Below are 132646 nucleotides of genomic sequence, written 5' to 3' on the forward strand. Positions count from 1 at the left end.
TTTTGAAACACAAACATCTCATGGTCTGGGCTATAGCGTATGAGCTGCCATGTTCCCAGTAAGCCATGACCTTTGCCTCTCACTTTGTGTGTTGCTTGTGTTGCTTCCCAGGTTTACATGGAATGCCTCTGCCTCCACCCTTTCTTCATCTAGGATGGGGTGCTGTGCAAAGTTTTGGTTGCCTCAGGCCACACTAGGGATGAAGACTCCTCTCTGGGTTGAGGTAGAATCTCAAGATTGCTCCAAACAGAATTCAGGGTAGGGATGCTGTCAGGTTTTCTAACTGGACTATTTCTTTCTAAGCTCTTATGAAACTCGAAACTGTACATGGAAAAGATGAAGAGTCTCACTAGCAGAGTGTACTACCTGATGTCCAGTGTCAACTGTAAACTGAGATTCACTTTATCTGTCTGTCTGTCTATCATCTATCTATCTATCTATCTATCTATCTATCTATCTATCTATCTATCTATCTCTATCTGTCTGTCTGTCTGTCTATCTACCTATTATCTATCTCTATCTATCTATCTATCTATCTATCTATCTATCTATCTATCTATCTATCTATCTATCACCTATCTCTATCTATGAATTATCTATCATGTACCTATCATCTATCTATGTATCAATCACCTATTATCTATCTATGTATCAATTATCATCTATCTATCTATCTATCTATCTATCTATCTATCTATCTATCTATTTATCTATCTATCATCTATCTATTTTCACGTTTCTCCGTTACCTTCTCTAACTCTAAATGTCTTTATAATCATCTCTGCCTTCATGGACCACAGGGCCTCTATAACCTCAAGGCCACATGTGAAACCTGAAAGCATGACAGTGCACAAGATGTCTCTGATCAGGAAGAAGGACTTTGGGAAACTACCCCCTTAGATAAACTCACTAAGGTGAAGATTAACTTAGGTCTTAGCATGAACTAGAAGAGAAAGCTTGATGGAGAGAATCCCTTTGAATGTTTCTACCTGCTTGCCTAGCCCGTGAACTTTATGGCTAGTTATACACCAAGAGTCTTTGTTCTTCTAAACCTTGCCTCTACACTGCATATGGCCATCTGGGCCAGCCGTCTGGGATGAGACTATGGCTTTGAGAATAATGTTAAAGTTTCCAGCACTCGCTGTCATTGTGGGAAACAGACTGTTGTCGGAGTGTTATTATTAATGAGAATTACTTCTGGACAGCTTGAACTGGAGGATAATTTATTCCCTGCGAACTTCTAATTGCGGCAAAGTGGTTCATTCACCGCCACTGTACTTGTTCCTGCCTCTCAAGGCAGTGAAGTCAGGCGGAGCCCGGGCTGCGGGGGGAACAAAAGTCTGGTTTTTGGAGACAGAGTGAATTGGGTCAAGAAGGTTTAATTAATGTAAGAAACGCCTGAGAAACAGAGAAAAGCCATCTGGTGTGTGCAGGAGACTACCGTAAATTCATAACAATCAAAGGTACCTACTATGTGTAGGGCATACTGCGGCAGCTGAAATGCCTGCTTCTGAATGATTGCTACCTGCTCTCAAGTTTGAAGCCTGTCTTCTCTGGCATTTCTGGTAGAGATTTGGCTTTCCTTATGCTAAATTTTGTGTGTCTTCCTATTCTTTTCTCCATTTTACTATGATGGGTTCTGCTAGAGAAACACAAATTGCCATGATGACATGTGTGATCTTTTGTAATATCTTGGATGGCAAGACATGCCCCTTGCTTTAGCCAAATCCCTACCTCCCATGGACTCCATTTTTTCCCCCAGCCTTTATCTGTGGCAGAATTATAGGATGGTTGCCTTGCTTTTCACTTAAGTGCCAGTAAATGTGTTCCTGACTTGCTGTTACCATGGTAATAGACACTTGTGACAGGCTGTGGACTCACTGCTGTGTTTATACAAGTTTGGCCATTTGGGGTTTCATAAGCCTGAGAACATCCTGACTTCCATCCAAGAGATGGGATCAGAGCCAAGAGGTGGATTCCAACACGGCTGTGATGGATGAGGGTTTGGGGGGCTGGAGGTTCAGCAACTAAGTGCATACTTACCGCTCACGTAGGGGACTGGAGTTTGGATCCTCGCACCCATGTGAGACAGCGCACAACCACTTGTTAGCTCTCCCAGACTATCTAAAAGCCCATGGTCATGCTAACTGCTGAGGGAAGCCTCACACCAAGGAGCAAGACGGTGTTCTACACTGAGCAAGTAGCACTGGAATCGTTAGTTATCGATCAGAGGTTGAGACATTCATTTATTGCATTTGTTCTTTCTTTTTTCTAAGGCGGTTTAGAACATGCTGTAGGACGAACATCCAGCTAGTTATGATGACAGACAAAAGGAAGCTTTTGAGTAGGAGATCCCTGCTCCTGCTAGAGTCAGAAGGATCTTTCCGTGGGGTGCACGTGAGGGCAGTGTAAGGTCCCATAAGGAATTCTGAAGAAGACGTTAGCTATTTTGAAATGATTATTCTCTCCTTCTTGTTCCCTTTTGATGATGGGGAGTACTTCATCCTCGTGGGTTGCTGCCGTGTTGGTGACATCCACAGTGTTGCTTGTGAAAGCAGCTGCTGCTCTGGAGAGAGCAACAGCGCAACTTTCAAGTCTTGTCTGTGAAAACTACTATTTCCGTAACTCTGCTCAAAGGTTGTTTTTATTTATTCATTTCTATGTATGAATGCGTGGGTGGTATTTGTATGTGTGTGTGTTTGTGTGTGTGGTGTGCTTTGCCCACAGAAGTATGTACAGGTCATGCGTATGGATGGCAGAAGTTGATGTCAGGTGACTTGCTTGATTGCTCTCCACCTGAAACTTTGGAGACAGTGTCATTCCCTAAGCCTGGGAGCTCAATGATTCAGCAAGGCAGGATGGCCAGTGGTCTCCGGGAGTCTACGTGTCTCTGCCCTCTGCACTGAGTTTATATATGTGCTGCAGTGCTTGGCTTTTACCCCAGTGTTGGGGATCTGAACTCAGGTCCTCTCGCTTAGGTGACAGGCACTTCACTAAGTAAACTGTCTCCCAAGCCCTGTAACTCCTGGTAAATCACTCACTGCCTTGATGCTGCAGTTTCTCATTGACAAAATGGGCTCACAAAAATGTTCCTCCCCTGCAGAGTGCTGGTCTTAGTCAAGCGTGTAGCAGAGACTTGTCACTGGCAAAGGGTAGTGTGGATATGGGTTGTTATTTATGACTGACTCCTTTATTTCCCTTGCTCTCTTCCAGACCGATACTGGGGGGAGCGCCTGTATTTTGTCATCACTTTGCTGTTGGTTTTATTGGAGGGCTTTACTCACACAAAAGCCGAGACTGGGAACCGTATTCTGGCTTTCTTTGTGGTGGAGATGGTGTATGTCGGTTGCTGATGGTTTCCTCAGGCCCACGGATTGTAGCCGTTCTCAGCAGGGGTTTAATTTCTTAATCACAATATTAACAGGAAACGCTTGGAAGCAAGAGCTGTTGTTTGGTGATCCTGTTACCCCGTTAGATGATAAAAATACTTTAAAAAAATTAATGTGTGTGGTGTACGCTTGTGCTTGTTTCTTCTCATGCCCATGTGCACAGAGGCTTGAGGGGGATGTTGGATATCCTGCCCTGTCACTCTCTCCTGTATTTATTCCCTTGAGGAAGGGTCTCTCACCGAATCTGGAGCTCACCCTGTCAGCTCTGCTGGTTGGATGTGCGTGGAACAGCCAGAATCTGCTTGTGCCTGTCCATCAATGCTGGGCATGTGTGGTCAGGCCAACTTTTTCTCATGTGGGCTCTGGGGTCAAACTCAGGTCCCCCTCCATACACAGCGAGTGTTCTTACCTACTGGTGAATCTCTGCACCTCTATAAAGTGCTTTTATAAAGCAAGAGAATTCCAAGTTGACAACAATGGCTGGATTAGAATCCAAGATTATCGGAAAGGCTACCACAGACAAGGGAGCAAGCTAAGTAGAAACACAGTAAGGGGAAATGGCCAAAGCGCTTGGGAGAAAATCCACCTCTTCCAGATCTCAGAGTTGTTTTCACCCCAGACATCAGGGTTGCTGTTCTTTTTGTTTCCTGATAAGAAGCAAGGCACTACGATGGAAAGAATTTTTACTGGTAAATTCATGTAGTAAAAACACACTTAAAAACTTTGTGTACAGGCACAATGCCTGACTTTTGGCTACACCAAATTATTCTAAGAGGAAAAGAAGGTGGAAAGAGATGTCCGTGTCACTGTGGACAGAATCAGTTGGGGTCAGACCTGTGTGTTCTGTGGGTCACAGGAAACATCTTTCAATGCCTTGCTTTCAAGTTTCGATCTTGAACAGGGATCCAGTACACAGGGTCTTTCTTAGGGAAGACTGAGTTCCTTCAGCCTTTCAGCGGCTTTGTGAGCTGGAGTGAGGAAGCGGCTGGGAGAGACCGTTGGCAGAAGTGGCTGGAGCCCACAGAGTGCTGCAGGGACACAGGACTTAGCTGCCATTGAGCACATTCTGGGAGAAATACAGCGCAGAACACAGCAGGTTTCTGCAAACAAGGCATCCCTTTAAGTTAATTGGAGTTATATAGAAGCTGAAACGCTCCGCTTATTTACAAAGCTCCAGATTTATGTAAAGCAAAACCAATTACACTTAATGCTTAAACTATTCCAGGTGCTCAGCGATAATGTCGCCAGGCACCGGAGAGGAAACTACCGTGTGAATGCACCCTGTTCCGAATGGAAGCATGTGTAGTTGCTGCAATTTAGCTAATCACAAGCGTCAACGCCAGCGTGCAGGTTCTCAGCTCTTCTGCTGCTTGCTTTGGGTCAATTTTACAATTTTTGCAGATCTTTCATCGCAAAGGAAAGAGTGAAAGCATAATGAACACTGCTTTTTTTTTCTTTTCTTTTTTTTTCTGTTACAGTGTAGGAATTAAGGAGATGAAGGGAAAGTTGGGGAAGGGCCAAAATCACACCAGTCCTTTTCTAAGGGCAAGCGTGTGCTATGGCTTTTCATTTACACCAAGATGAGGCGTTTGGAGCTTTCTTAATCTTCGGGGTGTTCATTATGAGACCAATGCACTAGATACTGTGCTAACGAGGCTCCTTTGGGGTGTTCATTAAGCCCAAAATTGCAAGCTTGGCATTTAACCTTTCACAGCAAGGAAAGTTGTAAGAGCCGCAGGCTCTGCCCCACTGTTTTGCCAGGGACTTAGGCAAAACAAAGGACTGGAAAAAGTTGTGGAGGAGAATTTCTGCCTGGAAGAGCTTGTCTTTTTAAGTTGTCCTCCAAACAAACAAGAAAATAACAAATAGCTGGAATAAGACAAATACTCTATGTTTTACAGCTCTAAGAGCATCTAAAAATACATGCTGTAACCTAATCAGGTTTTCTCCATCTTTTGTTTCACAGCTCTAAACATTGGATGCATCTGCAAGAGAGGTGCTTAATCACAGTTTCTTGCAATGAATGGGTAAATGCTCTTACCCAATCCAGCATTGTCCTGGAGGGGAAGCCAGTGAAGGGTGTTGGTGATAACCTTCAATATCTTGGTGTTGGTATGGAGGAACTCAGGTTAGACTCATGAAGACAGGCAGTGTGAGGGAAAGAAAGAGTCACCTGGCACAGGAGGCTCAACGCCAAACTCTGTCAGCTGCCGAAACAAACTGTGACAAAAGGACAGATCATTAATTTTATTCAGCAATGTCGATGACGATGATGATGATAACAGAAGGCTGGCACAGAGGCATCAGCCTGTAATTCCAGTTCTTTGGTCATCCTCAGCTACACAGGTCAGTTTGAGGGCAGCCTGGGCTGCATGACACCTTGTCCCAAACCTAGCAAGACCAAATAAAACCAAGCCAAACTACCTACTTTAGTAACATTGAGTTTAAAATCAGAAAACATTTTCTGAATCAAGATATATTTTAGTTGAATACCAAGGTCAAATATAGCAGAAGCATATATGCATTTATTACCTACCTAGACTTGATTATTTATGGTTAGAGAAGGCAATAAAGACTTAGTGAATGTACAGAAAGAAAAAAAAATAGGAACATAGTGTTATCTTCTAATGACACTAAACCTATAAATAAATGTTGCATGTCACTTTCAATTGCTGAACCATTGGAAAGGTTATACAATATGATTGACAAACTGACATAGAAAATGATTGTTTTCTGGCCATACAGTAATCACCAAGACTTTGAATCACTTTATTAGTTCAAGAGCAAAATATATCATTAAAAATCATAACAGTTTATTACAAGTTTATTAATAGTTTATTACAACAATCATAATTATTCTTGGTAAATAAAGTGCATAGAAAACATTCATAATCACTTTTCTTTATGTTGTCTTTTCTAGTAAAATGTACAGAGTACTCAACTGAAGAAGAAAATAATGAATAGTGGCGCTTGCATGAGAGTCAAATCCAGTTTCATAGGGCTGTCTCCCAAAGATCAATATTTGAAGATGTTTCCTCTGTACTGCCATAAAACGTCAGAGACTTTTCATAGAGGAGAAGAGTTTCTTCACAATTACTTCCACTGATGTGCAGGGCATTAAAATGATTTAGATTACAATATCTAAAAAAGAAAGAAAGAAAGCTTTCCTTAGTAGCAGATGCAGATGACTGGATAAATCATCCGCTTTCTTTCCGTGCTTGCCTACCTTTTATGATGGGCTCGAAGATGCTGCCACTGCAGTGGTCATTATTTAGGAGGCTCACCAGGGCAGTAGTTGTACAAGGACAGGACAGTTCTAATTAGGGCATAAGGATCTTTTGATGGCGCTCTCTTATTATTGAGGCAAGGTCTTGCCATGTGGTCCAAGCTCTTTGCTGGACTCGCTATGTAGTCTTGACTTGTTTGAAATGGGACAATTCTCATGCTTCAGCCTTTTAAATGCTGGGACCACAGCGTATGCACACACCATCGCAGCCAGCAGGATGGTGCTTTTTTACAGTTACCTGCAAGTCTTGTCTGTACTGTCAGGAAGAGAGACCTTGAAATTATGTTGGCAGTGGCTTCCATGACTGCTTGGACACTAAAGGCTCATCAGATGTGTACTGTTCTTTTCAGATGTACCATGAATTTGATGCTGAGACCACTGTCAAAGAGGGAGTCCTTGGCCACATTTTAAAAAATGTCAACTCTTTATCCCTAACATTCTTTCATACCCAAACATACCTTTCCCAAGGCTTACCTTTCCTCAGTCCATACTACTTTAGGAAGGAGGGACTGTTCCCATTTTACAAACTAGAAAACTAATTAATATTGAAGTGTAAACCAATGTCCTAATGGCTTACACAAGACTTGGACAGAATTAGGCTTATTTCTGAACCAAACCAGCCTTAGTGATTTGCCCCTTATCATTGCTTGTTCTAATCTCTGGTGTAGACACTTACAGTCTTACCTCTTCCTTTCACCCACCTCAGCCTCTCACTCAATAACTGCAGATATTCAAATATTTTAGAATGGATGCTGCTCTAAGCCCGATTGGAACTAATGATATTCCTTGGTTCAGGTTGTCTTTTTAGTGCCTGGAATGGTGCTTAACAGGTTGGCTAAATGTGTGCATGCATGCATGATGAGCTGATAAATTTGAATTCCCAAGCAAGACTTACTTGCACCTCAACCATACTCATGGTCAACTAGACCATATCTCAGCATTAAGTATAAAAGAAGCAGAAGAACAGTGGTATATAACGTCAAATTGGTAGGCACTTTCCAAATTTGCTAATATTTTTGAGCATTTATTCAATCTCAAGCAACCTTGTGACCCAATAAGAGGTGAAGAGACCAGAGCCTAGCTAGGTTAAGGAGTATGTTGGTGTTTATGTGGCTCATACATATTGGAAGAGAACTCAACAGCTTGGACGCTGGAGATACTCTCTGTGAAAGACAGAGGCAAATTCTTACAGAAAGGTCATGAAATTAAAAAAATGGAGAGGCAGTACAGGACTGTACAAATTGGCAGATGGACTCAGCTTCCAGGATTGGGAACAGTGGCTGGAGGGAAAGAGCACATGTCTTCAACTTCTGTTTTCACGACAGACTTTGTTTTGCTACAAAGCTGAGGAAATCCCTATTGGACTTTCCTCTAAGACTATCTGACTTTCTAGTTTTATTTGCAGTCTAAGAGCCTGGCATTTAGAAAAATTACATATTGGGGGAGAGAGGCAGATCTTGAGTGCCTTGGAGGGTAAGAAATACTCATATTAAAGGGGCTATTCAAGTTTTAAGTCTGATGCTCATCCATCCCACCTTGGGAGGTTATAGCATCTTCCATAATGGACCATCAGCTCAGCGAGGTCAGGGTTATAGATGACACTCAGCATCTTTTGGTTTCTGACTCTGCAAACTTCTGGTTTGCCACACCTATCTGTCACCTGGATACCGATCCAAAATATATTTGGTAGAAGAATAAAAGACTGATTTGGGCAAGGGAGAGGTGACAATGGGTGAGGTTATTTGTGGGTAAATGCATTGGGTAAATGGAGGCAGGGGAGGACAATGACACTTTAGTCCCTGTGGTGTAGCATGGATGGAGATTTGCTCTTTACAGAGTTCTCTCCCTGAAAACCAGCTGTTGGTACACTGTCATAATTTACATGTGTAAAGAAGCCAACAGGTTAGACAGTTCATTCTCTGTATGTAGCTAGAATATGTCAGAAAGAGAGAACAAGAGAGAGCCAGAGCAGTCATGGATAGATAGATAACACATAGTACAGAGGTGCCTGACTCACAAAGTGTCTTTGGCAAATAGGCATTGCATGTATGAAAAATGTTTTCATGATTTGATAGTTTTTGCATATACTAATTGTAAGAAAAATAAAATTATGTACAAGAAAAATGATATTACATTATTTTGACAACTTAGGTGAGTCTTTAGGGGATTGCCATCTATTGATCTTGAAATGGCTGCTGCTGATTTGAAGGCCTGAATGAAACCCAAAATCTCTAGGGTCATTGAATTCTTAGCTGTTTGTTTGATGACATTTGTTTGCAATGGTAACGACTTATCCATTTGGCTACCTATATATACTACTCTAAAGTAGTGCTATAGTGGACAAAGAAAACCATGTTGGCATCATAGCATGGCTTAGAATGGAATAAAACACGTATTTATTGTAAGAACTGGTGGAAAAGAGATGTGGGAAGCAAAATTTTTGCCCATTACATTTCTGCAGGATGCTAATTTGTCTCGTCATGGCGTGTGGGATCCTGTTGGCTCACTCATGAGTCTCAGGCCAATATTTCACGGTGTCGGAAATTGTTCCTCTTCCCACACACTTACCTCTCTGAAGCCCTCCAGAATCCCAGGGCATTCAGCAGCGTCAAGGATGCCAGCACGAAGAAGAAGCTTTCTAAATTGCCTTTGTTTAATGTGTTTGGAAACCAATTGCCTGTTTTGAACAAACGTGTAATTGTTACTCAGCTGCAGAGTTGCAAGTTTCTGTGAATATTTTATCATCCCACAAGTCATAGAGCATTATCTGCCTCAGTAATATGCGCAGTGTAAGAAAGCTCATCTGAAACTTCATTGCCAAAATTCATTTAATTCTGGAATTAATAAAAAAAAAACTGATAAGCAATGCACCCCAGATGTCAGGCTTAAAAAGTAGCAAAGCCTTTCCCTGGGTTGCAGGGGTAATCTTGATCATGATGGTAATTAGCCTCATCTGTGCTTGTCTCCTTTATTCTCGTATCTCTGTGCTTAGTTCTGTGCCTAACATATGGAGTCAATACATATTGAATGACTGAAAACTATTTCCAATGATCATATTGTCTTCTGCATATTCTAACTGCAAGAGCTGTCAGATGGCACACGTGGAGGAAGGATATCACCCATTTTAACCAATGCAGGACACCCAGGGTTCCCTTATGATCATGTCACTGCACCTACTGGATACATAACGCTAATCTTTGATGGATGCAGAGTTTTCATTGGATCTGATGAATAATTATTCTGGTAAGAAAACTCAACAAAGGATCTTCCCTTCCTTATAGTGTCAATTTATGAGTATTTATGACAGTGAATATTTGTGATATTTCTCAGGATTCGAGGTAATTAATTTACTACTAAGTTTTGACTTTTGTTTTTGCTCTTTGCTGTAACTGTTTTCCTCTTTGTACATGCAAATAAATCTTTATTCACTGTGTGTTTGTTGCATGTGTGTACATGTATACATGGTCCTATGTGTTGCATGCAGGGTGTGTGTAATAGGGGTCATGGGATAGCAGTGACTGTCAGTATTTCTGCCTCTTCCCGCTGTTTGGAACAGGGTCTCATTGGCCTAAAACTCGGCCATGTGGGCTTGGTTAGTCCAAGAGTTTCTAGGAGTCTCCCTGCTTCTGCCTGTCATCTTACGATTTCTGGGGTTGTAGGTGTGCACCACGACCACAACTGCCTTTTTGTGTGGGCCCTAGAGCTCTGGACTCAGGTCCTCACAGTTGTGGGGTAAATTCTTCACCAGCTGAGCCATCTCTCAGCCCTCCTCAATGGATTTGGATATATCGCCAATACTCTAAAACCAGAAATATTGTCTAGCATTGTGAAATGTTGAAAAGGGAAATCTATCTTTACACGAAAGGTCTGACTGCAGTTCTGAGTGGTCTGAAAACCTGATACTGTTTGGTCTTAGAGAAGAGTAACCCATCCTCTGAAGGTTTGAATGCCATTGTCTGGCCATTTACCTGCCCTCTTGGAGACACAGATTCTAAGGTGTTAGTGAAGAGGGTCTGGGGTTACAGCAGTCTGTGTCTGTGCTGAAAGCCTTGACCTTCAGTGGCATGCTTGCACATACTATAGGATGCTTCTAGAACTAGAACGTATCTCTTGGCCTCTTCCTGAAAAACACATACTCTCGAGTCAGATGTGAACTCAAATTTAGATTGCTATCCTAAGTAAGACAGCTGTGGTGAATTGTGCCTTTTCCTGTTTAACCTCCTCTCCTCCTCTCTCTTCCTCTCTGCCCATCTCTCTTCCTCTCCATTTCCTAGAAGAGATTGTTTTACAAAACATATCCTGGTTTTTTCATTTCTTACAATCCTTTCTGCCCTGTCTTTCACAGTGCTTCATGAGCCTTTGGCATAGAAGTTATACTGTAAATGTATTAATTGGGACTGGGCTCTCCATAGTCAGTTGGATATCTGCTTTTTGACCAGCTGTGGCTTTCTGTAATAATCTCAGTTTGTTGAAAAACAAACAGACCAAAAAAAAAAAAAAAAAAAAAGACATAGAGTTGAGGGCTGGGGAGGAGGGGATGGACCTGGGAAAAGTTGAGGGATAGTAGGGAGTAGTGTTACGATGAAAATGTGTTGTATGGAATTCTCAAAGAATTAACAAAAACAAATTAAAAAATAACCGTAACTAAGGGGTTTGATGACTGATACAACTGTTAGAAAAAAATAAAGCTGCCCTTCTCTCAACATTTAACTTCCCAGTGAGACACTCTCGTGTCCCAATCATGAAATCAGCTTGTGTCCTCCTTGAACCCCATGAATAAACGTTGATGCTGACCTGGCACACACCTGAAGTCCCAGTGCTTCTGAGGCTGATACAGCAGGCTCACCAGGAGTCTGAGGCAAGTTGTTTTATAGGTTTTACGTCCCCATTTAATTAATTTATCATCATCATTGTCCTCCTTTTCCTTCTCATTATTTAGATTGTGTGTGTATGGGTGTTTTGTGCACTGTGTATGTGTGCCATGTGCATCCAGTACTGTAGAGTGCCAGAAGAGGGCATTGGATGCCCTGGGACTAGAGTCACAGGTGGATGATCTGCTGTGTGGGTTCTGGGAATTAAACACGGGTCCTCTGGAAGAGCAAACAGTGCTCTTAACCACTGAACTCTCTCTCTAGACTTTCTTCATCTTAAAGGTTTGTGGACCATCATAAAGGAAAGGCCTGGCTCCGCCGCTATGTTGACATAATGACGCCTTCATCTGGTGTTCAAATGAACGGTCGCACTGAGTGCTTCTCTGTGTACCTGTGAATGAAAACTGTAGCCCCATTTCTCGCTTCTTTTTCTGCATGTCTGTGTCTGTCCGATTGTCTGTCTGTCTCTCCTCTCTCTGCTCATGTGTAACAGCTGTGCTTGAATGGGGGAGTTCACAGTGGAGGTCATGAAAAGGTGACCTAACATCCCGCTTGCTTTCAGAAAGAAACTAAGCTACCCCACTAAGCCATCCAAAGAGTGCTATTTTCTTTTCCTCTTGAATTAACATCCCAATCATATTTCTGTCCTTTCCATTTCACTCCAACACTTTGCATTTTGTGCGATTATATCATTTCATCACCGTGTTACTCTAGCTGGAGTAAGAGGTTTACATGAGGCATGTGAAGCCTGAGAATTAACATGACATTAATTCTTCTTGGAGCATGAATTTTGGTCCATAATAAGTAATTGAAAAGACTGTCTTCATAGTATAACAAAGTCAAATGAGGGAGAAGAATATAAATTTTGAAATATCTTTAGAGGTAAAACATATTTCTAAGAGATTTTGCAATTACAGCAAATACCAGCCTTTCGGGAGACAGTACCAAGTCCCCTGGGCATGGCAGCACTCTTCTATCTGTCACTGGGGACACAGCGGGCATGGATAAAAATCACTGTGATTTGGTAGATGGGAATGTGGGGGAGCCGGATGGGAAGATACAACACCAAGAGACTAAGTGAAATGTTAAACTAAATGGGGTTACTTAAAAAATAAAATACCAGACTGTCACATTACCTATTATAATTCCCAATTCTCTATCTATCTATCTATCTATCTATCTATCTATCTATCTATCTATCTATCTATCTATCTGTTTTTGTCTGGTTCTGGGGATTCAATTTAGGACTTTTCACATGCTAAGCAGGTTCCATAGCATGAACCTATGTCCTTAGGCTGTTTTTAATGTTGTTTTTTTTTTTAATTTTTGAGGTTCTCACAAAGGTTCTGGGCTAGCCTTGAGCTCACTGTGTGGTCCACACAGTCCTTGATTGTGTAATCCTTCTGCTTTGTCCTCTGTGGGTAGCTGGCAGTAGAAACTTAGTTTTCTTATGTATTTTTACTTAACATTCTGAATAAAGCTGGCTCTCATGGTGACAACCACCGTAAACAGAACTCTTGCTTGATTTGGAAGCTTGGGACAAAAATCAAGCCTCAGGTTGGACAGAGTCCTCCTAAAAGCTAAAGGTTGCTTTATGTAAACACTGGTCTTTCAATAGTGGGAGGCACATTGAGTGTAGGAAGGAGTACAAAGTGCCTGGGCTTGAGGCAGACTTTCAAAGGCAAATCTCATCTTTATTATTGAATACCTTTTGTTATTGAACAAATAAATGAAAGGTTTAAGCCTCAGTTTCTCCACTTGAGAGTGACAGCAGCAATACTTTTCTTACTGCGCTGCTCTTACAAGAATAAAAGAGATAACAGCTGGAAAGGGCTGAGGTACAAAAGGGCCTACAGAACATCAGGCCATTGCCCCTCCTGCCCCTTGAGAGCTAGCTCACACAGACATCAAGAACCCTGCACTTAATTTTTGGAGCTTGTTTCCTGTCAGTTATTTCTTTGTGTTCTGTGTGCCTTTTTCCCCCTTTCTTTTTTTTTTATCATTATCTCAGGACTGGCTGTAAAATGTTCCATTTAACATCGTCAGTTGACTCAGCTCTTAGTGCTATAACTTTATTTTAGTAGCTTATAAACTTTTATTGTCGTAATTCACATTTGGGCCATTTTTCATCTGACATTTCTAGGAGCTGATTGAAGTCAGGAGCATCCTTGCAAAAGGAGACAAAGTGAACACTTTAGGTCGAGAAGGAGGCTAAGGAAACATCTCTAGGATGCAGCTTGGGAGAGCAGGAAGTGGCCAGGAGAAAGACTGCCAGACTCTTGTCACACGGGACTCGTCAGTGCTCACAGAGAACCCTGGGTACCTGGTTTAGTAATATATCAAGCTGGTTAATAGGGTTCTTCGCAATGTAAGAAAACATTGAAAACATTTGGCTTTGTTCAGCACCTCTCTCAATAGCATTTGCTAATCTCAGTTTATTTGCTCATTGAAACCACTTTTAAAGAAAATTTTGGGTACCCAAAACTGGTCACTACAAGTTGCTTACAAGAAGTTGCTAAATTAGCAAGAAAAATGGTGGCTATTCTGCAGTATTGGACTTCATACACACTCATTACAATGTTGCTTTTATCTAAAGTTATCGTGGTTATTTCAGAGACAACAGGACCACAGATTCCTGCAGACAGTTCCTGTGTTTATCCTGCAGCTTTCATGTGGAGGCCCTGGGCGGGAAGGTGACAGTGGACAGTTGCTGCTCTGTCCTTACAGGAGATGCTGATTGTCCTTGTTGATGCCAGATACAACTAACATCCTTGTCACTCACCTGCTGACGTGGAAAGCTTCTGGGTGGCTGTATTTGAAATAGCTTGCCTCAGATTCTTCCCCAAACACCTCATTCACACAAGGCCCTTACCCAAAATCGGAGACTCATTTTAAGGCAACATGAGGTTCTTGGAATAATTTTCAGCAAATACATAGCTTTGAAACCTTGAATGAGAAACTTATAGCTTGACATACTTATACCCCAAACAGCAAGACTCCTAGTAAGGCAGAAAAAATACACTATTCTTCTCCAGTCAAGTCATAGGTTCTGTATCATATGAACCAATTTCTTTCTTTCTTTCTTTCTTTCTTTCTTTCTTTCTTTCTTTCTTTCCCTTCCTTCTTTCCTTCCTTCCTTCCTTCCTTCCTTCCTTCCTTCCTTCCTTCCTTCCTTCTTTCTTCTCCATTTATTTATTTATTTATTTATTTATTTATTTATTTATTTATTTATTTTACATCCCAATTGCAGCCCCCTCCTCTCCTCTCAGCCCTCCCCCACAAATACCCCTCCCCCCATTCTACCTTCTTCTTCTCCTCAGAGAAGGAGGAAGTCCCCCATGGGTACCAACACACTCTGGTACATTAAGTTACTGCAGGAATAGATGCATCCTCTCCCACTGAGGCCAGAAAAGACATCCCAGTAGGGGAATGTGATCTAAAGGCAGGCAACAGAGTCAAAGAGGGGTCCCATTGCAGTCGTTGGGGGAATCCACACATCTACATATGTGTAGGGGCCTATGGCCAGTCCATGCATGCTCTTTGATTGATGGTTCACTCTCTATGAGCCCCATGGGGCCAGGTTGGTTGACTTTGTAGGTCTTCCTGTGGAGATCTTGACCCTCCAGATCCCTCAGTTGTCCCCCAACTATTTCATAGGACTCTCTGAGCTCTGTCCAATGTTTGGCTGTGGGTCTCTACATCTGCTTTCATCAGCTTCTGGGTAGAACCTCACAGAGGAATTATGCTAAGCTCCTGTCGACAAGCCCAGGAGTGGTATAGCTGGGTCTTGAGGTAGAATTATTTCCAAAATTCCGAGAAACCAGTAAATTGATTTCCGAAGTGGTTATACAAGTTTGCACTCCCACCAGCAATGGAGGAATGTTCCCCTTGCCACACATTCTTGCAAGTATATGCTATCACTTGAGATTTTTATCTTAACCATTCTGACAGGTGTAAGATAGTATCTCATAGTTGTTTTGATTTGATTTCTCTGGTGACTAAGGATGCTGAACATTTCTCTAAGGGTTTCTCTGCCATTGAGATTCCTCTGTTGAGAATTCTCTGTTTATATGTACTCCAGTTTTAAATCGGGTTATTTGGTTTGTTGGTGTTTAATTTCTTGAATTCTTTATATATTTTAAATATTAGCCCTCGGGCAGATGTAGGGTTGGTGAAGCTCTTTTTCCAAACTGTAGACTGCCGTTTGTTCTATTGACAGTGTCCTTTGCTTTATAGAAGTGTTTCAGTTTCATGAGGTCTCATTTTTTAATTGTTGACCTTAGTGGCTGAGCTGTTAGTATTCTGTGCAGGAAGATGTTTCATAATCCAATGAGTTCAAGGCTATTTCCCACTTTTTTTTCTATTAGATTTAGTGTATCTGATTTTATGTTGAGGGTTTGATCCACTTGGATTTGAGTTTTATATAGGGTGATAAATATAAATCTATTTGCATTCTTCTACATGCAGACATCCAGTTAGACCAGCACCATTTGTTAAAGATACTGTCTTTTTTTCTATGCTATGGTTTTGGCTCCTTTGTCAAATAGGGATGTGTCCTTCCTCCCATTCTTTTTGAGTCTAAACAGATCTCTGATCCTTCTGGGGTGGGGGGTGATGCTGTGATCCCCTTTTATTAGCAGCTGGTTCATTTGGAAGACAAAAGAATGGAAAACTCTTGATATACACCTTTCAGAATGTCTTCGAAAAGCAGTTGGATGACAAGCAACTTTTTCTATTAGACTTCATTATTATTTTTAAAATATTATTTGGTAGGACTGGAGACCTGGCAAGTGTCATTGACTGTTGAGATAAATGAGTTGTACACCAAGCTGTATTTTAGTTACATTGCTCTCTCTTCCTCGCCCTCTCCTCCCTCTTTCCTTTCCTCTCTCTCTCTCTCTCTCTGTCTGTTTTTTAAGAAATGCTCAATTAAAGAGATGTACTAGCCATTCTCCAAGGTGGACCATCTTCTCTACCCTGGGAAATAAACCCAGGCTAGCAAGGAGAGCTTTGGAGCTGGAATTCCCCCGTGGGTATATGATCTTGGTAAGTCATATGTTTTCTGAGCTCATTTTCTTCTTATGTATGTTGGGGCTACAGATTTTTGCTCCCAAAGGTTTGTGGAGATTTAGTGAAATAATATCTTTGTGGAATGCATACAGCAAGGCCTGCATATAACTGATACTTAATAAATGTTAATTTCTTTCCTTTCTCCTTTCAGTAACCTGATTTAAATGCTTCATTTGAGATTCACAGCTCGCCTACCTGAGTTAATTTTTAAAACACATTAATTTTCATGATACCTGAAGGAAATAATACTTAACAACTGTATTCTAACTTTGACTTTTTTCTATCATTTTTTTCGTAGTTATCTAATAGAAACTCAAATTGTTATTGCCTTTAATTTACCGACAAGGAAACAAAGGCACAGGAGGGCTGAGTTGTTTGCCTAAAGTCAAATAAAGGAGATAGAATAAATATTTGTGGAGCGAACAGATGAACTGAAATTGGCCTTAGATCCACGCACGGCTCAACCCACTACCTACACCTCCCACTTCAATTTGCATTTCTAGTTCTTGGGAATTGTGGATAAAAATGAAGTCGAGTTGCTGTTTCCAGGAAGGGACAGCACGTTTTTCAGAACTGTTAGTGAAATCATGAGGCATTGTTCACCTGAACAGGCCAGGAGAAGTGTCTGGATGGTTTTTGACATAGCAGGCTCTCTTGTAAGGGTGAGTTCATTCTTTTTGAAGAGCATTGGGAGGGAAAACCCATCAAGATAGTGTGTTCTCTTGATGATTTCAATGAATTATCATGGAAATGAGTTTCAGAAGAGAGGTAATGCTTTGTGATAATAGCCCGATAATGCCATTAGCTATGAACTGTAATTGTAATAGCATTAGTCAAATGAATATATCTGATATTAATTTGAGTGTCAAATATTTCTGTAAGGTTCTTCTTGTTAATTAAACACCAGCCTGGGCATTATTAATTCACCATCTATCCAGTTCTTGCACACAGTAGGCATCCAATATGTATTTGTAGACTGAATTAATAAATCAGTCTTTTAGAGGAGTTACTAAAAATAATAAAGCACCAAATTTAAGTACTTTCATGGGTAGAGTAAGAATTAATTTTTAAAGATTTATTTATATTATTTTTAGTTACGTGTGTATATGTGAGTGTGAGTGCAGAGCTGTCAGATACCCGAAAGCTGGAGTTGTGGTCAGTTGTGGGCACCTGATCTCACGGTTGGGACTGAACCTTGGTCCCCTGAAAGAGCAGTGCATGCTCTTAACCACTGGGGTCCCCACCTCCTCCCAGTTCCAGCTGCTGAGTTTGTTTTGTCCAATAGCTGCTTGTTTGTGATGCCTTTTCTCCATTTGCAACTCAAGCCAACTGAGAGTATAGTTTACAAATTGTTAAGATTTGAAAAAAAAAAAAAGGTCTTTCTCTTCTTCCAGCTATTTAGAAGAAAAAAAAAATTTCCTCCACATTAATTGGAGTGTGGCATTTCTGTCTATTCAACCCATTCTGCTGTTAGCAGCTTGTTGCATGCTTAAAAAAGAAAAAAATGGGGCGGTGCTCAAAGGGCCACTGCACGCCTGCTTGCATTCATGCCTGTCTTCTCCACTCTCCCCAGAACCTTCTGTCTGGGAAGAAGCCCAGCTCTCCGAGTTGGTCCCTCATAGAGTCTCTGCTCCCTCTTCATCAGAGCTTCAGCTCTACCAAATCCCTCCTTCCTCCTGTGACATTTTCCTTCTCTGTCTCTACTGAGGGGGCTCGTCGGTCACTCAAGCACAGAATAAAAGTCGCTCGAGTCTGTACCTGAGATTCCCCGACAAACAAAGACCTCTCAGTTGAGTTTGGGGATGACGAGTCTTCTACTTTAGGGTAAGTATGTTTTCACCATTGCACAGGTCACTCTTTGCTTACATATGACCCCAGTTGTGTATGGAGGATATACACTAAACAATTTATTCACTTTGAATAAATTAAATTTATTCACTTTGAATAAATTAAATTTATTAAAATTTAACTGAACTTAACTGAACTGAAATTAAAATTTAACTGAACACACAACATTTTGATTCGCTAAATCTGACGACTTCACCCACATCCCCTTCCAGCTGTCACCCTTCCCTAAAAACTTCTCAGTCCTCAATTCTTCAAAAGAGTGCCTTTATCTTCTTGCTTCCCCAGATATTCTAGTTCTCACTCCTGTCTCGCCACAGAGATGGCACCCATGGATGGTATGAGAGGCCCCAGTAGCACCTAAGAGTGAAGAGTTCCTTTTTCATCTTCTCTGCCTTCACAGTGCCATTTGACTTCATGATATAACCTCTTATGTTTAGTGAAAAAATACACACATATATACACATGTACAGATCTGATACTTACCTATCTATATAATTCATACATGTACATACACATACCTAGGTGGACATGCATACCTATATATAAACCACATATAATATATATTATACACACACACACATATATATATATATACATACATATATGTATATATACACACACACATACACACACACACACGTGATCTCCCAACACACTGACACACTGGAGAAGGCTGTCTCTCCTCAGCTTTCTTCAGCACACTTTCCTATCTCATCCTCTTCTCAAATACTTCAGATCTGAACTCTAAGCTTTGGAAATTTTCCCCTCATTTTTTAATGTTCACACTTGGTAATTTCATTCAGTCTTATGGCTTCAAATGTTATTTTTGTGTCACATATTTTGTATTCCTATACCTAGTCAAGTCTTTCTTTTCTTAAGTGTTGGGTGTTTCTATCTCGATGGCACCCCAGTATGCCAAACTTAATGTGTTAAGTGTTACAGCGTATTTTTCTTCCAAGTCTTTTCCATTTAGTAAACAGACTCTTTCCCTATCCAGTGAGCTCTTAGGCAGCTGGTGTTTCTGTAACTCCACCTCCTCCCTCCTGTACCTACTGATTTTCAAAACTGTCCCAAAGCAGTGTTGGCTCTTCCCTGAAGCAGAGCTGTGTTCCTGCCTGTTTCTCTGCTTCACTAATACCTTCATTTGTGTCCTCCTACTTCTTAATGTGTCTTCTGTTTTTCCTCTTCCAAATCATACTACATCCACAGAAACCTTTAAGTACATGTACAAGGTGTCATTCACGCAGCGCCTTATGATTTACTACATAATAAGCTTAATCCCACCAGTCAGAGGTCCCATGTGATTTGACCTCTGTATTCTTCTAAAACATCATGCCAGTCTCTCTGTTGCTGCACAGGTTCAGCTTGCTAAAATCCTTTTATGCAGGTATCCTTTCGTTGGGCTCAAATGCAAGCAACAATCTCTACTTGCAGGCCCTGTCACAGGAACACTTTGCCAGGAATAACCACCATTCAGAAAACCACACACCCGTCTAGTCTTGGCTCCATTCCATTTCCAGGCACGCATCATGTGAAGATGCCTGCTCTACCTTGCTCTGCGTGGTTGCCAGGCAGGAGAGCTGTCAATTATGATAGGAGCCCACGAAACCGAGAAGACTCCCGGGCACTGTTTCATGTGACCTTACACAGAGCCTTAGGTCGAGTGTGAGAACTGAGCTTTTGCATCATGGATGCTTTCTATCCTAAAGAATTATTGGAAAACCACAGAAAACCACACCTAACATACACCTCACTCACGTGCAAGACACTGAAACCTCATTCAGATTACACCAACCTTAAGGACTGAAGTCCTTACCTTTGTTTATATACATTGTGTATTTATTATCTTGAGGCATGTTTGTTTTTTTTTTTCTCTATAGTTCTCATATTAAGTCTTGGAAGGAAACTCATAAATCTATTTTAGAGGAATGGCTCAATCTCAGAAAAAATAAAAAATAAAAAAACAAAAGTTAAGGCAATGGAGGTGGCTCAGTGGGGAAGAACTTGTGCGAGTGTGAGGACCTGAGGTGGAACCCCAAGATCACACTTAAAATTTAGGCACAGCAGTGCTTGCCAGTGCGCCTATGGGGTGATGGGATGTGGGGGCAGAACTGCAGCAAACTAGCAAGGCAAACACAGCAGGGGACAACAAAGAGGCCCTGCCCCAAATGGGGTCGAAGGCAAGGACTGACACCTGAGGTTCTCCTTGGACTTCTACACACACACACACACACACACACACACACACACACACACAACCATGCATCCAGTCATGCACTGGCCGAGCCACAACCTTTTTAGATTAGGATATTGTACACCCTTTCCAACATTCTGCGAGCCAATAACGGTGCTTAGTGACAACCGCCTACAGCCTAATGGACAACCTGGGCACTTCCTTGGTAATGTTATGAACTTAAATATTCCTGTGTAGCATGATGATTTGGGGGGTGTGTTGGGGAGAACAAAGGGAAGGACGTAGAACTAACTGTGGGTGGGATTCATAATATTGTCAAGTCAGGAGGATCCTATGCCTAATTGTGCGTGGGGTGTATGAGCAGATTTTCCCTCCAGAGCCGCACAGGGCTTGTCCACTCAGACAAGGTCCTGACTACAGGTGGCTTCAGGGGGAGCAGGCTACTGCTTTCCCACATACGTCATAAAAAGTCCAGTTCTAGACCCAGACTGGAATAAACACATTTCTGAGGAAAAAAAAAAAAAGCACGAAACAAAAACACAGACCTACAAAATCCAGTTGAGTACTTCTCCACAGAGAAAAAGTATTTTCTCCTTTCAAGTTCCCTGTAACTGCAAATTCCTGTTTCAAGAGCGACTGGGTGATTCATGCTGACATGGCTGTCAGTGCCCTCAATTCCTGTAGATATTTAAATGAGAATTTAAAAAGATCTCATTTTTAATTTAAACTGGTCTTGATTTGAATTAAACAGCTAAATTCTTTGTACTTTTCCTTGAAACTGGAGGAGGTGAGACCAAGGGGACAGAGGGACACAAGCTTGACCTCTTCATTCCTCCCAATTTCCCCTTTCCTTTCAGGCGTTCCCCGTCACCTGGAACTCTATAACTGAGATGTCAGTTCTTCCTGAATTTCTATTTTGTTATTTTTGTCAAGAGGTGAGCTTGGAGTCAGGAGTCTGAGGAAACTGATCTTGCTCCTAATGGGATAGAGTTGACACAGGCGGTTTGACTGACTTTCCACTGCCTTACATTAGCATGGCTGCTTTTAGAGAGCCCATTCCTGAAGTGATTAGTGTGGGAGGAACGATTTAGTCTCATGTCTTCTCCTTTAAAATGCTCTGAGCGAGCGATCCCAGAAGGATCAGATTTCTCACTTGTTCTGAAAATGTCACTCTAACAGTTATCTCGCTGCACAGTTGAGTTTTGAGAAATCCTTTGAATTTCCCGCATTCACACCATTTCTCCATCACGGTGCTAAAAATGACTAATGTAGCTTGGAGCCCACGAGACTGTGATAGCTGATCTACAACCCCCATACACACACACACACACACACACACACACACACACACACACACAACTGACACGGGGGGGCAGCTATCTCACACCCATCACCGGGTTGGTTTTATTCTGGTCAATGCTGCCCCACAGAGTCATCTGAGCACTTGACTGACTTGGTGTACCTAGTTCTCAGGAGAGCACACTGCTATAATGTGTGACAGTTTTATGTCTAACTAAACCCTGGCATTGGAATTTTGAAATGCTTCATTTAACTTTATCCTCTAATCATCTCCGAGGAAAACGAAAAGCCTTGCCCCATTTTTAATTAAGAGAAAACAGTCTTAGAGGGATAATGACTTACCCAAGTGATGTTTGTGGTCAAAGGCCCCGTTCTCTTTGGGGGACACTAATTAGTCCTGTAAGTCCACACAGGATCACAAGAACAGATCATTTCAATGAAACTCGTTTCCTTCCCTGAGTTGTAGTCTGACGGGTAAGGCGATTGTCACAAACAGAAAGAACCCACTCCCAGGAGAGCATGACAAAACCACCTGTGATGTCATTTAGGGAGGGAGGAGGAAGTGGGTGGAATGAGAGTAATTAGGTGAACTGGGAACCGATCAGGCCCACAAGGGGAGGACTGAATTGGTTGTCACTGACTTTCCATGAGGTCTACGAGAATTATCCATGAGGATCTATTTTCAGGTCTGTCCAATTCAACAACTGGAGCAATTACCGGGGAGAAGTCGAGGGGCCTGCTTACTAAACCTGCAGACAACACAAGAAAGCTCAGCAATTCACCGGGTGACAGCATCCACTTCCAAAAATGTCTATCTTTTAGCATGATGGGTTGACACGTATTAAGAAGAAGGATAACGTCCTATTTTAATTAGGGGGAAAAAAAAAAACACCTCCATGTGTGGAGCTTAATGGAGAGCAACTGCCAAAACAAGGAAAAGGATTTTAGGTTTTAATTGACCACAAGCACCATGTAACTACTGAACAATTCAATGCAATCTCTCTGTGTGGTAGTGGACAGAGACAGACAGACAGACAGAGAAGACATCCTATAGGAGCTTATTTTGAGTACTGAGCTTGCATTTGGAGACCGCGTTTTGAAGATATTGATAAATGGTTGTTTAATAGATGCAGAATGACAGGGAAGGAGCAGGAAGTGTGTAAAGGAACAGAAAGAGATTGCTTTTCTGTAACTTAGAAGGGGCCTGCACCTGCAGTTCTTTCTGAGCAACAGCAGTGGGTATTAATTACTAACTCTCAGACAAGAGGATGGATTATTTGTTATGATGATGATGGACACAGAGCATGAAGGGAGACTCTCTCAATTCAGACTGAGGTGGTTTGACCTTGCAGCTTATAACACATTGTTTCTATGACTATTTATCAACATACATGGGAAGAAGGCAGGTTGATTCTGTGACATGTACTTATCAATGGGAGGCAACCAGAGTCCCATTTACAAGCACAGATGTTTTGTGTGTATGAGGGGGACTCAGCTTCTGGTTTTGGTACAAGGTTAGACTCCTAACACTGATGTAATACGAGGCATCATCCAATTGAAGGGTTTTAATTTCCCACGATATGATTGGATGCTACACAATTTTACTATGCACAGAAAGCAAGAGCCTTGAAAAGAAGAAAGTAAGTTAGTTAATTGCCAGTTTAAATGGTGGTAACATCAGTACATGTGTGTGACCTCAGAGCCCAATTTGGTAATTGTCTTTGGTGACCTGTCTTTTAAGGTCATCAAAATTTTGACCATTATATAAACTGTGTTTCTCCATCTTCTGCTCTATCTTGAATAGGACCAACATTATCTCATGTGCACACTGGCAGAAAGAGGTTACGCAGTAGGAATTATAGATGTCATTATAAAGTCCTTATGCTTGGGGACTTACTTCTACATTGCTTAGTATGTTAAATGATTTGGACATGCTGAGAGGATCAGATCTCTTTCAGCTACAAGCTGAGTGCCTGGAGCTCTTTTTTAAAAATTTTAATTATAACATGTAAAAAAATAAAATATCGGGGCACACCCAGCGGCCCTGAACTGCCTGATGTTCCGTGAGCTCCATTGTCTGGCCACCACTCTGCCAGCCATTACCAAGCTTCCTGCACGAGGCACATCCTGTTTAGATAGCCCACTCCAAACCCTACTCCTCATGTTCTCTGGACATTCCCAGTTGCCCCGAGCTGCCTGCTACTCCCAGAGCTCCTTTGTTAGACCACCATTCCACTGGCCCTCAGGAGGCCTGTTGCTCCAGGAGCATCCACAACTGCTGTGCTGGGAACATTCAGGTTAGTCCTGAATCCCTGATACCTGCTACACCAGGAACATCCAGGGCAACGAGATGGCTAAAGCCCAGTGTAAGAACACACCCAACAAGAGCTAGATCAGTATGGCACCTTCAGCGGACAGCTATCCTACTACAGCCAGCCCTGGATATCCTAACACAACCAAAGCACAAGAAAAATGACCTTAAATCCAATCTCATAAAGATGATAGAGGCATTTAAAGAGGAAATGGATAAATGCTTTAAAGAAATACAAGAAAATACAATCAAACAGGTAGAGTTCTTTAAAGGGGAAATGAATAAATCCCTTAAAAAAAAACAGAAAAAGATAATTAAACAGGTGAAAGAAATGAATAAAACTGTCTAAGACCTGAAAATGGAAGTAGAAGCAATAAAGAAAACACAAGCTTAGGAAATCCTGGAAATGGAAAACCTAGGGAAGAAAATAGGAAAAACAAATGCAAGTATCACCAACAGGATACAAGAGATGGAAGAGAGAACGTCAGGTGTAGAAGGTATGATAGAAGAAACTGATCCATTAGTCACAAAGCATCACCAACAGAACACAGGAGATGGATGAGAGAATCTTAGGTTCAGAAAGTATGATAAAAGAAATTGATTCATCAATCAAAGAATATGTTAAATCTAAAAATTTCCTGACACAAAATAGCCAAGAAATCTGGGATACTATGAAAAGGCCTAAACTAAGAATAATAAGAATAGAAGATGGCAAAGAGTACCAGCCAAGGACCAGAAAATATTTTTAACAAAATCAGAAAAAATTTCTTCAACTTAAAGAAAGAGATGCCTATAAACGTACAAGAAGCATACAGAATACCAATTAGATTGGTACAGAAAAGGAAATCCTCCTGCCACATAATAATCAAAACACTAAATCTACAGAAAAAAAGAATATTAAAAGTTGCAAGGGGAAAAGTCCAAGTAACTTACAAAGACAGACCTATCAGAATCATACCCAACTTCTCAACAGAGACTCTGAAGTCTAGAAGGGCCTGGACTGAAGTCTCTCAGCCTCTAAGAGACTGCAGATGCCAACCTGAAAAGACTATACCCAGCAAATCTCTTAATTACCATAGATGGAGAAAACAAGATATTCCAAGACAAACCAAATTTAAACAGTAACTGTCCGTGAATCTAGCCCTATAGAAAATACTAGAAGAAAAACTCCAACCCAAGGAGGTTAACTACATCCAAGAAAACACAGGAAATAAATAATCCCCCACCAGCAAAAACAAAAGAAGGGAGGCACACAAACATACATTCTCCTACAACCAACAAAATAACAGGAATTAATAGTCATTGGTAATATCTCTCAACATCAATGGACTCAATTTTCCAATAAAATGACAAAGGCTAACAAAATGGATGTAAAAAGAGAATCTATCATTCTGCTGCAAAAAAAAAAAAAAAAAAAAAGACAAACCTCCAGCCACAAAAATAGACATTACCTCAAGTAAAGGGCAGGAAAAAGTTTTCCAAACAAATTGACCCAAGAAGCAAGCTGAAATAGCCATTCTAATATCTAATAAAACATACTTTCAACCAAAATTAATAAAAAGCTAGGGAAGAACATTTCATACTCATTAAAGGGAAAATCCACCAAGATGAAGTTGCAGTTCTGAACATATATGCTCCACATGTAAGGGCACCCACAGTTCTAAAAGAAACATTACTAAAGCTTAAATTGCACATTGAACTCCACATATTAATTGTGGGAAATCTCAACACCTCACTCTTCCAATGGACAGATTATTAAGACAGAAACTAAACAGAGAAATAATGAAACTAACTGATGTCATGAACCAAATGGTCCTAACAGACATCTACAAAATACTTCACCCAAACACAAAAGAATCTATCTTCTATTCAGCATTTCATGAAACCATCTCCAAAATTGAGCGTATAGTTGGTCACAAAGCAAACCTCAACTGATATAAGAAAATTGAAGTAATTTCTTGTATTTTATCAGACCACCATGGATTAAAGCTGGTTTTCAACAACAGAAACAACAGAAAGCCTACAAACTCATGGAAAATGAACAACTTTCTACTCACTGATCACTGGTCAGGGAAGAAATAAAGAAATAAGTACTTTCTGGAATTCAATGAAAAGGAAGACACAACATACCTAAATTTATGGGATATGATGAAAGTAGTGCTAAGAGGATAGTTCAAAGCACTAAATGCCTTCATAAAGAAATTGGAGAGGTTTCATACTAGCAATTTAAAAGCACACCTGAAAGCTCTAGGAAAAAAAAAGAAGTAAACACACCAAAGAGGAGTAGATGGCAGGAAATAATAAAGCTCAGGATTGAAATTAATAAATTTGAAACAGAACAACACAAAGAATCAACAAAACCAGGAGTTGGTTCTTTGCAAAAATCTACAAGAAAGTAACATTCTTAATCAAACTAACCAAAAAGCAAAGGGAGACTATACAGATTGACAGAACCAGAAATGTAAAGGGGGACATAACAGCAATGAGGAAATTGAAAAAATTATTAGGTATTATTTGAAAACCCTGTACTGCACAAAATTAGAAAATCTAAATGAAATGGATGATTTTCTAGATAGGTAGCAATTACCAAAGTTAAATAAAGGTCAGGTAAACTATTTAAATAGTCTTATAACCCTCAAGGAAATAGAAACAGTCCTTTAAAAAAGGCCAGGGCCAGATTGTAGAATTCCACCAGACTTTCAAAGAAGAGCTAATACCAATGCTCCTCAAATTATTCCTAAACTAGATGTAACAGTGCCAAACTCATTCTATGAGGCCACAATCACCCTGATACTTAAATCACACAAAGACTCAACAAAGAAAGAGAATTTCAGACCAATTTCTCTTATGAATATTGATGCAAAAATACTCTCAAACAGAATCTAAGAACACATCAAAGGTATCATCTACCACGATCAAGTAGATTTCATCCCAGGGATACAGAGTGGTTCAACATATGAAAAACCAATCAGTAAAATCCACTGTATAAACAAACTGAAAGAAAAAAATCCCATGATCATGTCATTAGATGTTGAAAAAGCCTTTGACATAATTGACCACCCCTTCATGTTAAAAGTACTGAAGAGATCAGGGGTACAAGTCACATATCTAAACACAATGAAGGTAATATACAGCAAGCCCATAGGCAACATCAAAATAAATGGAGAAAAACTTGAAGAAATTACACTAAAATTATGAACAAGATAAGGCTACCTACTTTCTCCATATCCATTCAATACAGTTCTATCTAAAGTCCTAGCAAGAATAATAAGACAACTAAAGTAGATCAAGGGGATACAAATTAGAAAGGAAGAGGTCAAAGTATCACTATTCACAGATTATATGCTAGTATACACAAGTGGCCTCCAGAATTCTACCAGGGAACTCCTACAGCTAATAAACACCTTCAGCAAAATGGCTTGATAAAAAATTAACTGAAACAAAACAAAACAAAACAAAACAAAACAAAACAAAAACAGCAGCCCTCCTTTATATAAATGACAGTCTGAGAAAGAATTTAGGGAAACTACACAATAGCTACAAATAATATAAAATACCTTGATGTAACCGTAAGTGAAAGACTTGTATGACAAGAACTTCAAGTTTTTGAAGATTATATCAGAAGATGGAAAAATCTCCCATGCTCATGGATCAGCATGATTAACATAGTAAAAATGGCCATCCTACCAAAAGCAATCTAGAGATTCAATGCAATTCCCATCAAAATGGCAACACAATTCTTCACAGACCTTGACAAAACAATTCTCAAGTTAATATGGAAAAAAAAAAAAACTCAGGACAGCTAAAACAATACTGTACATTGAAAGAGCTTCTGGGGGTATCACCATCCCTGATTTCAATCTGTTCTACAGAGCAGTGGTAACTGCATGGTATTGGTATAGAAACAGACTGGTTGATCAATGGAATCAAATTGAAAACCCAGAAATAACCCCACACACTTATGGAAGCTTGATTTTTGAAAAAGAAGCCAAACCATACAATAGAGAAAAGAACGCTTCTTCAATAAACAGTGCTGGTCTAACTGGGTGTCTGCATATAGAAAAATGTAAATAGATCCATGTCTATCACCCTGCACAAAACTTAAGTCCAAGTGGATCAAAGACCTCAACATAAAACCAGACACACTAAATATGATAGAAGTGAAAATGGGGACTAGCCTTAAACACATTGGTACAGGAGAGAACTTTCTGAACAAAACACCAACAGCTCAGGCACTAAGCTCAATAATTAATAAACGGGACTTTCTGTAACTGAAAAGCTTCTGGAAGGCAAAAGAACACTGTCAATAGGACAAAATGGCAGCTTACAGAATAGGAAAAGATCTTCACCAACACTACATATGGATATTAACCCTAGTGTATAAAGAATCCAAGTAATCCACTCATAAAACTAAATAATTGAATTAAAAAGTGGAGTACAGAGCAAACGGAATTCTCAATAGAGGAACATCAAATGGCAGAGAAACACTTAAAGAAATGCTCAACGTCCTTAGTCATCAGGGGGATGCAAGTCAAAACGACCCTGAGATTTTTACCTTACACCCATCAGAATGGCCAAGATCAAAAACTCAAGTGACAACACATGCTGGAGAAGTTGTGGAGAAATGGAAACCTGCCTCCAATGCTGGTGGGAATGTAAACTTGTACAACCACTTTGGAAATCAATCTGGTGTTTTCTCAGAAAACTGGGAATGGTGCTAGCTCAAGATCCAGCCATACCACTCCTACACATATATCCAAAACATACTCAACTATTCAACAAGGACATTTGTTCAACCACATTTGTATCAGCTCTATTTATAATAGCTAGAAGCTGGACACAACCTAGATGTCTCTCAGTGGAGGAATAGATATAGTAATTGTGGTACATTTACACAATGGAATACTACTCAGCTATTAAAAACAAGGAAATCATGAAATTTGCAGGCAAATGGTAGGAACTAGAAAAGATCATCTTGAGTGAGGTAACCCAGAAGCAGAAAGACACACATGGTATATATTCACTCATAAGTGGATATTAGCCATATAATATAGGATAAACATACTAAAATCTATACTCCTAAAGAACCTAAACAAGAAGGAAGACCCTAGAGAAGACGCTTAAACCTCATTCAGAAGGACAAATTCTATAGACATTGGAAGCAGGAGAAGACAGAGAACAGGGCAGGAGCCTACCACCCTACCACAGACAGCCTCTGAAAGACTCTACTGATTGAGATATCAAAGCCTCTAAGTTTCTTAAGAGAGTGGAGAACCTATGTTCTTCATGGTGGATAACTCATACCTTATATATTAATTTATGCTAATAATGACTCCTGGCAAGGGACGTTGTCAGAGTTTGGATGAAATGACTCAGAGTGAAACTGACTAACTGAAAACATAAATCTCAGGCTCTGAGTCAAGTTATGGACACCCACCTTTGGGGAAGGGGAAGGAGGAGGGAAACTGTCTAACAGTGTCGACGATTAGGCTAACCTTGCCTGCCTAACACGGCCCCAGTAAAAATGCTGAACACTTGACTCAGTGAGTGTGGGAGTTGGAGAGTTCTCCATTTTGTGATACACTGATGAGCTGGGTGGGCACCAAATTCTTGAAAATGAGACGGCCTTAGTTGTGAGGCCCTCTCAGGCTTGTAGTTTGTGCTTCTCCTTATGCTTCATTTGAGTTTGTATTCTTTTGTAATAAAGTAGTAATCAAAGAGGCTGGGGGTCGGGGCCTGTGAGAGGGCTTAGTGGATAAAGACACTTGCCTCTGAGCCTGAGACCCAATTTGATTCTCGGAATTCAAGTGGTAGAGAGATAGCAGACTGACTCCTGTAGATGTGTGCACAGCAGGGCACATGACCCACCACCCCATACATAAATGCATACGTTCACATGCCAAATAAATCAATGCAGAAGGGGGCCGAGGGAGTGCTTGTTGGCAGGGTGTTTGCCTGGTGGACAAGAAGCCCTGGGTTCGATTTCTAGCACTGCCCAAATTGGGTGTGGTGGTGCACACCCGTAATCCCAGCACACAGGAGGCTGAGGTAGGCTTTTCCTGGCAAAAGACAATAGTGTGGCTGTAACTGAGCTGTCACCAGCTCCGGTGGAGTTTGCTGCTCCCCTATGGCAGTCATTAGCAATGCTGTTCCGTGAGGCTCAGAGTTGCTGGCTTGCGGAGACAGTTTTTCCCATTGCCCTTCTACAGCCCTGCCTCTGTTCACAGAGCCCCTCAGAGTAGTAGTGATTAGGTAGACTTGGATTTGGTGATAGCTAGAATCTCCAAAGTTGTGGCTAGTGGATAAAGTGCAGGGATTTGGAGGAGAATGTAGGAAGTTTGATCTAACTCTGGCTAAGATGCTTAAGATAGTAGAGACAGTTTCCATTTATATAAGACACAAGCTGGTAATAACATTTGACTTTTGCAGTTCTTGTAGCATATATCAGATGATATTTGATTATAGAAGCTCTCTTTGTAGGTTTGTCTATATATTTTCCTATCCTGTGTGTCTGTCCTAATGCTCCCTTTGAGTCTTCTAGCCTCACCTTCCACTGTGTGTGACACAGGATGGACTCTAGGGATGGCAACAAGCCCTTTCACCGGCTGGGCCGTCTTACCAGCCTGAAGAAATCTTTTAACTAACTTTCAGAATTATTTTCCTTAAGGAACATAAAATAGGAAAACAGGTTTAGAACCTTAAGTATTTTAGGTGCAGGTTTGGGTGAGACTTCTTAAGGTCCTTTACAGAATCTTTACGGGACGTACTTTACCGCAGGGAAACTGACTGTCAGAGGTCACATACTGTAAGTTCTGGAGTCAACGCTGCCAGTTTGGATTTGAGTTCTCCAAGAATCACAACAATATTGTACACCATTCTGTGTGACATGGGTCTGGAGACACAGTAAGTGCCCCGTATGTTTTTGCTCAACTTTCTCAGATACTTAAAGGATGTCTTTGCCACCCAATCAATTAAAATTGGTAGATTTTCACCAAATCTAGTCTATTGTTCTTGATGTTAGTTCTTCTCTGAATTACTAGGAATTTTCTAGGAGTGGGGGGTTGGCTATTTTGTTGGTTCTGTTATCCCGATATCCCATACAGCAACTTGAAAACATTGGGTTCTTGATAAATATTTTTTGAATGGAGATTTTGTGTTGAATTTGTCATTGAGGGGTTATTTTCTGTATAGTCTGACAGTAGGTAAATTGAATCTGTTTGTTTAAGAGAGCACAAACCATCCTTCTCTTTACATTATTTTAAGTGTATAACAAAAAACAATTTTGAAAGTAGAGAAGGATAAGTTAACAAGCCAATTAAGATAAAATTTAAATATGACATTTTAAATGACATTTAAAAATAGTATTTTAAGATTGGTGGACTTAAAAATAGTCAAAGGCATTTCCCTGTGACCATTCATCATGACTTCCACGTTGTCTGCCCTTTCCACTCACAGGCCAACTTAAGACTAGAGTATTTTAACATTTGTATCTGAATTTTTCATGTTTCTTATTTCTCTGTCCAACATTTCTGCTGGGAAAAATCTCTGGATCATTTGTTAGCTTCCTCATGATTTCTCCTCGATTGCATTGGCAACATTTGGGGCCAATCAAGAGCAAAGTAGGCAATGGGGTCTCCTACAATCCTACATGTATGTAGGTGCTAACTCATTACCACATTGTCTTTGATCGCTACCACTCATTAACGAATATAGCCTTATCATGAGACCTAATGTGAATATGATGACCAGTTAGCTTTAATATGCTTTCAAAAGACAGTTGGCACCATCTCATGGGAAGCGACATTCTGTAATTACCTCCTCCTATCAAAAGAAAAACAATACCCAGAAATTAATGAATATAGCAAGAGTCTACTTCCTATCTTAATTTTATCTTAATTGCAAAAGTGGATCAATTAAAAATAAAAAGACTATGCTTGCAAAGGGCCTCTCTTATGGTTTTGTCACCCAGCTCCCTAGTCACCAATTCAATGTATATAAACATGCGATGCATGAATTCTTACCTTCTGAGACGAGATAAACCAACTCTACCAGCAGAGCCCCTGCGAAACAGGCAGATCCATGGAACAGCGTCAAAAAAGTCATGGAAGTTCCTCTGAAGGTTCTTGGAATGACTCCCTGTGTTACCATGGAGACTAGGAGAGCAAGAAGAGGCCAGAATTTAGGACTTTGCCTAAATCACTTTCACAGACCATATCCTGTCAACTGTTGATCATGCAGCAAATTTACCAAAGAACAAATTTTATGGATTGTGCTTTGTTCAAGCTGGCGCAGAGGTAGCTTATGATGCATTCACAGATAACTTCAAGGAACAAAATATGACAACATGCAGCCTCATAAAGTTTCCGGGAGGAACTGACGGCTTGGCAGCTGAGTGCTGTAATGGACTCACCAAAGTTCAGCCATATTTGAATATTTCTGATGCATTTGTGTCAAGGTGCCAGCTGTTCTGAATAACACCTCTGTCATGGGGTCTCTGCCTGTGATTCCATAGCCTATGGAAAACTTGAATTTATCGTAGAAGATTTGCACAAGGCTTCTGGAGTTGTACATGAATGCTTTAAACTCTTAAATTATTGGCACTGTGATCATATGTGAGTTGATTAACTGACACCTTTTGAAATGGGGATTTTATCATTACTCATGTACAGAAAGGTGTAGTGATACCTGGTGTTCTACCTACAAAGGGATTAGTTTAATCCTTATTTGTATGCATTAAATCTAGCTACTTTTATTTGGCTTTTTGCTATTTTTATTAATTCTATGAGGATTTCATATAATGTATTTTGATCATAAACACCCTCCACTTCTCTCCATGACTTCTTCCAGATACACCCTGCTTACCCTCCCAGTCCTACAACTGGCTTTTTGCATCTTAGTAGCCTATGGACTCCAGTTTGTGCAGTCCACACACTCCTGCACATGGTTCCATGTTTTGGAGCATGGCTGACCCACCAAGAACCTTTACAGAAGACCGAGTCTCCACTCCCCAAGCCTCTGTTGGGGGGGGGGGGTTCTTAGACACATCAAATCCTTCCGAGTCTGTGCTAGAATGTTGACCTTGACCCTGTCATGTCTCTGTAGGCACCCACAGCTGCTTTGAGTTTCTGAGTGAAGCAATTTTGTCATGTCCAGAAGTCACTTCCCCTCTGGTCTTCTCCAACTTCTGGCTCCTTCCCTCCACCTCCTCTTCAGCAGGGGCAGAGCACACCACTGATTGCTGTTTTTCTCTGCACTTTGGCCAGCTGTGAGTTTTTGTGTTAAGTTTAACCGTCTTAAACAATGTTTATCCTACAGTGACCTCTATAAATCCTTTATATACATTGCCCATCTCCTAGTTAGCCTAAATTGTCAACTTACCACAGGCTAAAGTCGTCTTAGAGAAGGAGACTCAACTGCAGATTTACCTAACCCGTTTGGCCAGTGGGCGCCACTTGATCATTACTTGATAGAGGAGGGCTCCAGTGTGGGTGGGACCAACCCTACACAGGTCTTTGTGAGGTGCATAAGAAAGATGACAAGCATTGCCTTTTTTAGGTTCTTGCCTTGAGGTACTGCTCTGATTTCCATCATGAACTGTGAGCCAAAAAAAATCTTTTCATCCCATAAGTTGGTTCTGGTCCCAGTACATTACCACAGCAACAGAACACCTCATTTAAAGGGAGATAATTCAGAAAGAGGGTTTGACTATCTGGAACAGGTATCCCTTCCCTCCCCCACCCCCCAGTCATGATGGTGGCAATAGTCTGAGGAAGAGCCATGAGGAAATTTATGAAAAATTAGCTAGAAGTAACCTTTTCTGAAATTAAAATGGGTTAAGATAAGTATATAGGCTTATGTTTATGTAACACTAGCATAGCTGAATTAAAATTGTCCTGTTAAAACATTTGATATTTACTATATAGCAGTATCGGAGAATTGCTTCAAAATGACATAACAGGGTGGAGGAAGTCATGGAAGCTAGAGTAGATAGGAAACATTTCCCCCTGAGTCACATTTGTCAGGGCTGGAAGATGGATGCACGGAGTCCATCTTACCAATGTCTATTGTTTTTATTCAGCCAATAAAGAAACACATAGAGTGACATGAATCATCTTGAGTCTGAGTGGTTGAATTATTTGATTTCTAATTTTCTTGTTTTTCTTTTGTGCTTTGAGAACTTTTCTACAGTGAGATCATAAATAACTATTAAAACTCATTTTAAAAAGAAAGGATAATAGACAGCTGATGAATTTCAAACACTAAACATTTCCTTGTCTTAGCTATGAGAAAGGCATGTTTTTATTGCCTCTTTTTTTTTTTTTTTCCTCTTGGGAATTGTTCACCCCTGGCTTACTTTTACTTCCCTAGAAAAACTCTGTACCTCTCCAGCACAGACACCCCTTCCCCCAACTATATTACCACAATTAATGTGTATGTGTGGGCCCAGGGACCACAACATTTGTGTCGAGGTTAGAGGACAACGTTCTGGGGTCAGTTCTTTCCTGCTACCCTGTAACGAACTCCCAGAGACTGAAAAGCCCATCAGGCGTGACAAGTATGTTCACCTGTGGAACCATCATGCCCACTCTTGTCCAGCAGTTCAGTGAACTTACTGAGACACAAAACAAACACATGCTAATGCTCTCTCCTGTACTTGCACAATGTGTCTGGTTTATTTTCTATGTGCATTCATTCAGTGAACATTTAGGAGTGTCCCTGTCTATGCTCCAGGAAAGCTGCTGAGAGATGGGCAGGAGATGGAAGAGGCAGCCCTTTCTTCTCTGATTTTAAGCTCCAGAAGGGCTGACAGAGGGGCACATGGTGCTATGCAGGCCCTCAATTGAACAGACACTTGTTGGGGATGAGGAAAATGATGGCAGTAAATAAGGTACTGCAAAGAAAGGCATCTTATATTGGTGGTAGGCTCTACAGCTGTTCTGCACAGTACCAATCACCGACAGGAGCCTGAGGGCAAGCTTTCTAGTATTTCCAAGAAGGTTCTCCTGTTGGCATGAAACTCTGGGAAGAATGGATTCCAGTTAGGATGGATTTGTCTCCTGACTCCTGCTGCACCATACATACTGGGAGACAAGTAATGGTCAGGAAGAACAAGTGGGCTGATTCCTTTCCCCGGGAAGAGGAACAACGCAGGAGACCATGATTACCCTGCTGCTTAATTATTAATCCCGTGCTTTCTCTTGCTAGAACTTCTGGTGTGGTATATAATTCATGAATGCACTTTGCCAGCTCTCTGCCTGCTGGTTAATCTTCCTTTGGTGTCACTTTAGTCATTTCTGAAAGCCTCCAGTTCCCTTTTATAGGACTTAGCTTTTCAAGCCTTCAGATCTCCAAATCTCGGGTGCCTAATTGCATGTTCTGATCTTGCTCAACTTTAGTGATCATCAGCTCGTGCTTTCAGGCTCCAAGATGCTTCTTGCAGCCCATTATGGTGCATGTATTATCAACAAGACAGCCACTACTCTAAAATAACCACTATACTAGGGAGACACAGTAAAAAAAGAATACTCAAAGCGTGTGTGGAAACCGGTCTTCTTGCCAATGAGAGCTAGAAACGTGCCTCCAGAGAGCAGCAGGCTACGGTTTGGGAGGATGTCACTTGCAGCATGTGTGCTCTGTAGCATATGGAGACATAACCACCTTCCAGAGGCACCTGCAACTGGGAACTCATGGCTAGAATTCTTCTTCTTCTTCTTCTTTTTTTTTTTTTTACTCCAGTTGTTCTGGAGCAGTTCAAAATGTGTACATTGAGTTTGAGGAGAAGCAGTTAAGAACATATAAAAAAACCATAATCCCAGAAACAGAGCTTACTGCATCAGACCTGCAGAGCATCATTCTGCCCTTCTCCCTGAAGACTTCAGCCTGAAATCCCATGGTGACACATTCTCCATGACTTCTCACTGTCTGCAGTGATATGTATTAGCTCTCAGAAGCTTTAGTATCATATAGCCCATCCTTCTAGCCATCCAAATCTTGGTTTCTTTGTTCATTTGCCTCTGATGTCTTACATTCTATATTAATTTTCAATCCATTTACACCCATAGTCACTATACCACGAACCCATGTAGGGATAGGACAGCCATAGTGGGAGAGGGAGCTGTGATGAATCCTGAGTACAGCACTACTAATTACATGCAAACAACAGTGAGGAGAATGAACTTATATGATGCTGCTGATTGCAAAGTGCTGTCTATGTAGGAAGCATCCGGAGCTTTGCTTTGCATGAAATACATTCCTAGGTTCTGTGATGACCCCATCTCTAGATGATGAGGGAGGCCCAGGGTCTCATGGTACTGGTAGCCTGTGGTAGAACAGCGTTTGAACTCAGTTCAGTCTGGTGTAAGATTAGAAAGCTGAGTGGTAGTGTTATACCACCTCTCTGGCACTTCTTAAGGTTACAGATCAACACACCCATTCACACTTTATACCAGTTGATTTTTCACTTACCCTAATGCTGTGATAAAGGAAATAATGATCCCCCCCCCCACTTTTAAGGTAAAAAAGTTGAAGCTTAGAGGTTAAATGAGTCCCCAAAGACCCTCATGTGGCAGGTAGAAGACTGGACATGAAACAGAAGGTTTTTTTTGGTCTCTGCCCCACAGGTTCTACAGCAGAGAAATGTGTACTTATATGAAGTCAGTTTCCAGGTAGGTATTCAAAAAGGTAGATTAGTGATTTACAGGATCCATCTCTTTAAAAAGTTCGTGGTTTTAATGATCTTTTTGGCTTCTAAATATTGAATCACTATGCTGAGCTGTCTAGGAATTTCTGCGATGTAATCATTCATTACCTTCTAATGCAGGAAGCCCAGATAATTTATTTTCAAGAACCTTCTGGAAATGACATTGGGTTGATCACAAATGCCGATGTGACAGCATTTGTTCTCACTTTTGTGTATTCTTTGCTGTGCTACACAATGACTTTCCCATCACAAACGCTAATAGTTGATTCATACAGAAATGAAATATTTTGATGGATCGAAAAAGAAATGTGAATATGTGCATGACTATAATTAGACAGATTTCACTAATTTATTTCAACTTTTAAAATTAATTGCTCTGGTTTTACATATGTGCATACTGTGTGTATTTTATTTAAAAACACATGTAAAGTGGTTTGAAATAACACAGAGTATAGCAGACTTATTAAAGATTTTAGACACAAATGAAATTATTAGTACTTTAATTTAGGATGATTATGCAATGGTTGTAGAAAACAGGTGACATTGGATATATGAAGATAGTTGCAGGGGCTGGAGAGATGGCTCAGTGGTTTAGAGCACAGATAGTTCACCTAGACCACCCAGGTTTTATTCCTGCAGCCACATGGTGGCTCACAACTATTTGTAACGTTAGTTCTGGGGGATCATATGCCCTCTTCTGGCACCCAGAGGAACTGCATGCACATGGTGCACATACCTGCATATAGGCAAACATACATAGAAAATCATAACAAATACATATTCTTTGGCATGTAAAAATATTCTCAGGAAAATGTAATGTGGGTTGAGTTACACATAGCTATCACTTTGTGGGGAACCATGAGGAAGGTCAAAACCCAAGATGTGCTTACTAGGTTATTGTGGTAAGTGCACACACACACACACACACACACACACACTCAGGAAGGTCTCGAAATACTGTGATAAAATATAAAGTGGCTAGTCTAATCAGTATAAGCAATTGAGATAATCTAGAAACCTCTGATACTTAATAAACATAATTTGAACATGTCTTATGAAATACTGGTGATTACACTTAATCTAGGGTAATTTAATTTGAAGACATCGAGTTATTAGGTAAATTGCATCAAATTTTCATCTCATTTGCATGTTTATATTACATGTTTATATAAAGTCCATGAACCCCTTTTGGAGGGGTGCATTTGTGACTGCATTTGAGTTAGAGGGAGGGGGGAGGGATTTTCACTCAGTGCACTGTAGTTCACTCCTGCCTGTTTCTGTCTAACCAAATGGTCTTGGCTTTAACCAGGTTGGCCATTCCCTTTATCTATATCCAAGCAGAGTTAACCGTTGGTTATACATGGAAGAACAAGGAAAGTGAGAGGCTGTTTTAAATGAGGGTAAAGACAGGCTTTCTTAAAGTGTCCTTTGGGATTCAGGGCAGGAGCAGTGCTGCACTCAGAGCACTCTCTGATGGTGACACTCACCGGCTGGGTTCACCAGGGCTTCAGACACTCCAAGCAGCACGTACTGTGGAACCAGACAGATGCAGGCCATGGAGGAAGCAGAGAAAAGTTTGCTTGAAGGAGGCTGCTGGGCGAGCTTTCTGTATATTTCTAGAAAGCCGGCTACTGCCACAGACAAGGCTGCACAAATGTTACCAGCAACTGCAGGAGAAAACAAGATGGACAGAGAGCTGGGAGGCATGCTACCCAGATACAACATTCTTTGTACCTCGACCTGTGGGTGATTCGATTCTGGAACATTTTAGATAGAAAAAAGCTTTCCATTTACAAGACAGGAAATTTTAAGGACAATTTTAGTAAGGTTCAGAGCCAATCAGGGATGTATGTCAGGGAAGGAGGAGAAAGGGAGAAATACAAGGAAAGCCCACTGGTAGTGGCTGAAGTCCCTGTAAAGAGGCGGCAGATACTGATGTGAACGTGAGTCCGGGATGCTGAGAACGCAGTGGAGACAGTAGCATCAATGAGATTTGTAGGTAGACAGAGAGAACATGAATTTAATTCTGAACGGAGTTGGTGGCACAAAGCGGGGCGACTAAATAGAACTTCCCAGAAAATATTAAGAATATGTACCACAGCTCGGAGGACCATGTGAACAAGGGAGGAAGATTAATAAATCAACTGCCGAGTTTTAAGGTCAGATGAAAATGAAAGAAAGGAACTGAAGAGAAAAATCTATAGAATGCCTCCATGATGATTATATTTGCAATAAGACAAAAGAGTAACACTAGGGAAAGGACAGACAATGAGGCAGTGTTTGAAAGTAAGGCTTCAGAAAGGATGGACCAGAACCCTGTCACTCTAAAGAACCAGCAGGAGCTTCTGACCTTGGGGCCCAGGCATTCAGAAGGTAGTGATAGGATGAAGAGTTTTGTAAACTGAGCTGTGAGCTCCTCAAAACTCCATTGCTACCTTAAAGGACAGGTGAGCACTCATGTTCCTGCCCTTCTCTGAAGAGGACCTGGAGAAAATTCTCCATGTTAACATATAATGATTTTGGACTTGGGGAAGAAGGATAATAGTGAAAATTATGATTCTGGAGAGTAAGCCTCTCCACTGTTCACACCTCCCTCAGCATGTAGGGGTACTCTGAAAGCAAGAGCTTTCTCTTGACAGTAGGATCCCCTCATTCCTCCCCACCTCCCGTATTGTGTGTGGGATTCCAACAAGTATATGACACTTAGTAAGTCTCATTCGTGTACACAGACACACTAGCCACAGCACGGTGCTCCTGTAGTTTACGTCATTCAGCCATACCTTTCAGTTATTGTTTAGAAAAATGGGCAGGTGGAGGTCACTGGAAATTTGAGAAAGACTGCCAGCATACATAAGGAAAGCAAAGAGGAAGGAGAGATTCTCTGCAGTCAATATCCTCAGAGATATGGCAAAAGTTATGTTATCCACACTATATGAATATGTTTCCATGAAAGAAGAATGACTATATAGTTATATATATATACATATATATATATGTATATATATGGTACATGCTTATATATAAGGTATATAGAGTATAACATGTAAATCACATGTATCATATATATAGCTTAGAATGATTATACATTAGGCATATACATACATATGTATATATCTTAGAAGCCAAATATGACAGTTTATATTCAATATGTGCTTTAATCTTTGAAAGATTAACTCAATGACATTTCCAAAAGATTAGATCTAAAACCAGAAAAAAAAGAGAGACATTAAAGCAACAAAACCCAACCAATTAACCACTAGGCAAGCAAATGATCAACTAACCAATTAAAAAAATCCAAACAACTAACTAACCAACTAGCCAATCAATCAACTGACCAGCCAACCAAACAGACAAAAATCTCAAGATTACAGAAAACTGAAAAGAAAATTTTGAGACACCATCTAAATTGTTTTAGGCAAGTTCAACCTCTGGTCAATAGGAATTCAAAAATGAAATACAGAGAAAACAGAAGGAAGGACATGTTTTTAAAAATAACAGACACAAGCCAGACATTATACAGCAAGTGAGAGATCTTGGAATAATCAGCCCCTAAACAGGTTGTTTCCAACAGTCCCTCCTGGTAGGTATCAGGGAACTCTGTGGAAGATGAGGCAGAAAGAATGTCTGGGCCAGATGCCCCAAGGAAACAAGGTCCTCAAATTGACATGAGCACAGCTCATATGAACTCACAGCGACCGAGGCAGCACCTATAGACCTGCATGGATCTGCACCAGATCCTCTGCGAACATATTATGGCTTCTAGTTTAGTGTGTTTATGGGATTCCTGTGTGTGTATGAGTGGATCTCCGATTTTAGTGACTTACTTGGCTCTTTCCCTTCTGTCTGTCTTGTCCAGTTCCAGTGTGATAGTTTCTGTCTTGTTCTATTTTATTTCTGTTTTATTATTGTCCCTTAGAAGCCTGCTTGTTTTCCCATGAGAGCCAGAAAGGGAGTGGATCCAGATGGGAGGGGAATTGGAGAGGAATTGAGAGAAGCAGGGGGAAGGGAACCACATTCAAGGTATCAAGAACAAATTTTTTTCAATAGAAGAAAAGAAAAAAAAAAGGACAATAGTCTTACTTTTTCCCCCCTGATGGAAAGAATTTACCCGAATCAACTGTACAAAGGTTGAAAAGTTCTTTATCAAGATGCCATAATATGTAATTTTAAAACATTTTAGAAAATTCTTTCTTTTTAGGAGGTCAAGCCATAAAGCCAGGAATAAGTGTCATGTTGATTTCCTGTTGTAATTTGCAAGTTGAAGGTGTAGCTCAGCAGCAGAACACACACTTAGTGTGTGTGAGGTCCTGACTCTGGCCCACCACAGAGGCACCTATTTTAGAATTTGATGTTTAAGAGTGTCTTCTGAGATGTCTTTCATGTTAAATAAGGTAATCTAGACAAATAAAAGCAAAGCGAAACAACCACCTCCCACAGGCTCTTAGGGTATTGAGTATCACTTAGTCTAAGGTCACGGCACCCCATCTAACCTAGTCAGAGGCGGAGCTATGGTTGTTAGCACTCGGATGGAAGAGCATCACGTGTTCTGCCAAGAGGTTTATAATTTGTCTGAGAAAGCATGTAGTGTGGCTGCTGATTTGTTTGGCCCAGTCTGTGGTTTGGGTTTTCTGTAAATGGCCAGTAAAAGAAACACTTCCTTCAATCCAAAAGGCAAAATTAACAGAATGGAAGCATATATGTAACAAGAGAAAAAAAAACATTTTTTTACAAGCTTTTAATGAATCCCATTCAAAATAACAGTCTGTGAGGGAACCATGTAGTTTCATTTAGCTGGGGTTCAAAGTTAACATTTCTTGTGATCAAATAACTTGAAAGATCGTGCAAGCTCAGTTTGAATGTCCACAGACAGATGTGGGGCCAGGTTTGGTCCAGAGCTACAGCGAGCCTCTTGTTTTGCTGTCTGTTTTGAATTTTATCTTTGGCTTCTTGACAAACAGTGGCTTTTCCCCAAGTACTGTCACTGTCACACATGCCTGCATGGAGTGCTAGAAAGCTGTCCTGGGTCCTCTTCCACTCTTGACACTCCACGGTGTGACCAACACTGCTTATGCACTGAGAGGCTGTTAGCTGTGGAGATTCTCAGGCACACACCCAGCAACAGAATCAGAGGTGTGCTGAAACTGTATCCACAGATGGTTTCTATCCACATTAAACTCTGAGAAGCTCTGTATTAGCACAGAATGATATCTGACCTTATCTAGCTCAGTCCAATTAAGGGTCCCTCTGATCTGATCTAGCTTAGTCCAACCAAGGGTCCCTCTCCAGACAAATCTGAGAAACGTCCACTTTGAATCAAAAGGTCCCCTTTGAATCAACACACATGTGATGGCATCCTTTATAAAGAGCAAGGATTTATTTTCTCAGTTTTACAGGTTGGGAATGCCATCCTCAGGGTTCAGCAAGTTCACCTCGTGGTGCAGACCGCTGCTTGGCTGGAAGAGGATGAATGCTGTGACCTCACAGAGTGAGAGTCACAGGGCAAAAGGAACAAGCATCTTCCATCAGGTCCTTTTTCTTAAGGGCATGGAATCTTATTTATGTCTCAGTCATTGCTCACCATCGAACCATCCCAATACTGTCCCATTGGAGATTAAATTTCAATGTGACTTTCAGAGAGGATGAGACCATTTAAACTATAACACACATTTCTTAGATGATCTGGAACAGAGTTTCTTATATATGAAAGATCTAAATGCCTGTGTTTGCTACTCCAGCCTTAGGCCAGTGAAAAATGACTTAAAAAATTCAAAGTTTGATTCCAATCTACATTTAATCTATTCCATTAAAATTTTTTAACTTGGGTGAGATCACAGCATAACCGAAGCAGAGCGCCATTGATCAGAATGTACACATTTTAAGGTTTCTGTAGATCTGTATTTACAAGATTGAGCACAATGGTTCCAGAGGAGATATCAAATAATATGTGCTTTAATATTGGCTGTGAGATTGCAGACAAGCCTGTAAGCATCTCAAAGTTCTCATAATTTATATTATCTTACCATGTAACACTTTCAAAATTAGAGCATGATGAAATAAAATAAAAAAGTTGGAATTCATCCCATAATTAACCCTTCATTTACTGTCATTTATTGAAGCAACAATCTAATAATAACTAAAGGATATATTAAGATTTTTAAGGCACTGGTTAAGGTTATCAACTAGGTAGACTACGGAGTTTCCATAGGTAGTCTATGTGCTTCCATAGCTACAAAATTCTATTGAGCGGTTAGAACATTCTCCTTGGATCCTTTGTTTAGCAGCTTTCCAGAAGAGAATATGAACTTGGCAGTGACTTCATTATATCATGTGTCTGCTGCCTTCAGGAAAGGTACTTCCCACTGTTAAAATGGTGTGTGTTGGGGCTAGAGAGATGACTCAACATTCAACAGTACTCATTGAATGTGCAAGCGATCAGGATTTCATTTCCAGCACCAACATGGCGGCTCACAACTGTTCCAGGGATCTAATGTCCTCTTCTGGCCACTGCATGCAGGTGGGACACAAACATGCATGTAGACAAAATACCTATACGCATTAAGTAAAAATAAACTCTCAAAAAAATGAGCAGCATTTTAAATTTTTTATTGAATTTGCTCTTATTTGTATGCTTCTGTGTTTGGGCAGAACTGCCCTCCTCTGTATTGTTTCTCCCTGGATCACTGATCTCATTTCAGGAGAAGGGCCTCAATCTATCTTAAGTTTTGAATAGGGAACAGATCATTCATTTAACATGATCATATCCAAGCATTTTCCTTTATAAGGTATCAAATATTGCTTCAGATGGTACGCTCAATCCACTTACTTCACTCCAAAGTTAATTCCAATTTTATGTTAGCTTTAAGACCTGGGGATATTAATGTGCCTTTGTTAAACAAATGTACAGCTAAGAAGAAAATTTACTCCTGCTGATATCTATGAAAGTGAATCCTTTACCTTTTTGCACAGTTCTTTCTATTAAATGTTTTGCATTGGGCATATAGTATCTTTCTTGGGAAAATCATGTTTGAAAGCCTCACAGAAAAAAGCAATTTCAACAAGGCATAGCCTCACATGTGCTATGATGGTTGAGGCAGGAGGTGTGCTATAAGTCACCAGTTCAAGGCCATCCAGGGCTGTAATAACATGAGCCTGTTTAAAAGTAGAAGAGTGAAAAGAGAATAAAAGCAATTGTCTCAGAGCTAATCCTACTTTCAGTTAAAGCGACTGGAGCCAGGACTTTGATTTTAGGCTAACCATCACTTCCTCTCCAACCCAATGGAAATGTCACATGACAGCCAATTATGTGAAGTAGTGGAAGGTTCTGGTTATGCATAAAGGGGCCAACATGTTGCTTGAACTATATTACAACCGGCTTTCACTTACAATCAGAATTTTCAGGTTACTCTAAAGTAGATCTTACAAGTATTTAAATACATGTTGTCTGGCTGTATTTCAACTTAAACAGTACCTCAAAGCCAAGAGAATTCTATGCTCAGGCTTTGTATGGGTCTTATCAGTAATCTTAATTGGGCTCATTTTAACCAGATAAATACTGGTGTGTGTCAGCACTCATTACTGGCTGCCACAGTTTATAGAAATGTGGTATATGTAATCAGTGCAAGGAAAAGAAGTTCTTATGGTGTAAACAATTTTGCATTGTAATAATCTGAAACAAAATATGGCTATATATGACAGGTGATAGTGCCAACTTTAGAATTTTGGTAAATCAAGGTTGACTTTTAAATAGATACATCTATGCATCTATGATAATAGGGAATATAAGATAGGTAAATACTGCCAGCACATTGCACTTCAAGCCTTTGCCTGGCATAGCTCTGGAAGGTGTAGGGTTCTGTTGTTGTTTGTTTGTTTTTCTTGATGGTGTCTCACGTATCCCAAGCTGATGTCAAACTCATTCTGTAGCTGAAGATGACCTTGAACTTCTTATCTTGCCTTCACCTTTTGGGTGCTAGGGTTGCAGGCAGGCATCACTATGCCTGGTTTATGATGTGATTACGGTCAAGCCAGGGGCTTTGTGCGTGCCAGACAGGCCCTCTACCAACTGGGCCACATCTCCAACCCCTAGAGATGTTTTTGATGACTGAGATACTTTGTGATTTTATTCAGTGATGGACTCAGCAGTTTATATTGTAAGCTAGAAATCCTTTTCATTGCATTGTTTATGAGATAGATAAATGATCCTTTAAATATCAAGTTTGACCAGTCAAGTGAGGTGTCCCCATATCTCAGGAGTCTAGGTTGTGATTCTGCCTCTCAAACTTTGTCATTGTCTTCAGCACCTACTTGATTTGAATAGGACAGTTTCTGAAGGAGAAGCAACTGGATATTGTAAGGAGTGGGACAACTTAAGACATGGATGCTTATTAAAGCAACAAGAGGAGATGTTGTCATGTCACTGCCAACACAACAATATCTAGAATCTGACCGGGAACTAATCTCCGGGCATGTCTGAGAGGGACATTCTAGACCATCCTACTCTAGTTTCATTATGTTGCTGTGAGAAACTGCATGACCAAGAGCAGTGGTGGGGTGGGGTAGGAAAGCCTTGGTTTGGCTGATACTCCATGTCACAGTTTATCACTGTGGGATGTTGGAACAGGAACTTGAAGCAGAAAGCCCAGGACATGTTGCTTGCTGAAGCACTCGAGGCTCCTACTTGCTAGTTTTTTTTTTTTAATATAACTCAGGACTACCTGCCTAAGGATGGTTCCACCCACAACTGACTAGGGCTTTCTACATCAATTGGTAGTCAAGACAATCCCTTACAGACATGCTAGGAAGCAAATATGACCAGGCAATTCCTCAATGGAAGCTTCTTCTCTAAGCTCCAGACTGTGCCAAGATGGCAGTTAAAGCTAACGAGGGCAACAGCAGTCCATGTTGGCGTCCCAGGCTGAGTAAGAAGAAAGTGAGAAGATTGTCAGCACTCCCTCTCTGCTCCTCTGTGTCCTGTACGACCTGTTTCCTCATTCCCCTGTCGCCATACTTTCCCCATCATAAAGGACTGTATCTCCTCGAGTTGTGAGCCAAAATGAGTTGCTTTCATCAGGATTTTGTCACTGCTTCAAGAAAGGTAACCAATAGAGGGGTGTTTAACTTACTTTCTGCTGCTAATTGAAAATAGCAGTAAAGATTCCAAGTTAATGCTGAAAATTTAACTTCTATAATATAATTGCCACATATAGTTGAATAATGGAATAATACTAATAATTCCGATAATAGCAGTACTAATAATGGTATAATGGCCACAGAATTAAACCACCTGAATTTAAATGACACTATCGTTATGAGGGTCAATCTGCTAAATTATAGTTTATCATGCATCTAAGTGTAATATATACATGATGGTGCCCATGTTCAAACTAGGAACTCATTAATGTATGCCCATTCATAATTTATATGAGTATACTTCACTCATATTTTCAGGCATTTTAGTTCAAAGTAGAAGGAAATTTCAGTATTAGATTGACTTGATTATGTAAATTGGTATCAGGAAGTACCCTTGGTTTGGCTTTCATGTTCTGGCGAAACTTGTTAATCTTCCATAATCATAACCAGAATATGAAAAACCTACCCAAATATCTAGTTTAAAAGATGCATACCATCATATGTTTATATTCCCATAGCAAAACATTATGCAAATAAATGAACAAGTATGCAAATGAATGAACAAGTATGCAAATGAATGAATGAATGGAGTCTGGCTTAGAAACAACTGAATTCACTATTCCATACCCAGTGGAGCAAAGCTTCATTTCTTTTGAAGTGAGTCTAGCTTTCTTTTCTTCTGCCCAATAGGTCTTGTTACTGATTTTGCAGGGGGATAATTTAGCTCATCAAAAACATCAAATGATGTACTAGATAATTTTGCCACCTTTATCCATGAGCGCATACCTTGCAAAATAGCCATGATTTCAAATACATCATAGAGAAAGATGATCAAATTTAAGATGAACTTAAGATGCTTTGTTCTAAGGAAGGCTTTTTAATTAAGCTGTGATAGCTGTGTTCTTGGTCTGTTTTCTTAAAGTGGGGCAGATTTTAAAATTTCATGCATAAATTTGGTAGCTTTGCCTGGGAAGTTTCATGATACGTGCATAAGACTGCCAAGATTTTTGACATTTTGTAACATCAATGGAACCTTGCTGTATGCCGCTTTATTCTGTTTCAGTAGTGAGTTCACAAAAGTCAAACACACAAGGTTCTATATTTACTTTCATTTGTGTCTTCCATGTTCAGAAGAGAATCCAGGATATTCTTTTTAATAATACTGTTTTCTTGGATTTCTGCATTAGTGGACATAAAAAGCATGTTTAAAATTCAGAGACTTTAAAAAAAATCAAGGTTTATGTTTTGCTAAATGCTATTACAGTACTGACAGGTCTACCTGGTGAGAAGCAAATTCTGGAAATTTGTGCATTATAGGTCTCTGTTAAGTGAGAATGACTGTAGATGATTATAGCAACTATGATGATTTTAGTCACCTGGAGTTCTAACCAGAACCAGACACCATGTGCTCTGGTGGGCAGGATCATGCTCATGGGAAAACACAGAGGAAGCCGTGACTCTTGCACAGAGAAACAACAGGATGAGTGTGTGCACAGAACATGATGGCCTCTGGTCTTTAAGGAGAGACAGAGCAGGTCAACCAGCCAGAAGATGAAATCTGCAGTCTGAATCAACTCAAGGGAATCAGGGCTCAGCTATCAATGACCACATTCATTTGCCCTGTGCAATGTTTCTTTCTTGTTTTAACCTTGGAATTTTTTCTTTGCCTATCAATGGACCAGTGGTGTCCCCTGCAAATGTCCCACAATCACTACCATTTGTAAGGCTTTCACTGAGCATCATGGCTATGTTCTTGGAACTGATAGAATGTTTTAAAGTCCCATATTAAATAAATGACCCCAAATTTATGTAAGTTATTCCCCTCAAAGAAACCCAAAGCAAGCAGAGTGCAGACAGAAGAGCTTAGGTGTGTGTTCCAAAGTCATGCAAGCAGTGGCAGCTGAGTGGCAGAGAATGCACAGGCTTCATTGTCACCCTTGCCCCGTGGTTCCCGACAATGCTGCACCAAACAGAGCTGAGAAAACAGACCCATCAGAATGAGCAACATTGCCTTTTCTCCACTAACCAGATGAATCTTATTTTATGGCTTAATGCGTGTGTCCTAAGAAAGTTATCTTAGAATGTTTCACATTGAAGAACCCTTGAATGTCATTGCTATATTCCTTACTATCTGAAGAATATGGGGGCTATGAATCTGAGAATTAATTTTTCTCTTTCAGGATCGGAGACAGAACCCGTGGCTTTATTCATGTTAGGCAAGCACTCTGGAGCCGTATCTCCATGCTCACAGTACTAATTTTTAATAAATTTTTGTTACTGGCTCAGAAATTAAAACTATTAATTTTTTGAGGCTCATCTCTTTTTAAGAACACATTAGGGAGTGACTTAGGAGTGAGGGCGGCTCTACTGAAGGAAAAGTCCATTAAGTGGTGTTTGGAGTTTCACTTTCTCTTTTTATAAGTTCTGACTTCTGAAGAGGCCTAAAAATATGGATTGAAGATATCATGTCGATGCCCGGGTAAAGATTCAGGAACCTGAATGCCACCACTCATAAATTCACCTTTTCTAACATTTTTAGAAGCTGTATACCTACTGAGGAGCATGAAGCTATAACAGAGTTGTTTTTGTTTGCAAGTTTCAAACAATGCCCCCAGAACCCTATGCTGTACTTACTAATGCATGCCGACAGGAATGGTCCATCTCTCTTAGAGGGAAGTAGACGGTTGCTGAAGAAATCCATAAAGGGAGCCAGAATTAATAACGGCAGAGTGCTCACGGCATTCATCAATGCAATTGGCAGAGGAAATCCACCCAAGTTCCTGTTGGAATTCATGGTCTGAAGATAATATCCCGAGGGGATCTGGGTTAGAGGGAGAGAGGCGGTAGGCAGTAAGTCAGTGGCTTCATTCCGAAGGGGCTATCCTCTGTAAGATGCCCCCTTCCCCATGCATACTCTCTGACAGGTGACACGGATATCCTTTGGTTTTTCAAGACCCATCAAGGAGCTCATGAAATATCTGTGACCCCAGAGGCTCTGCTAGATCCACTGGCATTGCCACCAATTCAGAGAACTTTGGTTTGTCATTTAGTTAGCCTTCGTAGCATCCCTGGGGTTTGTTATCAAGTCACTTAAATCCTCCAAACTCAAACTGAGTAAGTTTTCATGAACATTAAAGCAAAAGTACCAGAAAAACTGAACAATGTCTGTTTTCACTCCAATGAAGGAGATGGAGGTGGGGCTAGGATAGAATTTCTAAATGACATCTAGTTTGGTGGCAGAATAGAGTTTTGTTTTTTTTTTTTTTTCTGGGAAAGAACTGATAGACAGACACATTACTTGCTGCAGGCTACCTCTGTGGGCTTCCCACGTGGGGTTTGGTTCTCACCTCAGCTAAGCAACAAAATGAACAACAAGACAATTTTTTTCTGTGTTTGTGGCTTCCTCTTAATTGTTTTCATTTAACCTTTTATTTTGTGTATATGGGTGCTTGGCCTGCATGCTTGTGCACCTTGTGCACGCAGTACCCAGTGAGGCCAGAGAGGGCGCAGGATCCCTCGGGAACTAGAATTACAATGGTTGTGAGGCACCATGTGGGTGCTGGGAGTTGAACCTAGGTTCCCTGCAAGAAACCATGGCTTTCTGGCTGGACCATCTCTCTTCAGCCCTGTTACTTTTAAACAGATTTTGACGTGCTAACTGTTGTGGTTTCCATGTGAAATGTCCTTTTCCCCAAAGGAGTATGTGCTTAGACAGTTGGTGCCCAGAGCCTGGTGCCCTTTGCAAGGTTGTGAAACCCGGAAGAGCAAAACCCCAACTGGAAAGAGCATACAACCCCGGGTGGGCACTGAAGTTGGATGGCCCTGTCTCTACTTCCTGTCTGGTCCAAGTTTTCCGACTGCAGATGCAGCATGACCAAGCGCCTCACGTCTTCTCTCTCATACTGTGTGTCGCTTCTGGAACTGGGGACCAACGTTAACCCTTTCTCCTTTAAGTTGTTTGTCTCGAGTATTTTGTCATAGCAATAGAAAGGTGACTGACACACTAGCCAACCTCGACAGAAGCTGTGTGGAACAGGTCTCCACACTAACACAAAGACGACAGGATTTTTAAATTGTCTTTGCTCCACCTCACAGTCTCCATGGACCACAAGAACCTTTTCATATCTAAGGAAATCCCCATGCTAACTAAACCCGTATCTCTAGCTTTTGGTCTCTTGACCTGTATTCCAAGCCTCTGGGGGGAAGGGGGCGGTCACAATATCAGAAACAAGGCATCTCATATGCGAGAGGCATCGCTTCACACTTCTAAGTGTCATGAGTTGTACATAAGATGTCTTTGACCCCCAGAAACACACAAAGCCACAGAGAGACACAGAGTAAAGGCCTGAATGGCCCTTCCTTGAAGGAGGGATTTTCCTAACTGCTTTTCATACAGCCCTCCACTGATGTGAGAGTCTTGCCTTCCTGTCATCTTAGGAGAGACACTCTGCTCAAACACTGCACAGGTTCTCACCGACCCCTTCTGTCCAGTCACTTACACAAATTGGGAGTGTCAATGGAGTCTGACCAATGATAAAAGGAATCTCTTGCTATGTTATCTGTTGAGACATAGGGCTGGACCATGTTTTCATATAACTTCACCCTGTATACATAAAACATGCTCTGCTGATAACTTATTTCCCAGACTTCCCAGACTTTAAAGTGATACTTAGGATAAGAAACAACGGTTGCTTTGGTCGGGTACAGACTGCAAGAGGGAAGGGTTTCTGCGTGGCTTTCATAAAATCATCACACACACACACACACACACACACACACACACACACACACGCCAACCGGAGGGAAACGAAGGATGGATGTGCAGCATAAAGAGTGTTGGCAGCTGAGTGAGTTTAAGACTGAGCCGCTCCCAGCGTCAGAGCAAGTTTCTGTTACCGATTTCAAATGAGAATCATTGTTAATAGGAATAAAGTTATTATCGGCATGAATCACAGACACTGAAACCTGTTAACTTAATAATGCTGCAAATGTGCCATTAATCTTTAGTAAAGCGATACTAATATATTGCCTAACCCAAGGAAAGGTTGTGGTGCCTTGAAAGCTTGAAATCATTTATGCTTCTGCCCCAAGTTCTGAAATCCTCCCCCTTCTAAAATTTTAAATACTTTTATTTCACACAGGCCTCTGAGTAGTCAGAAGTAATTGCTGTCAATAGAGATTCATTTTCACCTTTGAGTGGTCTTAATGTCAAATGGCAACCTCATTGGCCTTAATATCAACATATTTTAAATATATGACTTTGACATGAAGGTCAATAATTGCTACTAAATTTAGAACATGGAATTCTGGGATGCCTTATTCCTGGTGCTTTGACTGCCTTTGTATTACTGATGATTTTATCTGCAGGCAAAGTCTAGTCTCAACCTGTTCTGATGGACGTTTTCCTTGGCCAACCTGGGAGAAGTAAGCGCTAACATTTTCTTTCAATTTCTAGTAAAACATCATTATGTAATTTTGGTATCTGTATAGTTTGTATTAAGGATATTTAGTAACATGTAAGAGAGTTGTTCTGGGCAACGACAACAGGTTTTGATAACAGCCCTCAATAAGGGCAAGCATGCTTTCATATGCCAACAGGTTCACAGTTACTTAATCTTTCTATTCACTGGAACCTTCGACATTTATTTATTTTAAAGACAAGGTCTAAAAGTACATCCAGGTAGCCAGGCTAGCCTTGAGCTCACTGTGTATCCCAGGCTGCCTCTGAATCACAGTGATCCTCTTGCTCAGGCCTCCCTAGTGTGGGTCATTACACACAGGTTCTAAGCCTGTCTGTGATAATCACAGCGGCTGGGCAGTCTTTCTGTGAGGATTAAATTAGATATTCAGAAGCCGAACTGGTGAGATGGCTCAGCTGATGCCTGCATGGCAACAAAGAGAGCTGGCTCCTGGGCATTGTCAGTGACCCCCATACACAGGCCATGGCAGGCATACATCTCCCCCCACCAAATAAACGTAGATTTTTGGAAGTCATCCTTAAGAAGCTATGGTGAATAATAATCAATACATACTTGCACTTTTGTTTTTTTTCTAGTAAACCAGACATCCGTTTCCTTAAAATTTAGCTTACCAAATTTTTTTCTTTACTTGTGCAATCCATCCATGTTCCTGTAAATAACACCTCACTAGAGAAAAAGATAGCTCACTGGTGTGTGTGTGTGAGAGAGAGAGAGAGAGAGAGCAAGGGAGGAAAGCAGATGAGCACTGGATGGGAAGAGGAAAGGGACAGAGACATGTGAGAGGGGAACAGGCAGGTAAGCACCTGAGATGTGACTGTAACCAAATTTATGCATAAATGAAAAAATAAAGTTTGTTGAGATGTATTGTACTTGTATCAAAATACAAAATATAGAAGAGTTCACAGAAAAAAGCTCAGAGTGAGTGAAGGGACGTACAAGTTGCTGCTTCACCAGGGAGATGAGGCGTTCTTAATCTGTGCTCCTGGCATAGAATGGTTTATGACTAGCCGTGGCCCGCTAAGAAACCCAGTCACCATCATTTTCTCAGGTGTGGGGGTCTGTCTAGCAATCCCCATGGAAGTGGAGAAGGCCTGCTTCTGCTGTGTCTTGTTTTGGTATATGGTACTATTTGTACGGTCAGGAGGACTCTCGCAATCTGCATAGCTTCCATGCACTGTTTGGTCCCAGCGTTAACAAATCCTTCTGTGAGGGATCAGGTGACAAAGATGTCCACCCAAAGGTTCTTGGTAGCTGTCTAGTTCTGCCACCTTTAAAAGTGAGCAGCCACAGACGTAACAAACCAATAGGCATGGCGGTGTTCTCATAAAACTTTATTTGTGGACACCGGAAGTTAACTTTCATATAATATTTAGGTACCACCAACTCTTTTGTTTTTTTCCCCAATGATGCAAAATTTTAAACCATCATAGCTTGCTCTACATACCAAGATGAAAAATAGAACCGAGAGGGTTCTAAGGATAGCCCACAGGCCTGTAAAAGAGCACCAAGCCATGTTGCATGACCCACGTGTGCATGTGCAATAATAACAAATATTTTAAAAACAGCTCATGGGCTGAGTTTGGCTTGGAGGCAGTAACTCACCTGCTGTAGTAGTGTTTACTTTTCTCTGGCTGTGAGAAAACAGCAAAACCAAAAGCTTCTTTAGAAAGAGAAGGTTTACAGAGGGGGCACCTGTAACAGTGAAAAGGGGCTAAGCATCCTGACAGGGGCCAAGAACAGGAAGCTGGTGGCCACAGATTCACCCTCACACAGGAAACATAGAGAAAGAACCAAAAAAAAAAAAAAAATGGAGGGAGACTGTGAACCCCAAAGCCTGCCCCCGGTGATGCAATTCCTCCAGGAAGGCTCTGCCTTCTCAAACACTGTCAACCACTGGGGCCACATGGTCAAATACATAGGCCTGGGAGGGACTTTGCTCATTTAACTCTTGACCCCAGGCTTCTAGGCTTGTGGGCTGTTGTGAGAGCACAGGCCTCTTCTGCTTTCTCTTTCACCACTGTGAACTGACAGACTACTTTATCTCCCCTCCCCGAATCACTTAACTTTTGTCTACATATCTCTTCTTTAGCAAATGAAGCTGGGGTTGGACAGACTGCTTTTTTTCCTGTCTCTATCATTCTGTGATCGATGCACACGACTCTCCTGTTAGCTTGCTAACTTCTAAGCTGCGGTTGGGGTAGCCATCAGGAGTGTTTGTCTGTTCAAACACTTTTACGAGCCTCCTCTTCTGCTCCACAAATAACTTGGTCTCTGACCACAGTTACATTAATTTGTTTAAGATCACACATATCTACAAAACACACTGTGGGCTTAGTGTTTTCTCCTTGATTCCCTCCCAGCATAATGACCGAATCCCTGAAGAATAAATAGTATGTGAGTGGGAAGAGAATCCTTTACTCATTAGTACTTGCATTTGAAGAGTTAGTGAAGGTGGAACCCGTTGGCTCGTTAGGGATGCTTTCTAAAGGTTTAATGAGCGGGGAGGCGGAATCTTTTGCTTGGGAATTGCCTCTGGGCCTGGAATTGTCACGAAGAGATTCTATGCCTTAGGGCTGTGTACTCTGAGACGCTGTCCACACCTTTGGCCAGCCTTGGACAATCCAACCGAGCTGATCCCACCCAGGGGTTCCTCCATGAGTTTTAGCTTGACCCTGCCTGAGCTCTCAAAACCAGGGGCTGCATTGTTCAGCCGGCAGGACTAAGGCTCAGTAAAGTGCTTGAAAGCGCTTGCTGGGGCTGTTGTGGTTTTTGCAGAATGGCTCCCCTAAAGGTTGGAACCCTTGATCTCCAGATGGTGGCGCTGTTTGGGAAGCTTGTGGAAACTTGAGAGGTGAAATATTGGTGAAGTGGATTTCCTAGAGCCAGCCTTACTTCCTGTCTGAGGACTGTGACTGGTGTGTCCCTCGCACCACTGCTGCTGTTCCTTTCTCTCTGCAACAGACAGTATCCCCTCAAACTGTGAGCCCAAATTCCTACTCTCTTGAGTTGCGTTTGTCAGGTACTTTGTCACAGCTAAGAGAAAAGTGACCAATACAAGATTACAGTGCAAGGGGTCACCTTGCTGTTGGTGCGGGCTGGCTGCCATCCTCACCTGCATGAGGCACATTCTGTATATGAGCTGGAAGCTGAAGAGAGGCAAAAGGGCAGAGAAGACAGCCTCTTCCTCCTGGTGTTCACTGTGCCATTCGCCATGTTTTCCCATGGCATGGTCTAACCAACTCTTTGCCCCTCGACCAAGGTGGCAGTAGGGCAGGCAGCGTGTTTTCAGGACCTTAGCAAACACGCTGGAGACAGTCAGGAGGGAGCGATCTGCAAAGCATGGGAGATAGGATATGTTAGTATACAGAAGGTTCTTTAGCCTTCCCAGACACGAACTAAGAAGTGACGCCAAGGACAAAAGTGGTAAATGTGGAGTAGAAGGTTTCCACACCTGAGGGGTTGGATTCAAAGGAGCTGCCGGTGACAGGTTGGCTTCCTGAGGGCCAGGAAGTCAGGGTGGTGCCTGACAGCTGATGTGAAAAATGAAAAAGGTAAGATCAGTGGTGACACATTAGAAAAGGAAGAAGGGTGACAAAATACAACGCCAGAGCAGAGAATTTCAGAGTCTCTTAGAAGTCTCAACTTTGCTTATTAATGATTAAGAGAACCTGGCTTTCTTTTACATCTTTTACTGAGAAACCAGGGCCATTCTGTAAAATATAAATAATCCTCATTTTACTTGGCAGGTAGCGGTTGGTTTTTTATTTTTTTATTTTGACACAGAGATGAAGGCAAACATATTCTTTTCTTTGACTTTATGCTTAAATTTCAGACATAAAATTAAATGTTGAACTCTTTGAATGTCTTTATGAATGCTGACAACGTTGCTAAGAATTCAGTCTGCCTTAGTTGGCTTTTCCTGGAATTTCCTCCCAGTTGACAAAGAGAACATCTCAGCATTAGAAAAGCTGCATCACCTCAGATGTTACCAGTTGCCTAGTCCTGGTCATTTGGACCTCGTGGTTGCTTCTTTTATGACTTTTAGATTGTACATTTATTTGTCTCTGTTAGGAGTCCCTGCTACCATGAGAAGGAAGACACCCACACTGTGTAGCCCAGCTGTGCCATCTTGATTGTGACAACTTTTCATAACAATCCCTCTGACCAAACAAGTCGTTCCACAAATTTTAGATACCAAATTTTGGTTAAGGGAAAATGGTGGAATACCCGTGAAAATGGAGTTTTTCTCAGTAAGTCTGCCAGAGGTATTCCAAATACTACTTGAGTATCATTTTATTGTGTCCAAATTTCCCATAAGAAAATTCTGGATAAGGTGAATTCTAGCCATTTAAATGCCACAAGTGATGAGCTGTTATATTTAAATAAGGGATATTTATCAACGTTTCTTTCTATGGTTATAAAGTTGGCTATATTGATCCCATCTGATCTTTTCTGTGAGACTTGTAATAGGCTGATTATGTCAGCCTTTGATTAATTGAGGAGCTGGGGGCCTGGTAATTGAATATGCACCCTTTCACCTCAAGTCACTGAATCAAATCCAGCTCAAATAGGTAGTGACCAAGAATGATTATACTTGTGGTTCTCTGGTGGCCTTTGTCAAGTGTCTTTAGGTCACATGGAAGAGCATCAGGGATAATTGCCGACAGAAGAGAGGCTCAGACCCACAGTCCTTGTCACCAATTCCTGGCCGCTGTTCCCAAGCACAGAGGAAGGCTCTGGATTGGTGAGGCCAAGGAGACAGAAGCCAGACTTGTAGGAGTAGCCAGACTTTTGTCCCTTAGAGAAGGAATGATAAGTGCTTCATTATTGCCACATGACCTGCTCAATCACTCGGTGTTCTTAGCACTTTCAGTGAGCTCACTTAAGGTTTAAGTCAAGTGAAAATTGGGTGTGTGAGGATGACGTCTAGAGGTTCGACATGAGCAGGTCTAGGCTAGGTGACTTAACCGTGACATTTTCTTGCATTCTTGCTTGTGCTGTTCCCCAACTTGTACTCTGTCTGCTTCTATGTCAGCCTGGCACAAGATAGAGTCATCTGTGAAGAAGAAATCTCCGTTGAGATAATGCCCCTAGCAGAGTGGCCTAGGGAGCATTTTCTTGGTTGACTGATGTGGGAGAGCCCAGTTCATGGTGGGCAGTATCACCCCTAGGCTTGAGGTCCTGAGCGCTGTAAGGAGGCAGGCTGAAAAAAACATCAGGAACAAGCCAGTAAGCACCACTCATCCAGGCTCTCTGCTTCCACTTCTGTTTTCAGGGTCCTGCTCTCAGTTCCCTCAGGGATGGGGCATTATGGGGACATGGATGGTGAAATAAGCCCTTTCCTTCCTAATCTGCTTTTGATCATGGTGTTTTCTCACAGAAACAGGAACCGATAGTTTTAACACTGATCAGCTCTTGCAAAACACTGCTGTGTAGACATCAGGATTATTATTCACTTTGATCCAAATAAGTTTTCACACAGGTGCCATCAAGGTAATAATAAATGGTAATTATTCATAGGAGGCAAGACATTATTTTCTTCACGTTTCTTCCATGTTTATAAATTCAGGGTCTTGAATTTATTGAATATGTGTCTTAAACACATCATGAAATTACTGTAAACCAGGAATGTGTTGTTGTGAGATAAAAATGAAGTTTACTTGTAAATATGATATACAAATAACTGCAATCTTCATAGATGATTAAAATTACTACCATATATTTTTTAAATAAGTTAGCTTAGTTTGGTGCTTATTAAAGTTTATTAAAATCACTTTTGGGGATGAAGAGATGGCTCAGTGGCTAAGAGGACTTACTGTTCCTCCAGAGGACTTGAGTTATGTCCCAGGCTTCTACAAGTGTCTCAGAACTGCCTGTTACTTCAGTTCCAGGGGATCTGATGCCCTCTTCTGGCCTCCAAGGGCACCTGCTCACACATGTATTGTTTTTAAACAAACTCCCAAATGTTCAGTTTTACCAGTGAAGACTCAGGGATTTTATGCTAATGTGAAAGCCTACCAGCTCTAGGAGGCAGAGAAAGCACACAGCTGATCTTCCTACTCAGCCTGTGTCCCAGAAAGAAAAAGTCTCCTCTCCTTCTCCACACTGTCTTAAAAACACCTTAAACTGAATGTCCCTCCTTTTTACTTCCTGTGTGTCTCTCTATCCATCCTCCAGACTTCCTGTCACTCTCTATGTTTTTGTTTGTTTGTTTGTTTTCTTGTTCACCCACGGTCAACTGATTGCTTGCTCTGCCTCTTGACCTATGGTTGACTTTATTTAATCCTGTTTTCAAAAAGCTCTTAGATTAAAGGTGTGTGCTAGGGCCGAACCACACCACAATAAGAAACAGGCTTTTCCAGTACACAGTGTCACAGCTCACAACATGATCAAATATCCTGCAACAAATGAGCATATAGCCCACACCCACACACAAATATACAAGATTAAAAATAAACTAATCTTCAAAAAACTAATCAGTTAGAAAATTCTCCCAGAAGCCTGTAATCTCTGCATTTGAAGGTAGAAGCAGGATAATTATGAGACCCTGCTTTAGAAAACAAGAAAGATCTCAACTATGATTGTCAACATGTTTGTGAAATACACTAAAAAGTTAAATATTAAAAAAGACATTAAAAGAAATGCTTTTATATCTTATTATTAGATCCATATGACTTCAAATGTAACTTTCCCCAATTTTCCACATGCATTTTCTAGTGTCTTTATTTTACTTCATAGCAGTGATGTTATTTTAGGCCAGTGGGGTGTCTCTAAGGACTAGGTTTTTACAGTATTTTGGAAAATAAATGTAGTGAAAGAAATTTTATCCGATACAATCAGACAAAACAAGAATGTCACTGTAGCCAAAAACCAGAAAATGAATAAATGACACTAATTTCTAAAATTTCTGATGACAGAGAAAAGTACCCAATGTATGCCCAAGAAGTGAGGCTAAGACCACTAATTCAGTCAAGGCATTTACTGTCAGCCAAGGGCTGTCTTTGTCTTTGGCATTATGGCAGTGAGCAAGTCATCTTTGTGATCTTGGAGATGTAAGCAGGGAAATCTCTGCAGGTCCCTGATGACAATGCAGTGTATTGATATGACAGAACTCTGCTAGGTGTGTAGAGATTTCCTAAAGTGTTGATGTATGAGCTGAGGAATGATGACTGGGAATAAGCAATGTGACCTTCAGGAAACAGACCAGGCAGAGCATGACACAGAAGTGAGCTAGGACAATAAAGGTGCCGAAGTAGGAGGAACTAAGGAGAAGAGTTTGGTGAGAAGGTAAGATCCAAGAGCTTAGAGACAAGACTACACAGTCCGAAGGAGGAACATACAGTCCACTCAGGTGTGTTGGAAATGATTAAGAAGTTGTAAATGAAAGAGAGACAACATATGGTGTACTTTTTTTTTTTAAGCTACTCTGGGACTTTGGAACACTCAGCTCTAAATGGGATGTTTCCATCAAATCCCTTCCCTCAGAGCTCAGGGAACCCAGTGAGAGAGGAGGTAGAAAGAGTATAAGAAAGACTGTAAGAGCCAGAGAAGATGGAGGACATCCAGCCAACAGAACCTCTAAATCAACACGAACAAGGCTCATTTGAACATACAGAGGCAGAGGCAGCATGCACAGGGCCTACATGGGTCTGCACCGGTCCTTTGTGCTTATATTATAGCATTTAGTTTAGTGTTTTTATGGGATTCCTGAGTACATACTGGTAATGTGGAAAGGGCCGTAGCAGCAACAAAGAGACACCAACAGAATGGACTATGTTTTCTGCAGTCAGCAGAATCCTGTGATGTCTGAGGGGAAGGAAATGGGAGAAATGAGTAGATTGGAGGATGGCCACATATCCCCTTACACAGTTGGGTGTTGGTGACACATTTTGAGGGATGAAAGAGCTTGGCATGAGCTGGGCATGGCAGTGCCTGCCTTTAATTGCAGCACTCAGAAGGCCAAAGGAGGTGAATCTCTGAGTTCAAGGGCACTCTGTTATACAAAGTGAGTTCCAGGCTGAGCATGGCTACATAGTGAGATGAGAGAGAAAGAGACAGAGGCAGAGAGAGACAGACAGAGACAGAGAGACAGGGGCAGACAGAGAGAGACAGAGACAAGAAGGGAAGACAGAAAAAGACAGAGACAGTGATGGAGAGACAGAGAGGAAGGGAGAGAGAGTACATTTACAGCTGTATGAACTAGGAGTTGAGCTGGGATCACATTTGAAACACTGATTGACAACTAAGTCTAAAAGTCAAATAAAAATGTAAAGATGTGTTTTTTTAAGGCTGGGAGAGAAGTAGATGTGGAGCTGAGAGGGTTATGGGTACCATTAAAGACAAGGGCCTGTGGATTCTGGAAGGTAAAGGCATACATAGAGAAGAGGCATGTTTCCTGAAAGGAATCCTGGACCTCAGTTATCATCAGGTTATCAAAGGGGAAATGAAGAGGAAAGCCAAAGACAGGGATTGGCTATAGGTATAAGAGAGAAGGAACACAGCCAGAGAGACCCCTACACGGATGGGCTGGCAGCCTAAGAAGCCATCCTGAAAAAGAAAACTGTTTGACAACGTGTCTGCCAGGTGCATGACAACTGTTCCCATCACTGCAGTTTGCACTGTTGAAATCACAGGCTGCCACCAGCTCTACGGATTAGACCATTAGGCTTAAGAGAAAGCACTCATCTATCCAAATGACTTCATGTCATGGAGAGTCAACCTTTAAAGAAAACTCCATTGTCATTGTAATCCTGGGATTGTTGTGCACTCAGAGCAGAAAAGGGAAATGGGGGAAAAAACCAACAGACACTCAAACTTGGGAGCACGTGTGCACATACGCGCACACACACACACACAAATGAAAATTCAGCTAAGATGTGATGTTCTGGCTTCAATGCCCAGGACACACACAGCAGGCATGCACATTCTAAAATAAAACAGATGAGCCATTTTAAGTGTTTTATTGCAAAACTCAAGGATGTCAGCTATTACTATTCAAAAAAATTTTTTTAGGAAACCATTTTTCTATTCTTTGTACCTTTAAGTCCTTGGCTCTGATGTTCTGCTCCTCTGACCTTGATCTAATCATGAATATCTATGGTACTTAATTATAATAATAAAAAAACCCGCCTACATTGCACTCTCCATGGAAGAGGCATATTTTTTTCTCCTTTGGTCATCTGCCAGTTCTCAAAATTATAGCAGTGGGAAGAAATGCAAATGAAGGGCGAGCTTGACAGCTAAACATAATGGAATGCATGGTCTACATTTGAAAAGTTACCTTAAGATAAAAGGTAGCATAGAAAAAAACCATTTCTTTAAGGTCACCTATGGCTTTGAATTATAGCTTGGAGAGATTTCCAATTTAGTCATCAGAGAGGAAGAAGCCAAAATAAGGATTATATCCTTTGCTGGGGAAGATGGAGCTTTACTTCACAGTCATTGGGTGATCCAGCAAAGCAAAAACCACAAACAAAACTATCAAGTGCAAAAACAAAAGCATCTATTCCCATGTATTCACAGCATAGAGAGATTTTCCTGAATAAGCCACTGAGGAGTATCTTCTAGGCAAATTGTATTCTTGCAGTACATAAAATTGTTTTCTTATTAATAAGCAAAAACAATCACCTTAATGTCTGATAAAATATGCAATTTGTGGACTCTACTAGGTTGGCAAGAATTGTAGTTTATTTCAAAAATCTGTGTGACTTGAAGATAAGTATTTCTTTTTTCTATTTTCTAAGTAGAGTATTGGGAAGTAAATGGACATACGTGGAATTGTTCTTCAGAAAAGGTTAAACTAAAGCGTTGGATATGTGTGTGCTTATTTGTCGTATTTTCTTTGTTTGAGACAGAGTATCTATCATCATGTAACCAGGTTGGCCTAGAATTTGAAATCTTGGGATTGCAAATATGTCCCATGTGAATGTTCTCTCTCTCTCTCTTTCTGTGTGTGTGTGTGTGTGTGTGTATGTGTGTGTGTGTTTGAGGATTGAACCCAGGGCCTTGTATACTTTAGGCAATTAGCAATCCCACCTAGAGAACACCTCTTCTATGAACATGTATTTGTGCGTCTATGCATATCCACAAAAGCCTGAAGTTGTTGGGTAGTTAGACATCCCAGAAAAATGCTTGGGACGTAGTTTCCAAATCAACAGCCCACATTTTACATTGCTCTCCTTTTTTTTTTTTTGTATTTGGGGTCAGCAGAGACACCTTTTTGAGTATGAATATCACTTATTGGTTACCAGGTGGGCAAGGACCCACAGACCCCAGAGCTCTGAGACACACGGGTTCTGTTTTCATCTCTGTTGACCTCTGTGGGGCTTTAGTCGTAAGAAAATCATCTCAGCCTATTAGATCTTTGCTTCTGCACTCTGGGGAACAACAACAAACCCTGAGCTTTTTCCGTATTGAGTGGTATGAGACTCAGGAGTCTCTAATTATGGCCATGACAAAACAGTTGGAGCAAGTTGGTAAATGCAACAGAAACGGTAAGCTTACAGAACACCAGGAGCAGAGATGAGGTGCATGGAGTCTGGTCTGAAAAGCAGACACAGGGTGTCTGCCTCACAGGTGCATGATGGAAATAAAGTGGCACGTGACACAGCTGAGTGATGCTGGGGAGTGACAATGGAGAATGATGCTCATGAGTGATGCTAGTGAGTGACAATGATGAGTGATGTTGGTGAGTTACACAGGTGAGTGACATTGGAGAATGACTCTGCTGAGTGACAATGATGGTAGTAGGACACTGGTGAGTGACACTAGTAAACAGTGCAGCTCATGATGTTGCTGTTGCTGGTGACCGTAGCTGCACGGGAGAGATGGGAAAAGAAGACAGGAATTACAAAATGAACAGAAAGACCAATCAAAGCAACAATAGAAGTTTCCAAAATTCAAGATGCAATGAAGATGACATATCAAATCAAGGTCAAAGACAGGGAGTATCTAAGAAATGAGATCAGAATAACTTGATAGTAATAGAGACAAGAAGATGTGTTTATTCTTGAAATCTATTCTAATATGATCTCCAGTGGCTCAGAGATATAAAGGCAAAAACCACAATATAAAAACTAAAAGAAAGCATGGATGAATTCTTTTACAACTCTGGAGTAAAACTACTTCACTATAGCTCAGAATCTACAAGAAACAAGGGAGAGAATGTATGGATTTGATTATAAACATTAAAACCAAGAAAAGATAATACAACCATGTTAAGGAAAACAAAACAAAACAAAACCTGTGCATGGAAAACAACACATGTACCTAGATTAAAATACATATTATAAATTAGAAATAATATGAAAAATTTTATCATAGATAATGGGTAAATATATATACTAAAGATTACAGTCTTAACTTTGATGAGGAAGGCCTACAAGTCAAGCCTCTCTCTCTCTCTCTCCAAGACAAGATTTCATTTTATAGCCTTGGTTATGCTGGAACTCACCCTAGACCAGGCTGGCCTTGAAATCACCTGTCAACAAGCCTCTCTTAAGTAACCAGTTAGAAAAAAAAATCAAAAGAACTTAGAAAATGTTAACAAATAAAACAGGGCAAAACTTGTAGGATCCAGCAAAAGAGTAAGAACCAAGGGTAAACCTCTGGCCACTAAAAAGAAAGAAAAATCTCAAATCATAACTAAGCTGACACTTCAAGGATCCAAAGATACAAGAACAGACTAAACCCAGTGTCAGAAGAAGTAGAGACAACAGAACAGAAAATGACAAAGAAAAAACAAAACCCAAAGAAACTAAGTTTTGCTCCAGAAAAATTGACAAACCCTTATGTAGCCTGAAGGGGTGAAAGAGCCAATAGTGACATAGCGAAAATCAGTAATGAGGACACAGGAAAACCATCCTAAAAGTGATGTCACAAAAAGATGGAGAATACTGTAAGCAACTCAGTAACAGCAGATTAAATAACGGAGAAGAAATCCTTAAAGCTCTTAGCAGCATGCAAGCTATTAGGATTGAATCATAAAGAGAAAAATAATCAGAAAAGCCTTCTAACTAGGGAGGGCTTGAAGGCTGCATCAGAAACCTCATAGCAAAGAAAAGCCTAAGACTGGAGAACTCTACCAAGCATTTCAAGAATAATTAATGGCAAATGCTCTAGAGGTATTTAAAAGGAGAGAGAATGTCAAGATGTTCTCTGAGATGAAGGGTTAACCTGGTACCAAAACCAGGTAAAAGTGCAACAAAAAAACCAAATTGCAGTTTAGAACCTCTGTTAAGTATTGATGCGAAAACCCCAAGCAAAAATACCAGAGAGCCAAACTCAAAAACATGATAAGAGGACTGTATACCCCAACAAAGGGAATTCATATATAGAATGCAAGGGTGGCTCAACATGTTGAAAAAGACAAAATGTTACCTTAGCAAGATGAAGGACAATAGAAGGGAAGGAAAGAAGGAAGGAAGGAAGGAAGGAAGGAAGGAAGGAAGGAAGGAAGGAAGGAAGGAAGGAAGAAGGGACATGGTCATTTCAATGATTCAGAAAAGCTTTTGACAAAATGCAACACCCTTGAATGATAACACTTCACAGTCTAGGAGTAGTGGAAACCACCACCACATAATGAAAACAACATGAGACCTGGAACTAACAACCAATAAAGGCCAGAAACAGGGTAAAGATACCCATGCTGCCATTGTTACTGAACACAGTGGGGAAGCTCTAGCTTTGAGCAACTAGATTTTAAAAAGAAAGAAAGAAGAATAAATTTATCCAGAATTTCAGGGAACAAGTAAAAACCTCAGTGTTCTCAGATGAGAGAGCTTAACTGTACCAATCACACGTGCACCTGTCACACATGTGTGTACACACACACAGTCTCTCACACACACACGTGAGAGCTAATTAGTAAATTTTACAAAATCTCCATATTCAAAATGAATGATTAGTGCTCAGTCTGCAGAGATGGCTCAGCAGCAGACAGTGCTTGCTGCTCTCATGTCTGGGTCCTGTTCTAAGCTCTGTTTCAAGGCTCAGCACCACCTCTAGGTCCAGCTGCAGAGGATCTAGCGCCCTCTTCTGACCTCTGTTAGCATCTGCACACATGTGCACATACACCAGTCAACATGGAAATAAGTAATAGAAGTAAATTAAAGAGAAAGCATGATCAATGACCAAGATGTGATTGTGAACTTAGGTACTAATAATGATTGTTCTTAGAGAAAGCTAAGGAGGCAATACCATTCTCCACAGCACACACAAAAATGATACAGATTTAGAAATAACTTTACCCAAGTAGGTTAAGGTGAAGTTTACTGGAAAATTTTTTTAAAAAGTGATTGAAAAGGAAGCTTGCCTTCATGCATATCAAAAGTTCTCACACTTGGGAAGCAGGGAGAGCGGCATGAGGACTTCAAGGTTATCTTTGTTGTGTAATTGATTCGGGGCCATCTTGGGCTACATGAGATCCTGTTTCAGAAAGTAAAACTAAATAAATAAAATGAAGAAGATAGTAATAAGTGAAAAAAAAAAAACCCAATGGTTCTTAGTTGAAAGTCCTAATATTATTAAAATGTTAACTCAATTCAAAGAGATCATAGTAACACTCGTGTGTGTGTGTGTGTGTGTCTGTGCGCAGAACAGGAAAAAATATCCATAAACATATATGGGATTTCAAGTAACCTTGAATAGTCAAATTATTCTGGAGGAAGGAAAACAAACTTGCATGCCCAATATCCTCTGACTCCAAAGTACACACGACAAAGCAACAGTGATAGTAAATGTGTAGTTCTGGTCCAAAGTTCCTTTAAGCAAAAGAACAAGGCGTGTGTCACTAAATGGCCTTCGAGGGTGCCAATATTTCATAGAAGGTATGTGAGTAAGGAGAATGCACATCCAGATACAAAAGAATGAACTCATACATTTACTTCATTCACATGCAAGATGTTAGCCTAAAACAGGGTAAAGACCCAAAGCCATCAAACTCTCAGCGAAAACAAGAAAACAGTCTTCAGGACCTTGTGCTTTGTCTTGGTTCCACGGATGTGACATCCAAAACACTGCTAACAAATTTTAAAAAGGAAGAGAGAGAAAAAGTAGGGTAAGTGTAAAAACTGCGTGTCAGAGGCAACTGTGTGAATCAGGGAAAAAGACAAGGCATAGAATGGAAGAAACTGACTGTAAATCACACACTCAATGTAAGGAAGGCCGATATTCAGAATAGAAAAGAGCTCTCCAAGTTGACAATGATGACAACCAAATGTTCTGATTTTAAAAATGAACAGAGGACTCGAATAGGTAATTTATCAAACGGTATATAAAAGTAGCCGATAAACATCGACAAGATTGTATCATTCATCATTTCGGAAATACCAATCAAAATCATGGCAGGACACCACCTCGCATTCACCAACGAGCCACAGTTAAAAGGAAAAGAAGAAAATAAGTGCGATGAAATGTGAGGAATGCTTGAGGAATTCCTGGGCTCTGGAGAGGGGAGCAAAGGAGATGCAGGTGATGAGGAGACAGCAGGAAGTGCCCTAAGACGTAAACGAGGACACGGTCTACTTCTGGGCATGATTCCAAGAGTGCCACTGTAAAGGTTGCTGCACACCTATGTGTGGAACAACAGTATTTACATTAGCAAAGAAGTGTGTGCAGTTTAATTGTGCAGAAACAGATGAGGGGATGAAGAAGACCTGGGTTGAGTTCTATGCTTGTAATCCAAGTATTTGGGTGATGGAGGATCAGGAGTTCAAGGTCATCCTTGACTTCATCTGAATTCCAAGCCAGCCTGGGCCACATGGGAGACTGTTTTAAAATCACCAATGATGATGTGTTATATGCAGTAGAGTATTATACAGTATTGAAAATGAAGAAAATGCTGCCATGTGCTACCATATGTGTGAAACTTGATAGGATTAGAAAGGGAATAGGATCAAAAATTCAAGTGACAACACATGCTAGAAAGGTTGTGGAAAAAAGGGAACCCTCCTCCATTGCTGGTGGAAATGTAAACTTGTATAACCACTTTGGAAATCAATCTGGCATTTTCTCAGACAATTCAGAGTAGTGCTTCCTCAAGATCCAGCTATACCACTCCTAGGCATATATCCAAAATATGCTAAAGTACACAAGGACATTTGTTCAATCATGTTTGTGGCAGCTTTATTCATAATAGCCAGAACCTGGAAACAATCCAGATGTCCATCAACGAAGGAATGGATACAGAAACTGTGGTACATCTACAAAATGGAATACTACTCAACAATTAAAAACAAGGAAATCATGAAATTTGCAGGCAAATGGTGGGATCTAGAGAAGATCATCCTGAGTGAGGTGTCCCAGAAGCAGAAAGACACACATGGTATATACTCACTTATAAGTGGATATTAGAGCTATAAGATAGGCTAAACATACTAAAATCTGTACACCTAAAAAAGCTAAACAAGAAGGAGGTCCCGGGGTAAGATGATCAATCCTCACTTAGAAAGACAAATAGGATGGTTATTGGAAGTAGGAGAGAAACAGGACAGGAGCCTACCTTAGAGGGCCTCTGAAAGACTCTACCTAGCAGTGTATCAAAGCAGATGCTGAGACTCATAACCAAACCATGGGCAGAGTGCAGGGAATCATATGAAAGAAGTCCTCTGTTCATTTTTAAAATCAGAACATTTGGTTGTCATCATTGTCAACTTGGAGAGCTCTTTTCTATTCTGAATATCGGCCTTCCTTACATTGAGTGTGTGATTTACAGTCAGTAAGACCTGGAGAGGACAAGAGTGCCACAAGGACCAAATATATCTTAGCACAGGGGTCTTTTCTGAGACTGATTCTCCAACCAAGGACTGTATATGGAGATAACCTAGAACCCCTGCACAGATGTAGCCCATGGCAGCTCAATATCCAAGTGGGTATTCTAGTAAGGGGAACAGGGACTGTCTCTGACATGAACTCAGTGGCAGGCTATTTGACTCCCCCCCCCCAAGGGAGGAACAGCCTTGGCAGGCCACAGAGGAGGATATTGTAGCCAGTCCTGATGAGACCTGATAAACTAGGGTCAGATGGAAGGGGAGGAGGACCTCCCCTATCAGTGGACTTAGAGAGGGGCAGGGAGGAGACAAGGGAGGGAGGGTGGGATTGGGAGGGAATGAGGGAGGAGGCTACAGCTGGGATACAAAGTAAATAAACTGTAATTAATATAAAAAATAAAAATTAAAAAATAAAAATAGAAAGGGTATAAATCATAAATGGACAAATACTGTACATTGATATGACACTAAAACCATCCATTACAAAATAAAAACATAACTTTACATTAAATTTATAAAACCCTCCAGGATGAATTTAAAAATCAATTAAAACTCAGAAATGAAACAGAAAGTAGAAAGTTAATTCTTAGTATCGTCGAGGAGTGATGAAGGGAGTTAGCAGGCAGTGAACAGGAAAACCCAGTGTTTTGAGAAGAAAGAGTCGTGTGGAAATCTGCGTTGCGTGAACGATTCCTCTGAACTCTTTTCGTACTGGGGAACATTACATGGAAGTAAAAGAAATCAGCAGTAGTGTTGACCAACGGCATGGCATAGCATTACACTTCCTAACTGAGGTAAATAGCACAGTCCAACAGCTCTGTCCCTCTGTAGACTCTGATTACTATAGGGGTGATGTGAAAGAGTGGCCAGTAGGTTCTGGGGTACAGCCTGATACAATCTGGAAGTGCTGGTGTGCCTCCACCAAGCAGGGTGGCTATAGAGAACAGCACGGCATTGTGTGTTTGTTCTATTTTGTTTGTTGTGATAGCGTCTCACGTATGTCATCTGGCCTCAGAATTGCTTATGTAGCTGAGGGTGGCCTCGAGCTCTTGATTTTTAATGCCTCTACCTTTCAAATGATAGAATTACAGGTATGTACCACCATTCCAGTTCAAGTCCATGTGTTTTTAAAAGCTAAAAATAATTTGAATGTTTTTGCCATGGTGAAATATGTTTAACCTAATCTAAATATTACGGATGATATATGTATATCTATATTGAAACATATACCCCAATAATATGTATACTTTATATTTTATGTTTTTAAATTCAGAAGCCATCTCTCAGCTCCTCAAAAGCAGAGTTTGTGGGCGTGGCCAACCCATGTTTGGTGGAACGGAACACAGGGCCTGTGTGGGTCTGCACAAGGCCCTCTGTGTATATGTGATGGCTGGTAGCTTGCTGGCTTTTGTTTGTTTGTTTGTTTGTTTGTTTGTTTGTTTTTAGACTCCTAATAGTGGGAGCAGGTGTATCTCTCACTCTTTTGTCTGCTCTTGGGACTCTTATTTCCCTGTTGGGTTGCCTTGTACATCCTCTAGATGAGGGCTTTCACCTTTTCTTATTGTGTCTTGTTTTTTCCTATATCGGCTGATGACTCTAGGAGACCTGCTCTTTTCTGAAGAGGAAACAGAAGGGGAATGGATCTGGGGCTGAGGGGGAAGTTCAAGGAGCTAGGATGAATGGAGGGATGGGGGAACTATTGTTGGAATGTAAAAACTAAGATAACATTTTGAAAAAGTAAAATACAATGATAACTTGACATCACTACAAAATTATTTTAAAAGAAACAGAAACAAGCTTAAATTAAGATGAAGTAATTCATGGCCAGGGGTGGTGGCACAGGCCTGTAATCCCATCACTTGGGGAGGTGCAGGCAGGCAAATCTCTTTGTAGAGTCTAGGACAGCGAAGGCTACACAGAGGAACCCTGTCTTAAAAAAAAAAAAAGGAATTCACTTCCTCTCTACAAACACATGTCTCTACACAAGAACAACTATGACACTGAGAACAGTTTTTTAAGTATTTAACATAAGTATTCACATAGTGTGTAATGTGTATTATGTATGTAAATCTCATGACATAGATGAATAGAATTCTAGAACAGTTGTGCTTTGTGATTGTCAGAGTGGACAGAGAGGTCTCAGAAGTAGGTAAGTGACCGCGGTGGGGTCCTCTGTAGTGTAGTAACTGCAGAGACCTGCAGTTCTGTGAGTTCAAAGATCTTGTAGGGAATTTAAAAAGGAGGTAAGAGACTCACGTTTCTCTGGCTGACAGATCAGGTTGCAGTGCCTCATGTAAAGTGTTACTAGCGCCATGAACACGGACAGAGAAGGAAGCAGGACCACAGGCGCCCCTGCCTCCAGGAGCTGGACGCATGAGATTCCCAGAAAGACAACAGCTGTGTTCAGGTTCATGGACCAGGAGGCCCTGGGGTACACAGAGAGACACAAGAGAAATCCCGGTGTGGGTGTCTTACTTCACTTACAGGCTAAGAACAGGCACCAGGAATCCTCTCCTGCCTCCCTCCCCCAGCATTTCCTCTTGCTTGGCCTAGGAGCACCACCCTATTTCCTTGTTCTTCTTTCTGCTCAGCTCAGGTGCAGTGGGAGTGGATTTTTTGTTTTTCTACCTTAACAGATCAACACACATTTTCTGTCAGGAGCCTTATGGGATAAAGGCCAGGCTAGGCATGTCCAGCATTTTCTTCAGCAGCAACTGAAGTCGGTAAACTCAAGGACTGTACCTAGTCAGGCACCTATCTCTCTATCCCTCTTGAGCCTGAAAAATGCTATCATTCAAGAACAAATATCTCTAAGTACAGAGAAGCACAGAAACTTCAGGATTACCCTGATTAAACCCAGTTAGGCATTAAATCAAAGAAATGAATGAGGTTTGAAGAAAACCTCCCTTCCTAAGGGCCAGCATCAAGAAAAGCCTCCTACCCTGGAGTTTAGTTTGCAAATTATTTCTGGGGAATACAGTCTCACCTCCCAACTGTTCACTGGATCTGCATTTAGCATCAGACCCATTGGAATTCAATGGCATAATCCTACCATGTCAAGTTAAAAATCTGTTGTTGCGATACAATACATTACAATATAATACAATGCAATACAATACAATACAATGCAATACAATACAATACAATACAATACAATACAATACAATGCAATGCGATGCAATACAATACAATACAATTTACTCTTTTAAGTACCTATGCCCCCCATATGAAGTTTTGTGAGGTATATTTCAGTTGTGCAAACTTTAATAGAATTACACGTTCATACACTTACTTTGTTAGTAAAAATTTAAAGTGTTTACATGACTAAATTCCCTATGATTAATTCAAAAGCAACCAATTAGGGACTCCAGTTAACTCTGCAGACTCCTCCCCTTCACTCGGGTGCAGCGTTAGGGATCTGTCCCCTGTCTTTGTGAAGTTCCTGTACTCTGGGACATGTGTCTTTGCAGAACTCTGATCCACTGGAGTTCCTCATGGCAAACCTACCACAACATCCAACTAATCCTTCTTTCTCCCTCCCTTTCTTCTTCCCTGCTTCCCTCCCTCTCTCCCTCCCTCCTCCCTTTCCCTTCCCTCTTCTTGGCCTTTTCCATACCTCCTCTTCTGCCCTTCTTTTCTCGCTGCCTCTCTCTTCCTTTACTTTCCCTCCCCATTCCCTATTCCCCCTGGTTCCTCTTTTTACATCCCCCCATCCTTTTCCCTGTTTCCCTTTCCCTTGTGAGGCCCCTCTCTATCTCCTCACATCTTCCTTCCCTTTATCTTTCATTTCCAACCACACCCCATCAAACCCTCATCCACTCACCGTCCCCCTGTACCACCACTTAGTGCTCCACGTATCCTCTTTTCACCTCCACCAACTCTTCCTGTACTCCATCCGACCTTATTCTCTTCAGCTGCCCCTAATCCACAGCTGCTCTACCCTCATTTGTCTTATCCACTCCCAACACACCTCCATTCATACCACCTCTCGCCATTCACTGATATCCACCATCCGTCAGTCTACCCACCACCCTCACCCACTATCCACCAGCAAACACTGCCATCCGCCTCCCATCAGTTTCTGTATGTTCCGTAATTTACTTCTCCCAAACCTCAGATCCGCTTCCTCAGATCCGCCTTACTCATTGCCACATCCACCTTCTTGCTTCTCTGTCCACCCCTGTCCAACTGCTAACTGACCCCCCACTTACCCTCCCCACTCTTTTCTCACCATCTTATCTAAAGCCCCAGTGCACCCTCATCTACACTCCGTCAGCTTCTCATCCAACCGCTGTTGCTGCGGCTCCTTCCACTGCCTCCCACTCACTGCTCCAATACTGTCCCATCTGTTTCTCCATCCACCTCCATTCGCATGCCGTTCACCCCTGTTCACTCCCCATCGACCCCCACCCCCCTCTACCTTTTCCCATCCACTATTCCCTCACTCTGTCCCATTAGGCCATTCCTTCTTACTACCAAGCAGGGGCCATTATATAAACACTTTTTGTTTATTCATCCATTTCTTTATTGACAGACATTTTTCCTAGCTCATAGCTAGTACAAACATTGATGCTGAAGTATTTGTACAGATACAGACATTCACTTTCTATATTCACTTTCACATTCACATAGGTAAAAGTTGAGGAGCGAAATGGCTGAGGTTTACCATATATGTATATATAATAGCATGATGGACAGCTTAGGCCTCATGTGGGTCCTCTAGTAAGGGAAGTGGGGACTGCATTAGTCACAGATTCACCAGGTTTTTTATTATCACTCCCCCCACCCCGCAAGCAGGGCTACCTTGCCAGGCCACAGGGGAGGATACAAGGTGGGGTAGATAGGAAAGGGAGCCCCCCTTTTCTGAGGAAAAGGGGAGGGGGAGGGAGGAGAGAAGAAGAGGGAGTGAAGAGGTATGGGGCTACGGCAAGGATATAAAGTGAATAAAAAGAGAGCAAACATGAAAAAGAAATTTACAAATGTGTTTTGAGACACAGCGGCATTTTACATTGCGATCACCTGTCTGGGGACGCTCTAATCACATGGTTAGCACTGAGGCTGGAAGATTTGCATCAGCGTCTCATTGTGGCTAACGGTACCCACCTTCCTGTAATGAGTTTTGGCTTTCTTTATCTTCTTTGATAAAGCTTTCACGCAAACATGTCTCCCACGTGAATAGAAAGCTGGTGCTCGGAAGGTGGCTCAGTGGGTAGAGGGCTTGCTCTGCAGACATGAGGACCTGAGTGAGCTCAGGATCCAGCACACCTGTAAAAGCCAGGTAAGCAATCCCTGTAATCCCAGGACTGGGAGGCAAGACTTCAGGATCCTGGTGGTGTGTGTGTGTGTGTGTGTGTGTGAGAGAGAGAGAGAGAGAAAGAGAGAGAGAGAGAGAGAGAGAGAGAGGACTGGCCAGCTGATCTAGCCAACTGGTTAAACTAATGCCAGGTTCAGTGATAGACCTTGCCTCAAAAGTAATGTGGAGAATGATAGAGGAAGGCATCCAATGTTGACTTTCCACTTACACACACATTCATGAGTGTGTGTACCTGCACACGCACACACACACACACACACACACACACACACATACACACACACACACATATTTAAAAGGTTGCTTTTTTATTAATACTGAATTTAAAATCTTTTTATGTCTGTAAAGGAGTTCTTTATCAGTTATGTAGTTTTACAAATGTTTCTTCCAGCCTGGGACTTGTCTTTTAATTGTCTTAACAAGGCCTTGTTGGCATCCGCGTACCAGGTATATTTTCTTTTACAGCTCATGCTTTCAGTGTGGTTTCTAAGAATTCCTTGCCAAACACAAGCTCACCAAAATTCTTCTCCCACATTTTTTTTTTTCCCCGGGGAACAAATCTGAGACTTGGAGAACCAAGGTGACTAATCTGGTTTGATCCAGCTATGTCGCAGGCCCAGGAACCAAAGCCATTTGTCACTGGGCAGCCTACAGCACGGACTGGGGCTCAGCAATCTTTTTGTTCCCCTTTCCTAAACTCTGTGGTTGTAAGTTTTATGACACTATTATTTCCTTATTCATCCAGGCTTTGACATTTGATCAACGTGTTTCATCTGTCATTAATTATAAATATTGTTCTTCCTCTATGAAATAGTGGTCAGATGACATGAGCTAAATTCTCATAATCATTCACACCTTACCTGCCCTTTTGTGCTCTGGAATTCAGTTTAATTTTAAAAACAGAGACCATACCTTTTAGACAAGGATTATTTTAAAGAGTTGAGTGGAAAATAGAGTTAGCTTTATGGTGCTAAGCAAATGTTTCTGTTCCATTTTTTCCTCCAGTCCTAACCTAGAGAACAAGAACTGTGACACGGATCTGAGAGAAAGGGGTGCATATTTGGAGATCAAATAGATCCTGTAGGGTTTGGTTGTCCATGGTAAAGGGTTGGAGTCTTATTCTTAGATAACTGGGGGGTCCTTGGAAGGAAAGTGAACAATGTGTTGCTCAAATATAACTCCAAGAGAAAAGGAACTAAATGATTATAGTGATTACAGCTCTGGCACTGTAGAAAAGGCATGGCATGGAGTCACAGCCCTTGTGCTGGTCTGGACCACAAGTAAGAGAGAGCTGGCCAGGCAGGGGTGCCACAGAAGAGCGGTGAGGTAGTTGGTGTACATGTAGAAAGGAGATATGCCACAGGCTGGCACTGTCTGAAACACACTCCCTCATTTTTGTGCCTGTGACTTGTTATTTCCCTTGGTTTGTCCTGTCTTACTTTCGAAGTTTTCACCAGGTCTCTTCTTCAGCCCGCTGAAATGCTCTATTTATTCTGGCCCCTGAACTTCTGAAGCAAACAGCTAATTTTCACCCTTGTCAGTTCAGCTTCTCATATGTAGATTGTCACATTTCTCACCAACACTATCTTATTCTGCATCTCTACTTTTCTATCCTTATGGCCCCAGCACAGCACTAGACACACAATGAATGGAAAATACAGAACAAACTGACTAAAGATGTGACATAAGAAAAACATAGGTCATTAAAGACTCCTAATGATTGGCAAGGGAATGGTGGTTAAGAAACTGAGTTAATGTAACTCATGTACAAGAACTTGTCATAATGCAGGTGAGGGTACCAAGGTAGAATTTTCTGGGACAATCAGGTAGAGTCCCTAGACTCAGCCTTGGGCTAAGTTTCCATGCTGTGGCAAACTGTCCTATTGAACTGTGGCTGTAGCAACTGAGAGGTGAGAGCCAAAGCAATGTTCTGTTACTTTTTACTCTTTAGAATTGCTTCCCCTCTCAAGGATAAGCAACACTATTGAAAAGATACAAGAAGACTCTCAGTGACCCTGCACTGTACCACAAGGTGATAAACACTGAACTGTTTCAAAGAGGGTCAAGAAAGATGAGAAAAGGATACCCCAGGATGTAAATCTTGGGAAAGCAGTGCCGATTATCTGTGTACAGGAGGAGACTTCACATAAAGCACTAACTGCAGTTTAACAAATGCCATCTCATCTATTTGATTGTGTAGTTTTCTGAAAGAATTACTTAGCACAGACAGACTCCATATTAGTCTTTGCTGTTCTATGGACAGGGTGAGCCACAAATAATTAAGGGTGGAATTACGTATGTATCATCTGCAATAAATAAATAAATAAAAGAAAAATCCACAGCCTGAGAGCTTACTATTAAGACTCCTTTCGTCTCAGAGTTCACCGGTAAATTGAATGTATAAAACACCCCTCACACTGAAAGTCAGAGAGCAAAACACTAAAGCAAAACAAATGCAGGTGATTAAGGGAAATTGAAGGCGGCAGTAGGAACACAATTCTTTAGTCTACTTTTAAGTATGGGCATGAAACAAATAACTGGAATTGTGCAGGCGATTTAAGAAACAACAACAAAAGACAGAACAAAACAACAACAACCACAATAAAACGTCATGACCCTCGGGATTCTCATCACAAATCTCAGCCGTCATTTTGGCATCTTTTTAAACATTTGCTGAAGTTATTTAGTGGTAGCATGACAGTCACATCACTACTTTGCTATGTGGAGTGATTTTTAACGAAATGATTAGATATTTCCAATCGTGACTAGATATGAAGGAGGGAAGGCAAACTTTCTGGACGTTTCCAGTCTTCCTAATGTGACTGGACAACTTAGGGACCCAAGAGAGAACATTTTATTCTGTCCTGAAAGATGTAAAGGTGCTGCAGCAGATTTGTGGCTGTTGAGTGGGGCAGAGGCATTTAAAAGGGCCACTGAAACACTGAAACATGATGTGGACGCTGACGTCATGGTGAGTGGCACTGTTCTAGAATAACTATGTGTCTATGGAAATATTCTAACAAGGGTGTATTTGGAGAGGCAGGGAACAAATAGAAACATTACAGTTCTTCTTTGTTACATGGATTTGTTTTCCCCAGCAGAGGTGCTGACAAATGATTATTAGTCTTGATGAGTCAACACCAAGGGTCAAGGCGAAGTCGTAGTTTTAATTGACTAACAGCAGCTTTCACTCTTTCCCCAGACCTCTGATGCTGCTCTCTGTTCACGCTCCCCTTTTCCTTGTTTCTACCTTCTTTTCCCAATACTGAACACTAATGTGTGATGTTTGGGGTCACAGTGTTTGAGAATTACTGTCTTTAAGGTGTAGTGGAGGATTGCAAGTGTACCTCAGAATCACCTCACGCTTGATACGCAGCCAAGGCAGTGCTTGGTCTCCTGATCCTTCTCCCTCCTCCTTTCTACATCTATTATATATAATAGATATAATACACTGATATGTAACTCATTTGTAATAATTCACTTGTAAATAATCATTTTCTCTGCCACAAAATGTACAGAGTTCCCCAAAGCAATATAGATAAAACTTGCTTTTTGGTTTTGATTTATTGGTTCCTTTGAGACAAGATCTCTCTGTGCCAAGGTGGCCTCTAACTTGTCATGCAGCTAAAGAATGACACCTGGACATCTGCTTCACAAGCACCCTACCTGCTTTTTGTAGAATATTAAAGTCAAGTCACACTATTGGAGAACAATGGTTTTCAACTCTATTCTGTCAGCTTGAAAAATGCAGAAAACAATTTCCCTTCTTTGTGTCCTAGGTCAAACCAATGTCACCAAGACTCCTGGGGTCCAGGAATTGGTATATTTTAAAAGAATGCTTCCAAGGCTTTTGTGTGCGTCTAGAGTTGAAACTCTTCGTTTTCAGGGGTCAGCTTCTGAATTAGATGGTGGAATAAATACCTTTTAACTCTAGTGCTTCCCTAAAATAAAGATTCTACATGTGAGTATATGTTCAACTCAGAGCATTTTCTATCTGGAACAGGCATCATAGAAGCCAATTTAAGTACACATACCTAAAATCTGGGGGGTGGAATAAATTCATCTTTGTCCCTACTAAGAACCTAGTCAATGATTTACTTGGGACTTCAATTCTGCCTAATTCACTGTAGGGATACCTGAGCAGCACGCTGTGAAATAGAGATAGAATGTAAATTATCAGGTAAAGCAAGTAGAAAAAAATGTGAGGAGCAATTTGAAGCTGATGGCGGCAGGCTTTAAAATTATGGCCATGAAGAGATTTAATTTTCCACCATCTTTTGGCTTCCAGAAAAGAACCTGCTCAGGTGCACTCATTTTCATTATCTCCAGTGTGGCGGCTCATAACTGCACGCCTAAGAACCTGGAAATCCCTGAAAGAGATGGGTTCCGATCTGGGTACGTACACCAGGATGTTGGCAGGGCTCGATTTCAGAGAGCTTTCGCTTTACACTTCCCGTGAGGTACACGGGAGCGGAAGACGCTGTTCCAGATGGCGCTGTTGGCTAGGAACGGGTTTCTCCACTCCATTTGGCAACCTTACTCAGAATCGATGTTTGCCGTTCCTAAAACTTCCAGTCTATACTGCTTCACAGGATTGCTGGGAAGCTTCGGGTGGTAGAGAGGCAACGACACCTCTCAGTAAAGGTCTCGCAGCTATGAACATCTGACATCTGTGCCGAAAGCAGGACTAAATGCAGACTTGTGAGAGATTGAAGGGGTGTGTTGTCGTTTGAAAGGGGCTGCTGAAATCAGTAACATTTCCTGTGCTTGCAACTCTTAGGATTTTCTTTTTCTTTTGTGGCGCTGGTAATTGAACCTGGAGCTTCCTGAACACCGGGCAACCATTCTGCCAGTGAACTATGACCTCAGCCCATTAGGAGATTTTTTTGGACTTTGAGAAAACAGTTGAGTTAGCAGACAGCCCATTTTAAAGATGGCTGCCTGTTAAACAGGGTTTCTTTCCTAGCAAAAAGGTAAGGATTTTTATCTGTAACTTGCTCAATGTTCAAGAATAATAGCAGCCGTTATAATTCAAATGCCAGTGGTCTGTTAGGATACCCTGTGCTTAAGCAACGGCACGTCCCTTTGAGGTACTCTTACACTGTGACCCGGAACCCCAAATCTCTGCGATCTTGCTGGAAGTCAGAGCCCTCCCAAGGCTGACCAGTACAGGATTGTACCAGTGTAGTGCCTGTCCATCTGGCCACCAACTCACTCAGAATGTTCTAGAACAGATTTTTCATTCATGTCAATCTTTTTTGTACAAACTTTACTAAGTAAATGATGGTAAATTTGTTCTGTAGTTTAGTATTTATTCTAAGAAAGCAAGCAAACCTGAACAATGCAATCCAGCCTAGAGTGAGCCCCACACCCAGTGTTTAATCACATCTAACGGTAACAGTGAGGGTCGTCTGCTTTTCCAGACACTCGGATCCTCAGGCTTCAAACATACCGTGTGATTATTCTCACTGGAGATTTTTAATGAAATTAGAAAATAATAAGAAGTACTTGATAAATAGGTTGTTCCTGAATCTGTCCTGGCTCCTCCCAGCTCCCCAAATTCGTTGTGTCTCATTCTCTGTCCTCTTACCCAAATCCCCAAAGCACAAACCCACTGGGAGTCCCCTCTTTTTCCCAAAGGAAGTCATTCATTCATATAATGTCCCTTTTGTAACCAACACCGAGAAATGTCATTTTGATTAAATACAACTCCGAATGACTAAAACCACAGTACAATAAAGTCTCTGGAGCTATCTTTCAGAACAACTGATTGCTCTCCAGTCTTAATCCTCCAGAGCCTTATTTAATCAAAATGATGTTGCTAATTAAGGATTAAAACCTCCGAATAGAATGAAAAAGGATTTCTTTCTCCTTTGGGCAGGTCAAGGAGGCAGAATTTGCTATGAGGAAGCTAGTGTCCCATCTCCCTTTGATAAACTGCATCCTTCCCTGACATTAAGACTTAATCCAAAATAGGCTTGAGTGTTTTGTAATATTAATATGAGAGAGGAGAAAGAGAGAGAGGAAGACTGAGGAGGAGGAAGAATTCACTTGGATAACTGCATACACATAGATAACATTGACTCTAGACATTTTCTTTAATGCAGTTTTTTAAATGTATGTGAGTGCTTTGCCTCCATGTATGCATTCAAACCGTGTGCCTGCCTGGTTCCTCCCTAGTCCTGAAGAGGATATCAGATGCCCTGAACTGGAGTTGTAGATGTTTTTAGCCACATGTGGGAGCCAGTAGCGACTGAACCTCAGTCCTCAGCAAGAGCAGCAAGTATTTTTAACCCACTGAGCCATCTCTCCAGCCCCTCATTTGGTGCTTTTAAGATTAACTTTTTTCAACATTTTTGTCTGGTCACAAAAATGCTACCTGCCTTGATTTATGCACAGACAACAGTGATGGAGAGCTAGCAATTCTCATTAATGCTGGGAGCCTACTTAAAGACACATTCAAACACATACACACAAACATACACACACATTTACGTATGTAAACACACACACACTCCATACATCACACAAACACACATACACACACACATGTCAAGTACAAACACACCACACCATACACACAGACATGCTTTTATAGCTCCCTAGTTTGTGGTGAGTCCTTGGTGGGCTGAGCCACTGATGCAGAGACTATTGTGAGGTAGTACCTTAAGTCTTTGGCTAGAACCAAATGATCAAACAGGGCTGCTCACCAGCTCTTTGCCAAGAAGCAAGGAGAACAATAGGAAAGGACCAGGATTCTATTATCTTCTTCAAAACCGTAACTTTGTTTTAATGATGCTCCATTCTGTAAATGTCCTCCAACCTCTTCATAGCATCAGAGGTCAGGGACCAAACCTTCAGTACATGGGCCTTTGGGGAGACATCTTGGATCTAAATGGCACTTTACAAAGCGCTAACTAATCTATACTCTAGGTGAAAGGGGTAAAAATGACTATCATGTAGATTTTAATGGTGGCTCATAGCTGTTTTATCCCCACTAATTGGTAGTGAGACCCCCAAAGAAGTTCCATACTAAAGCTATGAACAATGAGTCTTCCTTAACTTCCAAATGACAACTGTTTTCTTGAATTTCTATTTCACAATATACACGCTCGTTCCTTTAAACACATACAGCCCAGGGAAGAGGGCTCAGTAGGTAAAGGCCTTGCTGTGCTATCATGAGGACCTGAGTTCAATTCCCAGCACCCGCGTAAAAAGCCAGTTGTGGCAATGCACACTTGTCATCCCAGCTCCAGGGAGACAGAGACTGGTAGGTCCCCGGAACTCACTGACCATCCAAATTTGGATGTTTGGAAAGCTCCAGAGGTCAATGAGAGACCCTTTCTCAAAAAACTTGATAGCTCCCGAGGAATGACACCAGAGATTAACCTCTGGCTCCTGGAGGAACACATGTATGTGCACACACCTGTACATGCACATACCTGCGTGCATGTCCCTTCTTATTCCCCAGGCCACCCAGCAAAGCATCAGAAAAATATATTTTGGTTTTCATGAAATTTGAACACCTCAGGTGTTGGAGTGATGTGGATGAGAAAGAAGGATCCTGGCAGATATCCAACACGTTCTGAAACACTTTTTTTTTTTTTTTTAAATTGTCATCTCCTCTTTACTCTGGCCTGTGAACTCACCAGCCTGGGAAGGGCTCATCTGTTACAATGTTGACGTAACTACCACAGCTACTGTTTTGTTGTTTTATTTTTGCTTGTTTGTTTTGTTTTCTGAGCACCTGCAGCTGTGCACTGAGCTCTCTCTGTCTGCAGTAGTCACATCTGAGGAAGTACTCACGCTGTCTGCAGACACGAATAAACTAGAGGGAAAGTGGCTTGATGAAGGTCAGGCGCTTGTGGTAAGGACACATGAGACCTCCACCGGGCCTGTTTGGCCATAGGCCATACTCTCTTCATTGTGACAAACCACTGAACATCTTCTTAGCTGGAGGACAAATTAGTCGGTTTTTCTTGAGAAGTTGCTGATTCTGCTTTATATCTGATCATGATTTTTTTATCTTATACTTATGAGTTTGTGTGTGTGTGTGTGTGTGTGTGTGTGTCTATACCTGTATGTGCTCATACATGTGTGCACCTGCAGAGGCCAGCAGAGGGCACTGGATCTCCTGGAGCTAGAGTTACAGGCAGCTGTGAACCACTCGGAATCTAGGAACTAAACTGCAGTCTTCTGGAAGAACAGCTAATGTTCTAAACTTCTGAGCCGTGTCTCCAACCTTGACCATGATTATTGACTGGCCCATTGTCACTTACTGTCACCTGGCCTAACTAATGACAAAGGCCAGACCATGGGAAAACCTGTTAAATAAGTAAAGAATGCTATAACTGTGTCTGTTTCCTAACAGGGCCACTTACCAGTCAAAAAAGGACGTCAGCTTTGTTGATTCCTGCTCCTGAAGGCAGCCTATCTCCGCTGGACAAATGACGGCTCTTATTCCTCCTGTGCCCAGGCAGAGGGTCAGCAGTGCAGTGTGAAACAGCCCAGTCCGCTCCTCCACCGGTGTGTTGCTGATCACTGGGTAAGCGTCTCCATAGAAATCCTCCAAGGGGAAAGCAAGCACAGATAGCAAAGCAGTGCCTGTCGGTGGAGGGAAAAGGAGAAGGCACATAGCACAGGCGTGCAGGCTCACTGGAGCAGGTCATAAACAAGCGCCAGCCTCTGGAAGGTTCTTGGTTTGTGTGAGTGTCTAGCATACTTATGTTGATCAGTGCGATTCCAGAGAGGGCTTGGATTTTCTAAGTGTGAAAGTTTCCGGGGTTGAAGAGATGGCTCAGAGGCAAAGAGCCTGCACTGCTCTTGTGAGAGGACCCCAGTTCAGTCCTGCGGTGCAGATGTTGGATGCCCTCTTTTGGCCTTTGGGGCTTTACTCCCATGCACATACCCCACTCTCCCACACACATAATTGAAAATTAAATAAAAAATTATAAAACTTATAAATTTTGATTCATTTATAATTGACTTATATATAAAGAAATTATATTAGAATTATCTTTAATGCATGTTTTAACTAATTCAAGGTTCTGTTTTTCCTCCTTCCAGCTTAAAACCATATTTTCTCTAAGAATGTATAAGCAAATGATGTTAATTTTTAACATAATAATTCAGAATTATATCACGTGAAAAATTTAAGACATTCGCTGTGGCAGAATATGCTTGTATTCCTAGCTTTTGGGAGGGACAGGTAGAAAGGTCAAGAGTTTAAGGTTATCCTTTGGCCATATATGTCCTTGCTTTCTGATTTCTCACACAGTTTCACGAGTTTTCCTGGCACATGCAGAGAGGTGAGAGACCTCAGGGACAGGGATGTTTCCTGGGTCTTGCAGACCAGTCATTAAGAGGTAGGGTACAGAGTGACATGGGCAGCTTGAACCCCCATCCCACTTTTACCTTGGGGTCCTTGATGACTCATCAAGTGGAAATTACTGTGCAGCCCTGTCATTTGCTAAGTCGCCTATTCCTTGCCAAGCATTTTTCATATGCTCCATTGTTTACCCTTGAAACTAACTTTGGGCTGTCAGTTGGTAGGACCCCCTTCTGTCCTGCCCTCTCCTCCATTCCTTCTTTCTTTCCTTCCTTGTGGGGAATGTCTAGACAAGCCTTGTGGAGGCCCATAGGGAGTGGTGTGTGAAGTGTCAGCCACTCCTATGGGTCCTTGAAAGGTCCTGATCCACTACACACAGTGTTGATCTTCTAGGGACTCCTAGCACACTAGTGAATTCTCAAGATGGATCTGAGGCTAGGGCAGTGACTGCTTCCCCTTCTTTATGGAGGTCTCCTAGGGTGATGTTCCCCCCCACCCCACATTCCCCACATTTCCTTATAGTTGCAACAACCTGATTGATGCTGGTGCTTGAGGCTAGCATGGGTGGTCTGACTGGCCTTTCAGTTGTTTAAAGGCCTTTACTCTGAACAATAAAGTCAGATCTGTACCTTGAATCTGGTCTCCAAGAGCCTGATTCCTGGGATTCTGAGTGGGCTCCATGGCCACTCACCCCCTTTCTCCAGTTCCTGATCCCCACACTCCCTCCCCCTTCTCACCCTTCCTCACTCCCTCCCTTCGTGTGGCACTAGGGCTGGACTGCAGACCCTCATATGTTAGGCATGCACTCTGTCACTGAACTATGCCCTAACTCTATTAATGTTGTTGTGTCCATCTGATTACTTTTGTACTGTTCAATTACGCTGACATTACCGTTTTTGGTATGACTTTTTATAAAGTGGTTATGGGTAGTTAGTTCCTCAACTCGACATTAAGTTCTACAGACATGGAAATTGGGTACAGAATTTAACATCTTCTGTGCTTGGCGGCTTTACCATGTGAAGGAAATACACAATTTGATTGTCATTCAGCAGTGGCCTGATTTGCTTTGAGAGTGGACCCTTTAAGTTATTGCGTTTTGAGGTATTTTCTTTCAAGGTCAGCCAGATTTGAAACAACGTGTTTCTCTTTTCAATCTTCTTCCCCAGAAGTGTGAGGATCGGCAGTACCAAGGGTTATCTAATAGCATGTTCAGTCCAGTTAGTCCATGTACTCACCAGCTATTTAAGGACAATCTACTTCTAGACCATGTGATAACCCGTGTAAGTCACAAAGATGGCTTACTTCCACCATTTGGGAAAATGTCACAACACTGCCATGTCTTTAGATCAAGACTTCATTTCTATCTTCAGTAAAATAGAAGTGACAAAAATACAAACCTGCAATACATTTGATAAGAATTTCTCTTTTTGATGTGCGCTATTGTGCCCTGCATACATTGTCTGCTTGCATCTGTAAGCCCTGTGGAAACAAACACTGTCATATCTTTTGTGAAATCATGGGGAGCAATTCAGGAGTTGTAGGTATGTCAGAAAAGGTAGACATACAGCAGACAGTTGCATGGTAGAAGGGTATGTGCAATCAGGTAGATTTTGCCTGATGTATGTGTTCTGACACGTGTGTAAATGTGTGTGGAAGACAGGAGACCTTGGGAGTCTTATCTCTAAGGAGCCTCCCACTTTGGATTTGGAAATGGGGGTCTCTCAGTAACCTTGTGCTTGCCCAGTAGACTAGTAATATGTAGTGGGTGCCTCTGAAGTGAAACATTCTTTCTAGGAGAGACAGGGATGGTCAGGAGACCCAGGAGGTTAATTCACATGTCAAGAGAAAGAGGAAATTTGGAAGATTCACCAAGTCCCCTGCTCAGGATCACCAAGGCAGTGAACAACTGTTGAGGGAGGAGGCTGACCACCAGAGATGCAGAGGAGGCGGTCTCTGCCCCTGAAGCTGTGTGAAAGTCATGTAAAGTACTCTAGGAATGTGGATTTCAAGACACCACAAAGTAGGCATTGTGGTGGTGGCGGCTCAACTCCTCACCCACGTTCCTGTTGGTAACCCCAATGAAAACTAGCTGGTGAACCGAATTGAATTTTTATGGAGTTATTACCTTGGCTTGCCATATGTTCTCTATCTGGGATGAATAGATAGGGGTGTGTGTGTGTGTGTGTGTGTGTGTGTGTGTATTACCTTTTCCTAGGAAAAGCCTCTTACAATAGCAGGCAGGCTGGCTTCGACTCCCAGTGTGGAGCTAAGATTGAGTACCATCACATCATGTATTTGAACACTGGTTTGGGGAATGAACTCAGGTTTTCTTGCTTGCATGGCAAGCATGACTTACTAACTGAGCTGACTACCTCCGCAGCCCATGAACTCAAGTATATTTGACAACAGTGTGGCTAAACACAGAGACACTAACCATGAACGTGGGTCTTGATGAAACAGCAGGAGTTTTCAAAATCTCAGGTACAGAGTAAAAATTTGGAGAAGTTAACTCTTTCAGGCAGAGTGAAAAATGAATGGAAGAAGGAAAAGTAAAGATATAGCAAGGATTTCAATGTCATTGGAGGTGAGCATAGACCCTTCCAGAAGATTAAATTTTATATAAATTATAAAGGTTCTTATAGGTTAAATTTGAAGCTTAATATTTAGATAATAGAAGCAATGTTAACACAACATGAAGCAGTATGAATTCATTCCTTTTCAGGAAGCCCTATTAGTAAAATGGTGTGTGGGCTGGAGTTGGACAGATTGCTGGTAGCCTAGTAGATAGGCCATGATCAAGAAGTAACCTGAATTTTTAAAAATCTAAGTTAATATTCCTCAGATAGAAGTCATAATTTGGCTAGAATCTCTAACATTTAGTATAACAGGTTGCAATGCCATGGCAGCTGTGAGTGGAAAATTTAGGGCATGACTTAGAGTAAGAAAATGAAGCCAAGCTCGGTGCCACAGGCTTAGAACTCATTTTGGGAGGCTCAGGATGACTGTAATTTCAAGTCCTCCTAGGGTTATATAATGTTTTCTAAGACAGTCTGAGAAAATTAGAAAGACCCTGTCTCAAAATAAAAAGATAGAAAAGAAAGGGAGGAGGATATATCTCCATGGTGGAGGGCTTGCCTAGCATGTGTGAATCCTGGGTTCAATACTCAATATGACAAAGAGAGAAAGAGAGAGAGACAGACAGACATAGAGAGACAGACAGACACACACAGAGAGATACGCATAGAGATAGGGGAAGACAGAGACATAGAGACATAGAGAGACAGAAGAAAACCAACTAACAGAGCACATCGGGAGATAAGCTAGTTCTTTCTGATTGGAAAATTCCAAAGTTAAGGCCTCCCCTTTTTGCCCTCGCATGGTGACTTATGCAGGAGTTCAGACTAGAAATAACAACAAAAAACAGGAAGGTGACTGAAAAAAATGTAGTACGGCATGCCGTCCAGTCACAGAGAATTCATCTTCCCATCATGCCTTAGCTATCTCCTTATCAGAATGTTCCCTGACACACAGGAGCAGGGCTGGCTCCCACAGTAGCCTCCTCCGGGTCTTCTCTCCTCCCACTAACTATCACTGACAGGGAGTTTCCCTCTCCCTACACTTGAAGGTCAAGGTTAGAAGGAATTCATTGTATTGCCTTTGCTTGCTTCTCACACCTCAGAACCACACTTTGCGTGGATGGCAAGAGACATTTTCCGAAGCTTGAAGGAATTTGTCACCCAGACTTGGTCTATACTTCACAGAGTTTGAGTAGTCATGATCACAGTCTAAGTCTAGCTCGTATCCATTTCCTGAATGACGGTTTCCTACTATTTGAAACCCAGGGCTTGCAAGCATCTGCTCTCTACCACGTCTTTCTCACCAGCCACAGCTGATTTCCACATTAACTGCCCTGCTCACTATCAGCGGCAGCGCACTGCCTGCTCGGGTTCTTCAGCTCAGGACCTTGGAGGTCAACACAGGTCTTTCATCACACTGATGCCTCTCTGAAATGGTTGCCAGGGTGTCATGTCTTGCACTTTACTCTTGCTTAAACCATCATGCTGAGACTTGCTGGCTCTGTGTGCTGTTTGAGGTAAACCGTTTCACAGCTGTTATTTCCATCCTGTCTTTGGCAGCTGCTTGTCTAGGAAGAATGACTAAATGATTCAGTGTAAGGTTGTGGATCAAAGCCAGGAAGACAGGCTGGTGGGTACAAGCGCTACCCATGCAACCTGGCAATCCTGAAGCCATGTAAACTGCTGGATAGATGAGTGTAATAGCACTCATCTTTAATCCCCGCACTCCTATGCTAAGATAGAAGCCAGAGGTAGAAAATTGGCTGGAAGTTCACAGGCCAGCTACTCTGGAATACATGTCTCTCTAGCAGAAACAAGAGATACTCTGCCTTAAACAAGGTGGAAGGTAAAAACAGGGGATCAAAGCAGATGCTGAGACTCAGGACCAAACATTGGGCAGAGCATAGGGAGTCTTATGGAAGAAGATAGGGGTGGGATTAGAGGGACATGGAGGAGACAGGAGCTCCACAAGGAGACCAACAAAACTAAAATATCTGAGCCCAGGGGGTTCTTTAGAGACTGATGTACCAATAGAGGACCATGCATGGAGAGGACCTACACCCCCTGTTCAGATGTTGGCAGACTGGCAGCTCAGTCTCCTTGTGGATCTCTGAGAGAGGGGATCAGGGGCTGCCTCTGTCATGAACTCAGTTGAATGCTCTCTGATCACTTGGCCCTGATGATCAGCTTTGCCAGGCCACGGAGGAAGAGGATCCAGGCAGCCCTGATGAGACTTAACAAACTATGGGCAGATGGCAATGGTAGAGAACTCCCCCCTTCAGTGGACTAGGGGAAGGGGATGAGGGAGGGAGTGTGGGGGAGTTGAGGGAGGAGGCTTCAATTGGGATATATAATGAATAAATTGTGAAGGAAAAATAAAAGTTAAAAGAGGAAAAAAAACTATTCTCAAAAGTTGTCCTCTGACCTAAGTGCTGTATACACACACACAAAAAAAAAAAAAACCCAAAAAAACTGTAGACTATGTACCAGCTTGCTCTTTATGCCTCATCCAGCATTCCCAAGCTTTGTAGTATGTTTATTTTTCTTTGTGTAAACAACCATATTGTCCTGTCTGATTTTACTTATTTTAAATATATAACTGTATTTTAAAATCCAGAAATCGTACCTTTAAATAAAATCTAATTACTATATGATTAATTATAAAATCCAAAGACTTCTTAGATATTCTACATGAACTTCAGCAACCTTTTCAGCATATTTCATCTAGTTGTGAAGCAAATGAATTTCATGTTTCACATAGGATCTGTCATTAATTTGAGTTAGAGCACAAAGACAGAAGCAAGGGCATTCTAAGGTATACAGAAGATTGACATGCGAAGACATAATTAGCATAAAATATAGTAATCAGAATGCTGAAAGTGCCTAACAATCCTGGAAAAAAATGCAATATACACACATCTACTAACAGTCTAAATAATATAAAGAATGAAATAAATTGAAACAACGTATTTTATTTATTATACTTTATGCTAAGAACAGGGTAGGAACAAAACTAAAGTCTTAACAAAAATGTATTCATCTATGTGGCCAGAAATAAATAAACAAACAAACAAACAAATAAATAAATAAATACAGTTAGCAGGGGACACTCACCTAGGAAATGTAGAGATGAGGATATGAGCACCATTGTGTTTCTTCTGAAGTAGCTATCTGCAAGCCATCCCATAAACACAGGGGTAAGGACTGAGGCTCCAATAAAGCACAGGTTGAGAATGGCCGCCTGGTGGCTGTGGTAGCCAAGCTTCCCTGTGCAAAAGGGGATCATGGTGCAGACAACTTCGAAGAAAGTGAACCTCTCAGCCAGCTCCACAAGAGGCAAGCAGATTCCAACCCGGAAACACCCCCTGTGTCCCAGCATCTTCTGCTGCTCAGGGCCACCACGGAAGGGACGTTTTCTATCATTTATGATGAGGCCTGTAATGGGCATGATTACTTTGCCTTGATGTGAGGCGCTTGGACGGGGTGGTGTTTTTTACCCTATTCCTCTAATGAAAAACACAGTAAGATGGCAGCCTTGAATTTCACTTCTCCCTGCTAAAATTTTCTCAGGTTTTTGCGCATTAATGCTATTCATTTTGATGATCTAGAGGCCCATGAGAGAAGACCTGAGCATTTAAACACCCAAAGCTCAGCATAGCCAAATCTGATTTGTTTGTTTAATTACTTAGAGACTAAATTAGAGGCTTCTTCCAAAATTATATTGAATTACGTGAATCCAGTTGCACATGCTTGGAAGCTCATCTGCCTCGCACAGATAAAGGTTTAAATATGGAAGCAGAAGAAACGGTTTTTCTGGGGAATTTGAGCACTAGATCAAGAAATAATTTGAGTCTAATAATTTCTGATATTTTAATTAAAGAAGCCAGAACAGTGCCAAGAGATAAAGCGCAAAAGGAAATCTGTTTTGAGGGGGCAGGGTACCTTATCATGATTACATTTCTTGTTATTTTTGGTTGGGACTCTGATAAGAAAGTTAATTAGGAAACAAAAGTGCTAGTACATTTAGGTAACAAGCAGAGTTTACAAGGAAGTAATTTAAGCTCACTAATGAAAGGAGAAAATATTAAATAAACTCTGCTTCCTTTAGGTTGACCCCATGCTTGTAGAACTGCCCCTCGGAGGAAATCAGCATCAAAAGGCACCATTTGATTCGCTGCTTATTAATCAGCAGTCAGGAATACAGCAGCCAGCCTACACATGCTTTGGGGAATATTGAATCTAGTATCCTCCTATCCCCCCAGCTGAGTGTTTGGAGGCGAGTGGTCTATTATGGAAAGCAAGAGGGCACCAATTAGGCTAACAAAGGCAGCAGTGGATGAGAACACCTCGCCGTTTTGGGTTTAAGCTACCAGGATGCAGGAAGACACACACGTGATGAACAACTGGGCGAGGCTGTAAAACTTTAACAAGCAAGACTTCTCTTCATGTTGGAGTACAAAACCAAAGACTGATGAAGGTTGTGGGCTTTGGTTTTCATCATTTGTCCCATGAGGACAGGGCCAAGTATTTGATTTGACCTTCAAAAGCAGTCTCCACATACAGGGTTGCTGTTCTGATCCCTCTGTCCCTTCTTTGGCTGTAATATCTATTGTGGGTTGAACGTGAATGGCCCGTGTTGGAATACTCAGCACTTGTGGGAAGACTGTAGAACCATTAGGAGGTGGAGCCATGCTGGAGGAAGTGGGTGACAGGGGGTGGGCTTTGAGAGGAGCCTAGAGGTGGTGTTTCCTCTCTGCTTCATCGGAGCAGGTGCAATGCCATCTTCCTTCCCGGCCTGTTGCCAAGTCTTCCCTCCATGATGAGCTACTCTGCCCTCTGGACCTGTAAACTGAAATAAACCATTCTCCCCTGGGTTTCTTTTGGTTGAGTTATTTTTACCACAGTCATGGGAGAAAAAATAATATCATGTCCCATTTTTGTTTGTGTAGAATGGCCTTAAGCTTGGGCACATTTGTGAGATAAAAGTGATGTTCTGTTCTGTGTAGCTGTTCTTGGAAAATGGCCACATGGAAAGCCCGCACAGGGCGAAGTGCAAGCTGCGGTGGAGAATGCCATAGGATGCCATGGTGGGCTGGACAATCAGAATAATCCCTGTGGAAAAAAGGGGGGTCTACCTAGTGTAAGAAGTCATGGGGGCACCTTTAAAGGCTAGACATTGTCCGGGTCTCCTTCTGTATTCAGTTCTTCCTGGCCTCCATGATGTGAACTTCCCCGTCTCCTCACACCATTGGGTGGTGAAGCTCAATGAGTAAAGGCAATTGCCTTGCAGGCCTAGTGGGCTGAGTTCAATTCCTAGAATTCACATGAAAGTGAGAGGAAGCAACTGATTCTACAAACGTTGTCCTCTGACCTCCTCATGTGAACCCTGGCATGCAAGGCCACACACTTGCTTCACACACACACTAATAATAATAATAATAATAATAATAATAATAATAATAAATTAATAATATATAAAATTTTAAAATTCATGGGTGCAATGTCCCAAGCATATACATATGAAATCTGAATCACCCAGATGGCAGGACACAGAAAGGCTAGTCATGAGGCCCTGGTGGAAAACTTAGTGCCTCTCGGCTCCTACCCTGAGTAATCTGCTCATTTGTAAAAGACTCAGATCATTCCAATCTGTGGTTTGATTTCGTCAAAACCATTGTGGTTTCTGTGTCTTACAGAAACCACAGAGAGTTAACCTGACCACCAGCCAGGAAGCTTTTGTCCCTTGTGTTCGCCCCACATGGTGAGGAGCGACCCACTGGGAGATAGAATCTGCTTCTCAGGATGAGTCTCAGTGGCGTCCTTCCCCAAGCAGAGCAGTTCTGCTCCTTTGCACGGGCCTCTGGTGAGCATGTTGGAATTCTTTGCCCCACGACCAGACCTCGGGTGGTGGGAACTTGTGCTTTGGAAAATTTTCATCCGTGAGGACAACCAAGGTTGCCTGCTTCAGGAGCCCCCAAGAGGACCCAGGGAGAACCACTTACTCTGAAGTGAGGCTTCCTGGAGTTTACAGTGCAGAGGGGAAAGCTGGCAATGATAGTATTGGGATAAGAACAAAGTAAGTGACAGCCCTGCTCTTTCCTTCCGTCTGTGCGCCTGCTACAGTGACTGTCTATAAAGCCGGTACCACAGTCACAGGCAAAGCTTAGTGTAGAAATGACCGAGGAAATGTCACGGATCTCACACAAAAATGCCATTGTTATTGCTTGTCTCTATATATCTATGTTTCTCAGCTACTCTAAGGAGTGAATCTTTGGGAAATGTGTAGCCACTTTCACAGAAGACAAATCAGGGGGCAGGATTACACTAAGTAGAATGGAAAACACCTTATTTGTTCCGTTCCTACCACTGCACCCCACCCGATTTACTTGTTCACTTCTCTTTCTCTCTCTCTTCCTTCCTTCCTTCTTTCCCTCCCTCCCTCCCTCCCTCCCTCCCTCCCTCCCTCCCTCCCTCCCTCCCTCCCTCCCTCCCTCCCTCCTTCCCTTCTTTCTTTTCCTTTCTTTCTTTCTTTCTTTCTTTCTTTCTTTCTTTCTTTCTTTCTTTCTTTCTTTCTTTCTTTTCTTCCTTTCCTTCTTGTGTATGAGTATTTTTCCTACATATATTTGTGCCATGTACATTTTTATTGCCCACAGGGCCCAGAAGAGAGCATTAGATCCCCTAGGACAAGAGTTAAAGATGGCTGTTTGCTTTACTGTGGGTGTTGAGACCAAAACTCAGGTCCTCTGCAAGAACAGAAAGTGCTCTTAACCATTGAGCCTTCTCTCCAGCCCTCCCTACCAATTCTCAATACCAAATGCAGAGGAGCTCAAATGACAAGTGTCAGGTGCTCTCGAGAGTGCCACATAGCAGGGAATTTAAATGTCATCATCTTTCTGAACAAAACTGCCTGTGAACACTGGAGACACGGTTCAGTGTGTCAGGATCCTTACCCTTCAAGCCTGGGACCTAGATTTGAGTCTCTGGAGCCTGTGTACAGCCCAAAGTTGTCTTCTGACCTCCATGTATGTGGTATAACATGGACACCTGCACACGCCAACATATGCACACATGCATACGTGCAATAAACATGTAGAGGGGGACTTGTGCATTCTAAGAAGATTACAAAATCACTGTTAGTCTTTCACGTGAATAGTCACAGCTGTGTGCACCACAGCCGTGCCTCCTCTCACTCTCGACAAGATCCTTGTTCTCCATGTTCCCAATTGTTCCTTATTTCATCATTGATAATTTCATGGAATGCATTTTGATAACCGTCACCTCCACTTTCCCAAATCTTCCTAGCTCTACCCTCTTCCATCTCTACTCAACCTTGTGCACAAGCCCTCATCACCCCACTTTCATATGTATGTATATAAAACGAGCAGACACAAAAAGCATCACCAAGTGCAATTCTGATGTCTTTATGCTAACCTTGGCTTTGTAGCCACCAACTGCAGCACAAATGACCGGGATCCACATACTGTAGAATACTCAGGTCTAAATGGATGTTATATCACACCCTCCCCCTTCCCAAGGCCCAGCGATCACTGAAGAAGAGGGCATAGAAAGAGTTTAAAAGCGAGAAGTGGTGGGTGACTGTAAAGAAGCAGTGTTTTCTAGACAAAGCAAAACAATCTCAGTTGAGCAAATGAATTCATAGTAGCTGTGACAGCACGCACAAGACCTGCACAAGCTCAAGCCGGACCAAATCCCAGCATGGAGAAGAGAGGGGTGCACGAAGTCCCACACCTAGCTGGGTTGTTATTGGCAACTGACAGCTGCTGGGGAAGGGAGAATCTGTCCCTTCCATGTTCTTTAGGTATTGTGCACAACTCCACATTTTAATGCATCTTGTATTATGTATTAGTTGGTACGACTACCTGGTTTTGTTTGTTTGTTTATTTGTTTTGGCTAACCATGAGTTCTTTGAAACTTGGGACAGTTTCATATTTATCAGCCTCAGCCACAGCCACAGCTACAGCCATAATTTTTTTAAAAAAAGTTTTGAAAGAATATTTAAAGGCTTGGTTAAGGAATTGCTTAGATCAGATTGGCTTGCGATCATGTCTGGGAGAGCGAGTCTTGAATAGTAATTGATGCAGAATGGCCCAGCCAATTGTGAGCGATACCATCCCTAATGCATGTGATTCTGGGCTATATATGAAAGTTAGCTAAATATGAACCCGTGAGAGAAGGAGTCAAAGAACAAGCGAGAAAACAAACCAGATTAGAAGCCAGATTGCAAGCCAATGAGTGAGCCAGCCATCAGGGAGCCTCCTGGCTCTCTGCTTCAAGTCCCTGCCCTGACTTCCCACAAGGACAGACCAACCTGCAAGTGTAAGACAAATAAATCATTCCCTCCCCTAAGTTGCTGCGGGTTAAAGGTTTTTGTCACAACAAAAGAAATAAAGCTGGGACAGTCATCTGTGACAGGTCTAAACAAATAGAACTAATTTAATAATGTTTTTGTACAATAAAATCCATGCCTTTGCTGTGAGCCTGGTTTTATTTCAACAGTGACTGGGTAAACGTCTACCACAAAGCACTGCCATTTGACTTAAAAAATCAGAAATTGTAGTTAACCAACCAAACCTGGAACGAGTCAAACCCGAGTGTTGTGAAAATCTGGTTTTGGACTGTTCTGCAGCAGCGACAGTCTGAGTGGTAAACCCACTTCAGAGGACTTCCTGCAGTAAGGACTGCAGCCTGGATGGTATTTAAGACTTGCTATCTGAGTCTAATTTCCCTTGCTAAAGACTGGGAATTCATAAGAAGTATATCTTTTCCCACAATCGTGATAGACCCATCTGCCTATAAATTCCACTCTTCATATTCATAAACTAAGCACGAGAGTAAGTAAGATTTAACTATTTTTTAAAAATGCAATTATCATAGTTCTGTCTAGATTTCTATCTTTTCAATACTGTTCCCGTGGGTACAGTCATAAGCAGAGGAAGAGATATTACTTCTCCTTCTTCCTGGAGGCCAGAGTTAAAAAAAAATTATCTGGCTTTTCAAAATATATATAGAGGAAAGCATAGAAAATTAAAAAAATATATGGTTATAAATAGCTCTTTGGTCCTGGTTTTATTGTTGCTTTAAACTCTGAAAATTTTATTCTGGGGTCTTTACTGAAATACACATAATTACCCAAGCTTTGCAGTTTTTCATACATACAGGGCCCCTGCATTATCGCACCTGTGTGGCAGCTTTATAATTCAGTGGTAATTGAACAGCAATTATTTTTCACGACACATGTACATTTTTACATCGGATTGTTGGCAGATACTCTTTATAATGATGTCGTCTTCACTAATGAGAAAATTAGAACAGGGAGCGGGCGTCTCTTGCTAACTCCTTTCCTAGCTCCTGACACAGATTTCAGAAAAAGACTTTTTTTCTTTTCTTTCTTTTTTTTTTTTTTTTGTTTGTACTGGAAAGCCACATGTACAAATAGGAGCGATGTCTTCTCTACAACTGGGGGATTATGGGAGGAAGAGACAAGTGTCTCGTAGCACCGGTAAGGTTCTGTTTGTCTGGTCCACATGATGGATCTCATAGCAGGTTTGCATAGACGTTTTGTGTATGTTTATATCATAAAATTCCAGAAGAATTTTGAGTCCCGGACCTTCTTCCAACAGACATGTATGCGTGATCTACTACCTCCACTTAGTGTGGCTGCTGTGCACACATTTTCAAGGCTGACCGCTTGAGACTGGACAGCCTAGGTGGAGACCCATCCCCGGAGAAAACGAATCCCTTCCCTCTCAGCAGTCACTGGCCACCTGCTGCTCTTCTGCGATGGCTGGAACCACGTAGAATGTCCCCTGTCAACTGGTATAGCCGCTATGCTGGTCTGGTTCAGGCAACCACACAGTTGAGATTTTATGGTATATTCTCCCTGTCAAGGAGACACTACCTAGCAACAAGTGTCCTGAGCCTCTGGCCTTTACAGTCTTCCTGATCCCTCTCCAACGATTTGCCCTGAGCCTTAGTTGTAAGCTTCTTTTTGTAATAGACAGAGACTAAGACAGAGATCCACAGCTGGTCAAAATGCAAAATAGAAGCTTTTCATAGTTGCTTCTCATAAAATAGATCCTCAGATGACTTACATAGTAATTTGGTACAAGACAAGACAGCATAAGGCTGGCATGTATACACCATAAACTTAGGTAACAAATCACTCAATTTAGACCATTTAGAACCAATCAAAATTCAACACACAGAGAGCATCTGCTCTGTGTCAGGCGTTCTGCCAGACAGTAAGAAGTTAACTTTCCCCTTGCTACACTCAGTGGATCAGATAGTTTAGATATGTCACATATGCACAAATAGCTTTGATAAGATTACCTTCAGGGCAGGGGATGCAGCTTACCTAAGAGGAACAAAGCCCTGGTTTTAGTCCCCAGTGTCCCACGAACCGGGTGTGGGAGCACATTCATGATATCTGGAAATGTATGTGACAGGCTCAGCAGAGGCACTGTGCTAAGAGCCGTGGAGTGACAATGGGGCAAAAAGAGACACCTTAAAGTTTCACATCGATGAGTTGGAGATGCTGGGCCAGTTCCCCTTTGTCTAGGGCAGACAGAGCTGTGGGAGTGGCTGAGGCCACCCAGTGGGGAAAAGGTGTGAGAAAGGAAGAACTGAGCGATTGTGATATTATGGAAAACAGAGTCGCCTCTAGTGGAGTGTGCCGAAAATGAAAGTGTTGTGGGTGGAATCGCTTGAAAGGACAAAGGAGTTGGAGCTGATCAGCCTGAAGTGCAGCAACTTGACTTGATGATAACTATAGTTCCAACATCTTTCATGACGGAACATTTCCATGACGGTCAGTGCTGCGCTCACGGTGTTTTCGAAGAGCTCAGAAATGGGGAAGGATAACTTCTGAGACTGAGGACACAGGAGCTTGAGCCCATAGAAAGTGGGGTCTGCCACGTGGGAAAATTTTAGCCAGGAGTCCCAGTCCCAGAGACATGGAGACTTAAGTCCAGACTGAGAACCGTGGGGTGCTAGGCTTGCTCTGTGGCCTGAAATGACCCGATTTCCTCTTTTTCTCCAGGTTGTAGATTCCCCTCTTGTGCATTTGCCGATCAGAGTGAAGAAGAAATTAATGGGTTTCTGAAGCCCACTTACCCATTCATTTCTTCTTCAAGGGGCTTTAGAAATGGAGTTCACAGTTCAGAGAGGAAAATGGAGGAGATGACAAAAGTGCACTTGAGACCCAGAAATATGAAAACTAGAAAGATGAAAGCTTCATAGACATATTATGGGTGCTGGTGTACAAATATCTCACTTCACTGGGATGGGATCAGAGGGGTTTACAAATGCGAACTTTATTTTTCTGCTGCCACACCCTCAGCCCACATAGATTGGTGTGAGGGACAGTTGACAGAGTTGGATAATTTAGAAGAAAAATCAGGTTATGGTTGAATATTTAGTCTGAATTTGGATGCTCTCCTGAAAGTTTCCAAAGGGAAAATGAGATCATGATAGATATATTGGCCTGGGGCACGAGAATATGAATGGTAATGATCTTCATTTGGGAATCATTAATATACAGATGATCATTAAAGCCAATGGAACAATTGAGGTCATCTTGGAAAAGTGTGTGTAGTCAGACAAGAATGCTATCTGGGACAGACAAAAAAACCCTGGCAGATAAAAGATTCTGAATAGGATTTCTATATTCTCTTTATTACTCTTTGTGAGGGTCTGAATAAGAATGGCTCCATAGGCTCATATATTTGAATACTTGGTCACTAGGGAATGGTACTATTTGAATGAACTGAAAGGTGTGGGCTTGTTTGAACAGGTGTAGCTTTGTAGGAAGTGTGTTGCTGTGGATATGTTTTGAGGTTATCAAAGGCTCAAGCCAGGCACAGTGCTCTCACTTCATACTGACTGTGGATCCAAAAGTAGAAGTCTTAGCTTCTTCTCCAGTTCCATGTCTGCCTGTGAACCACCACAATGATGAATGTGGACTGAACCTCAGAAACTTAAGACAACCCCAATTCAATGCTTTTCTTTAGAAGAGTTGTTTGTGGTCATGGTATCTCTTCACAGCCACAGAACACTGGCTAAGACACCCTTATATATTCTGAGGGAGTTATAGCTCTCAGTATCCATGGTTTTACAGTTTTGAATATCCTTGCAAAGTCATGTGTTGAAGTGGTTGCTCCCTAGCTGGTAGTGGTGGGATGTGACTGGATCACAGGTGTGCTAACCTCACAAACCCAGTGATACTCACAGGGGAAGAGATTATTAGAAGTCGGGCTTTGTTGGAGCTAGTATGTCACAGGAGGTGACAAGGGTACAGCTTGTCTCCTCTTTCTTTCTGTGTCTCTTGTCTGCACTGAGGTTGGCAACCTTTTATGTCACACATTCCTAGTCCACAGTGATTTCCTTCACATCAGCCTAAAGGAGTGGTGCCAGCTGTCTATGGAAACCTCAGAAATCAGGAGGCAAAATACACCTTTCCTTGCTGGGAGAGTGAATGAGAAATGCCCCCCACAGCCACATGTGTTTGAGCACTTCTCCCCCAGCAGGTGGCACTGTTTGTAGAGGTTAGATGAGCTTTAAAAGGTGGAGACTTGTGGGAGGAACTACGTGAATGTGGGGTTGGGGGCTTTGAGGTTTCACAGCCTCACCCCATTTCCTGTTCTATACCCCTACTCTCTGTGTGTATGGAAATGTGACTAGCTCGCTTCCTGCTCCTGCTGCCCATGCTTGCTCTCACTGTCGCCATGAGCTCTCAACTGTAATGGACTCTAGTCCACTGCAACTTTAAGCTCAGTCTATCTTTTTTTTTTTTTTTTTCTCCTCTATGTTTCTTTTTGTTAGGGCATTTTGTCATAGCCACAGAAAAGTAACTATTAGACTCCTTTAGGTTGTTTTTCTAAAAATATAGTTATGATTGTAGAGAGCTAACTAATTCAGACTTAGGGTAAGTAAGTACTAGAAAAGCAGCAGGTCTTCTAATATGAGTAAATTCTAGTTATATACATATATATATATATATATTTAAATTTGTTTATTTTTTTATTAATCACAGTTTATTCACTTTGTATCCCAGCTGTGGGATACATCCCCTCCCAACCCCACCCTTCTTCCCTCTTCTTCTCCCATGCCCCTCCCCCAGTCCACTGATGGGGAGGTTCTTTTCCCCTTCCTTCTGACCCTAGCCTATCAGTTCTCATCAAGACTATGTGCACTGTCTTCCTCTGTAACCTGGTAAAGCTGCTTCCCCCTCAGGGAGAGGTGATCAAAGAGCTAGCCATTGAATTCATATCAGAGACAGTCCTTGCTCCCATTACTAGGGAACCCTCTTATATACTGAGCTGCCATGGGTTACATCTGTGGAAGGGTTCTAAGTTACCTATATGAATGGTCCTTATTTGGTGTATCGGTCTCAGAAAAGACCCCTGTGGCCAGATTTTTTGGTTCTGTTGCTCTCCTTATGGAGCTCCTGAGCCTTCTATCTCTCCCTTCTTTCATAACATTTCCTGCACTCTACCCAAAGTTTGGCTATGAGGCTCAGTGTCTGCTTTGATAACCTGCTGAGTAGAATCTTTCAGAGGCCCTCTGTGATAGGCTTCTGTCCTGTTCCCTGTTTTCTCCTTATTCCAATGTCCATCCCATTTGCCTTTCTGAATGAAGATTGATCATCTCACCCAGGGACCTCCTTCTTGCTTAGCTTCTTTAGGTGTACATATTTTAGTATGTTTATCCTATGTTATATGTCTAATATCCACTTATAAGTGAGTATATACCATGTGTGTTTTTCTGGAATACCTCAATCAGGATGATCTTCTCTAGTTCCCACCATTTGCCTGCAAATTTCATGTATAACCACTTTAGAAATCAATCTGGCACTTTCTCAGACAATTAGGAATAGTACTTCCTCCAGATACAGCTATACCACTCTTAGGCATACATCCAAAACATGCTTTAGTACTTCTTTTAAAAAAGAACATCACGGGGTTTATCATACAGTTTACTTCCCTTTAAAATTTGTTGTTGTTTTGTGTGTGTGTAAGCAAATACCTCATGTTATGTCACTGCCATACAGATGGAAAGAAGGGTCCTCCGGTGTTTGAGTTACAGACAATTGTGAGTGGCAAAGCCTGGGTGTTGGGAAACAAATTCTGTTCTCTGGAAGAACAGCAAAGCCCCATCTCTGATGACTACTGAGTCATCTCTTCAGACCATTTAATTATTTTGAGACAGGGTTTTCTTGTGTAACTTTGTCCTAGAGCTAGCTGTGTTGACCAGTCTGGTCTCAAACTCACAGAGATCCATCTGCCTCTGCCTCCTGAATGCCAGGATTAAAGGCATGGCATGTGCCTCCACTACCTGGCTTTGTTGAATTAATTATCTGCTGTATTTTTATTTTTCTGATATGAAAGCAGGAGTAATTGGGCTGATTCACATAATCTAGTTTCCGGATACTTCATGTTATAAAAAAAGAACATTTTGCTTGTTTAGTTATAGGACCATCTAGTTAATATGCTTTAAAAACAACCAACCCCCATCCCTTTTTGGTCATTTCTGCTGAGAGAAACCAGTGACTATTTTCCAAGAATCTGCTGTGCTGACATCTCCATTTAACACCCAGACCGCACATAGCATTTAGCTGTTGCATTCCTTACATTTTCGACTCATTTTCTGTGTCAGTTCATGTGGTTGATATTATAAAAATCATTTTAAACCTAGTTTAACTTTTCTTTTTTTACGTTCGGCTTATTCATAATTTTATGAGCTATAAATTTTATTGCATTGTGAATTGCCTTTCCCATCTACAGATAACTCTGAAGAAGTCCTTGGAGGAACTGCTTAGAATGGGATTTAAAAAGAAAAAGACGGAAGAAAGAAAGTCAGAAAAGGGACCTTTGTTGAAACTTGGTACATATTAGGCCACCATGTATTCTTAAGTAGAAAATGACCAAGAGGAAAAAACAAATAGCTTGGCCCCGTCAGTCTGGCTTTAGTTAAAGTATTCACACCAGCCAAACATGTAGATTCTATTTACAACATATAAAATTAATATGATTGCATACGTCACTAAAACAACTACTCTATTAATTCATACAGAACCCTTCTTTTTGAGCTAACGGTTTTCATTGGTGTGAATTATCCAGATAGCTGTTAACAAGACTGAAAATAATGAGAAAAATGATCATTTTTATTTTTCTTAGGAAATGCTGACTCAATCTTCATACAGGTTAGATTAGGGCTTACTAAAGTCATACATTGACTGTTCTGGTCTTCTTTAAGCCTCTAAGTGCCAGAACTAGGTCTGAGTAAAATCACATTGGTTGGTTTCATATTGGGTTTGTGATTATTGCCAAAGCTGAAATGGCTCAAAAGATACTGAAGAAAAAAATACAATAAATTTTAAGTTCTGATTTGATCTTTTACTGTTGCTTTCTAGATGTTGACTATAAATATTATTTTATTTTATCTCTTTCCATATCATTTGAGCCTCTTATTTTTATTTTTATTTTTTTCTCAAAATGTGAAGCTATGCCCTTGGATAGTTTGTGGAGATCCTATAAGAGACAACTGGGAAGCAGAGGAGGCCAGATTTAAATTCTGTCTGGATTCACACCTCATTCTTGAATGGTTGACAATGGACCCGCTAATGCACACGTTACCCTGTATCCTGTGCCTTGCTGGTAGAGTCTACCCGTAAAACATGACATCGTGGTGAATCTACAAGCCCAGCATGTCTACTGGGGTCTTTCCCTTTGCATCTCCCTTTCTGTCCAGACTGTGTCCCACCTAGATATCCACATGCCCAGTGTTTTTCTTGCCATCAAGCCTTTATTGAGGGACCACATTCTCAATTGGCTTTATAGCTTTATACTGAATTTCTTCAAAATAGTTGACCACTTTTCCCCTTTCTTCTCAAGGGTGACCAATTTGCCCTAGCTTGCTAGGAATCTTCTTAGAATTTTAATACTGAAAATGCCACACTATATGACCTGCATTGAATACAGTCTTTTAGAGTTCCTAAAGATTCTACCTATCATCTATCCAATTCATTCATCTACCCATCCATATATCCACCCATATACATATATTCTGTGTGGTGGTTTGAATAGGTATGGCCACCATAGACCCATGTGTTTGAATGCTTGGCCCATAGGGACTGGCACTATTAAAAGGGATGACCTTGTTGGATTAGGCGTGACACTGTGGAGGTGGGCTTCGATGCCTCATATATGCTCACGCCACACACAATCACACAGTCTTCTGCCTTCAGAACAAGATGTAGGCCTCTCAATCCCTCCAGCACCATGCCTGCCTGCACACTGCCATGCTTCCCATGATGGTGATAATGGACTCAACCTCTGAAACTGAGCCAGCCTGAATAAAATGTTTTTCTTTGTAAGAGTTGCCTTGGTATTGGTGTCTCTTCACAGCAATGGAGACTCTAAGGCAGTCTGCCATCTATCTGTCTGTCTATCTATCTATCTATCTATCTATCTATCTATCTATCTATCTATCTCCATCATCTAGATATCATCCATTCACCCACATATCCACCCACCCCATTGATTTAATTGAACTGAATTGCATTCTACAACAGTAGGCTTTTTCTTTCCTGTATTTCCCTATTGCCATAGCAGCACTCCTAGGGCCCCCAAATAAATCTCAGCGAGTATTTGTTAAATGAATGAAAAAAAAATCTATATGTCAGGGCAGATTAGTAAAAATGAGAATAGAAAGGCCATGTTGACATTGTCCCGCCTGTCCAAATAGCTACCAAAATTATGTCTTGATCCTTATCATCTTCACAACTCATACTCACAGGTAACCTGCATGAGTCAGAGATTCTAAACGGCAGGGAATGCAATGTCTTATACGCAAACAGTTTGAACTGAAAATTGAGATTCAGGTAGTGAAAATGCTGATTCGTATCACAAGTGTTCCACAGGATGATCAGATTGGATGGGTTCTTTGAGTCCTGCTTCTGGCTGTGGAAGACACTGATAGAAACGTCAGAACAGGAAATGAGGGGCCTGAAAGCATGGCGGCCTCAAAGTTTGGCATCTGGCTTTACAGGAGGCACAGCACGGGGAGCACCTGCAGATGAAAACTGAAATGCAGTTGGCCAAACTGTGCTCAGACGTTTCTACTTAGAGCATACAGATACAGTTATCTAGTGAAAAAGCCAGCACCAGAAAAGAAATGTAACAGACTGGAAAGGTTAGTAAATGTCATCAAATTGAGTAAATGAGGACGTTAGGCCAAGGAAGTGACATGACTTACCTGAAGTCATTCATATAGTGCTTATTACTCAATCTGTGCCATGATTACGGTTACATTTTCATGTTTGTTATTGGTGGTGGTGGTTTGTGTGTGTGTGTGTGTGTGTGTGTGTTCCATGTGTGTCCTGTATCTTCCTCAATCACTCACCACCATATTTTCTGGGATAGCCTCTCTCACTGAAGTGGAAACTCAGCAATCCTGCCAGTTTGGCTGGGCAACAAGCCTCAGAGATTTTTTTTTGCCTCCACTGTACTGGCAACAGGATTCCAGGCATGTGCTGCCATGCTCCACATTTTACCCTGTGTTCTGGGGAGTTAACGGAGGTCCTCATGCTTGCATGGCAAGCCTTTGGCAATCTAAGCCATTGTCTCAGCCCCAGTCTCTTTGAAGCTGGGTTCCAGCCCTATAGCCAAGTGCTCCCTTATATAACCCCCTTCTGTCTTTCTCATTTAATTTTCAGATATCTCTTTCCTGTACCATCCTCTGCACTCACTCAATCATCAGGCCCTATCCATATTGTATTTTTTTTTTTTTTTTAGAGCATGGCTTCTTTTCTACCCTTCTCTCCTCAACATATTTGATGTCTTTCCATAATTCTCATAATTCTGATCACCTGTTTCCACCTTTTCTCATTGTGGTACCTTTTCTACTCAGCCGCATGACCCCTTGTATTCCATATCACTGTTCAGAACAAAGTCCGTGCTCCTGGAGAAGACCCACATTGCCTGCCTCATCCGTGCCTTTCAGTGCCCCGAGCTGTAGCAGAGTGAACTTCGAGATTTTGCAGAAACTCCCAGGTTAGCTGCTCTTCTTGTCTTTTTGTGTCTCTTACTTCATGAACACTGCCCTGTCCAACTCACTGAGTTTTATTTATATTCCAAGATTAATTTCTGGTGTCTCGATTTCCCAGAAGGTGTCCCAATATCCCAGTCAGTGGCAGGTGAAGTGACTTTCTGTAATATTATGGTTGGTCCTTGGTACCTTGTTATGATCTGTGTCTTTTTTCCTTCTCTTCTTCCTTCTCTTCCTCCTCCTCCTGTTTTTCATAAAGGAACTAAGCCTTACTCCTTGTTGGATAGAAAACCTCCAGGAAAAGACCTGGTGATAAACCACTGTAGATTGAGTGGCTGCTTACATAAACTTGAATGATTGTTTGCAAGACTTCACTGTGATTTGCATTGTATCAACAGGCTCACTCACCTTCCTTCTTCTTCCTTTTCTCAAATGGAAAATCTTGTACTTCAGTGCACTCCTCAGCTATAATGAACATTTCCATAGAGCACCAAGGCCCTGCTCCTGAGGAGCCAGGCTAACTATCCCCCTGGCTTTATTTTTTTATTTTTAATTCCCTTTGAATCACTGTGATGGACTCTTGGCTGCTGTCCCAGCACACATAATTAGCAGACTTCAGTCGGTATGAAATATTGCTGTAGACTTCAATTCAACATTGGATCAAATAAGTACATAACTCTGCTTTTCGTGTCATCAAAGTTAGAGATGGAAAATAATTATTAGTTTCACATTGAGTCTGTCCCTCTTGGGAGTTGGGGCAAAATTGTTCCCTTCGGGCGTTTCGTCCACTAACTGTAAGTGAAGAACCAACAGGTTCTCTACTATTTCCTTTGGGAGATCCTTTTGCTGTCAAATAGAAGTGATTTTTAAAAAAGAAGAAGAAGAAAACTCTTCCTTCAGTTTATATTAGGTTTTCCTCCTCGTCTGTGCCTGGCTGAATTCTGTGCTGTCTACTCACGCTGGAGCGCACCCTGTGGAGGGAAAGGACATTTTCCTCTGGGACGACCTTTGAAGACACAGCCTTTCTAATGCCCTATTTAATACTTATCATTTGAAAATGAATAGTTTCTCCACACAATCAAAATCGGTTTAACATCTTTAAAGCAAGATGCTTGTGTGTGTGTGTGTGTGTGTGTGTGTGTGTGTGTGTAATTTTCTGCCCAAGTCAATGTGTATGCCTCAATCCAACTAGATAAGCATCAGGCCCAAACAAATGATTTCTGGGGTCTGGGAGCGAATTACTCTATTGATCTATTAAATAGACTTGAAATGTTTGTTTGGGTTTGGCACTCAATTGCAATCTTCAGCATTCCAGTCAAAGGCTTTGCCTGGGAATGCCTTCGTTGGAGGAAACACAGTGTGTCCTGTGGCTAATTGCAGGGATTGCTAGTCAAGTAGGGTCCTCGAGGCTTTCCTTCCCAGTTTGCTACCTGAGTTGATGTCAGTATTTCCCATTAAGATAATCCTCAAAGTTTAACAGGAGGCCTAAGCTAAAGATACGTTTTCCTCACTCTACCTTCTCACAGCACAGTCAACACGCAGTAGGGATGGTTTTTAGCACAAAGGAAAAAAGGTTTATAGCCAATATGTTATTTGGCATTTCCAAATCACTGATTTCTCATTTATTGATGGGAAATAGTAATGTGATGTCACATGGTTGTAACAGGTAGTATATCTTGGTACACTCTACACATTCATTAAAATTCATATCTATTTTTTTCTTTTTACCAAGAGGACGACTGTACTGTACAGGTCAATGTGGGCAAACTGGCAATGTATGTGAACACGTAAGATCATTTTAATATGCTGTTTATGGAGATAGGAATTTATTTAATTATTAATAAATTACTATGAATGACAATAAATAGGAAGTTCTACATAAGTCCAGTCTGCATCTGCGGCTATGGATATTGTTGTTTATTAATCTGTTAAATCCCTTCAGCAGCCTCCTCTTGACCTATAAAGCCCTTTAAACTTTCTCCCTTTACTGTATATAACTATGTTCTTGAATGTCACTTGAGGCGCCTCAACTGTGCCTGCTGTGTGAGTAACATGCAAATGTGGCATACTAGAACTGCATTTCAGACATTCTTGAGGCTTTTGCCTCCTCTCTTGCTTGCAATTAATTGATCAACAACGTTAATTAAATTTTCAGAGCAAGCAGAGTAGAGGCGTGTGGAAGGGGTGCTAAGTGTTGAGCAAAAGGCTGGAGGAGTACATTGCCATCTGCCTGCATTCAGTCCCTCAAACTCCCATTATTCCCCAGGACGATATTTTCTCCTGGCTTAAAAAAAAATACATAGTTTTTAGATAAACACACATGCTTACATATCCCTTTTGTAATAGAAACCACTCTGAAAACAATTTATTTGTCTAGCAAGAAGGATCTGTTTAAATAAATTACCATATAAATCATAAATTATCCAAGCTGCTTTTTTTGAGGTTGCTGAGGCTTCATCATTTGAGTTATACTACTTTTTTTCTCTCTTTGTTGGGCAAACAATCAAAGGCAACAGAGTCTGGGGATTTGGGATGTAGAGCTGGTATATTGTGTGGGCAGGATGGCCCAGTGTGAGTGACCTTCAGTATTTCAAGCCTGCAAGAAATCAGACTGACCAAGTTTCCGTGGGAAACTAAGGAGAAAGGGCCTTCTGCTAAACTAGTTCCCATAAAACACTAGGAGCAAAGCAGTTCTCACTTTCCTGGATGTGTTTCAGGCTATATTGCAATTCTGAACTACAGAGCCTCCTCTCTTTTCATTAATTTGTTCCTTAAAAAAACATTGTTGTTAGAACCAGAAAATTTGAACACAGGGGTCTTCCCAGAGACTCATACTCCAACCAAGTACCAGGCATGGAAATTACCTAGAACCCCTGCACAGGTGTAGCCCATGGCAGTTTAGTGTCCAAGTGGGTTACATAGTAATGGGAAGAGGGACTGCCTCTGACATAATCTGATTGGCCTGCTCTTTAATCACCTCCCCCAGAGTGGGGGAGCAGCCTTACCAGGCCACAGAGGATGACAATGCAGCCTCTCCTGATGTGATCTGATAGACTAAGGTCAGAAGGAAGGAGAGGAGGACCTCCCTTATCAGTGGACTTGGGGAGGGACATGATTGAAGATGGGGGAGGGAGGGTGGGACTGGGAGGGGAGGAGGGAGAGGCGGGGGGGTGATACAAAGTGAATAAAGTGTAATTAATAAAATAAAATTAAATTAAAAATATTGTTGTCTTAGTGTCTTCATTGTGTTATATTTTAAAATACCCTGATTCTTTTTTTAAAAAAATGTTGGTTTTGTTTGTTTTTGTTTTTGTTTGTTTTTTGAGACAGGGTTTCTCTATGCAGCCTTGGCCATCTTGGACTCAATTTGTAAACCAGGCTGACCTCTAACTCACAGTGATTTGCCTGCCTCTGCCTCCCGGAGTGCTGTGAATAAAAGCGTGCACCACCATGCCGGCTTAAAAATATGTTTTAATTGAAGTGGAGTTACATCACTTTCTTTCGTTCCTTTCCTCCCTTCCACCCCTGTCAGCTATCCTCCCTCCAGCCCCTCCCATATCCCTTCTCTCAAATTCACAGCCTTCTTTTTTCTTTGCTTACTGTTGGACATATTTGTAATTCTTTTAACGACTCTATACAAAAGATCAAAAACTAATTATTATTGTCACCATGTAACCTAGGCTGCCATCATGACCATCTCCCTTCCTCAGCCTTCCACTACTGTAATTACAATAGTGTGCCAGGACATTGCAAAGTTAACTTTGGTTGAAGGACATTATTCCTGCAGGGCAGGTGGATATTTTAACTTGTTTCTATCTAGAACAGGGCTCTGGTCCCATTAAAATAAGTATCAAAGCAGTATTAATTTGGTTACTTTTACATACATTTGCATTAATATCCATGAAGCCCTTCTGCAGATATGAAAAATGAAATATCATTAACTAATTAGTGTTCTCTTTGCCAATTATATTCAAGCTTGAGATGGAAAGCATGAAAGTGGCTCAAACACCTAAGTATGTAAGTCAATCAGTGCTTATCCATGCTTAGAGGAGATGCATCAGAGATGTTTCCAGACACTCACTCACAAAGGAGAATATCAGCTATAGAGTCCTTTACATTTGAAAGAGTAAGTGTGGTCATTCCCCATTCTATTCCACTCCACCTTCACACTCACTCCCCACACCAAAAGTACCCTAACAGAAGACAACAAACACACAGAGGCTTGAAGTACAGAGTTCAGTCAAATTTCCATATATGTATTTTTTTCACAGTTACAGTCATGTATTCAGATATGTTCCAGTCTTAAAAAACAAGATGCACAATCCAGTTAGGAGGCAGGGATTACAAAAGTCAATGATGTGGTGGGATTTGTTGTGCAAGAGAATCACTAAAAAATAAAAATAAATAAATAAAAGAGGGCAGGAAGAAGGTGGAGCAGGAATCGAGAGTGGTGAGGGAAACATAGAGTTGAATTGCAGATTGCTACTATGGCTGACCACATATTCATTCTCCGTGGCAATGATAACACATAAAGAGAAAATGCAAAACAAGGAAGGACAACACTTTGGAGGAAAATGAAATTTAATAGGAAGAAACGTCTATAAAGGAGTTTAAAAATAAGTTTTCCTTCTCCCAACTGTGCCATCTCTTAGCACAGAGCTCAGCTTGGAGCACAGCACCCTCTGTCCATGTCTCTGTTTTTTGAGATCAAGATTTTAGAAAAAAACAAAAACTTGGAAGCAGTTAATAAGCAGCTTGCACAACACCCACATAATGAGCACTGTCCAGTAGCAGCTAAGTAGACTGAAACAGATGAATGTATTAAAAGGTTTCAAAATGTTTAGTGGAAAAAAAAATCCTTCAGGCTGATGTAGAACCCAGAATGATACCATGCATGGAAAGATTAAAATATAAAGCTAATTCTTTTTGTGAAAAAAACCATAAGTAGCAAATTCAGATTGTAGGGCATCTTTAGGGAGATAGTAAAGAGAATGAAGCTGGGTAGAGGTGGGTGGAAGAGGAGACACTTCTGTTTGCAGTTTTGTATTACTGCCTTTCTTCTGTAAGGAGCAGAAAATTTCACATCAAGTTAAAAGAACTCAGGGATACCTAGAGATGAGCTTTTTTCTTTTTTTTTTTTTTTTAGCCTCCCTTGCAGCTTTGCATGGTCACATGACTAAATCCTTGTCAAGGTGATGTGATAAAAATGTGATATTCCTCTTCTTCTTCTCTTTCTTTCTTTCTTTCTTTCTTTTTTTTTTTACAGGAAATTGTTTTTAGTTCTTTATCGCTTTTACTGTGTGCTAGAATATGGATGAAGTAACTGCTCGTAGTCCAGTCTCAACTCTCAGCCCACAAAGGTTATCTAAATGGAATTTAAGAGTCTAGTCTATAGTCCCATGGTTTGTCTTTCTCATCCATTCACTCAGCAAATATTTGCTGAATATGTACTGTGAATAGTAACCCACGTGAAAGGCAAGGGACATGATGGTAAGCAAGATGATGTGGTAGTGATCCTGATGGAGCAGGTTTTTGCTCCTAGACACTCTGTATACAAAGTTGACAATGAGTAGGCTCTGTGTCCTTTTACATTTTGTGTGTCTGTGTGTGAGAGAGAGAGAGTGCATGTGTGTGGGGTAAGTATGCATTGTGTATGCATGTGTATAGGCACACAGTGTGTGGTTAAGAATGTATGTGGGTACACATATATGTGGAGACCTAAGGTTGAGGCAAGAATCATCCTAATTGTGTTTCCACCTTCTTCAGGGAGGAGGCACTATCTCTCAGACAAATCCAGAGATCACTGATGCTGCTAATTTTGCTAGCCTGCTTCCTCCTGGGATTCCTTGAGTTTCACCTTGTGAGGCTGGAATTACAGGCCAGCTGCCCCACCCAGTTGGCACTGATGTGGGTTCTGGGAGCCCAAACTCCTCTCCTCACACTTGGAAGGCCTTATGCACTGAGCTTTTCCCCAGTCCCATCTCTATTTTTATTCTATACGTAACTTGAGTTGAAAGAACAGTGCCGACGGGCACTGATTTCCAGTGGCTCAACCCAATTAAAACAATTCAGACCAAGGTATTTGAAGAGTACTTTTGGGATTTTTTTTCAAGAGTTTTAAAGTATATTCTGATTCTTTAAGAAGGTGTTTGATTATGAAGAAATACAAAACACATGAAAAACTCATCGGAATAAAGAAGAATAAGAAAAATGAACAGCACTGAGGCCATGAGAGAGTAAGAAGTGACAGGTTATAAGATTTAGAGCCCTCCTGGCCTCATCTTTATTGGGTAGCTCTCATCACTCATGAACCTTCTCAGCCATCTATACCATTAGATTTGGGTATTAATTTATGAAGCAGTGATCAATTAATTTTCACTTGTATGTTTTTTGTTTTGTTTTGTTTTTTGTTTTTTGGTCAGATGAGCATTGTCATAGGGTTTCTATTGCTGTGATAAAAAACTCCATGAAGAAAGTCACCCTGGGGCGAGGGGAAGGGGAGGATTTGTTTCAGCTTACATGTCTCAATCATGCTCTGTCACTGAGAGAAGTCAGGGCAGGAACCTCGAAGCAGGAGCTGATGCAGGGGCCATGGAAGAGAGCTGCTTACTGGCTTGCTCCTCATAGCTTGCTAAGGCTGCTTTCTTACCCGGCTCAGGAAGATCAGCCCAGGAATCACACAATCCCTAGTAGGGTGGACTCTCCCACATCAGTTATCAAGAAATGAGCCACAGACTTGCGCATAGGCCAGTATTATGGAGGCATTTTCTCAAAAGAGGTCTTCTCTTCTCGGATAATCCTAGCTTGTGCCAAGCTGACATAAAACTAGACAGTGTAAATACATTGTACTTTATTTATTCCTCTGCTAAGGGTCAGTGAGGTTCTATTTAAGACAATTAAGAACAAACTGTGTATGATCATTTCCCTCCCGGGTTAGCGTTTCCCTGGGGTGTTTAGGAAGTGGTTAGGAACAGAGTGTGGCAGTGAGGGATCTGTCTGTACAACCTTCCTTCCTAATGTTGCCCTAAAGTCCCACCCCAGAGCTGCAACTCTTTGTGCCATCACCAGCAGTGTGCAAGAGGTCAACATTTTCTTGGCTTTGCTGACACTGTGGTGTTGTCATTGAAATTTTGATAACCTAATTTCTCACTGTGGCTTTGATTTGTGTTTTCGTTTTCTTTTTTCCTTCTGATCACCATAAGGACACACAGCTTTCCACATAAATGAGGTCATTCAAGATAACCTGCATGTGATTTTAGTCATGCTTCCATTGGCGTTGTCTTTTTCTAACTGACTCTATGTAGCATTATTTCTCAGAAATATATATGTCAAATGATCTCGTTCTTTGACTTGTCTTTTTAACAGTGCATTTCGTGATGTATTCAGGTTATTCCTTTAAGTAATGTGCGGTTTATTTTTATGACAGCAGTCTTTATCTTTATTTTTACTTATATTTTTCATACAGTGTATTTTTATTATATTCCCCCATCTCCTCCCAGATCTCCCCTACCCACCCAACTTCATGTTCTTTCTGTGTCTCAAAAGAAACCTCAATAAAAACAAACAAAAAAATTAAAGTCAAAACAACAAAACATACAGGAAAAATAATCAATAACAAAAAGGCACTGAAACAAAAAGTGCTTGTGCTGGCCAACTGCCCTGGGCTTGGGACTTGCCCTGGATGTGTCCGGCACACCTGGTAACGCTTCCTGGAGGAAACGGATTTGCTCTTTCCCAGCAGGTGTCAAGCACAAATAGTTTCCCCGGAACTGTGTGCCCCCCGCCATGTGCTGGGATTTCGCCTGGTTTGAACCTGTGCGGGCCGTGTGTGTGTGTGTGTGTGTGTGTGTGTGTGTGTGTGTGTGTCACAGTCTCTATTGGCTCTCGCGTATATCAGATCTGTTTTGTGTGGAAGCAGAAGTCAGTTTGTAATTGTTTTGTGGTGACACACCTTCATGTTATGGGGCTTGGGTTTCATGATTACATTTTTCTGTACTTAGAGGTTTGAAAAGTATCCTATATCTCATCCTACAGTTGCTATGATTTGACCTTTCATGCCTGTCCTAAATCTAAAAGCAGTAACTGATTTTTGTGTATGATAAGGGTTAACCATTAAACCTCTTTATTGCCTTGTAGATAACCAATTCTATTCTCCAGAGCAGGAGGGCAGGGAACAAGGAAATCAGGGTTGAACTGTCGTGACCCCTGCACTTGTTTCTAATTTCTGCTTCAAATTATTTGTATGAGATTATGTCAGAATTCAGCTTTTGTCTCTCATTCTGCTGATGCAATACGAATACCCCACTAATAACACTGTCCCATTACAGCATCACGCCTGTGTGTGTGCGTGTGTGTGTGCGTGCGTGTGTGTGCATGTAGTTCATGTGGGTGTGGGCAGAAATCTATGCTCGTGTATGTGGAAGCAGAAGGTCAGCCTTGGGTCCCCTCCAGTATGATCTGGGCAATTAATTACTCAATTGAGGTTTACTCTTCTGGTGACTCCAGGTTGTGTCAGGTTGACAATAAAAACTGAGCACACAGTTCACCTCCTGTCAGTTGACAAATAAACATGTCCTTGTTAAATTATAACTTTTCCTTTCTTGTCCTAAGGTCTCATGTTAATATAACAATATAAAACACAGTTAAACCTTTAAAAGTCTCATTGTCTTTATTTATAATACTTTAAAAACTGAAGGTTTTTTTAAAAAAAAAATCCAAAGTTCAGCTGTGGATGCCTGTAAAACTAAAATAAAAAAAAGACTTACGTGCTTTTATATTCCAAAAGAAGAGCCAGGGTAAAAAAATGGTCAGACTTAAGGAGAAGCAGATTCAGCAGTGTAAACTAAATTATGTAGATTAATGTTCAGTATCGTGGACTCACTCTTGATTTTCTGGGCTTGAGCAGACCCATCTCTGAGGGCTCAGGCCAACTCCTATTTCACAGTTGCCACAGTCCTTGGCCTGGTGTCTGCCAGGCAACTGAGCTCTGTTCTCAACCTTCTGCTTTTTAAAACAAAACATACAAAGGATCAGTTCTTCCCATACCTCTTTTCTCTGCTGATGGTGCTGGTTAGTTGTTGTATAGCTATCATAGAGTCATTATATCGTTATTGTATAGTTCTTGTATGGCCTGACACAAGCTAGAGTCACAAGGGAAGAGAGAACCTCAAATGCGGAGCTGCCCAGATGGCAAGTCTGTGAGAAACTGTGTTGGTTGATAATTGATATGAGAGGTGCCCTGGCCATTGTGCAAAGTACCATTTTTACAAAGGTAGGCCTGGGCTATATAGGAAAGCTAGTTGAGCATTGGCCAGCCAGTAAGCCACCCAGTTCCTCCATGGCTTCTGCCTTCATTTTCCTCAATGATGACTATGACCTGGAAGTGTAAGATGAAATGAACCCTTCTCTCATTTAAGTTGCTTTTGGTCAAACTGTTTCATCACAGCCACAGAAAGGGAAACAGAAGTTTGGGTGTTTCTGTGGCAAACCTGGCTATATTGATTGCTTAAAGAATTTGTGTATACATTCTATACCTCATGGAGAAGAAATAAACTTTAGATGGAAACATCGAGAGTGACAGTCATGAAAGATTGGTTTAAGGAGCAAGCAAACAGATCCCTTCCCATTTGCTTGAAAGAGTGGAGTGAGGAGAGGCAGAAGGGGCCACCAGCTGGCCCACATTGGCTTGGGAATGCTCAGCTACACTGGGAAATCTCCCTAAGGGAGAGAGAAGGGTGTTCCTGAGGTAAATGCTGAGGGTGAGTTCATTATGTAAATATAGTTGCGAGCCAGATGTTCATAACTGGTGTAAATCTTACTTGCCTGAAGCAACTGTACAATATTTTTGAGCTAGTTTTCGTATCTTCGGGGGCTTTGCTGTCAAGTTCTAAAATTACTCCCACTCCACACAGCATTGGGGGAAAAAATAAATGGTTTGGATGGTCGCATGTTGAAGAAGTTTTGGTAAAGTGTGTTACACAAAAACAGGAAGAAAGTAGGGATTAATCACTCCAGATAATTACTGTCCATGAAGGCTGGATAATGTTTAGAAAAATAAAAGAGAAAAGATTTTGCTCTTTGATATCCACACTGAAGTTCATAAAATGAATATAGAATACCAGGGATCTCATTTTCAAAAATCAGGCAGGCTTTCAGCTGCTGGGTTCCACAAACACCAAAAGGAAAAATGTGACCTAAACTTGCTTTCCTGAAGCCAGTTTTCACAGTCTGGTATTTAAGTTGATTCTACGAGTACTTGAATAACCAACCCCACAGGCTGTTGGGGATCTGGTATTCACCTGCAACTTAGCTTTCTGCTTGGGAATTTGAGGTCGCTATTGCCAGCCTGAGAAAACCACATAACTAACATGTGTTTAAGCAGTTGGTAATTAGTTCTTCTGACCCTCTTGTATACCAATAAATGGCCCATTTACCAAACATTAAAATAGAATTCTCTCCATTAAAAATGATTTCCTTGCTAGTGAGCGTGATCTCTGTTTAATGCACAGTGTTAGTTAACTTGAGGTTGTCCTAATGTACAGTGGATGCTTTCCGGTGTGAAGTGATTGGGGCACTAATTAGGCTTCCTGGTTCAGTCAATTAACTGAGAGGGGACGGGTCTCTCTACAGAGATCTAAATATTGCTTATATCCTTAGTTTGTTTTGGTCTATTACTTTTTGATTGAAAGAGCTGGAGACTAATGTGAAATTGTAGAAAGAGCCCTGGGAAATGATGAGCCTAAAGAGACATTTTAGCTTACCTCATTGGATCAATTTAAAAGTTTTATTTGCATATGCAAATTAGTAAATGCAGTGGCCACTTCTTTTGGATTTTGACACATTCCTCATCCTACCCAAAGCACTTTGGACCCCTTGGTGCACATGGTAGGTACATCATGACTTCTCTAGGGAAATGCACTATTTCTAGGGGTGATTGTTGTTACAACACCAGGCCTGTTTTACCCAAGAGAGTCAATCAGTGATATATGCAAAGGAGAAAGAGCTTAGTCACGTAGGGGTAAGGATAGAAGAGCAAGCCTCCATTCTTTCTTCCTGACTATGGGGTCTAAGGGTGTCTGTTGGTAAAGAAAAGGGGTGACATGAGGCACAGGTGGTTGATTTGTGGCTTCAAATCAGTTTGAACTTCATTCATGTTCTTGAGAAGTAGTTTAGGCGGCCTTGATGATTGTAAGCTGGACACTAGGAGTCATCTCTAGCAAAGCTACAGTGTTTATCTAGGTGACCGCCAACATTCCCGATAAAAGCTGACACCTAAATGCCAGTACATTCAGACACTTCTAGTTTTCCTTTGTTTCCATGTGAATTTTTATTCCTATGGATTTCAATTAAGAATTTAAAATTACTGATATGAGTTTCTCCTCCTCCTCCTCCTCCTCCTCCTCCTCCTCCTCCTCCTCCTCCTCCTCCTTCTCCTCCTCCTCCTCCTCCTTTGTATTGAGGATGGAATATGAGGCCTTAGGTATGGTTAGTTGGTCTACTGGCTACATTACCAACTCTTTCATTTTTATCTGAACTTTTATCTTTAACTCTTTCTTTTTATCTCTTTCTCTTTTTGTAATTTTGAGAATTAGTCTCACTAACTTGCCTGAGCTGCCCTTGAACTCACTCTAAAGCCCTGGTGAGTCTTGACTTGTGATCCTCCTTCTTCAGACCCCCAGGAAGCTGAAGTGACAATCCTGGTAGCCCCTGTTCTGATGAGATGTTGGGAAGAAGTGTTAAATGTGGCTCTATTTTTAAATGTTTATTTTATTATTCTATTACTCTCTCTCTCTCTCTGTGTGTACTTGTGTGTGACTGTGGTGAGATGTGTGCTCAGAAGAGTAGGAGTCTGTAGATGTGTTGAATCTCCCTGGAATTGGCATAGAGGTCATTGGGAATCCATCATGAATACTGGGAGCCAAACTTTTGTTCTCTGGGAAAACAGCATACATACCATCAGTAACCACTGAGCCATCTTTCCAGCCCAAATCTAGTTACTTAATTAACAACATAGACAACAGATAATTTAAAGCCATGTTAGATTGCAACCACCCCACAAAAATCCAGACCATGAGTCACTAATTATGTGTTACTGGGATCCTGACTAGGAGGTCAGGGAAACTTTTCATATATTTTGATTTGCTGGGTAGGGATTTTATTCACTGAACTAATATTTATTTAATATTTAAGGGAAAAAAGCAGCCACATTCTTTGCCACAATATCACAAAAATGCTCTCTAGTCCACATACTAATATTCTTCCCCTCTGAAACTTTTTGAGCCAGGCTGTCATAATCTACATTGCTTTCAGCACCTCTGCATTCCATGCTTCTAACAATACAGCCCAATAAGCCCCACTTAAATAATTCCACTGCTTTCCTAACCCAAAGTCCCAAAGTCCACTTTCCTCCAAGCAAAAGCACAGCCAGGCCTATCACAGCAACACCCAACTCCTGGTACCAACTTCTGTCTTAGGGTTTCTATCACTATGAAGAGACACCATGAGAGAAACTCTTATAAAGGAAAACATTTAATTGGAGCTAGCTTAGAGATTTAGAGGTTCAGTCCATTTTTGTCATGGCCAAAAGCATGGTGGGGCACAGGCAGACATGGTGCTGGAGAAGGTACCAAGAGTTCTATATCTGGATCAGCAGGCTCCAGGAAGACAGGGACACTATGCTGCCTTGAGCATTTGAAGCCTCAAAGCCCAACCCCCCTCTACACCATGACACATTTCCTTTAAAAAGACTACACTTACTCCAACAAGGCCACAAGTCCTAATCTTCTTGGTAAATACTGCCACTCCTAAGAAGTCTGTGTGTTGGGATACTATTTTTGTGCCCCATGTAAAGGCCAGAGAGCAGGCAGGCAGAAACCACAGTCTCTGAGGCAGATCTGCACATGTATAGTGGGCAGAACCTGCATCCTAATTCCAGCTGCTGTGTCCCCACAGCTAGGGGCTCACCACCTTCCCAGACCTGGGAAGGGTCAGGGCAGCTGCCAGCAGAGCCCATGGTAAAAGCCTGCACCCATGCAGAGAGTGGCTGGCTGAGAGGCTTGGCATAGGCTGGCCGACAGTGGCTTCGTCCAGACCTGGCAGAAGGTGGAACCAGTGGGGTAGCCTGTTGGACGGACCCAAGGGTGTGGAGCCAGCTGCCATTGCCATGTGCTATTCTGAGCCTTAGAGGGAGTACCAGCAAGTGCAGGAAGCAGAACTGAGGTGTGACAGAGAAGTCCTGGCCACAGAGCAGCCTCTGATCCTGTAATGTATATTTCAAGTATGCTTAGGTGCTGAAGAAAGAAAAGAAACGGTATAGACAGTCATAAAAAATTTAGTTTGGAAATAAGAAAGTGAAGACTCTGACATTAGATTAAAAAGAAATTTCTGTGTTTAAAAAAATGTAGAATACAGTGGCAAAGGGCATTTAGACCCTACATAATTTTGTTTCGATTATCAGCATAAAAATAATTATATTTTCAGTAACAATTGCAATTTTATATATCCTCTTTAAGAAGGACCAGAATAAAGCAAACTGAGATAAGGAGAGAGCTAAAAATATCCATGCTAAATTACACACAATAGAACAAAAGTTAGACAGTCCTTTAAATCATAATCTTCAGAGGAATCAGTCTAAAGCGTACATTGCCTCCTTGTGATGAGACTGCAAAATGGCAGTCCAAATCTATTAGACAATACACAAGGATTTTCCAGCTACTGGAAGGGAATTAGCCCCAGATGAGAGAAATCCACAAGGTTATTGATGATTTGGATGGTAGCCCATAGAGGCTCTAGGCTTAAACAGATTTAAAGAAGCAGCAATGACCTCTGGCTTACATTTACCCTATGTAAGACAGACACTTAATTACTGGGTCATGAAAAATTGTATAATTCCAAAAGATTGGAGAGGTTTGATATCAGCCATCTTAGAACATGGCTCTCAATTACAATGGCTTATATGGTGTAAAGGAGAGGCTTCAGTTATGGAACAATGAAATAGGACTAGAGGCATTGATATCGTCAAGGATCAGTTACTAGGTGAAGGTCTATATTCTGAATTAAGAGTACAGATTATGCTTCATGATGCTGTCCTAAAACAATGTAGTACAATAGCTTTAAATGCTCAGGACAAGGTTTTTGACAACAGGGACAGTCTGGACCATTTACAAAGATAACCAATGAATCAAATAAATCTTTCACTAAATTTTTCAAAGATTAACTTCAGATACAAATGCTAGAGACATTTTATTTGAATCTTTAGCTTCTGAGAATGCTAATGCTGAATGCAAAAAGGCTATTAGAACTTGAAGGGCCAGATCTGCATCTATTTACGAGTGAACTAAAACTACTGCAGATGTTGAATCTAATGCTGATAATTCAGTTGTGGTTGGACAAACAATTATAGTCAAATGTTTATTGCTGTGCCTGTGAAACTCTTTCTAAGGACCTCTAGGAAAACAGTTCCTAAAGAGAAGATTTTCTCCAATGATAATCCAAGGGGAAAGTTTCCTGGAATGTGTAGAAAATGTGGAAGGAACAAACACAGGGCTTATGAATGTAGGTCATCCAGAGATATTTTTTGCCAGTTCCTTACAGTTGGAAAACTGACTAAGGGGCCTTGCTCAGAACCGACAAAACACATCATGAGACATTTGTTTTCTGCTGAGCAAAGACTGTTTTGGAAAGCGACTATAAAAACTAAAGCCTGACAGGACAAACAGTTCTGCTCAAAACTTAAAAAAAAATAAAATAAAATTTAACAGCTATAGAGCAGCTTCTATAGATAGAACAAAAAAATTCAGGAGACACAAGAAAACAGACATTTTAGCAAACTGCTACAAATGATAAGAGACCAAGGTTGGAATTACAATCAGATGGAATTGAGACTGAAGGTCCTAGATGCAGGACCAGATGTAACAATAATTCCTCAAGAGTCCTGAAAGCCAGCTTGGCCACTTCAAAAGGTATCTCCACAGCTCTTTGGAACTGGGACATTGTCTTGGATAAAACAAATTCTAAAATAAATTAAATGTATAGGCCCAGAAAGTCAGGTAGGAAAATTAAAGTTGTACATGGCAGATATAGCCATGAATTTATGGGGAAGAGATCTAGTGCAGCAGTAGGAAGCACAGATCAGCATTCCTCCAACTTTAGAGACAAACTATAACATAGAATTTCCTAATAAAGATATTGAAAACGTTATCAAAGACAGTTACAGACTTTCCAAGCTGTCCATGAGCAGGGCACAGCAGAGTTTGGCTCTCCAAATTTATAAGGAAGGCCACTGCTGGCAGAACACCAACATTAAAATGGTTAACTGACAAGCCTGTTTGGGTAGGTCAATGGTCCTTAAATAAAGAAAAGTTGCAGGCACTAGAACAGCTGGTCCAGGAGCAGCCGGAGGCTCAACATATAGAAGAGTCTGCTAGCCTCTGAAATTCTCCTATATTTGTCATTAAAGAGAAAGCTGGAAAATAGACTATGCTGACATATCTGAGAATAATCAATAAAGCCTATGGTTACTTATAACCTGGTATGCCTTTAACCTCTTTGTTACCTAAGGCATGGCCTTTTATAGTGATTGATTTAAAAGATTACTTTTTCGCAATGCCCTTTGAGTAACAAGATTTGCTTTCACTGTGTGCACATTTAACCATGCCATGCCAACTAAGAGATATGAGTGGAAGGTCTTGCCACAAGGAATGTTAAGCAGTCCCGCCTTGTGTCAGTATTTTGTACAATAGCCATTGGAAATAATTCATAAACAGTGTACTCAATGTATAATTTATCATTATATAGATAATATCTTGCTGGTTAGGTCAGATGCAGATATCTTACAAATAATATTTGATGAAGTAAAGAGAATATTGCCATGCTGGATATTACAAATTGCTCCTGGAAAAAATGCAAAGAGGATACTTTATTATCTAGGATTTAAGACAGGTCTTCTGAAAATCCAGCCATAGAAGGTACAGATCAGAGGAGACCAATTACAACTCTTAATGATTCTTAAATGTTGTTGGGAGATATTAGTTGCATAAAGGCCAAAACTAGATTAACTACTCAAGACCTAAGTAATTTATTTCAAGTCTTACAAGGTGATTCAGATTTAAATAGCCCAAGCAAATTATCAGATGAAGCTTAAAAGAAATTGGCTTTGATAGAAAAAAGATTACAGGATGCGCATGTGGATCACTTGGACCTAAAGCTAGAATGTATTTTAGTTATTTTGCCTTCTATTTATTCTCCCATAGGAATCCTTAGGCAGAGAGTAGATGTTATCTCTTAGAATGGATATTACATAAACAAAGTAAAAAGTTAAAAACCTATACAGAAAAGATTTCTGATTTGATTGTGAAAGGGGGAGCAATGCTTCATCAATTAGCAGGAACTGATACAGCAGAGATTATAGTGCCTTATACTAATGCTGAAATTACCTCATTATGAGTAATCGATAATGATTGGCAAAGAGCCTGCTACGATTTTTTTTGGAGGGGGAGAAATAAACAACGAATACCTCCAAACAAGCAACTTCAGTTTATAAAAATAACTAACTGAATTCTGCCTTACACGGAGGAACACCAATTTCTAAAGCTCCTACCTTTTATACAGATGCCAATAAATCAGAAATGTCAGGTTGTAAGTCAGAAAATACAAGTAAAAGAATTCAAAGTCCGTATACTTCAGAATTATATGCTATTCTCATAGTTCTATTAGATTTTCCAGAATCTCTTAATATAGTTAATGACTCTCAATGTCCAGAGAGAGTTTTTTTTTTTTACGTATAGAAACTGCTGAACCTATTCCATATGATTCAGCACTAACTTTATATTTATACAACTGCAACAAAAATTTGAAACAGATCATTCAATATTTATAACTCATATTCGATCTCATACAGGTTTGCCAGGAACATTAGCATTAGAAAATGAGGTGATAGATCAATTATTAATAGGAAATACATTAGAACCTTCACATTTTTATATAAGACATCATGTAAATGGTGTAAGTTTAAAGAAAAAGTTTACTATAATTGGCAACAAGCCAAGGAAATTACAAAATATTGTACTATTTGTTATTTATATAATCAAGCTCCATTACTTGCTGGAAGTAATCCTAAATGTAACCAAAGAATTGCAACTTGGCAGATGGATGTGTTTCATTTTATAGAGTTTGGAAAATTAAAGTATGTACATCATATAACTGATACCTATTCAGGATTCCAATGGGCTTCTGCTTTGTATTCTGAAAAGACTGATTCTATAATTATACATGAGAAGTAGTGGCTATATTAGAGATAAATTTTACAGATTAAAATTGGCAATCAATGCTCCAGCATATGCGATGAATAAAATGCAATAATTCTTTAACTACTGTAACCTAAAATGTATTATTAGTATATCTTATAACCCTACAGGTCAAGCAGTTGTTAAGAGATCTAACAGGTCTTTAAATAGAAGGAGGGATATGAGAGCTTCCAGGGATAAATTTTAAAATGCTTTATTGACTTTAAATTTTTAAAATGTCAATGAGTAAAGGTAGCACAACATATGGAAAACACTGTATTTTAGAAAGGTCTGCTGAATTAAATCAGCCCACATAGTATAAGGATGTGCTAACTTCAGAATGGAAATCAGGAAATGTGTTGTGTTGAGGTAAAGGTCATTCCTTTGTTTCAACCAGAAGGGAAGAGCTGTGGATTTTTTCAAAATTAATAAAGATCAGACTTGACTTGGGGAGCCCTCCTGAAAATCTTGGCTGCAGGCATGAAGGAAGAGACTCAGAAGAACAAGAAAATAAGTGATGTGAATGCTGATCCCTCTGCATGGGATCCTCTCTGAGAAAGGAAGAGACAAGAATGTCTCTGCAGTAGCTAATACGTCTTTTTAGCTACAGAGTCCTCATGACTTATTATTACATGTCATCCTTTCATATGGTGTGGGTGGAGATTTATATTACAGTTTGTTTATGCAGTTCAAATGGACTTTTAAAGTTTGATGTCTTTCACTTTGTTAAACAGAGAGCAGAGAATCTGCTAATTTGTGCACACTGCACATTCCACAGGTGTGTTAATGCAGAAATGTATCTTACCTTTAAAAGTTCATGTTTTCAGAGCAAAAGGACCATGCATCAGTGAAGAAAAATAAGTATCCCGGATCATCCTGCCTCACAAACTGCCTCAGTTCCTGGTTCCTAATCGTTGCATCCAGGGCAACTTGAAAGCAGCTCAGGTGAACTAGCCTCGCGGCCAGGACTTCAGCTTAGCTCTTTGTTTTCCCATTCCATAGAGACTGGACAACAAATGATACAGCTAGCTCTCTTACAACCCAGCCAATATCCCAATCTTCTTAGGTTCTCCAACCATGCCTTTTCCCCTAGACAGTAGGAAGCAATGTTAAGAGAATAACTCCCTGACTCCTGAGGGGTGGGAGGGGTGCTTCTTGGTTGATCAGTGGGTTATGGATGTTTGTTATGGATGCAAGTTGTTATTGGTCATGGTCAGGGAGGAAACAGAGGAAAGAAGTTTAGATTCAGGGATCCCTTTCTCTCTTTCTCTTCTTTAGTCTTTTTTTCCTATCTAGTATTAGGGTGAAAGATGGAATATAGAGATGATAGAATAAAGGGTATGTTATTGAATCTACTTTTAAACTAAAAACCAACTACAAGTCTCAAATATATTACATTGATATGGAGTTTGCATATTTTAAGGTTATTTTTTTACCACATATAATATATATATGTATATATATATATTTCAACTCTTGTTTAAGATATTGTACATATGTACCTAATTAAAAATATAAAGTTCTTTTCCTATGAAATCTACTAGTAAAACTGTTCATGATAATTAAGAAATGCAATTTAGCAGTCAGTTAATCAAACTTGTGGTAATGTTAGTTACTAATTAGCTAATTATAGCTTTATTTAGCTTCCTGTACATATTTTCAAAGTTAATCAAATAGTAAATATCTAGAGACAGCAATGTTTGTCTATTTAGATATACTGAGAGAGATAGGTGGTCTTTAAAATCTTCAGAGATTTACAGAATGTGGCATTGGAGATGTTTTAATAATAAAAGGCTTTTCTGACAGAGAGACACATCAGCTTCTGGCTGAATTCCTACTCTACTTTGAAGAAGATGATGGGCACCAAAGAACCTCTACAGGAAGTTTGCTTCAAATGTGTCAAAGCTAGCTACAGGGAAAAAAAAAAAAAAAAAAAAAAAAAAAATGCCCCTTGCCTCAAACACTGACAGCATCCTGTTCAAACTATGGACAAGCAGGGTACCAGGAAGCAGATTGGCCAACTTTTCAGAGACAAGGTAGGCCAGGCATCCAGCAGTCTCTGTCATTTCTTAGTTTTGGAAACTACTTGCTCTGCACATCCTGTTCACTCAGGTAATATTTATCCTTATCAGGTCTTTGATGGGTTGAAGACTAGATAGTTATGAGCTTAAGCTATTTAGGATTTAAGATACCATTTTAAGATACATTTAAAATACTTTTTGGTTTGGTAATGCAAGTTATGATTAAAAAATGATTTAGGTATAGAACTTTAAACTCACCAAGACTGTATGGATAAAAGAGTGCTTTCTCCATGTTTGCCAAATAAAAATGGACTGGACATTGTAAATATAGTTCTGACCTGATAGTGCTTGTAATTATTCTTATTGTATATAGTTTACTGATGTTAGAGAGAAAGCCATTTATTGGACCAAAAGGGGGAGATGTCGGAAAAATATTTTCGTGTACTATGTAGTGGTTGTCTTTGTGTTATTCAAATGTTGATTTCTGTACCAGCAGAGATCTGAGGACTTGCTGGATTTTGGTATTGTTATTCTTAGGGATCATAACCCGTTTCAGTATTTTGAAAACATACAACTTCCTCAATCTTGGTTGGCTTAATAAAGATCTGACGGCTAGTATCTGTGCAAAAGAGGAAAGGTAGGACTTTGGGGGAGAGGGGCTCTCTGTGGGAATAATCAGGTGAATGGATTAGCCAGGATGACCAATGACAGAGGTGGAAGAAGCAGGTGCTGGAACTGAGGGAAAGGTAACAGGCCACAGGGCAGGATGTAGGCCAGGAACAGTCAGGCTTAATATGCATGAGCTAGCTGAGAGTCAGCCCAGCTATACTCCTTAAGCTTTCATGAATATTTATAAGTCTCTGTGGTCATTGTTTGGAACAGGCAGGTCTAAGAAAGTCTGGCAATACCCATGGGGCCATTTTCACTCAAAATACCACACATGGTAAACTAAAGAAAGGCAGCAAGGATGCTGCTTTCCATTCTCTCCCTGTCCACCCTCTGTAAAGAGATGATCCAACAGGGTCACTGCACATGTGAAGACCCTGTCCTCATGTACATGACACATACAGCCTGCATCCAAGAAACTAGCCGTTGGATTTGTACACTACACCAGAGGCCAGGGAGGAACACTAAAATAATTAGGAAAGACCACCGGAGGCAAATATCTGAAAGTGGTAAAAACTGAACAAGCGTTTTTTAATATGATTGGTCCCCAGAAAACATGCTTCTGTAGAGGTCACAGGACCTACGTGGGTGGCCTTGTTTTGTGGCTGCCATTCAGAACTGAATTCCCACCAGCAGGTTATTAGGCAAGAAGGCCTTACACTAAAGGATGGGAGGATGACCCTGAAGAGTCTAAGGAACTCAGGTTCCTGTACAGTGAAGAAAGTATGGCCTGAAGGTAAGGGATGCGTTGGGCTTTTGTTTTCGTGTGCTGTGGCAACTTAAACAGCCACCAAGTTGATCTGAGGTATTCCATGAGGGCAAAAATCACACACAAACTCAAAACACCAATCACCTGGGATTCTGCCCAGGGGAAACTAGAATGAGAAGGTGAAGAAAGAGATACAAATTTCAATATGACCATAGGATCAGTTAAAGCAGTTGGGAATATATCGGTTAATATAACCCTGAAAATATAACTTTAAACCTGCATTTTAGGGCTTATTCTTCAGAGAATAGGGAGAGATTAATACAGAAGACTGGAGACATGTAAGGATCACCAGCTCATGTGATATAGAATCAAAGTCACTCAGGTCGGAAGAAGGTCTGCAGAAGGCAGGTGGGAAAAGTCTGGGCCAAGGCTGACTCACAGAAGGTCACGTGGTTTTCTGTAGCCAACCTGTGATTATTGGACAAGTCTCCTGAAGCACTTCCTCGTTAGCTAGGCAACAATGTTGGCAGAGGCCGTTCACTGGTTCTATGACCTGTGGAGTAGAGTCTATTGGGATAGGAAGGACCCAGGGAATGTGCACATCTCCTCGATCCTTTCAATTCAGTATTGTCGCACATGGGATGGTACCACCCAGACTCAGAGGTAGCCTTCCTTCTGAAATAAATCTCTCTAGAAATGGCAACACACACACAAAAAGATGTCTCTCTTAAGTTATTCTGAACCCCGTCTGGTTGGCAGTGAAATTCCCTCTTACAGTAAACTGAATAAGGACTTGAAAGCACTGGTGGTAATACTTTCTGTTCTCTCCCCGTTCAGCTTGCCTATCCATCTTCTGGACACAGATAACACAACAGGATCACTGCAACGTATGAAGTCCCTGTCCTCATGTGCATGACATGTACAGACTGTCTCCAAGCCAGTAGCCATTGGATTTGTGTACTACACGAGAGACCAGGGAGGAATAATACTAAAAATGAGTAAAAACAGTCCAGGGCAGATGTCTGAGAGTGGCACAAATTGAGCAAGCATTTGTTCTCATATGACTGGTCACCAGAAAACATCTGCTTCTGCAGAGGCCACAAGGACCCAGGTGGATGAGTGGCCTTGTTTTGTGGCTATGACCCAGAACTGAGTTCCCACCAGCAGGCTATTGGACAAGAAGGCCTTGTACTACAGGATGGGAGGATGACCCTAAAGAGTCTGAAGAGCTCGGGTTCCTGTACAGTGAAGAAAGCTTGCCCTGGAGGGAGGGGATTCTTTCTCTTCACTTCGATCATTGGTGTGCTGTGGCAATTTAAACATGCAGTTGTAGCCACCAGCTTGGCAAGAGACTAGAGCTTTTTACAATGAAGATCTGAGCCTGGCCCCATACTCCACCCCATGAGGGCAGAGAAACTGTCAGGTGAATTTCTGCACAGGGAACTTAGAATGGATGAGTGAAGAGAGAGATACAAATTTCAATATAATCATCAGCTCAGTTAAAGCCTGTAATATTTTGAACATGAAATACCCATCCATAGGCATACACACACAGACATGTGGTACTGTTTTGTCCAGTACTATTTTGGGGGTAATGGAACTTTTGGAGGTAGGCCACCCCTGAATGAGACAGGCCACTAAAGACATGCCCACAGACCTTGCCTGCTCTGTCCTTCCTGTCTGCTCTGAGGTGTGAACCTCTCTTTTGGAGCCAGGGTATCATGAAACCAGGAGGAGCTGGTCTGAAGCAGGAGTGGGGTTGAGTTGTGTCCAACCCCAGAAATCTCATCTTGAGAATGGTAGGAGTAAGGACTGCTCCCTTCCCTGTCCTGGGTCTGCATGTCCTGGCACATGTAGCCTTACAACTCACACCTTTGCAACCTGTGAGGTGGTCATGCAACCTGGTAGCCAGGTTACAGGGTAGACTTCCTCTCTCCTTATAAGGTCTTGTCCAGCAAGTACCCGGAATTCCTCTCCATGTAAATAAGCCATTCCCAGAACTTTAGCTCCAGCCAATGACATACACGCAACCTGAAAGCCTCTACCCACTGACCAAAAGTTTAAGTAGGCTTTGTTCCCTCCCATTAAACAAGCTGCTCAATGAAGCCTGCCTCCCAAGAAGTCTGTTTCTCACCACACTCATCCACCGCCTGAGGTCTTCATCTCCTCTGGCTGCTTCTGCCTCTCCCTCTCAGGTCCCTGGTCATGACTGCAGGTGATCATGTGTTAAGGGAGGGGAGCAGAGTGGGAACGACACTCTATTAATACTACGTGTCTCTATTGCTGTGGTGTTCTGCCCAAAGTTATAGGGCCAGGTAAGCAGGTCTGAGCCTTGTGAAACTGAACTAAAATGTGTCTTTTCTCAGACCACCTTCTTAGGTGTTCAGGTCACACCTGTTACCTGTTCCAGAAGATGTAACAGGCAGGATCTTGTGAGAATGGATATGTAGCCCTTCTCTGGGAAAGATGTGGGGTTATTCTAACCATATACAAGAGCCTTTTGTTGCTGGTGAGTGTGGACATGACTGAACTGTACTTTATTATATGGGTCATGCTATACCAGTCTCTCTCTCTTGCATCCACCTATGATCTTCACCTATTTCTCTGTTTTTCCATTCCAACTGGACCAGGTGAGTGCTTCCTGAATGCTGGTCTGTGGTCCTGGTGTCCCACCTATCTCCTCACACTTCCAGTTGTTCCCACGTTTCCAAGGGCATAGTTCTGGGCATCAGAATAGTCTTTGCCCCATTGCTGCAATTCCATAGAAAGCCGAAGGTGCTCAGTGCCAGCTTGAGTGGGTGGTGAAAGCCTCCATCGTCTCCACTGGCAACTGAGGAAGGCATGAAACTAGGATGGACACATGGATTTCACTGTGCAAGTGAGAGGCAATGGGCAGCTTCACTAGATCTATTCTTTCTCTCTCCTTCCTTCCTTCCTTCCTTCCTTCCTTCCTTCCTTCCTTCCTTCCTTTCTTTCTTTCTTTCTTTCTTTCTTTCTTTTCCAAGAAAAATGCCCACTCTATCTTGTGGATAAGAGTGATTTCCTGGACTTCCTTGCAAGGTTGAGGCCAGTTCAGTAACAGATGATCTCATGCTTCATTTAATCCCTCCCTGCCTCAGTTTTATTCCCAATCACTGTCCTCAACAAGGTGTTAGTACTTACGATTTACCTTAAACTCTTGGCTAAGATGCTATGATTGAATCTTGTTGAAGGTTTGGCTGCAGGAGCCCTCATTTAGACAGTAAAGAGTCATTTTTAGATATATGATTTTTTCTGGAAGAAGATTTCCATATTTGATTTTGAGGAGGATCAGAATTGAAGAGCTAAGTGAGTGTAAGACCATGAACATCCACAGGTCTCCTGAGATGATGGCTCATGGAGAGTTGAGGTACCAATCTATGTAGCACAGGTAAGGATGTGGACATTGAATACTTCCTAATTCAGGTAGCTCTGGATATCCGGGTGCTGAAATGTAGGAAGGATGCAGAAATGTGCCCTTGGAGCTAAGGTGGTAGTGTCAGTAAATGAAAGGCTTGGGTCAGCTTGCTGCTCTGTAAATTTTTTATACATGAATTTTTTACAACCACGTTTCTGGCAGACACATAGGTGTGTTTTGGCAGTGAGTGTAGCACCTTCTAGAAAATAAATCACTCTGTAGCATTTATTTGAATGTTTCTTGCCCTAAAACATTTTAACAACCCTGCCATTTATTTATTTATTTATTTTCAGAATCATCTATCATTTATCCTCTCCTGGCTGAGGCCACATTTATCCTCAGGCCTGGCTATGATATCGCATTAGAGGTAACAACACAGCCACTCTGGGTCCTGAAGGGTTCATATACCTTGTTTAAGCTCAGTGTCCAGAATGAGCATTTTTGTTGTTGAAACAGAAACTGCATTTCTATGGATTCTGTGGATCACTAACAGGAGGGGGAGAAGTAAGGCTAGAATTTGACTGAAAGAAGTGATGGATGAGAAAGAGGAGATAGAAAGAGGAGACAGAGGAAGGAAGAAGAAAGACAGAGAAGAAGAAAGGGCAGAGAGAAGCAAGAAAGTAGAGAGAAGGGAAGAAAAATAATAGAGGGGCAAAAGGAGAGAGAAAAAGAAAGTAAAATGAGGGAGGAAAAGGAATGAGAGGAAGAGGAAGGGAGAGAAAAGAGGAGGGAGATGACAAAGATAAAGATACAGTGCAGGAGAGAGGGAGGGAGGAAGAGAGAAGGGGAGAGAGAGAGAGAGAGAGAGAGAGAGAGAGAGAGAGAGAGAATATTCCTCTAAATATCCTGAGCAATGGTAACAGCTCAGGTTCTGTGTCTATCACTGAACTTGATTCATGCCCAGTCATGCTCCTTGCTTCATGTCCACCATCTCTAAAAATCCAGCTCACTGAGATTATATTTCACTACAGATAGGAAATCAAGCAGGAGCACAACGGATGCCTCCAGATTTGTTGTGTGTACAAAATAAGAAAATGGTTGGAAGATACTTTATTTGTGGCAGCACAATTCTTTGTACCTTTTTGTTACTATATGCGTACGTGATGCCTTCTGCAAGCTTCATGAAGTCAGATGCCGTCTTTCTATTTTACCATCTTTATATTCTAAGTCGTTAGCAACTGGTACAGATGAGGCAGTCTGTAACTATTTCTTTATTGAGAGAGAGAATGAACAGGAATGAAAATAAGAATATTTGCTACAGTCAACGATAACTGTGTGTCCACATATTCCTGACAATAGAGAATGAGGTGACTAAGATTACTGTGTAAGAACTGTACACAAGTTATTGGGTGTGTCTCCAGGAAATGGAATAAAAATTCAACCTAACCTACATTTTGTTATTGTTTTGTGGGTTTACTTTAATTTTTAATAAAAATATTTATATGTATGTGTATCTGTGTATTTGTAAGGGTGTGCGCAGATATCTCCAGTGGCCAGAAGAGGGTGTTGGATCCTTTGGAACTGCAGTCTCAGCGGGCTGCCTGACATGGGTTCTGGGATCTGAACTCTGGTCCCTCATGATAGACCAGCAAGGTATTTTAATCACTGAGTCGTTTTTGAGCCCTACACATTTACTTTAAAGGTGCTTTGTTTTGCTTGTGACTGGATCTCCTGCATTTTTAGCTTACTCTCAAATTTCCTATGATGCTGAGAACGAGCCTCTACTCCTGATCCTCTTGCTCCCACCTCTTAAGTGCTGGGATTACAGACACGTGTTGCCAGACTTCATTTTGCAACCCTGGGACTTGATCCCAGGATTTCGTGAAGCCAAGTAAGTGAGCTGCATTCCCAGGCCCGATATAAAGAGTTCAACAGTGTGTAGTAACAGCGGAAATGATTTTGCCCAGGATTATTTCAACACATTAATTCATTGGGTTCTTACTACCACACTACAAAGCAGAAGCAGTTATCAACACATTTTACAGCGGAGGAAACCACCACCAACGAGATGAGCAAGTTCCAGCTCAGCACCACAGATCCTGCAAATGTCAGGGTAGGTGGTAGCCTTCAGGGTCTCTCAGAGCCTGTGCAAGTGCCCTCCTCCCCACTCCAGATTAGCGTGACTCACCAGTGAGGAAGGCGAGAACAACACTTTGATTTTAAAATTTATTACATCATGTGCATGTGCACACATGTGCTAGTGTGTATGTGTCTGTGTGTGTGAGAAAGAGAGAGCTTTCTCATTGGCATGGGTCGTATGTTTTACATGTCTGTCCCCTCTTGCCTCATGACCATCGTGCACCAAGCGGTATGATGCCGAAGTCCCAGAGACTCTTAACAGGTCGGGTGAAGAAAGAATGGTCTAAGGCTAGACAGTAGAATCAACTAGTTAGCCGAGAGAATGTTTTAGAGATTAGCGAGGGGGGAAAATATCATGGAAGTTAAATACAAACAGGGGCTTGCTGGTAAATCAAAGAAGTAGTAGTTTTAATCCATAAAAATAAAAAGTAGAGTAAGAATGAGTGTGTTTTCAGAGAAGGGGGAGCATTCAAAAGCAAGGGGGTCGCTTGACAAGGGAGTACAAACATATGATTAAATCGGCAAACATAACCCTTCACTGAAGAGCGATGACGCACCCAGCTTAGCAGCTGGATGAGTGTGGCCTCTCCTGAGGCCGTGCAATTTCCATTTCTCTGATTCCATATTTACCAAGCAGCCTTCAAATTTAAATTCAATTTCTCAGTGTTCCCTGACCTGGATAAGGAAGCAGTGGAAAACAACAACAACGAAAATCCACAAAAATGCAAATAACCTGTCTGCTTTAAAGCAATGATTTTTAATAGAAAACAAATGCATCTCTTCTCTCTTGCTGACTCAAGTAATGCCATATGGGGGTTAGTGCTGTCCAGAGGGCCCATTCTGGCTCTGAGGGTAGCGCAAAAAATGAGCAAAACAACATGGCTCTTCTCATTTTTGTCCAAAGTCCTGAGGTAGACAGTGATGTCTCAGTAAATGGAAGCCTCAGCCAAGAGCTGACCTTCCATCAATCATCTTGCTGAGAAGCGTCAAGTTCTCTGCATACCACGAGGCAGGCCTAAACTTCCTGAGAGCACTGTGCACCTGGCCTGGTGTCCCTTGACCTTTATTCCCACTTCTCTGTACTGTGAACTAGCACTGACCTTGGTGAGTCAGCAAAGGACATTTGTCCTACCACAGACTGAGGATGTCTGGCCCTTATGATAGTGCTTACCATAAACACATATCTGTTTATACACTGATATATATACACACACAGTGTGTGTGTGTGTGTGTGTGTGTGTGTGTATGTGTGCATGTGATATATATATATATATATATATATATATATATATATATATATGCCCATGGAAGCCAGAAGAAGGCATCAGATCCCCTAGAAATGGAATTACAGATGGCTGTGAACTGTCCTGCATAGGTGTGTGGACAAAACTCTGGTCCTCTGCAAGAGCAGCAAGCACTCTTCAGCATTGATTTCTCTCTCCAGACTCACAAATATTTGGTGTTGTGGCTTTGGCAGAACTTAAGACACTAAGTTTGTATGGTCTCAGAAATAACTTCAACATAGTTTCATCCACCAAAAAACTACAGAAAACAGAAGCACATGAAGCCTCTTTTCAGGTCATTCCATTCTCTCTATTAAGGATCAGGTATTTTGATAGTTCTCACACCTCCAGTCTGTCTGCCCATCTCTCTCCCTTTCTCTCTGTCATTCACACTCACTTCCTTCTCCCACACACCATTACACACCTTTCTGATTTTTTTTTTCTTGTATCACAGACTAGTGTTATTTGCATTGTCTGGAGTGAGGATGTGTGAAAGAATATGAAGTTAACATGCTTAAAAGAGAAACTTGAAAGATCTTGTTTCCACATGAATTATCTAGCTTTTTATTGGCTTTTTAAAAATATTTATTTGCTTATATATATGAGTACTTTATGTTCATGTACACCTGCACACATGAAGAGGCCACTAGGTCTCATTATAGATGGTTGTGAGCCTCCATGTGGTTGCTGAGAATTAAACCCAGGACCTCTAGGAAGAGCAGCCAATGCCTTTAGCCTCTGAACCATCTCTCCAGCCCCGCTTCTTAGCTCTTAAATGCAGAGTGGTTTTGGCATCACCCAATAAGCTTTTGGTGTATGGGTATCTCCTTGGGTTAGTCTTAAGATGATAAGAAATCACGTAGGAATGGTGGCACATGCCTATAGTGCCAATTCTCAGAAGGGTGATGGAGGAGGGCTATGAGTTCAAGACCAGCCTGGGCTACACAGTGTGTTCCAGGCTGGACAGGGCTATGTAGGGAGACACTATTTAAAAGTACTCAAAATTTAAGATAAGATACATCCCAAAAGAAAGGTCATAGCGTTGATGCAGTGTGGCTGCAAGTATTAGAAAGCAAATAGAGGCCTGCTGGTTGTCACCCTGCTGTGTGACCTTGTCACTCCAACTTTGACCCCTGAGCTTGCTAGGCAAGGCTTTGAATACTCCGGTCAAGACTGAAATCAGCCTATGAAATCAGCCTAAAATAAATATGCAGCCTTTTCTTCCCACCCCTTTTCCTCCCCCGTGCCATTGCTTTTTCATAGTTAATGTCTGTGTGGAACGAACTCACTGCACTGGCTTTCAATTCATACTCCCTAGAGCCTCCTCTGGAGTCATAAAACCATGAATAAGAGGAATTAGCAAATAGAAAGACTATGATTTTAGAGTATCTGGGGTAAATAGGAATATAATTAGGCTGGTGCTGGTTTGCAATTAGGAAAGGGATTATTTCTGCCTTTACTCACTATCTACCAAGGTAACCTGGAGAAATATGACTAATTTGGAGGGGAATTACCATGTTAGCCCATAGCTGCAGGCCTGCCTCTTGCTCTCCTAGCCAGTGCTAACCTTCCAGGCCTCTTCTCAAAGAAAAATCACTGGCTCCCACCCCTGCTGCCTTCCAAATGCTCTCTTTAGTCCAACACAATTGTGCTCTCCGGCTAGGGCAATTTTCATTTAGAAATGGGCTTCCAATTGTGTTGACACACCTCATTAGCCTAGCCAGACCTCTTAAGTCAGGGACTTTCACACAGGTGCTGAGCACTGCAAGGAAATGAAAATAAACAAACTAACAATTGGAGAAGGGCTCCGGTGTTTGCTCAAATGAATTCACAGTCTGAGTCAGTTGTTCTGGGTGATTTTTAGGCTTGTCGTCTTTGTTACTCTGTTTTTATTTTGCTTTGTTTTCCTTCATCTCGGGTTGAGGAGGTATCTATTTGTGGGTGACTAGGATGCCACTGGAGATGGCTCTGGCTTCTGAATTAGAGGGGGGTAGGAAGAGTCTTCTATTGTTTATCTCTCTAAGGCTCCTGGCACTATGACTGACTTTCCTACATCGTCAGGTGTACATGCGGCTAAATCCATTTCAATGTTTTTATTTTATCAGCCTCTGCTGAGGCTGTATTTGGAAGTTTAATTTACTTACTGGTTTATCCAGTGACTCATTTCTCAGCTGTCTAAGGGAATATATGTACAGAGAGCTGTAGCAGGTGTTTCAGCCTTTGGCAGGGCTTGTCACTTGGAAGAGGATCAAGCCAGCTTGGGCCATGTCCTAAGGTAGTAAATCTACACACACACACACACACACACACACACCATAGCTTTCCTTTGCATGTCAGGAGGGACATCTGGAAGGTTCTGTTGAGTCAGGGGACTCTCCTGGCCTCAGAAATAGTCAATGAAGAAGTTCCCATTGAAAGACCAGACTGGAGACAATCACTTTTCCATTTTCTTCTTCTACTTCTCCTCTCTTATTTTCTTCCCTAGGGTCTTTCATGCAAAAGGGAATTGCTTCATAAATCTGCTGTTGTGTACACCAGAAGT

At 41.3% G+C, this 132646-nt stretch overlaps 1 protein-coding gene across 1 annotated transcript; it reads right to left on the bottom strand.

Moving 5' to 3' along the window:
- Positions 1-6382: 6382 nt before the first annotated feature.
- On the bottom strand, positions 6383-88010 carry Slc15a5 (solute carrier family 15 member 5). The gene is made up of 9 exons (XM_021654102.1): positions 87677-88010; positions 81040-81262; positions 69601-69770; positions 54690-54907; positions 48732-48918; positions 38456-38635; positions 32290-32421; positions 9244-9352; positions 6383-6530 (listed from the first exon to the last, which is right to left on the bottom strand). Exons 1-9 carry the CDS (start codon positions 88008-88010, stop codon positions 6383-6385), a joined length of 1701 nt encoding a protein of 566 aa, XP_021509777.1.
- Between the last annotated feature and the right edge of the window lie 44636 nt (positions 88011-132646).

The sequence above is a fragment of the Meriones unguiculatus genome, chromosome 5 (assembly GCF_030254825.1).
Source record: "Meriones unguiculatus strain TT.TT164.6M chromosome 5, Bangor_MerUng_6.1, whole genome shotgun sequence".
In the NCBI taxonomy this organism is placed as follows: Eukaryota; Metazoa; Chordata; class Mammalia; order Rodentia; family Muridae; genus Meriones; species Meriones unguiculatus.

Bases quoted from the DNA above. Each gene is read 5' to 3' on its own strand.
- Slc15a5 (XM_021654102.1), bottom strand. From the start codon at position 88,010: ATGCCCATTACAGGCCTCATCATAAATGATAGAAAACGTCCCTTCCGT. The intron at 48,919-54,689 runs GTGAGGATGGCA...CCTCTAACCCAG, and splicing joins ACAGAATGTGCCTCATGCAG to ATCCCCTCGGGATATTATCT. The intron at 32,422-38,455 runs GTGAGTGTCACC...TTGCTCTCCTAG, and splicing joins AGCCCTGGTGAACCCAGCCG to TCTCCATGGTAACACAGGGA.